At 37.7% G+C, this 144179-nt stretch overlaps 9 protein-coding genes across 9 annotated transcripts; 5 read left to right on the top strand and 4 right to left on the bottom strand.

The window, feature by feature from the left end:
* Positions 1 to 39061: 39061 nt before the first annotated feature.
* LOC124645393 (suppressor of tumorigenicity 14 protein homolog) lies at positions 39062 to 39862 on the bottom strand. Its single transcript, XM_047185194.1, has one exon. The coding sequence runs from the start codon at positions 39860 to 39862 to the stop codon at positions 39062 to 39064; it is 801 nt and encodes a 266-aa protein (XP_047041150.1).
* Positions 39863 to 63307: 23445 nt separating this feature from the next.
* Positions 63308 to 68373, bottom strand: LOC124645468. The gene is made up of 2 exons (XM_047185278.1): positions 67228 to 68373; positions 63308 to 63711 (listed from the first exon to the last, which is right to left on the bottom strand). Exons 1-2 carry the CDS (start codon positions 68249 to 68251, stop codon positions 63692 to 63694), a joined length of 1044 nt encoding a protein of 347 aa, XP_047041234.1. The 5' UTR covers positions 68252 to 68373; the 3' UTR covers positions 63308 to 63691.
* A 16861-nt stretch (positions 68374 to 85234) lies between these two features.
* Positions 85235 to 88501, top strand: LOC124645389. The gene is made up of 7 exons (XM_047185191.1): positions 85235 to 85350; positions 85800 to 85930; positions 86607 to 86663; positions 86785 to 86862; positions 87188 to 87271; positions 87588 to 87814; positions 88277 to 88501. The coding sequence occupies exons 1-7, from the start codon at positions 85235 to 85237 to the stop codon at positions 88499 to 88501; spliced, it is 918 nt and encodes a 305-aa protein (XP_047041147.1).
* Positions 88502 to 96653: 8152 nt separating this feature from the next.
* LOC124645073 (chymotrypsin-2-like) lies at positions 96654 to 97463 on the top strand. The gene has a single exon (XM_047184813.1). It carries the CDS (start codon positions 96654 to 96656, stop codon positions 97461 to 97463), a length of 810 nt encoding a protein of 269 aa, XP_047040769.1.
* Positions 97464 to 102662: 5199 nt separating this feature from the next.
* LOC124645385 (cytochrome b-c1 complex subunit 1, mitochondrial-like) lies at positions 102663 to 104090 on the bottom strand. The gene has a single exon (XM_047185187.1). It carries the CDS (start codon positions 104088 to 104090, stop codon positions 102699 to 102701), a length of 1392 nt encoding a protein of 463 aa, XP_047041143.1. The 3' UTR covers positions 102663 to 102698.
* A 965-nt stretch (positions 104091 to 105055) lies between these two features.
* On the top strand, positions 105056 to 105940 carry LOC124645384 (serine protease ami-like). The gene has a single exon (XM_047185186.1). The coding sequence runs from the start codon at positions 105056 to 105058 to the stop codon at positions 105938 to 105940; it is 885 nt and encodes a 294-aa protein (XP_047041142.1).
* Positions 105941 to 111884: 5944 nt separating this feature from the next.
* LOC124645258 (cytochrome b-c1 complex subunit 1, mitochondrial-like) lies at positions 111885 to 113333 on the top strand. The gene has a single exon (XM_047185050.1). The coding sequence runs from the start codon at positions 111936 to 111938 to the stop codon at positions 113331 to 113333; it is 1398 nt and encodes a 465-aa protein (XP_047041006.1). The 5' UTR covers positions 111885 to 111935.
* A 220-nt stretch (positions 113334 to 113553) lies between these two features.
* Positions 113554 to 137009, bottom strand: LOC124644921 (protein bric-a-brac 1-like). The gene is made up of 8 exons (XM_047184600.1): positions 136366 to 137009; positions 133008 to 133181; positions 132440 to 132618; positions 131719 to 131826; positions 130074 to 130147; positions 129398 to 129638; positions 122807 to 122884; positions 113554 to 119505 (listed from the first exon to the last, which is right to left on the bottom strand). The coding sequence occupies exons 1-8, from the start codon at positions 136549 to 136551 to the stop codon at positions 119382 to 119384; spliced, it is 1164 nt and encodes a 387-aa protein (XP_047040556.1). The 5' UTR covers positions 136552 to 137009; the 3' UTR covers positions 113554 to 119381.
* A 731-nt stretch (positions 137010 to 137740) lies between these two features.
* LOC124645103 (UDP-sugar transporter UST74c) lies at positions 137741 to 141448 on the top strand. Its single transcript, XM_047184846.1, has one exon. The coding sequence runs from the start codon at positions 137851 to 137853 to the stop codon at positions 138937 to 138939; it is 1089 nt and encodes a 362-aa protein (XP_047040802.1). The 5' UTR covers positions 137741 to 137850; the 3' UTR covers positions 138940 to 141448.
* The last annotated feature ends 2731 nt before the right edge of the window (positions 141449 to 144179 follow it).

Here is a 144179-nt window from a genome sequence, read left to right as displayed (position 1 = left end):
ACTGATTCACTGACTCACTCATCAAAAACCTAGACCACTTCCAATGGTCGTATTGACTTGAAATTTGGCATGGAGGTAGGTCTTTATGTCAAGGTAAAGGGAAAAATCTGAAAATGGCCAAGTGTGAGTCGGTTTCAAAATAATGAAGGTGTAAAATACCCAGTGTAAATTTATACCCCTAAGGAACTAAAACGAACTAATTTATCTATATTTATATAATATATCTTCGAATGGTCGTACCGATCTGAAATTCGTTACAAAGGTTTGTATTTAGTCAAAGTAAAAATCTGAAAACGGCCAAGTGTGAGTTACTTTCGAAAATAACGAATGTGTAACTTTGATCCACGAACATAATATATGATAACATGTCATGTCAGTCAGTTGGTAAATCTAGTCCATTTAGTTATTCGGCCATTCAGAGAATGCGTTCCTGACACGTCGCGATTGAACTGACGACGTAACTTTGCAATGGCGTTGCAGTTACGATAAAAATATTTTTGCTGGTTGTTTACCGTTTTAACAATTGAGGAGCATTAAAACAACATTATTATATCAATAATCAATGAATGTAGTTACGTCGTCAGTTCAATCGCGACGTGTCAGGAACGCATTCTCTGAATGGCCGAACTATAATCTAGTTCATTTCTTTGTAAGAAGCATAGTGCATATTCAAAAATCTGAAAGATAGTATAAATGAGACATTTCCTTAACTAACTTAATCATAAGAAAAAAATAAAATAAACAACCCAAAACAAAAATGTGAAAGGCTGCCAAGTTCGATAATATGGAAATCCTTCGCCTATAAAAGAAGTGAGATCTGAATAAGTACCAAGTTCCATACACATACCTCAGTTAAAAATAGTTACTTTTTAATAATGTTACTTGGCAAGTTTTAATAGAAAATTAAATACTTGATTCATTGCGTTTAGTAGGTTTATAAGAAGGTGTGTGAAAACTTGCCAAGTAACATCATTAAAAAGTAACTATTTTTAACTGAGGTATGTGTATGGAACTTGGTACTTATTCAGATCTCACTTCTTTTATAGGCGAAGGATTTCCATATTATCGAACTTGGCAGCCTTTCACATTTTTGTTTTGGGTGGGATATGATTCTTCACGGTGTAAATACTCTATTTGAGTAAGCACTCGTGTAAACAATCTTAGTATGACTTCTTTACTTATATGAATATTGAACAAACAATTACTACGTAAAGCGATGATAGAATTAATTATCATCAAGAGTATCATGATGTTAAGCAATGCTTGTCGGTGGATGAGTGACCATATTGTCATGATGAGTTCTTTTTAGTTTCGGATGGCACGATAAACTGTTGATCCCAGCTGTCATTTGAACATCTTTTGTCGACGTTACGGGTAGTCAGAAGCCAGACAGTCTGACAACCAGTCTTACCTAGGGGTACTGGGTTGCCCGGGTATCTGGGTTGAGCAGGTCAATTAGGCAGTCGCTCCTTGCTCAACACTGGTACTCAGCTGCAACCGGTTAGACTGGAAGCCAACCTCAACATTGTTTGGAAAAGGCTAGGCAGTTGATGATAAGTTCAAACGTGTACAATATACAGCGGTTTTCCAAAAGTCTTTTTGGTCTTCAAAAGACTTTTTACAAGGCCTGCTGTTGGCATGTTCAATTGTTCACCCAGCATTTGAAAAAGCCATTAAAAATTTGGCAACTCCCAAATGGTAGCAATTTTTACTGTTACGAAATTCAATCAAACTTTCTCTGTTTGCAGTATGAAATGCAACATGCTTACTTTACACTTTACCCCTTGTATTTTCGGTGTTTATTTTGATCTAGCTTCTTTCAGCAATGTCACCTGCGCACCTGGGACCAACTTCACGCATCCGGGTAATAAGGAGCCTTCTTCGTTAAATAGCAATAATATTGTAGATCCATTTGAAAAATTATTTTTAGTTCCTGAGATCAGTTTTTTCATGTAAATACATAAACTCTTTGGCTTAACAATATCAGAATACCTCTAAATAAGAAAGAAAGAAAGAAAGAAAATACATTTATTCACGCGTGTGACAATTTGACTTACAAAAAAAATGTACAAAAAATTACAATAAATGATTCCGAAACTTTTAAAATATTATCAACAAACAAAACGGTCAAAATTCTATCTTAATCACCATAACAATGCCCCCTAAACAAGCTACAAGTAAACATAATTATTTATTGAGCAACAACTCGGCAACCGTTCTTCATACTTCAAACAGATTTACCTCATAGAATATATAATATAGAATTTAAAGTTGCTGCCTCATAACGAAGTTAGTAAACAAAAGTATTGCAAAGCATCAGGATTCGGTAGTACACATCAAAGTGACCCAGTTTCGTTTGCTAACAAGTCTTCTAGACGGGGAGCCCGAAACCACCATGCATGCTTGCCTCTTAAAAACGCTAAAAGGTCTCAGCACACATATGGGATCGGAAAGGGATCGTAACCGTAACGCCTTTCGCCTCGCTGTCAACCAGGCGTCAACCTACCGTATGCACGTAACGAAAGCGTATCAGCAGCGCCTGTACGTCAACTCGGCTACGGCTAGGCGACACCGCGCTTACGCCTCGCCGCCCCCTGGCTGACGCGCAACACGAATGAAATACTCCTTGCGAATGGCGGCGTCTTTAGCAGGCAAGTCGCGGGAGGGGAAAGGGGAAAGGGTGGACGAAGAGATGTGAGCTCGGGTACGGAGAGACGTAAGCGCGGGGACGGAGAAACGTAAGCGCGGGGACGATGAGCCGTAAGCGCGGGAATTCAAGTTCGGAGCCTGTTCCGAGGCGAGGCGATTACGTTATTATTCCGATTAGTGTGCGTTGCAGTAGGGAGTTTAATACAAACCATTCTGAACGGCTCGAGGCGATACGGTGACGATCCCTTTCCGATCCCATATGTGTGCTGAGACCCAAAAACACACAGCAGGAGGGGTCATATCATTATTTCACATAAAAAAGGTACTAAGAAGTCTGACTAAGAGTACTTATGGAAGATTTTTTTGGATGATTAAACAATACAAGCAATTAAATATCTTTACCACTCTTTATTTTAAATACTGGCTTATCACCTTCATTTTCTCGCCTCATGGGAGAGCTACTTCCCGTATACGATTAAAATATGCCTAACCTATGGCACTCTCAAACAACGTAGCCTTCTATTTGTAGAAAATAAATCAAATTCGATTCAGTAGGTCTGAAGATACATCTCCTTCAACGTCACAAAAGTTGATTATATATTATTTTTATAACGCAACCGTTGATCTTTCATTGATTGACAACCGTTGATTTTTCAAAAGAGTAACCATGGAGTTTCTTGCCCGTTCTTCTCCATAGGAAGCTAGTTTTGGAATGGGCAACTAGTTTCAAACTTAGTTATATTTTTGACGTTCATGAGTGCTTGTAAAGGCCTAAATGAAATAAATGATTTGACTTGACTTTGACTTTGAAGAATTTGACCAATAAGGAAAGTGTTGTTGCTTCGTGCTCTCGGTCTACAAGTAAACTGGATGAAACAGACTAGAAAATTGCGAAGACGCGTCAACTCTGACGAGATGTTTGACAAATGCAAATGTGTATGTTTCTTGTGGATTGCTCTTAATTGTTGCTGAGTTCAGATGTTGTGATAAACATCACTGAGAATTTGTTTTATTGTGGTAGTTACATACATAAATTGTGGGCTCAAAGTGATGCTAAGTATCAATTACAGTCATGATTGTGTTTTTTTTATTTTCTGTATTTTTCCAATTTAATTATTAGCACTCAACTTTGTTGAAATTCATGACTGAAACACCTTCAGTATTAAAAAACTTTTTAAAATTTAAAATAGTACATTTCAATAGCCGTTTATTATTTTCCGAGAGTTGATCAACTACCTAGAAAATTTATCCACTTACGAGTTTTATTATTTTTCGGTGACATATATTTTTTATAAACTTGTAAATAACACTGTACGTCTATATTTTTGTACAATATTTTGTAAAACGAAATATTCTGAATGAAGCGTCCATCCAATGCACCCCTACGATATGGGTATCAAATGAAAGGGTTTGCTGTCAAGAATACAAAAAGACAGTAACGTGACCTAACCTACCGAAATGGCGGCCCTCCGTATGATTTAGGAATAAAAAGTAAAAATAATAGTTAAAACCCCTTTTTTTTATTTAAATAGAGTAAAGATAAACGCTCCACGTTTTCTATAGCGTGAGTTTTAGTTTTTTAACTATTATTTTTTTGTTATAGATACAATGTAGAAAAAAATAAATAATTGAAACCAGAAAAATTACATTGAAACATTTTTCCATAAATGAGAAATTACTGTAAATTCATGTTGTATCTAACTCGTAACTTAATTCATAACATCGTTCAAAGTTAGCGGAAAGTTACTTTTTGGTCATAATGGTCGCCTCATATAATTTAATTGAGTTACTGAGCTTTTAATTTTACCCTTGCTTCTGGTTTGAGCATACTTTATGGTCTAGGTAATCATCTCCTGCCCTTATTCCCTTTGTATTATATTTGGGTTAGGCGATATCATCGCACAAGTGACATTTGTACCAGCTATAACATCATTCACAAAAAACCGGCCAAGTGCGAGTCGGACTCGCGCACGAAGGGTGCGTTTGTTGTATGCGAGCCCCCCGAAATATTTATTTTATTCTAGTTTTCAGTACTTGTTGTTATAGCGGGAACAGAAATACATCATCAGTGAAAATTTCAACTCCCTAACTATCACGGTTCATGAGATACAGCCTGGCGATAGACGGACGGACGGACGAATGGACGGACGAATGGACGGACGGACGGATGGACAGACGGACGGACGGACAGAGGAGCCGAAGCAACAGGGTTCCGTTTTACCCTTTGGGTACGGAACCCTAAAAAAACATCCCCTTTCTCTTTATATGGACCGATATAAAATATACATTTTAACACCATTACCATACTCATCAAATACAATATCTATTTAAAACCGTCATACAAAATGTAGGATGTAAAATCAAACTTCATCTTCTATGAAGTGAGCTGCAGGGTTAATTACCTAACAAGTCCAAGCGACAGAGTGTTCTCAGATCCGCCTCTGACGAGAAGTTGTAACAATGCCCACTACTATAAGTGAAGATAGTCGCTACAGATCAAGTATACAAACTATTATCCCACACTATATTAAGATGGTAAATAAGACTTCCATAGACATAACAATTATTCACAATGTGATTGTTATAGTTCGGCCATTCAGAGAATGCGTTCCTGACACGTCGCGATTGAACGATACTAACAGCGATTTACTTGCGTTGCAGTTACGATAAAAATATTTTTGCTGGTTGTTTACCGTTTTAACAATTGAGGAGCATTAAAACAACATTATTATATCAATAATCAATGAATGTAGTTACGTCGTCAGTTCAATCGCGACGTGTCAGGAACGCATTCTCTGAATGGCCGAACTATAGCAAACCATCTATTCTCTCTCGCTTTCCTCATTCTGCGTGATCTCCAGATGTATTTACAATAACATAATGAAGGTTATGGAAAACATTTTGTGTGGTGCCTTTGCTTCCTATTCTTGGAGATTGGGACAAGCTATGAGATAGTGTGGCTCTCGGAGTATTACCAATGAAGACACTAAAAACATGGAATTCAAAATATTTATTACCCGCTACAGTGTTTTTAAAGGGTAGCGTCAATACAAATTCAAATCAGAAAATAAAAAATACTGAGCGATACTTTAAATGAGGCGACCGTGTCCTCTTAAAATAATTCTAGCTAATTACCTGACTTAATTCCTCAATTTCCCTCAAATAAAAACTATCTTCAATTTATGTCTCTCAAACACAGCAGTTAAAAACCTGCCAGCAAAAAGTACCACAGAAAACTCGCAGCCTTTGCTTCATTACACTTTACTAGCCCGGCTTTAACTTTTCATGGTTCGCCGACCAGCAAGGTAAAAGCAAATCGTTCACGGCTTGTAGACCTTTACACAGGAATAGTAGCAAGTAATTAGCAGAACACAGCAGGAATAAACAAGCCTGAAGGCTTTCATGATACACTGACTAAGTACATAAATGGGCCGACAGCTGTTTCAAATGTATTGGGAGGAAATTGTGAGGTAATGAGGACGGCGTTGCGTTGCACTTGTGGAGGTATGCATCGACGATTGTGAATGTTTATTGTGTATGCAGGCCATTTATAGTGTGGGAAATGAAAGATAAAGAAAACAATAGATGATCTTTTATAAAAAGTGTTCTATAGATGGCTATAGGTCTTAATGTGAAGATTAGACAGCTAGGTTACAATCATCATCAACATATAAGTCTATCAGCATACACTGCTGAACTTAGATCTTCATCAGATAGTGCAGGACAAATTGAAGTTTTAATAACTGTACGTAAGTAAAACAAAAGCCTTTTACCTTAAAATTAAATGACTTAAAAATAATTAATTGGTCTGCCCGTGTATCCAGATTTGGTATATCTGGATTTTGAACGTTTTAATTGTATTTAGTACCAAAATAATGCGTTTAATATTTTTCTATTACATTTGTTTCTTAATGACGTCATCAGCTACAGAATCTTCGCTGGCAAACTCTTACAACTTGAGCTGCCACTATTTGTTTTGTATTTATTCCCTTTGGCAAATTTCCAAACTGCGCGCACAACCTTGATTCCGAGATATAATATTATGCCTTACAATCCGCGATGCTAGCTATCTACTGTTTTAGTAAGTAGCTCTCTTACTGCCAATCTTGGTACTAGCTGGTTCTGCTTTTAAATAATGAGGGAGAAAATTAAGATTAAGATTAGTAAAAAGCCCTCTGCCTAACCCTTTAGGAAAAACAGTCGTAATAATATTTCTAAATGCAGCCATTACACCTTTTTAATTTGTCCAACACTGGTATCAAAATGTACAACGCCGTCCAACGAGAGCTTTCAGAAAACCGTTGGAATTAATACACAATTTCGGAGCAAGTTACCAACACTTAATTAACTTAAAACTGTAGGTTGAATGCAAAATTTAGCTTTCGAATATATTAAAGCTAGTATTTTAACTTACTAACTTTGTTTTGGACTGTTTTACGAAGGGAAAACTTGGTCTTTAGCGTTGCCTGCGCAAAAATAATAAGATTGGACGAATTTTACTCACTTTTAATGAAATAATAACTTTTTTCTTCGTAAAAGGTAGTTTTCAGTATTTTTGGAGCTTCGGAGCTTTATCAGGCTTTAATCCACTTTGATCATTTTAATTTTTTTGACATCGGCCGCCGCGGGTCACTGGCCGTTTTGAATATCAGAATGCTTTTAGTCTCAAATACCAAAGAACAATGTTTTAAACTATTATTGATACGTTTTATTTACATATATTTTAAAATAGGCTTTCTACGTAAAAATGAACCTCTTTAATGTTCGATCACAATATTCATTTCATGATTGATTTGTTTTAATAATTCGACACAACATCTTTAAAAAATTGGCACATAATATACTGAAGTTCCCATACAGGTCTAATGAGAGTTCCAGCACCAGCAGCAGAAGTCTGCAAATCTTAAATTTTAGGCAAAGTCTTACTCCCCTAAAAAAAACTATAGAAAATTACAGAAATAAAACTACCTCATTCATAGGAAGCTTTCTCAAGCTGAATGTGCCTACGCAGCATGAACTTATGGTTACATTAACTCCATTTACTCTTATATATTTATGTAGAATCCTTTCACATAAAATAACTTGATAGTGGCACAAGATTGCACACCAGATTTTCTTTCTCATTTACCACAAAAAAGTAAAACAAGATAAAATATTTAAAAAAAACAACACAACAAACGACTGAGCAAACCCACAAATCCCAGCAAGATTTATTTGAATGCCTTTAAACACGAAAATATTAAAACGTTCTGTATTCGTTAGTCAATAAAATAATTATTTAACTCAAAACTTATTCCTAATATCAAAAGCTCTATTTAAAAGCTCCTCATAAAAACTATCCAAAAGTTACTAAATTAAGCTCAAAATATATTGTTATGAATAATTTTGACAGATTTTTCCCTCTACACAACAGCTTAAAACAGTCTCTGACCAATTTCTGTCGAATTTTATATGAAATATAAATCCGACATAGACGTGCCCTATCGTGAGATACATTATACAGGTACAATGTACCCATTTTCATGTTTTATAACCGTTCCTAGGAACGGTTTACAAAAATTGTCACGATAAATGACGGCGAGTTTCTTCATCCGCTGCTTGCTGCGTCCGAACCAACGATGCAAAGTTCGTGCCGGGGGTCATTCTACGCGTGTAACGAAACCATAGCGCGATTCAGAAAAGTTGACTACAACGCCATCTCTCGGCGACACGAGAAAACTCCAGCACTCACCCTTCATGCGACAGTCGAACTTACTAGGGGAGGTTTACAGTATATTTTAGCTTGGACGTTAGGCGTGTTCAAAATTGGAACTAAATATATTTTTGAGTAAAATCGTGTTAAAATTGGTCAAAATTGTGTCAATTTTATGACAGGAGGATAAAAAAAATTAAAGAATTGAATTTAGATGAATTTTACTACCGATAAAACTACAAAAGCTTAATGTAAGTGGGAAGGTTTTATTCTTAAATAAAGTATTTTTTTAAAGAAAGTTACTGGAAAAAAAACAGCAATGAAAACATTCTAATATCGTTATAGATTCTTGGTTTACCATAATAGTAACTATTTTGTTAGAATCTATGCCTTTTCTACTACTAATGGCGCTCCAAGTTTTCCAATTTCAGATAGATAAGTTACTCGGATTCCCGTAGTGGAAAATTTTCATTACCTTGCCATCCATTGGGTTATTTGAAGCTTCCAAAGTTTTCCTCTATTTGAGAGTTTGATGTTTAGGCAATTGCTTTAAGTTAAATGGTTTTATATGAACTTGCTGACTGATAGGTAAGGCTTTTACCCATATATCTTATTGAATATTCATGTATACTCATTGTTTTTTTAATTTTACAATACTTTTGGTTACAGTAAGATATGTTTTAAATAAATATTGTTTGTAATTTAATGCGAATGGTGTACATACAATGTAAGTGACATATTTACTGTTATCGCCACCCGAAGATAGTAGTCGGCGGCGGGGACAGTCTCCCCAGTTGATGCGACGTGAAGAAGATGTTAAAGCGCCGGTTACGCCGCACCCCGCGCACCCTGTCTGTGCGCTGAAGAACTTGACACGAAGTCACGCAGATACGCCTTCTCGGGATCAGGATCAGGAATAAAACACGAGCATTTCTTTCTTCCAACAGCCCGGACGCGTCGTGTTGCTTCAACGGAGACTCGATGATGACAGACTGCGTAGGCGCCGCGGCCCGCCTTTTATTGAGCGGGTCGCGGGCCCGCGTTGAAACAACACTAGCGCCCGGTTGTGGGCGGTTTTATTTGTCACACATAGGTAAATTCTTATATTATTACAATGTATTTATTCTAATTACAATTCCAATTTTAATTCTAATTAGTTTCCAATACGTATACATTACGTTATATATTATCCCTATAAGAATCTACGTAGTTTTCTATGCTAAGTCTCTTAGTCGGATCACCATTTTCTAGGCTAGACCTAATCTAGGAAGCCTAAGTGGTGATCCTAACCTTTGGCCTTGGAGACTTAGCACATGGCTGTGATCCGTATGTACCAACCACCCTTTGACCCATTCATGGTCACGAGGTTGTGTCCTGGCTCTCTGGCGCTGACACCCCTCGGCGTTTTACCCTAGGGTGGTGGCACTCACCGGATTCCCTAACCCTGCTCATCACGTCCCATGGTGAAGAGCAGGTCGCCTATTCCTGTAACTAAGCAGCAGCGGGGCGAGGCCCTTCAAAGCATGCTGCAGGCGACTTAGTTCTAGGTATCCTAAGTATTGACTAAATAAAACCACCCCAACATAATATGTTTATTTTCCAACATTATTTACATATACAAGACATCTTAACTTATTGTTAAGGTACACATCAAACTTGAAACAACATAACACTTATACGTACATAGATCACAGTAACATGGCACATAATAATTAAATAATAACATCTTAATCTAAACATAATATTACTACATAAAACAAGTAAACAAGACACTTAAAGTTACGAAATATTTACAATTCAAGGAAGGAGACCGGTGCGCGCCTAACTTGCGTGGGCTACGTTAGCCACTACTTGGGCCCTCACGTTTGAGGTACCCTTTTTTCGATGCGCGCGGTCTGCTGCTGCTACGCCTATTCAGCAGCAGAACCCTCGTCGCCGACATTTACATTGTAAATACTAACGGATAAAATTAAGCAACTATTCTTTTTTTGTAAATATGTTGTTAGTTTGCCTTAATTAACAAGAGTTGAAGTAGTGTTACCGTATACTAGAATTAAGTAGTCTACGGGATTTTCAGAGTTCAGAGAGATTTTGACCGCCGAGATACCATGAAATGGTCCTGTTGCCATAGCGACCGGAGCCCAAGGAGCTCTTTCTAAATTACTTTTTGATATCTTTCACTTTATTCAAATAAAGCAAACCTGACATTTAGGCATGCATATTTACTCAGTTGTTGGTCGAATCCAAAAACTATTTAAAAAATAATTTGTTGACTGGCAATATAGTTTTTGAATAAAAATACTTTTTTTACCGCGAATTCGAGGGTCTTTAACTCCACAACTAGTTTAATCCAGTTCATACTGTTTTGAATTTGACGCTTAGCAATAATAGCTTTTCATGTGCATAGCTTTGCATGAATATAAAAGAGAATCCCTTTAACTTTTTATTTTGGCCAACGAGGCGATGCCGATGTCTTTTATATTAACTTTAAGATTTTTATTTATTTCTAAAGAAGAATGACCCTTATAACGTCTTTTGGTTATGCGTTTTTCTGTCTATCCTTATTTTAATTTATTGTTCAATACCCTCGCCAATCCTGAATGGCGTCCAGACGGATTACCGGCCACGGCGGCTGTTCTCTCCAAGGAGATCAACTTGCTGCGCTAGACATAATTATAGTGCTTGTGCACTATAATTATGTCTAGCATTTGCTTGGACACTGGTGCACTCACTATTCCTTCAGTCATATAGCCAGATGGGACGGCAATCCGACTCGACCGAAGAGTGATCAGGTGCAGGACTGACATTTACGGGCTCTTCTATGCACGGGTGGCATCCATCCTCCGAGCCTTTTCCCAATCATGTTGGGGTCGGCTTCCAGTCTAACCGGATTCAGCTGAGTACCAGTGCTTTACAAGAAGCGACTGCCAATCTGACCTCCTCAACCCAGTTTCCCGGGCAACCCGATACCCCTTGGTTAGACTGGTGTCAGATTTACTGGCTTCTGACTACCCGTAACGACTGCCAAGGATGTTCAATGACAGCCGGGACCTACAGTTTAACGTGCCATCCGAAACACAGCCAATGGTGTCTAAGATATACTTAGAAAGTACATACAAACTTAGAAAAGTTGCATTGGTACTTGCCTGACCTGGGATGGAACCCGCGCCCTCATACTTGAGAGGTTGGTCCTTTACCCACTAGGCCACCACGACTTTTTACGGGTGTATGCACGGGTGTATCAATCACCAAATTCCAGACTCTGGGCTATTTCGTCAAAGTTTCTTAAACCTACAAAGCGATTTTTACTTGACCTGAGAACCGTACCCGAAATCCGAACACAGCAGTCGAGCTAAGAGACTATTAGTCCGAGGGGTAGTTCTAAACATTAGCTACCTATTGTTGCAACAAAGGACAGTTGAAACAAAAGCCTGTTGCAACAAACTCAGCAACAAGATGGCGACTATCCCATTGCTGTGTAAGGTACGGACCCGACTTGTGTTTACATAGAGATGATTGTCTGAGCTGAACAAACAGACGGCCTACATATATATGTAGGCCTACTAATAACTACTAATATTAGTAGCTACTGTTTACTTGCATGTTTGTGATACGTGCGTGGTGTATGTGATATGTGTCCATCTATAGGAACAATAGATGGAATAATGTTTGTCTGTCTTGCTTTCACACCTGAACTACAATACTGATGTAAATGTTCTGTACACAGATAGCCTTGGGTTTAACAAACGATGTAGAAATTTTACCCAAGCAAAAAAAGACTGAACAGATTGTGACACATCAAACAAGTGAAAAAATTATTTTCTAGGACCCTATGTCATCTGGCTAGTTTTTTGTAAAAAGTCAAAGTCAAATCATTTATTTCATTTAGGCCTTTACAAGCACTTATGAACGTCAAAATTATAACTAAGTTTGATTCTAGTTGCCCATTCCAAAAGTAGCTTCCTATGGAGAAGAACGGGCAAAAAACTCCATGGTTACTCTTTTTAAAAATAATATGGTATTACAGTTTGTATGTATTGATACATACAGTAACAGCATGCGAAGATCATGTAGAATCGCAAAGACAAATGAGGATAAAATGATAATTAAAATGCTGGTGAAACCAATTTGTAAATGGTGTTCACATTTACAAATTGGTTTATATTTTGGTACAAAGTTACAAACAAATAATCAAAAGATGAATACAATTTTACTTGCTGGTGTAATTTAAATTTGTTAATTAATTAGATTTTGTCAGTATGTCCTATGGAGCAGGACCAGCATGTTTCTAAGCATTTTTATCTTGAATGTAATCTTCTAATTTATAATATGCTTGCTTACAAAGTGTGGCTTTTATATGAGTTTTAAACCGCATGTCATTCAGTTTCAGAATGTTGTCTGGTATTTTATTATAACACTAGCTGTTGCCCGCAACTTCGTCTGCGTGGGCAATATAGAATCGTCAAAATACTACTTATCCCGTAGGTGCATTCTTTCACGTGACAGTATAATTAGGATTAGCACTTAGCAGTCGCATAGATTCAATGATCAAGGTTGTGTTGTGGATGTGACCATTTATCTAAACAAAAGAAGTAAAGTTTGTGACGTTGTGAATATCTCTGGATCTAGTCAGCCAATTTGGAAAATTATTACGTATAGTGCGTAAGTAATTTTCACAGGAAACAGCTATAATCTATGTCTATATGCTTTGAGTCTGACAAAGCTGTCATTTGTACATTTTCTGCAGCTGCTGTGACTAATCAGAAGCCAGAAAGTCTGTCAGTCTTACCATGGATAATGTCTTGTAATGTGACTGGATTGAAGAGATCAGATAGGTAGTCGCTCCAAGCAAAATATTGGTACTCGAACAGATTCGGCGACTGGAAGCCAACACCAACATAGTTGGGGAATAGCTGGATGGATGATGAAATGAGTCATCATCATCAGCAGGCGCATAGGGTAGGATAGTTTCACTTACTCACTATGGTAAGGCTGACCCCACATTAGGCGTGCGCGATCCTCGGGCGTGTGAGTAGCGCGGGCGTCGCGAGCGCGCTGCGTGAACATCGCGTTTTGCTGCCCTGCGGCATGTGTGAAGAGTGCAAGCGACGCGCTCGAGGCGAACACGCGGCGCTCGAGTTGCGTTCTTACCCCTTCGCCCGCTATCCCCGCCGCCCGCTAAACGCCTTAGCAGTTAGGCCGCTGCCTCGAATTTTGCGGGCAGCGGGGCGGCAGCGGCGGCGGCGCGTTCGGTCACCGTTTTGAATGGAGCTCACCGCTCGTTGCCCGCTCCCGCGCCGCTGTATTCGAGGGCCGGTCCATTTGATTATACGCGTAAGATCCTGCCGCTCCCGCGCCGCCGCCGCTGCCGCCCCGCTGCCCGCAAAATTCGAGGCAGCGGCCTTAAACGTCAAGGAGAGCGGCGCGTGCGCGCCGCGAGCGCGCTACAAATGCCGCAGGGCAGCAAAACGCGACGCTCACGCAACGCGCTCGCGACGCACGCGCGGCGCCCGCGCTACTCACACGCCCGAGGATCGCGCACGCCTAATGTGGTGGCCTAAGCCGGGACTCCACCGAAATGTTTGCATTAGTTCACGAATAGGCAAAATGTACGTATCTGAGAGAGTCCACTTCATGTGTTCGTACTTGAAACCTGCAGTTTTGCCAAGATTTTCAAAATGTACGCTCGCAATTTGTCATTTCTTGGTGGAGCCAGCCAATCAAAAGAAACATAAGTGTTGTATACTGTGCGTCACTACCGCACACTGGGAAAATTTCGCTCTTGCGGAGGACGTTTATATACCATATTTTGTGTCACACGTAAACAGGACGACAGTAAGTATCCACCGAAACACTTTCTGATCTGATGAACGAACAAATCAGACCCGACTTGGTCACCTGGGGCCAATCAGGGCTCTATGAAGCGATAATACGCTTTGGCTCCTACTGTTATTGTGGTTTCTGAAAATTTATTCACCTCATTCAACGATGAATGTAATTCTGATGGTACTATTAAGAACACTTGCTTAGCGCAGAAGCTGACGTTGACAGGTCAACTCTTTTGACTTCTCGAATAGGTTACCATTGGTTTTTGTGCAATGCACACCTGCAATACATTCTGGATTAGGATAGGATATAGGTGGATAGGATTTGCAACAGAGAACAATTCTGTCTTTGTAATTGAATGATATCAAACGTAGTTTTATATAAAAGGTGTTTTTTTAGACTTGGCTCGGGTCTAACTGAGACTGTTCGTAATCGTGAACAGTGTATTAATTGCGATCGGAAGTTGAAAGTAAGCATGTCTCTGGTATGCGACGCGTATTTTGTACGTTTTCAGACGCGATAAGGCAGCTCCCATTACTTATCTGCACTTTGTATCTGGGCTGGTTTTTAAAGCTACAGAAGCCTACATTACCTCACGCTTAGCAGCGCTTGCGAGAGATAGATCCTGATTTCTTCTAGGATTAAGTTTTCATATTTTGCATCAGAAAAAATAATACTACTCACTCAAAGTAATTTGTTTAAGGCCACCACATTAGTGGAAGATAAGCTAAACTATGTTTATGAAAAAATCCTGATATGAACTCCATCTGTAACTTTAAATTATAATTAAGTGTTCCACTAAAGTCATCATTTTTGACATAATGTTCAAAAAATAATTTAGATGGCACCGTTTTAAATTTGGCTGAGATCTATTAATTTTCCTTTCATCAAGGTAATAATTATAGTTGGATTTTGATGTGGCACGGCAAACTGACAAACACTATTGAAATGTCTATCGAAAAATTACACTACGTGTTAAAATATGGTGAATTACGGAAAATACACAACTCCATCTATTGAAATAATAGTATATAAAGAATGTAAATGGTAATTCATTGTTATTTACCACCTCGCTTCTTGATGTTTTTTATTTACCACAGATGGAGCTACTTTAACATGTACTGTTTTGTCAAACAGATTGCGTGTCGTAATATTTTACATCTTGAATTCACTAAATTAATCATATCTTTTGATAGAGTGAACCGATTTCGATGAAACAAAGCCTAAGTAATACCCCAAGTTACGTAGAACTTTTGTATATAAGCATTGTCTGCATTAAATTCGTAGATTTTACGTGAATCCCGAACAAACAATCACTTTCTACAGATTTATTATATGTATAGATTTGACACAATATCCCATGAAAGATGACTACTTTAGATAATCTAAACTGCGGGATAGCTATCTTATTTTTATTTCTAGTGTTATAATTATGTCTATCACATATTTTATCAAACAAATGTAGGTTTTTCCTAACATACATGATATTTTCATAAATAAATTGACAAGGTACGGTCATGATATTAATTTTTTTTCCCTAAGAGATTCGCGACCACGTAAGTTGTACATAGCTCTGACAGCTCGCTTTTGTAAGATAAATATGCATTCAATGTCAGCAGCTCGTCCCCACAGCAGAATGCCGTACGACATGATGCTGTGGAAGTAACTAAAATATACCAGTCTAGCTGTTTCTACGTCCGCTAGCTGCCTCATCTTTCTAATAGCATAGGCGGCCGAGCTAAGCCGACCCGCAAGAGATGTTATGTGGGTAAACTATGTTGTAGTGGGCCTCCGGCCTAACGAATGGATCTGAGAATCAGTGTTTTACATTGAGCGACTGTGTCTGACCTCCACAGCCCTGCTACTCCGACAACCTGTTTTCTCTTGGCAAGATAGTTTGTCACACTGCCTAGCTTGTCTGCCCGTGATGACTGCCAATGATGTTGAAATGCCGGGACCCACCAATTGCTCGTGACGTACATGGAAAAACTCGTCATGAAAAGTTAGTCACCCATCCATAGACCGCGTCAAGCGTTGCTTTACCTTATAAACTTATCGCACACCGGATGCAATAACGTCATAAATGCTAAAATTTCCAAAATGAGTTTTTAATCACAAATAATGTCAAACATGCGTTTACAGGCTGTGCAACAATATCATAAATGAAACTCCTAAAATGACCCACTGAGGGCGTAAATGTCATAAATAACGTCATAAATGTAGCTATCGTTTTTAAAAACATTAAAGATGTACCACTGATATAACATTTTAAGCCTAGTTTGTGGCTCGACGTCAACTACCAGAATGATGTGTTACTTTCTTATCAATAAACGTTATTTTATTTTTATTTCTGAAACAACCTTAATTTTCAAAAATGGAGTACAAACAATATTTTGGGCATCGATATATAATGATATCGTAAATACATTTTACTTAATCAAAACAACAACTTTCAAATCGATCTCCTGGAAAAAACGTTATTTGTTACTTATGACGTTGTTGCACCCGGTGTGCGTTATGTTTTGAGTTAGCTGCGGGTTCAAGGTCCTATCTACCTCCCTCACTGTTATTTCAGATTTGAAAGTGTTGTTAACAAACTCATGATTACCTCGGAAACCAAATAGGAGAGCTAACGATTACAACTGTAAATGCGCGACTCGAAACAAACCACTAAAGAAGAAAGCTGTTCAACATGTCTGTTTAGTTGTTCCGAGTTGTGTAAAGTTGCTTCACAGCGTCACAGAACAAGTTAGAACATGTTCCCGAATGGCTGCGGGTGTAATCGAGCCCACTGGCTTTTGTAAAGCTTTTGCAGATAATTAGTAGTTGTACGTTCAGTTTTGATTGTTGAATGTGCAGTAAGTTTATTAATTAGTTCACACTGATGTGTATGGAAGTTTCTAGGTTTTGTTACTATCAAATAACTTTGCTTGTTTGAGGTTAAACCTGTGACGCCTCATGGTCGGACACACAATACTTACTGTACTCTTCTGTTCATATCATTTGACTGACTTTTCGTAAAGTTTTGGGCTTGAGGTTTCTCTTTCGTGTCTTATGGTTACTTATACATAAGATATTTCCAGACATTTCTTTACTTATTGTTCGCAACAAGGATACGCTTACAATCTACATTGCTGATTGCAACCTTCCTATTCTTAGTGATGTATCTTTGATATTCATTCTTTCTCTCTACATCTACTCAAATTCATACTAAATAAACTTTTTGTGGCATGTGTTTCATCCCTCCTGAACACGTACTCCATATCATGATAACCACTTGTCTCTCATTTCTTCTATAGCCAATGTCATGGTCCGATACGACTGGAGACAGGCGCAGGACCAACACAAGCTTGCACTGATGTATTTGTGTATCAATCACCAACATGCAGACTCCGTGCTGCTTTGAATGTTTCTCAAAATGTTTCGGCCCGCCCTTCCAAGATTTGAACCTGAACCTCGTGTACAACAGTCGCGCTTTATGAGAACTAGACCAACGAGGCAGTTACTTATCTCGTTATCTCTATCACGAGGTATGGGAATACCATCGTATTAGAACGTCTATTAAAATATGATTGCAATTCTCAATTCCTTACAAGTGTAATCAGACGTCAGTGTAGTTCTCTGGGGATGAATGGCTCGATACTAAATACGTCTTTTATCGAACACATCGGTTCCCAAGTGTAGTTATCGTTCATTTGTATTCTAATAATGCTTTGATATAAGCGTTTAATAGGATACAGTTCAGGTATCTGATGTTATTTGACAAGATGTCGACCATTTTGGATTGGTTCGTGTATATCTTGTTTGCATTTTGTTAAGTTGAGTTATAATATTTTTATCAAAATAAAATAGTTCGACATTTATCACACGCATTGCATCGTGCGGTTTCCATCAGGAAACCTGATGACAGTGTATTTTTAAAGGTAAAGGTTTATTGGTCTCTTACGTTTTATTATTGGTCATTTGGTCTGATACCGGCCGACAGGCTAAAAATGTGTGGGAGCACTAAATTGACCACTTCTTAAGCACACATGAAACTTATGAAAACTTACTTACCGTAGTATCACTACAAAAACTTCGTACAATTTAGTCCAGTGCTATTACAAGCCATTTCTCTATATTCTGTGCTCGCGTGCACATAAGTGCAGTATCCTCAATATAGTGGAACTGCAATTTGCACCGTAAGTGCAGTCTTAGTGGCTGTCACACTTGGCGACTCAACGTTGCTATGTTCCTACTTACTTGATATATGCTCAGAATATACAATGAGACGAGTGTAGTTGTATTGTATGGCCCAAGTTTACTGATAACATAAATGTCAGTTTTCTAAAAATATCTGTTTATTATGAATTTTCAAGTTCAATTTCTAGACTTCCTGTGTACCACACCATTTAAATCAGATCAGTAATTTTGCAGTGAAAGCACGACAGATATACTTGTCTATCTGTCATTTGACAGAAAGAATAACATTCCCGTTTATATTTCGTAAGGATCATCTATTTGTCTTCTCAGGTTCTGAAAGCTGATTCTTTAAGTGAAAAAAGACCAGTGAATGTTAACTAAATGTGAAGTTATTCTTACAAAGTACCGTTACTAATATGAAAGCGCAGTTAGTGAGTTTGTTACTACCTCCTGTAGATGGAATACTTACTTAACTTTTAACTTTGTACTATGACTCAGCTTTGTTTCACAATTATTATTCTTTGTATCTTAGGACTGACCTTGTGTATGTTTTTCGATGATTCTGCTGTCTGATAAGCCTGTATTGATAGATTTGAATGAAAAAATGACTTTGTTTGTAAGGAACGATGGGAGATTGGCTAATTTTGTTTTTATTATTCATGTAAATTAATTCTAGTTCGACTTTTCACACTACACTAGAAAAGAGACTTAATCACATTTAAATGAATTGCACACAATTTTCCTTTTCAGTAAATGAGCTACAAACAGTTGCAACAATTAATTACACAAAGTAACGAACAGTAATCTCCTAACTACGAACTACGACTGTTCAAAGTGCTACGCGCTTGCTACGGCGTAGCTCATTACGTGCTACGAACGCTACGATCTTCTTTGAGAGCTTTCTTCCGCCCCTTAGTGCAAGTTAATCAATGGAGGCTATCAATTTCTAAGTTACTTTGAAACCTTACTAATTATTTTTTCTAAGGGTGCGTCCACATCTGGCGAATGCGCCGCGAATGCGCAGCACGCGAGCCGATCGCGAGCTGTCCGCGAGCTGCGCGCGTGCAGTCACTGCAATAGTTCGGTGTGCCTCTTTAGCGCAACTCACGCAAGGCTCGTATAGAGCGCGCGAGCGGCGCGCGATCTGCGCGCAATCAGTTCTCGCCCTTACAGTTCCGTATATTGGCTCAGTACTATCGAAGATGGCAGACGTCGCGCGCCGCCTGCGCGCCGCTCGCGTGCGGCGCTTAGGTCGCGCGCGAGCTGCGCGCGGCCTAAGCACCCAAGGGTGCGTCCACATCTGGCGAATGCGGACACGGACGACGCCACACAGAGCCGTCCCGCTCGACGCGACGCGACGCGTGATATCTTGTACATTACAACTGCTCAGTGTCGCGTCACGTCCCGTCCCGCCGCGCCGCGCCCGCTTTGTGCAGAGACCTTTAGATGTCAAAATAACATAAGGACTACTACCATACCAAGAAGGAAGAATTAATAATTAAAGCCATGTCTTTACCCCCCTCCCTCTCTCCCCAGTGGTGCTGAGTCACCTGATTTCACATACACTAAGAAAATGCACACGACAACGTCAGTGTGTGAGTGTGATGTTGCCATGACAGCCATGTTTTTGGAATTTGGTAACGCATTTAGTAATTAAGAATTCTCGTTCATGAAAGTATGAATTCCTGAATAATAATACCGCGATTTTAATCCAAACTTAAAACCTCTGAATTCGATTGCTCTCAATGGCACTCAGCTGCACCAAGTAAGACTGGAACCAACTCCTATAAACCAAATACATATCTTTGAAATATCAAGTAGATTTTGGAGAACCTTTCAGATTCAGATAGGTCATGTAACAAGGCGTGACTTAGGCTTCATTATTCAGATAGGCGAAGTTGTTCCCTATTTACCGTGTCATGTCATAGGTTTTTAGGCGGATTTGAGATAACTCAGATACTAGGGCTTGTCAAGGGATTGAACCTCTAGCTCACTCGATAAGACGAAGAAGAAGAATCATTAATCACAAACCCTAGTGTAAAAGTTTCCTGAAATACACACTTTCAATGACTCCAGCTTAACTTTCAGGCATAGGGTGTAACTTCAAAAATCCAGAAGTGAACACAGCTCTACTCGTAACTTACAAGAAATTACTGGAACTGCGAATTCATAAATCTATACTAATATTATAAAGAGGAAAACTTCGCTTGTTTATTTGTTTGGATGTAATAGATAAAATCAAAAACTACTGGACCGATTTTAAATATTCTTTCACCATTAGAAAGCTATATTATCTGCGAGTAACATAGGCTATATTTTATCCCGGTGCGGGCAGTAGCTCCCACGGGACGCGGGTGAAACCGCGGGAAAACGGCTAGTAATAAATATACCCATTTTAGCATTTACCTAATTATGCTAAGGCTCTCGGGTTTGTGCTTCATTTCTTTAAATTTTCTTTAAATTACAATAGTAAAATAAAATATTTTTTGCATTTTTTTTCTAATTACCCAGTTAATTTAGTTTCGCTCGCTAGAGCCTTCCATTTAATTCCAATTTCGAGTAGTCTATCTAAGTGGCCCGCGGCAATGCAACACTGGAAGAGCGCGGAAGGGAGGCAGCGCTTGTATTGCCGGGAGCAGTCAGGACAGAGAATGATATGTGAACGAAATCTACTCAGTTGTGAAGAAGGAAGAAGTGCACAGTTCACAACAATACACCTACCATGCAGCTACAACATTTATTACATTATATATTTTGATTATCTATCAGTTACCACATATAAACTATCGTCGTATCTCATAATGTCGCATAACATATATTTATTACAATGGAGGTGTAAAATTCAGCTTGCATTTGCGCTCCTTGGTGATAAGACTCGTTACTAGTGATAATAAACAGTAACAGAACTTTCACACTAGCGGATTTTCCACTCGGTTGTTTCTAAGGCTGATACTTATATTCCGAGCGACAGAAAACCTGTCACAAGTTTTCACGTGTCATCGTTGGAACCGCTAGTTGTCAACTGCGTGTACACTACCCTTATAATCCGATCGGAAAATCCGCTAAAGGCTTCTACATAATGTGCACTTATCTTTATTACGACGCTAACTCCTAACTTAGGAGTAAAGTTTTGAAAGGTTTGATAATATTCCCTTTGATGGTAAAAAGATACACACAAGTTCACCGTTACGTAGTCACAAAGATGTTCTCTCTTGCTTGTTAAATCTCGCGGCAAAGTTACTTGGCACCGTCTGATATTGGTGTAGTAAAGTTGTCGCCGACGAACACAAAGTTACCATCCCGGATTAAACTTTAATCGTTTGGTTAGATTAAAAATTGAGATGAAAGAGGACTTCATAAGGGCCACGGAAAATATCGATTTATTCTCCAAATAACAGCGTATTTTCATTTGGGAATGACGGTTACAAATACAATATTTCAGGTCGAATTAACCTTACTAATAGCAGTGTCAGAAGCCAACACGTGTCAGACATTCGACATTTTGTGCCTAAATGTGGCACGCGAAACAGCTCGTTTAATTAAATAAATCTTTCGACATAATTAATTGCGCATAGTTTAGCACAAAATTGCCTTCCACCCAAACGCTATGATTTCGAATAATTGAAATTGGACATGGTTACTGATACAGAACCAAGATTTATTGAGCTGTTAAAATTAAAAGTGCAGACGACTTTATATTTATTTATTCGGAACGAATTTCGACTGAAAAAGCCGTTCAGTTTATTGGCAAACGTTTTGCCCATTTTGCAATTAAAATATTTTACAGCAATTTATATTCCAATGATTTTACTATTGACTTATCGGAGAAGTGACATAAATGGCTTTTCAATTAACTTTTCTCACTCAAAAATTTCGAAAACAGATGAAGATCTAGAAACGAATTTACCTGGTAAATGACGAGAACTTGAAAACTAAAGCTTAACAGATATCTTCGAGGCCAAGTTAGCCAACAAAACTCTTAACACCAGTAGAATGTCAGTAGTTATTCACAGTTTATTGGTCTAATTGTCTCAGGCTGGCGGCCATCATAGCTGGATCCCACTGAGCTCGGAACTACTGCGATGAATTTATAAACTTTGAACTGTATTCCGCAACTGCAGCCAGTAGTGCGAGAAATTCAAACGGTTTTATCTTCTATCGTGCTGAAGTAAAGTCAATTGGTTGGGCACAGAAGACTATAGTTATAAGGCTGTAGTATCCTTTCATATTAATCATTCTAATGTTATGAGCGTGAAGGTTTTTATGTATAAATGTTTGTTCCTCTTATATGTACATATTATAGCTTATACATCAGAATGACATATAAATTGTTGGTTATCCCAGTGCGGGAAGTCATTCCTTCGGAAAGCGGGTGAAACCACTTGCAAATATATGTACGCTTATGAAACACGACGATCGTTCCTTGAATAAATAACTGAACACACACATATTGACGATTATCGTCATCGGTTAAAAAGCTTCTCACACTTGCCCAGCCATAATTTTAATCATATTAATTTACATTAATTCATTTCATTAATTCCCCAAGCTTTTAATTACACAACGTAATCTGTTGTTATCATGTGTCGTACATATTCCGTAATTCGCATAAATAATATTAAAATTGTGTAATTTAATACAACCTGAATCATTTATATTCATAAGCAAATATCCGCATTGTCGTCATTACACTTCAGGTGCAAAAAAAGTAAACAAGCTGGGCAAGTGTGAACAGTGGCTGGTACACAGACATTTATCATGTAACACATCAATGAGGGTTTTCTAAAATGGCGTCCACGAGGTGGCAGCACCGAGTTGTCAGGTCCAGGTAACTGTCAAAGTGCTTATCTTTACTATGAATAGTGAACGATTTTAGTGTTTTTTTTTTATTTTATAATTAAAGCACTGCATTATTGTTTTACTATTGCGGTTGAGTAAATAAAAAAAACGAAATCATATTGTGTTAACAAATTTTTCAACAAGCTTTTCCTTAGTACCAGTGACTTTTGCACCCTCTCTCTTAGCTCAATTTTTAGTTCGGAAACCTTATTCTGACCGTAGTCCATAATAAAATCAATAACACTTCCAATGTAACAGAATTTCAATAAACAATAAGTTCGGACCCTACAATTCCATACTATTTGACAGCTGTTTGGACCAGACGCATACGTGGCGCCACCCTGTGGCAGAAAAAATTGAGAAGACCCTCATTGGAATCAAACTGTCGGATGAACTCTCGGTCCGGTCGGTATCGGACGCGACTGCACATTTCCATACAACATTTCTATAAAAAACATCATTCCCAGCTTTCAACGAGCAGTAATTTGACTAACAGTTTGAGCAGACGTATTTTATTTATTTATTTACAGGGACACAAATCAAATAAGACGCGAACGTTTCGCGAAATAATTTCATTTGGTATTCGAATTTCAAATTGATGCTATCGGATTGCCAATTGAATTTGACAGCTGTGTAATTGTAGCCGAAATACAAGTGTCTGGTATATCTGTTAGGGACCAAGTGATAAATTGAGCAGTATACATAATGCCCGGTCATTATGAAAAATGCCCAATATGAGAGTGCAATTTGATAATAATTATTCAAATAATCAAATTGACCGGGCACTATACATATTGCCCGTGACCTTTTGGGCAAAGTAATACAAGCAAAGTAATAACATATTTATATTCAATTTTTTATTGTTATTGCCATTTAATTTAATGCTCAATCCTTCTCCGTGTGAGAGGAGGCCTGTGCCCAGCAGTGGGACGATAAAAAGGCTGTAACATATAAATATTAAACCACTTAAATAATCAGCCTCATGCTTTGGATTAATTATGAAGGACTTCTGCCTTAAAAATCCACTAGTTTTTGCATTTAAAAGTTAAGGAAAGTCATATTTAAAGGGTGCTTATTAAACAGGCTCCTTTTTAATATAATTATTCGCCCCGAATAATGTATGTTGCCTTCCTAATTACTAAGTCAGCCACAATTAACGAGCATCTAAATAATACTATCTCAGCCACTCGTTATCTTCTAAGTAAACCACTCTAAATACAACTCCGCATGATGGTTATTTTTTAGCATCTAAATTTGTAGCATGCATTCTAACGGCCGGTTCACACATGTCTCCGTTTTACTGTTCCGTTTTATCGTGTACGTTTTTTTTCGTCGATGGCGTATGTAGTTGTATGAGTGACTTCACACATGGCACAGTATTCTGTATACAGTAAAAACGCCATCGACGAAAAAAAAACGTACACGATAAAACGGAACAGTAAAACGGAGACATGTGTGAACCGGCCGTAACAGTAAACTTCTAAAATACTATTAAATGACATCATAAAATTTATTTATTTAGCTTCTAATTTTTTAACTCAGTACGTTTAAAATGTAAGCAAGCAACATGCAGAAAGCATGGCTTCTGTCACGGCTCCGGTGCTGCGGGGCTCCGGCGGTCCCATGCGAGCTTATCGTCGCAGATGGTTTTCACGCTCACCGCCGCAGCTTCGGCTTGCTGGCCGGCTCGGCCGGCCAGCCTCAGCCGCGTCGGCGAGCGTTAAAACTACCTGCGCCTCAGCTCGCAGGCCGCCTCGCCCCTCCACACTTACGCGGTTTTGAATTGCACTCTAGGGGTAGGACAGACAAGACTACGTGGAGTCGGTTTTGCAACGATACGTTTTCGTCACATCATCCTCCGAGCCTTTTTCCCAAACTATGTTGGGGTCGGCTTCCAGTCTAACCGGATGTAGCTGAGTACCAGTGCTTTACAAGGAGCGACTGCCCTATCTGACCTCCTCAACCCAGTTACCCGGGCAACCGTTACGTGGGATACGTTTTCGTCACTAACTTCAATTTTTTGCTTTATTATCAAATTGCCCAACTGTCATGTAGCAATATAATAATGCCCGTGCAATGTGATAAATAATGAAATTAAGATAGTTATTAATCACTTGGCCCGATAAAGCTAGACATTATTCATAATGCTCGGGCATTATTTATAATGCCCGAATTAATCACATGGTCCATAACATATCGAACGCGACCTCGATGTATATTTGCAATTATGTTAGCTCACTGTTGTAAAACAAACAAAATTCTATGCTGTAGATAAGTAGAAATTGTATGTAAAATTAGCATTTTTAGAACATTCCGTGGTCGTAATTGGTTAGTTTTGAGTACCCCGAGGCACTGACTACAGTTTCGTGACAGACAGTGTACTGCAGAAAGTTCGAGTAAAATGTGTTAATTCCGAGTCTAGCTAGGAATACAAACTTATTTGATTCAGTGAGCTATTGAATTAGTTTGGCGCCGGCTTTAATAGATTTAAGCAGATTGCGATGGCACCTGTATTTTATCCATTTTGCAAATTGGATTTATCCAATTTTGATAGATTAACCTCGAACGGAATCAATTCAAAATCCTTTTATTATAATGAATGCGACAGTTTGTATTACTCGTTACTTGTACGCTAAATTTACTGCTTAGATTTGACCAAACTTGTTAGTAATATGCACTTAGATATTGGTTTCTTTTTCGTACCTTATGATGCGGGTGAAACTGCTGGCAGAATTTAGTTCAATTTTTCAAAAAGTTTTTTCCATAAAAAGTCAAGCAAGTGTAAACGCGAACAGATGGCAGAGTATCAGAGACGGCAGGAATCTTCAATGGCTCACAGTTGGCGGAGCAAACACATTTGCGTCACACGATTGATACTCTCGATTTTACACTCGGTTGGAGCGTCACACGCTTTGTCTTTACAACTCAATTGAATTCTTACGGTACGTATTGCATTCTGTACTAGAAACTTCATTTGTTTTATTGATGAGTCTTTAGAAAATAAACACACTAAAGGTACGTTTTGAATGCTAGCTGTCGACTGCAACTGCCGACCGCACTTGCAGTGACTGCGTGAAATCGGCCGCAGCTGCACTACCGGTTTGTAAGTATTTACATGAAACCGTTTTGGATCGAAGCGGCAGCAGTACGTGCAGTCGCCCTCAGATATCGACCGATTTCTTACAGTTGCTGCAAGTACAGTCGGCAGTCAGCAGCTAGCTTTCAAAACGCACCTCAAAATCCAAGTCCCCACTATTGTAAACAAAACACAATCTAATTTGATTGACGTGCATCCCCCCACTCAAATACCAACCACTAGAACAAAACTACTAGAAATAGAGTTGGAAATCGGCAGTCGCGTTACATTGCGGGCAATTTACACATATTCGGTGTAGAAAGCATTGCTGGTGCAGTTTCCGTTGTCATTGGGTGAGTCAGGGTGTTCCTCAGGCTCCAATCCGTTTGTGCGCATCTCGTCCCGCACCTGGGTAAATAAACATGATTTATGTCTTGTTAGTACTGCGGCTGAGACGCAACTAAGTTTGCTAAGTTGTGATAAAGGTATTTGTAGTCTGGATAAGTATGTTACTGTAGCTGTTTTTGGAATGCGCTATTAATTAGAAGTTTTATTATTATATGATTTTGTACATGGGGTTTACTTTTCATATGTTGCATTAACATCAAAGGAATAAGTAACTAGAGCATTCTTTATCAGAATTTTAGCATTCTATGCACATGAAATATCAGACTCAAAGCATTCTTACGCTGTTATTCTTAAAATAATGAAAATGATGAAAGGGTATTAAATGAGCGTTCCCTCTTTTATTTTAATTCGATCCTTAAACTCAGTATTAAAAGAAAGTAAGTGCTTAATAAACAATGTCAACATTGAAATGCACTGCATTAAATACTCATTAAACATCCTACATACGCCAATATGTCATAAGGAATGTCCGCATATTCCATTGCCGACTGAAGCACGTCGCTCAAACTAATATCTAATTTAGCATGACGCCACTTGACGTACAAATTGAAAGGGCTTCACTAATCATTTTAATACAACTCCCACAGCGTGCGTAATTCCACTAACTGGACATATTCCATGTCAAGAGCCTATGGCATACACCCATGGAGAACTAAATGAATAGCAGAGATGCCATAACGGAAAATCTCCTACGAAAGTAGCGCGCCGAAATGCGAGTGAGCGGGAAACGAGGTACGTAACTGTCTGCGCAATTTCGCCTTCTTTGGACCCGATCAGTTTTTGTCATTCCAAAAATCGTTGACAGATGTCTCGAAGAATAAGAAAGCCTCGTTAGTTCACTCGTAACTGATGATTTTGGTCATGCCTACCGTATGTATTTGACCTAGAAGAAGGCGTCTGACCTACCCGCATTATGGCATCTCTGCTTATATTTCCTTACTCCGTGCAGATACCTAATCAATAATAGTTTGCTTCAGAATGAAACACAGTGGAATTTCACAATGTATGTGTTTGATTGGTACTCGAAATATTCCGCTGTATGTTGGCCTGTTGTATTTGATTTTGGCGATGTGTTACAATTTTAGGTGTTTCTGTTTTCGTGTGTTATGTAAAAATAGTTTTGTTTTCACACGGTTAGATATACAAGTGTTTGATTCGAGCGTTTAGGTACAAAGCAAAAATATACACGAAAAAATAGTTTTATTTATTTTTATATGCCAAACGTTTTAAAAACTTATGCGTAGTGCATAAAAAGAAATGTATTTAATAAAACTAACTACCTATTGTGGTTATTTTTCATTGCCTAAGTTGAAATAATTATGTGGAATTACAGTTGAACAACGTGCTATATTATTATTTTTGGAAGTGGCTTGTCAGTAACAATTTCCATTTGACCAGAAAACCTATAGGTAATTTACGAAAACCGCAATCATTTTGGTATATAGTCATATTTGGCACTTACTTTCAGATAGGTAATTTTGAAGCTTGAAGTGACTATGGTTTATCCTATATAACACCAATATAAACAAAATTGATGTTTTTTGCAAAGGTATATTCATACCTCTCGCACACGACAAACTTTTAGTCGACTCGAGTTTGTTTGGACTCATAAATCAGTATAAAGATGAATGCACATTACAAAGATCTACGAAAGAAAAAATACTAAACCAACTGTCGGCCAACTGTTAAGGCAAATAAATATTTTATTATCATAGTGTGTAGTGTGCGGAAGCGCTTAGTTTGAATGTTATTGAAATATTGTTTGATGTATATTTTCTGGCTTAACTGTTCAATAGATGTCAAAAATAAATTTTATTGGCTCCCGAATGATACATTTTATTTTATAATAATGTGACGGTGTTTTTTTTAGGGTTCCGTACTGTAGTGTATGCAGGTACATGTGCATCATTGTATAGGTTATGTCATTATTATGACGCCTCGTGCGCATACGTCACTCGGTTATAAATACCGGATCGAGCGGTGGGGAGTCAGTCGTTGTCAGACTGTCGACCTGTGTGGTGGTGCGTTGGCGAGTCGATTAACATAATAAAATGAGCGTACAATACATTGGCGACGAGGATAAAACCGTGAGTGTTTGGACCAACAGTTACCTATTATCTAATTTTTATAATTTTGAACTACCCATTAGTTCTGTGATCCAGAAAAATATTTGATATACAAGGTTATACTAAATAATTTGTCCTATTCATGCCTATACCAAATTAATGTATGCTAAATAAGCTTTGACAACAAGTAACCTCTGACCGATGTTAATATTCAATCATATTAAAAAGAGCAAAAGGAAAGAAGGAAGGGAAGAGAGTAGAATGACAAAGTATACATAACTTTTATGTTCATGTATGTATCACCCGAATTGCAAACAAATTTTAACCTTTTTACGTAATTCTTTGTTTAAGTTTACCTTGTTACAATTCTAATGGAAGTAGCAATATTTATTGCAGGTGTTAATATTTATCAAATGAGTAATTTATAATACAAAATCATTACTTGGTGATCAGTTTACTCATTCTTAAACCTGCATCAAAGTTTATTCAATAATAGGCATTTATTGGAAGCAATATAAAGTTGCTGGTTGTTGAATTGTCGTCAAGACGATTTTAGCAGTGGTGGGATTTCCTAGAGGATATAATACAATAACCTATTTGCCTTATAATCAATTGTGTTTAATAATTGTTGTGCTTGCATGCCAACAAGGCGGAATGTACACGGATCTTATTATGTTGTTTACAATCCTATTTTGTAAGTGCCTGCATTCTAAGCAAATAAAGACCTATTCTATTCCAAAAATCTGCTGGTCATTAAATTGACAGCTTGACGGTTAGCAGTAGTGTATATCTACTGGTCATTAGATTGACAGCTTGGCAGTTGGCAGTAGCGTGTATCTACTGGTCATTAGATTGACAGCTTGGCAGTTGGCAGTAGTGTGTATCTACTGGTCATTAAATTGACAGCCTGATTGTTGGCAGTAGTCTATATCTACTGGTCATTGAATTGACAGCTTGATGGTTGGCAGTAGTGTGTATCTACTGGTCATTAAATTGACAGCCTGATTGTTGGCAGTAGTCTATATCTACTGGGCATTGAATTGACAGCTTGATGGTTGGCAGTAGTGTATATCTACTGGTCATTAAATTGACAGCTTGGCAGTTGGCAGTAGTCTATATCTACTGGTCATTAAATTGACAGCTTGACAGTTGGCAGTAGTGTGTATCTACTGGTCATTAAATTGACAGCCTGATTGTTGGCAGTAGTCTATATCTACTGGTCATTGAATTGACAGCTTGATGGTTGGCAGTAGTGTGTATCTACTGGTCATTAAATTGACAGCCTGATTGTTGGCAGTAGTCTATATCTACTGGGCATTGAATTGACAGCTTGATGGTTGGCAGTAGTGTATATCTACTGGTCATTAAATTGACAGCTTGGCAGTTGGCAGTCGTCTATATCTACTGGTCATTAAATTGACAGCTTGACAGTTGGCAGTAGTCTATATCTACTGGTCATTAAATTGACAGCTTGACAGTTAACGGTAGTGAACGTCTACTGGTCATTCAATTGACTGTACACGCATAAATTATCTGGCGATAGTTGTCAACTACTGCAACAACTAAATAGTAAATCTTGATAATTTTTATATTTTCTGTGCCCGGTGATTTGGATCATAAAAAGCTTCCAAACTTAACTTCTCAGAGTCTAGTCAACAACTTATACCTGCTATATTGTTCTGGTACTTAACTAACTTAATTCAAGTGCTTGCAATATAGAGGATATTACAAGAACAAACTGGTGGGTTATATACTCAACGGTTCTACAAATGACAAACATGTGCTAGGTATCTAGTTAAACAAACAGCACATTGAGGGACCGTAGTAGGTTGGCCATGTATGTTGAAGAACTCGCCCAGGTATACTGGTATGTATTCACCTATGCACAACATCCAAGTCCATCAACACCTCTAGTGGGTTGCCTACCCATAATAGTGTTAATTATAACAGTTGCTCAGTCACCCTAGGTATAATTTCAATACTTTTACTTTATTTTGCTGTATTAAAGAGGTTGTTATACAACAGAGATATTCCAGAAGATACAGAACAGTAGAACAGCATACAAGCAGCAATACTAGCTGGAAAATGTGGATCAAAATTTTGGTATTCAATAGATAGAATCTTTGGTAAACATGCTAGCTCACAATTGTAATTTCAGTACTTTAGGTTGATATAAAACTCTTAGATCAAAAGAATATGGAACTAAGCATTGGAGCAATCTGTGATTTATTTGACAATGCTACTTTATCTACCCAACTGCCTCGTTGGTCTAGCTGTCGCAAGCGCGGCTGCTGAGCACGAGGTCTCGGGTTCGATTCCCGGGTCGGGCCTGGAAGTTGGTGATTGATACACCCGTGCATCGGAAAGCACGTAAATGTCGGTCCTGCGCCTGATCTCTTTCCGGTCGTGTCGGATTGCCGTCCCATCGGGTTATGAGAGTGAAGGTACAGTGAGTGCACCTGTGTCTGCGCAAATGCTTGTGCACTATAATATGTCCTGCGCAGTTGGCTAATCCCCTTACGTGAGTACAGCCGCCGTAGCCGATAATCGGCTAGGAGGACATCATCATCATTTACCCAACTGGGCCTTCTCATCTGTGACAAAAAATCTTTTAAGGATGATACCTGGAAGGAGTTCCAATGTAGATACTTACTCTGGGAACTGTCTAATGATGATTAGCTCATGGATGATTGTTGCAATCAAGTTCTCAAAAGTTGATGATTGCGTGTGCTTTTAAAACCTTCAAGACTCAGGCTTGAATGAATTTTAATTGGTATCTTAGCCTCTTTTTTATTGATTTACATTGGTGTTTACAAATAGTTTAACAAAGTGGCCCTCATTATAATATTGTTATTTGCAAATTATGTTTTACAGTATTGCAGTACCAATAAGCAGTATAAGTACATTGAGAGTTGTGGAAGAATATGCTTCCATAGGAGCGAATAACGTAACCATATATGAACATATATGAAATAGAATCCATTTATTGATCTCAAGTTAATAAATCATCACATTAATATATTCTTGAAGTGCACACCTACTTGTAATATAAAGTTGTGTAATTTCCTCAACCCATCCCATAAGATAAGATCCATATGGGTGATGGGATGGATATCTATTAACAAAATAATGTCTTGTGTCCATAGCGTTAGGGTTAATAATAATTGATCTTAGAACACCAATCTTAGGTTACCGTAAGACAATTGGACTCGCATGAGAGGTAAAGAACTTTATCACTATTTACATTTATCGACATTTATTACTCTTTTGTGCTAATTAAACTACACAGTTGCGTCGACATTTGGTTAATAATAACTAAAATATTATTAAGTTCCTAAGTCCTACTGCAAAATATAATCTGAGTAAGTGTTCCTTAAAGTATAGGAAGTAAAATTGCCCTTAGTCACCAAATCGTTTAAAAATTTACTGGGGTGCTGTCCCTATAAAAGATAATAATATTTTTATATTCTGGTTGTCTAACTAAAACAACGTAGATAAAGTCAGCTGCAATAAAGGGTAAGCGCTTTTGAACGAAACTATAAACATACTTATGCAGCCAACTATACTTACATAAAAAAAAAAATATATATTACGTTACCTATACGCGGTCATGAAATTGGAAAAGCGTAAAATATTAAAAATGGAAGCAGCACAAAGCTGATCATCAAATTGATGAGGTCAAGTATGACATGAGAGCAGCATAGCTGCTCATGAAATTGAGATATAGAATTAGAATCCCACATTTATCTATGTGTAGACAAATGTTTTAGAAAGTTTAGCGGTTGTTTTGCAAAAGGAAAATTGCATCGACTAGAAAACTGTTTGTGAGCTGCTGTCACCTTGTTGAAAGGAAGAAGAGCATGAGTTGAGGGTCAGGGACTCTTCTATTTTATGGTGATGCAGAATGTCACAGCTTCAAAATATATAGTGCAAAGTTAGTGACACCTGTTAAAGTGCGTTCGTTACATAATATGGTTCTAATTAGTTAAAATCTAATAATATAATTAGTTAAATATGTAACCATGACACTAAAAAGCTTACCATCAAAGCATAATAATTCTTTGACTACTTTAATTTTTGAAACTAACTCTCAAACTCTCAAATTAAAAACTACATATTACCAAAATTAGTTGAGTTAGCATTCTCTTGCTTACAAGGCACACAAAGTACTTAACTCGTACATAGAACTACAATTTAAACCATTAAATTGGTGACAAAATATGTGGTCGCCATTAAATTGGAGACAAAGTATGTGGTCACCATTAAATGGGTGACAAAGTATGGAGTCACCATTAAATTGGAGACAAAGTATGTGGTCACCATTAAATGGGTGACAAAGTATAGAGTCACCATTAAATTGGAGACAAAGTATGTGGTCGCCATTAAATGGGTGACAAAGTATATGGTCATCATCAAATTGGAAACAGTCCATCTAGGTCACCATTCAATTGGGACGATCTTATGTGATTACTTTCCTCGTACGGCTCGTACGGTTTTGAATGAGTGAAAAGCATTGATGAGGTACCCTAATGCCGATCTTTTACCTTGGAACAATGCATTCTGTATCAGTTTTAAGTGAAGTCGAACCAAGCAAGATGAGTGCTCATTATCTGAAGGCACAGCAATATTTCAGACTTGCTTGATTTCACATGGACTGATTGGCGGGATGTCTGCCAAATGGACGGATCATCTCTAGTGTAGATATAATACAGGGCCGGAACAGCGGCTACAAAACCTGAAGTTAAACTTGCCGGCCTGATATCACTGCTACGAATTTGTCTTGTTGAGCCTGAAGCAGATGCTGGTATGTTACCGTCTGCAAAGGGACGGATTTTTATTTATGTTTATTTCACAAGGGAAGGGATGTAGTGTCCTGCAGTATCACCGATATCTGTCGTCTCCTTAAATGGAAAGGGAAATGAAATGGAAACGGAACAAAGTAAATCAGTTTGATGGCAGTGTGATCGGTGGACTGATCTGATAGCGTGGTTTTGTTGTGCTGCAGGTGTTTGATAGATCTTTAAGAAATTACCAAAATATTTATGAGTTTGATTGTTGGACTTTTTGAAACAAGGTTAAAATCAAAACAACAAGGGAGAGATGTAGTGTATGCAGGTACATGTGCATCATTGTATAGGTTATGTCATTATTATGACGCCTCGTGCGCATACGTCACTCGGTTATAAATACCGGATCGAGCGGTGGGGAGTCAGTCGTTGTCAGACTGTCGACCTGTGTGGTGGTGCGTTGGCGAGTCGATTAACATAATAAAATGAGCGTACAATACACGTACCCAAAGGATAAAACGGGACGCTATTGTTTTCGCTCCTCCGTCCGTCCGTCCGTCTGTCACCAGGCTGTATCTCATGAACCGTGATGGTTAAATGATGTATTTCTGTTGCCGCTATAACAACAAATACTGAAAAATAGAATAAAATAGTTATTTTGGGGGGCTCCCATACAACAAACGTGATTTTAAATAATGGTACGGAATCGTTTGCGTGAGTCCAACTCGCACTTTGCCGGTTTTTTTTAATATTTTAAGAGGAAAACGGCTTACGGAGAAAAATATACTAATTAGGCCTCGCGGCTTCGCCAGCAGCTGAGTACCGTTTTATCTATGAAATGGAAACTCCAATAATATTTTCCGATGCTTAATTAACAGACTGTATTTCGTTCAAAGAAATTATTGGTAAAATATGTTGCACATTTGGTAATTTTTATGTTACTCTGATAGCGTATCGAAAAGGCGTAAATATTGTTTAAAGGATTGTTAGTCTTTTAGTAATTGAGCCCTAAAGAATGATAATAATTGAGACGGACAACGAAGTCTAAGTCTTAAGGCCCCGTTTTACCCTTTGCTACGGAACCCAAAAGTCATTTTTTTTCAAAGAATTCTTTCAAGAAGCTCATGTATTGTATTCAGTACTTTCGAGTTACATAAAACCATATTTTTATTTCAAGGCACCATAAGTTGTCATACACAATGTATTAGTAAAATATGGCTGAAGTTTCTCCCGGAATTCTCGCGAATATAAATTTTAAGTTAGAGTTTCAACGCATGAATTTCATCGGCATTGCAATATTATTTCGCCATTTTGAATTCCGTCTCTCGTACCTTGTAATATTTGGGAAAATTTTAAAATAGTTTTTGGTGAAGAATATTGCATTTTATAATTTAATTTTATGCAAATAACATTGTTTACGTAGTTGGGTTTATGTTTTGATAAAATATATACTTAAGTAGTGGCTAATTGGCTATTGCAATTTGTGACCAAGTCATTTTTAATGCTTATTTCTATTATATAAATGAGAGGGGGAAAAAGACCTAAAAACAAAACGGATGGATTATTGAAGAGATTTCATAACACAGTTAGTTTCAAGTAGCCGGACGGACGGCAATCTAGCCGGCCTAACGACAGTCCAGCCGGACAGAGAACACAATACCTCCGGTTTCAGAACCGGACATAAAAGAGTATAGTTCATACATCGTTGAAACACGTAACTTAGACTGTTAACCTCAGATGGGGGGTAATAAAAGTAGGGGAGGTAGTCTTAAGTTGATGTAGGAAAGCTTTTTAATGTTTGTATTATTGTCTGTATTGTTGTATTAGAATGTAATGTAATGGTGTCTTTTTAACCGACTTCGTAAAAAGAAGGAGGAATGTAAAAACTGTAATTTTATCGAGACACTGAATTCTAGAAAAATTTTGGACGTAAAAGTATTTTCTTTAGATTTTCAGCGTTTTTAAAACTTGTTTTTTTTTTACACAGGGGTTTCATATTCATTCAGGAATTCGTTTTGTGACCTTGTTACCTTATGTAAGTATGAATCTCAAAGGCCAAACTGTCCGTGGTACCTTCGTCTTACACAGAAACATTTCTGTAGGTAATCCCCATACATCATGCGAATATAATACAATAAATTGAGCCTGAGTAATATTTACGGCTGTATCGGCAAAATTTATGATATTGCGTCGTCCTTGGACCATTAATTAGTGACGAAGTTACTCTCACAATTGTAAGAATAATTTATGAGTTCTGGGTCGAGGTAAATATGACAATGTCATTGGTAATGTGACATATTTTTTGACCTTCTATTAATTACTGCTTGTTCTTGTTTCGTTGGATTAGTTATGATGACATGACAAACAGTGCCCGATTATTTTTTAAATCATACTTGTACATTTTTTTATCGACCGGTATTTTGATTGGGCTCTCAATTAATATGAAAATGTCTGATCGTTCCTTGTCGAAGCTAATTTGTAAGGCTTTCAGGCTAAAACGGATAAACCGATTGAGATGTAATTTGGAAAGGTACGTACCCTACAGACAAAATAGTGTTCTATAGCGGTTAAAAACTTCATTTAATATAGGTATAAAAAGTTGGTGCCCAAAGTATTAATGCTATGAAGACGAACTCACAAAAGTTAAAAACATAAAAAATCCAAGTACAGTTTAGACAGTTCAGGATAAATAAATCATAAGAGGTAATACATGCATACAATGATATATCTCTCTATTATGCTGAAAGTTTCAGAGATTATATCAGCTGATATATTTCAAGGTTTTTCTTCGTTGTTTATTTCTTTAGTTTGTTTTCAATCTACAGACATAAAGAACTTTGTGCGCCTAAATTACGCGACTGAAGTTTCGCGGCTCAGTATATGTACATTGTTTTGGATTCGGGATTACCTTATCAGCTTATCATCTTTCTGTCAGTCGATAGTTCAATTTGCAGTAAAGGACAATGCTATTCTTTGTATGGAAGTTGGGCTCAAGAGTTGCCCACAGTAACTGCATAGTGTATTATGTTCCATAGGCTTATAATAGGTCCCAGACCGAAATATTTCGAAATCTATCTCAGGAGTGCTGAGAAAAACTGGTTTGACTCTTATTCAATACTACGAAAAATATGCTTACGAACTCTTAACTATTCCACTTTTATTACCTTAATTGAAATGCATTATAATATTAATCGACAAATACGAGGTATTGAACGAGATTTTTTTTTACCGACTTCAAAAAATGGAGGAGTTTCTCAGTTCGTTTGTATTCTTTTTACGTAAGTACGTGCATAACTCCGTCGTTTACCAACCGATTTAAACAATCATTTTATTGTTTAAAAGGATTTACTTTCCAAATAGTTCCAGGGTCCAGGGTCTGGTGATAGAAACCTTAAAACATTATGGAACTCTCGGAAATTGTAAGCACATATCGAATAAAAACTTGTCAATCGGGTATATGTCTCCGACACCACAAAACTGTGGAGGTTAAGACCTGACCTGGGCTGCGGGTTGTTCGAAAGAGATACCGCGGCCCTGGTACATAAAAGGCCTATGACGGAACACGACGATTTTAGTCAGTAAGAGTCTGACACTCCCTCACCGCTGCTAACCCACAGCGGGTGGGGTCATTTGATGATTTTACGTCGCTAAAAAAAAAAAAAAAAAAAAAAGACCTGACCTGACGATGGAGACGACAGTGAGACGAGGGAACTCCTCAACGGTATCTATTTACTACCTCGTGTTTGAGCTTATTTTATTCGTCTTGATAAGATTTTTCCATTGCCATTAAGGATATTAATTGCATGACGCTACTCGAACTTAGGACTGATTGTGGTAGATAGAGACTGAAAAGCAAGAGAAACAACAATTACCTTTAAACGTCTATTTCTGCTTTTTTTTTTTTATCCTGTTAACAGTGAAACCACTATCTATCTGAATGTTATTTCAAGAAAAAAAGAGGTTGTTAGGTTTGTGGCTGCTTAAAATGGCTTGCTAACAATGGCTGGCTAACATTAGAACTGGTTTTTCTCGGGACCTCTGGGACCGATTTCAAAAATATTTGGATTCCGTCTTAAGAGTGAAGTAAAAAACCTATTTTAATCATTCCCACTACTGGGCAAATGGCTTGGGCTTCATAAACTGACTGTTCAAGTTGGACATTAGAACCGGGTTTTCTCGGGACCTCTGGGACCGATTTCAAAAATATTTGGATTCCGTCTTAAGAGTGAAGTAAAGAACCTATTCTAACCATTCCCACTACTGGGCAAATGGCTTGGGCTTTATAAAGTAACTGTTCAAGTTTAACATTTGAACCGGTTTTTCTCGGGACCTCTGGGACCGATTTCCAAAATATTTGGATTTCGTGACAACAGTGAAGTAAAAAACCTATTCTAACCATTCCCACTACTGGGCAAATGGCTTGGGCTTTATAAAGTGACTGTTCAAGTTTAACATTTGAACCGGTTTTTCTCGGGATCTCTGGGACCGATTTCCAAAATATTTGGATTTCGTGTTAACAGTGCAGCAAAGAACCTATTTCGACCACTTTCACTACTGGGCAAATGGCTCAGGCTTTGTTAAGTGACTATCTATGGAGAACATTTGAACCGGTTTTTCTCGGGACCTCTGGGACCGATTTCAAAAATATTTGGATTTCGTGTTCAGAGTGCACTATGGAACCTATTCTAACCATTCCCACTACTGGGCAAATGGCTTGGGCTTTATAAAGTGACTGTTCAAGTTTAACATTTGAACCGGTTTTTCTCGGGACCTCTGGGACCGATTTCCAAAATATTTGGATTTCGTGATAACAGTGAAGTAAAGAACCTATTCTAACCATTCCCACTACTGGGCAAATGGCTTGGGCTTTATAAAGTGACTGTTCAAGTTTAACATTTGAACCGGTTTTTCTCGGGACCTCTGGGACCGATTTCAAAAATATTTGGATTCCGTCTTAAGAGTGAAGTAAAGAACCTATTCTAACCATTCCCACTACTGGGCAAATGGCTTGGACTTTATAAAGTGACTGATCAAGTTTAACATTTGAACCGGTTTTTCTCGGGACCTCTGGGACCGATTTCCAAAATATTTGGATTTCGTGATAACAGTGAAGTAAAGAACCTATTCTAACCATTCCCACTACTGGGCAAATGGCTCAGGCTTTGTTAAGTGACTATCTATGGAGAACATTTGAACCGGTTTTTCTCGGGACCTCTGGGACCGATTTCAAAAATATTTGGATTTCGTGTTCAGAGTGCACTATGGAACCAGCTGAAACTACTCCCACTGCTGGGCAAACTTTGAGCCCACACCCTGGCATTGTCCTTAGCTGTTAATTAGCTCTCAATCCAATTAAACAAATATATTGACAAACACATTTAAATAAATAGATTTTTCATAGCAGCTCTCTCGTTTCATATAAACTTGATTTTATGCAAATATACACCAGACTTATCCCGTTCAATTCTACAAATATAAGATCTTGTATGATTTCGTGCACACCACATATATTTACAGAAGTCAATGATTCTCTTTGTCAGGTATAATCAGGTACCAACGGGATCACCTTGTCAGCTACTGCTGTCATGCGCATAGTTTCCTCAATCCAGGGACTGTAAACATGCAACGGTAGAAACACAGTTATATCTTGTGAATAGTCAGTCAGAACTCCCAGGATCGTGTGGTCGTCTAGTAGAAGGGGACAGCCCACGTCCCATTGGTATGTCGTCGTACCCCCGGCATGGTTATCGACACACAACTTTGGTATTTTAGTAAATAGCAGGTTTTCGTAACACTTTTGAATAACAGCCTTAGCAGCCTGTAAGGGTTCGTACATTGCTGCGGTAAGGTCGTACATCTGATCGGGCTGCGTCGGCCCTCCTCCGACAAACGTCACAGACTTCCCGACCAGATCCTGCTTGGTAGCTATCATACCGTAAGTAATTAAGTTTATTTTATCTTTAACATGCAGCAACGCTATATTGTGATCCGAAGACGGCCTGTGAAATGGATCCGAATAAAAATCTGGATGGATAATAATTTTGCGTACTCGCGAGTAAAGTTTCGTTTTGACTGGCGACGCGGTGAAGTTGCCGTACCAAACAGCTAGACTGTCGAAGAAATCTTCGCCCATGAGATGTTCATCATCATAAAATGGATAGGCAGCAGTGACTGCCCAGTCGGGGGACAGCATTGCGGCTGAGCACCACTTGTGATCCAGATCCTTTATGTAGGCCACCACAACTACGAAAGGATATTCTCCGTCTTCAACATCCTCGCCTCCTCCAACTCTTAAATGTTTTACTTCTGACTGATTATTTTTTGCATCCACTGTCATATAGAAAATGGAGACCGCCAGTAATCTGAGCATTCTCAGAAACTCGACGATGTGTTGTAATGATAACGTATGAATAAAGTTCTAAGGAATTCCTTTTCTTCTTTTAATTTAGTAAAAATATCGTTTCAAGTCATGTTTTGTATTGTATTTCACTAAATGTGATGCAATATTGACTCAGTTCAGTAAAATTAAAATAATCACAAAGCAATTGAAAAAGTTATACTATAAAATTTTTATGATAGCTATATTTTTGATCGTCGATTCAATGCAAAATATTTCGATCAAATAGTTACATGGTTGGATGGACATGTAAAAGTTTGGTTGTTTATTTATTAATGTTCTAACTTTCAGTCTGTTTGATAGGATGGACGTGTAATGCAGTGTCGCTACTGGCACAACTTGGGCCCACTTACCGGCGACGTCGGGAAGAAGTTCACCATGATAATGCCGCCATTTTCTTCCTGCAATTTTATATTTATGTGAGTTTTATTTTATAAATACAATCTTAAGTTCTCACGCCATGAGCAACTACATCGGGTTAATCAATAATCGGCTTGGTTGGTTTGTGCATGTAGGACCACCTCTGTGTTTCGGAAGGCACATGAAATAGGTGGGCCTTCATTTTACAATATCTTTGGCAGTTGTTATGGGTAAGTCAAGAGCCAGAAAGCCTGATAACTAGCCTCACGAGTCATTTCCATCTTCAAATATTATGTAAGACTAGTGAATACTTACCAACGATTGGATGATATCATCAGGAACGTTACGCTTATGGTTGCAGAGACTATATACGGACGAATGGGTGAAGACGACGGGAGCCCTGGAGAGTCTGATGGCAGCCCTGGTGGTGTTCTCCCCCACGTGCGACAAGTCCACTATCATGCCCAATCTGTTCATCTCCTTCACCACTTTCTGTGAACAAACAAATCAGTACTGTCAAGGTTGTTCTGTGAAAATAGACTTTATGATTTCGCTTGTAAAGTTTAGTTTGCTTTAAAGTATATTGGTGTAATTTTATTAGGCTTGCAATTATTTTTTTTTTGAGTTTTATTTTCACAAATTATTACTACCTGAAATAGGGATGACTGTATATTGGCAGTTAAAAAGTTTGTTTCTAAAATTGTGACTATTTCTAAGTTTATTTTTAACTTCATTAAACGCCAACCACCAGCAACAGAACAGTCAATATTTGGCGTCATGAGTGGCAAAATCTTGTAGGAATCAGTGCGGTACCGCACAAACTGGACCCAACATCCTGCTGCGTCCTGCAGTACCAACGACGCAGTTGTACGTGTCCCGTCTTCATCACACCACGACGGTGGAGCGGATCGTGGAGTATGTCCGGTCCAAGACCAACTGGACCTTGAGGGTGGCGAAGTTGGAGTCACGCCACAATACGAACTTCAATTCGTTCATGGTGCGAGTTCCAACTCATCACGTCGAGATATTCCTCAAGGAAGAGTTTTGGCCGAAGGGTGTCGTCTATCGTAGGTTCCGAGGATGGCTACGCGACACCTCGCAGCGTAACACGACGCCGACACTTCGTGTGCATTAGTTTTAAATTGTTTATATAAAATATGTATTAGTATGTCAGAGACTGTCAATAGTACGGACACTAAACGTCACGCAAGCGCGCCCTCTGGTGGCGTTTCCGGTGAAACAACATTTTGGCGCGCTTGGCAGAGTAGTGGCGGTCAGCGTGGCGTCCGCAGAGCTCAGTCTTGATCGAGTCTTGGTCGAGGCTTCGTCGAGTCGTCGCGTTACTGCCTTTCGTTACGTGTAGTGTACCCAGTGTTATTGCTTAGCGTTGTAGTACCTAAACTTATTGTAGTCTTGTGATTTTTGTATTGTAATGGTTCTTCTAACCTAACAGAGAGACATGTGTTGCTGGGGAGTTTGTTCCGCCACTTCTTCTCCCCAGCCAAAACACATAGGAAGTGGCGAAGGGCGGGCGTTTTGGGGGCTGTCTTTTGTTCTGACTAATTTGAATAAACGTTTGAGTTTTTGAGTTTGTTTGAGTTTTGAGTTTCTTTGAGTTATCTCTTTGCTTGATTACCCTAACTGATGTCGGACGATAGTGCCATCCTGATGACGCCTCCGACATCAGAAGTGGGATGTAATCCGAATGCCCACAGGGTCACGTGTTCAAAATGTGAACGTGTAAAAATTGTAGTGGTGAAAATTGCAACGCCAGTTACGATACTGCTATCACATTGAATCGATCTAGGTAAGCACTAGGAAGAATCCTGGGTGGTTATTCGGTGGAATGGTTATTTGGGTGTGCCTGTCAGACGCCGGATAGAGGTTGTCTTGAACGGCAAGTCGACTATCAGACTCCGGATAGAGGATGTCTTGAGTCGCAGATATCAGACGCCAGATAGAGGTTGTCTTGAAATGGTGACTATCAGACTCCGGATAGAGGATGTCTTGAGTCACAGATGTCAGACTCCGGATAGAGGATGTCTTGAGTCGTAGATGTCAGACGCCGGATATAGGTTGTCTTGAAATGGTGACTATCAGATTCCGGATGGAGGATGTTTTGAGTCGCAGATATCAGACGCCAGATAGAGGTTGTCTTGAAATGGTGACTATCAGACTCCGGATAGAGGATGTCTTGAGTCACAGATGTCCGACTCCGGATAGAGGATGTCTTGAGTCGTAGATGTCAGACGCCGGATAGAGGTTGTCTTGAAATGGTGACTATCAGACTCCGGATAGAGGATGTCTTGAGTCATCGGTATCAGACGCCGGAGGGAGGTTGTCTCGACGGAAATTGTTGAATTGAGCTTAGTTTTTGACTTTTGTTAGTAAGGTTTGCTATGTGAATTTTGCTAGTGTGTATTTAACGATGTAAGTGGACTTTGAATCATTTGGTTAAAAAAAAAAATGGAACGTTGATAATTTGAAATGGAGGTTGTAGTAGAAGATTTATTAAGAATTTCAGCGAAGGTTGAAGTATGGTAACCACGGTTATGGTAATGGTATCGGTTTCCATTGTTACCATTTAAGTTAGTTATTGAGGGTATGCTAGAAAATTAACCGAATTTGTCTTTTTTTCATGTTTTATCAATGACGGTGGTTATTGTGCAATATGGCGACAAAATTACTGCGGAGCATCCTAGCCGCCTGCCAGGAGCCCAACGTGTCATCGTGAGTTCGGAGTGTTGGTGCTCGTGCATCTACGTGGCTTCACGTTCGCGAAAGCCACTGTACTGCGCGCTATAGCGATGTGCGCATCGTCACGCACGTTGAGTGGAAACCCGGTGAGACCGATCCATTTTTGGTTTATTTTTGTGGTTATTTGTCGTATGACATTTATAAACTTGAGAAGCAGTCTCAGTCTCGCTGATTAGTGTTGGTTATGAACCGCTTGGGTTCAGGGAGCATTCATTGCCACAAGCTTCGTTATTAAGCTGCTGTTAGGTTTGTTTTAATTCGAATGTGATAATGTTCTGACATAATGTTGACGTGACCTTCATGAATTGCATTGTTGGGAAAATCGTCAATCAGTGAAATTAGATTTATGCCATGATAGTAATATTGTCATCGTTGTTATGAAAATGCTGTGATAAAATTAACCGATTTCCGATTTCTTTTGCATGTGATAATCCCGTGAGCCTCTCCTGCTTCGAGTGAAAGGAGTCTAGTCTGCTAGTTCGTCGCTGTGGCGTCCGCGAGCGCGACGCCTGGATTCTACTGAGCGCCGGATTTCAGCATGAACATACACAAGGCACTATGCACAGAGATGTTAAGAGACGCCTGAATGATAAACCTGGTGAGATCAATCCAATTTTATTGTGGCTTGTCATTGTACATTGTAATGTTTGACTGACTCGCTGGCCTAGTGGTCGCAAGCGTGACTGTTATACACGAGATCTTGGGTTCGATTCCCGGGTCGGGACGAAATCGCTTTGAGTTTTAGAAACTTTCACAAAGCAGCCCTTAGTCTGGATATTGGTGATTGATTCACTCGTGCATCGGAGAGCACGTAAATGTGTGTATGCTTGTGTGTTGCGCTTCAATCACAGGGTTGATTGACTGTTAAGTTGGAAGTCACAGAGATGACTGCCGTTGAACACTTGTCACAGGGATGGCTGAAGTGTGTATCTTATGTTTGGTCACAGGGATTACCTGGTTTCTGTTTATCAATTAAAACCTCGAATTAGAATATTTCAGTTTTGCGTCATTTGATTGAATTGTGCATCAGACTAGAGATTTTTGGTAAGGTGTTACGTTCACCTACTCGGTAATTTCGTTTCGTTAAGTTGTACCAATGATGGATACCGGGGTGACTTGGAAAAGACCCGTTGGCCTGTGTGATGGCATCGGGGTGACCAAGAAGAGACCTGTGTAAAGTCTGCGGTACTGTTGTTTTTATTGTGTTAAGCTGTACCTATGATGGGTATCGGGGTGACCTGGAAGAGACTCGTTGGCCTGTGTGACGGCATCGGGGTGACCAGGAAGAGACCCGTATACATCAGTGGTACAGTTGGTGTCATGTCGCTGTGGTTGTGGTTGTGGTCCCTAGGAGGCCAGGATGGGCTGTGAGCTCTGCTAAGGGACAGACGGTTATGTGAAGCCTATCGAGTAGAAGGCGTTGATGTGAATGACAACCGTAGCTGTAATGATTTAGTAATTTACGAGTTGAGTCTGACTAGCAATTCGATCTTTCTTTGATTTCGTGCTTAGCATTTAATGTAACTAGTTTCTTCATTTAAATGGTGATTGCTATTCTTAAAACCCATAACATGTGTTTGGGTCTTACCATCGTGGTAGTCTGTTGCTGACCCATATGTTGTCAATATTTGATCGGTTGCCTAAGCACTTTCCATTTCTGAGTTAACAGATAACATCTAAGGTGAACCGAGCCTGGAGAACAGGACGAGGTCTACTAGTCGAGCGGTGGGCGAGGTGCGCTGCAGTTGCTGTTTGGAGCATCATCCTCCCCCGGATTTGTCGTGGAGGCCGTATGAGTTACGACAGGCCAGGACATCGCATGTCATCACACAAGGTGAAAGCATTCTATTTCATTGAAAATGTTTAAATTGACCAGACAAACTTCACGATAACCAATTAGAAAATGTTGTAACTTTGAATTATTGAGCAGGTCCTATAGTTGCCGGACAGAGGCAATGTGATATGTTGTGGTGTGTTGAATTCGGGTACCGGATGGAGGTCCCGCTGGTTTTGCCGGATTGAGGCAATGAGTTGTTAGACGAGGTGGAGTTACGAACAGAGTACTGCATACTAAATTTGATCAAACGATTATTTTCTTTCTTTTCATTGATCATTTCCCAATTAAATGTAGAGTTTGATTTGTTGCTTGTGAGAGTTTAGTACTCGGTTGCTCCGGGTATAGCTTTTGAGAACTAGTTGTCACCTAGATTGTTTGTTAAAGACCTAATTGAGGCCATTTGAAGTTTGTTTCATTTCCTTGAGAGAAGTAAGAGAGTAAAACAAAGATCGAAAGTTACTGTTGTGGTCAGGAGTGGCCGAGGCTGTACTGTGCATACTGTGCTGTGTTTGTGTTGTTGCAGATTAAACGACCACGAGGACGTGGTCTACGCAGGATGGCCGTGTCAGAGACTGTCAATAGTACGGACACTAAACGTCACGCAAGCGCGCCCTCTGGTGGCGTTTCCGGTGAAACAACATTTTGGCGCGCTTGGCAGAGTAGTGGCGGTCAGCGTGGCGTCCGCAGAGCTCAGTCTTGATCGAGTCTTGGTCGAGGCTTCGTCGAGTCGTCGCGTTACTGCCTTTCGTTACGTGTAGTGTACCCAGTGTTATTGCTTAGCGTTGTAGTACCTAAACTTATTGTAGTCTTGTGATTTTTGTATTGTAATGGTTCTTCTAACCTAACAGAGAGACATGTGTTGCTGGGGAGTTTGTTCCGCCACTTCTTCTCCCCAGCCAAAACACATAGGAAGTGGCGAAGGGCGGGCGTTTTGGGGGCTGTCTTTTGTTCTGACTAATTTGAATAAACGTTTGAGTTTTTGAGTTTGTTTGAGTTTTGAGTTTCTTTGAGTTATCTCTTTGCTTGATTACCCTAACTGATGTCGGACGATAGTGCCATCCTGATGACGCCTCCGACAAGTATATGATTTAATGTTATAATATTTATGTATAGTATTTTCTATGGGCCTTTGTAGCCTGATTTAAACAAATAAATAAAAATAATAATAAATCATTAATACATTTGCACATTGCATTCTTCACCACGCATACCTGAGTCACACTTCACCAATTTGCTTTTTTACATTCACAACTGCTGGTATAAAAATAATGCTAAAACAACTTAATACAAGAACTGAGCGTAAAATCCGCCAGTACGACGAGTCTGATATTCTACAATCATCTTATTACCTAGTCATGTAGAAGAAAATAAGATCGTACCCAAACTAGGCAATTTATAAATCACGTTTGTCACTCATGCAATATGAGTGACAAACGTGATATTCGCGCGTTTATATTAAATCTGCGACTGGATTCAGACGCGACGCTATTCATGCGACTGTAATGAATCGCAGATAGGATATACGTCGGAGTCGCTGCGGAATATAGATCGTGTGGAACGACCCTTATGCGAAATTTCGTGTTGATTGGTAGTTTTAACTCAATTTGAATATCGTTGCATGCTGTCAATATTAATGGGTAGGGAAAATATATGTTTTTTAACAGTGATTGATGTGTACTGAAGTAATTTTTATGTTGCGTTGGTAGGCAAGTTTATGTGGAATCTTTTTGAGTTTAATATTGATGTAAATGTACGTGTATATGTATATTATTTATCCTACAGCAGTTTTTGAATATTTCATTTAATGCCACTGTTAGTTTCGATTTATACTTGAAGAGACACTTTTTATGCCAATTACTTTAAACTAGCCTATTCCTTGATTTGCAATTAAAGACTGAAAGGCATAATTAACCGCAAATCAGTGGATAGATTAATTATAGAAATCCACCTTTATTATCTTAAAGATAAGTAAGGCTTGCATTCCAGGTGCAGAAATCGCAATTATATAAACTTTCCTATTCAGCGTGCGCTTCAAGTGGACCATGAAACTTTCAAAAGAAGTTTTCATTCAGCAGTTCTGTTTCCAGGTTTCCAGCCATTACTACATTATTAACATTTGACTTTTTAACAGTGCAGAGCTATCGCACTAGTGGATTTTCTGCCAAACAATTGAAATATGAAAATCTTTTAAAATTTCTGATTGATTTGGAATTTTTTATCATTAAGGAATGAAACAGAGTTCTTTGCCTAGGCTTTTTCTCGATAAACTCTTTAACTACTGCATAGATATTTGTGTGATTTTTACTACTATAACGATTTATTCGTGAGAAAGGTTTAGATACAATACGTACTCTATTCACAGTTTCATACATAAAGTTATCATGATTTCCGCTACACCTATTTCTTCTTCCCAGCAAAAACACATAAGAAGTGATGAAGGGTGAACATTCAAATTTCATTCATTCAAAAATCATCAAATGACCCCTCCCGCTGTGGGTTAGCAGCGGTGAGGGAGTGTCAGACTCTTACTGACTAAAAACCGTAGTGTTCCGTCGTAGGCTTTTTTATGTGCTAGGGCCGCGGTATCTCTTTCGAACAACCCGCAGCCCCGGCAGGCCTTGGCCCTATTGGACCCCGCTGGGGTTGCTGACATCTCTTTGAGGAGCGCGTGGAACAACGCGCGCCGCTGACACGGGTCTGTTGTCTAAAAATAGACATGAGCGATGAGCAACCCGAACTCACCGCCCACAGACCCACGGCTACGGTGGCCGGGAGTCGTCTCGCGACACCCGGCGCCCATGGTGTACCTTTTCCAGCGCGGCGAGAGGTGCGAACTCTCTGACGTTCCGCCGCCTCCTTCTCGAGCATGACTGCTTCGCAGAAGGAGGCGACGGCATCCCATTCCCTCTCGCCCCGGATCATGGCCTGAACCAGGGCCGGACGCGAGAGGTCGCCGCCGCCTAAAGCCTCAACGAGGACCCGTCGGTGCCCTTCCCATGCGGGGCACGCCTGGACTGTGTGGTCCACCGTGTTCTCGGGGCTATCAGCACAGTGGTGACACCCGGGCGCCTCCTCACGACCGATTCGATGCAGATACCTCCCGAAACAACCGTGTCCGGTGAGGACCTGCGTCATGCAGTACGTGAGGGCGCCGTGACTCCTCCCGAGCCACTCCTCAAAGAGGGGACTTACCGCCACTATGGTGGCGTGCCCTACATTTAAGGGGCTGTCTTTTGTAAATGACGTTCAAAAAGTGCTATTTGAATCCAAGATGGACCAAATAAATTAGAGTTTGCATCTGTTAATACAGTTTCGTATTAATTCAGGAGTATAGCGTGATAATCGATTAACTATCAGTCTAATTGAGGCCATTCATCACGAGTGTCTGCCAACACATTCATCTTCCCAAATTCTATCGTAGGGATGTCACACCGTTCATGATATTTGTTATGGTAACTGCATTTAATTTCCTTATATCAGCCATATACCAGTCATACCAAGGGGTCGAGGAAGTCAGATAGGCAGTAACTAAAAATACTGGAAAAAAATATATAATAAGCCATACATTTAAAAAAGTAGTTCAATAGTTTTACCGTGAAAACCAGACAGACAAACTTATTTTAGCTTTTATATTATCAATAAGGATTAATTTTGTAATATCGAAGTGAAGTCAATTTTATTTTCAGTCTGAGCTTACAACGTCACATTCTTAAACTATTTAAGTATAAAAGAAAAACTTTAAGTTTTCTTTTTGTTTCCTCTCTCTAATTAACTTTCAGTACTGATGATGATGATTTGATTTACTTTCAGTAAGTACTTCACAGCAACCCTAGCACAATAACAGCAATAAGAAACAAGAGGATTCGTTTCTAATTACACGAATGACCGCCTAAATCATCAAAGTGAGCCCAGCTTACATGCGCTCACAAAGATGTCTACCACACAGCCTTGGTCCTATGCACGGAGGAAGGAAATATAGCGGTGATGCCATAAGGAAGGTATGTCAGGCACCTTTTGGTAGGTCAAGCCACGTACGGTAGGCTAGATCAGTTAGTAGAACTAACGAGGCCTTTGGGTTTCTTGTCAATCTGTCAAAGATTGGTCTTTATTGATTGGTGATTTTGTTATAAAAACAATAGGCGGGATTGGTAATGGTTGAGGGCGGAGTTGGTAACGTTCCTCGTCCCCCGAACACCCGCATTTAGGCGCGCAACGTTCTTAGATTTTGCGCTATGACATCTCCGCTAGTCATTTTGTTCTCCTTGGTCCTAAGACTCGAAGTACCAAAAGGACCATTCATGTAACTTTAAAGCGATGTTGCCAGGACAATTTAATAACATGCTAATGAGAAGAACTGACAGGCCTGTGATTATATTTCAATTTTCTGAAGGCTACGGAAAATGGCGACTTTAAGTGTAGCGAAGGACAGGGTTGATGGTTTATGGCAAATAAGATTGGACGCGATGTTACTCGGTTTTGAGAACGATGTTATCTTGCTTTTGAGATGATGTTATACTTTTATGGGTTTCGCTTTAAGTTATTATCATTTAAATCTTTATTTTATTTTTGTTGTTTGAAAATCTAAATGTTTTTGTTTAAACTAGGATTAAAATTAGCACTTCTTGCTAGTTACAAAATCCCCACCTCTACTTTTGTGTTTTTGCTGGGAGCAAGAAGTAGCGCAACAAACTCCCTAGAAACACATGTGCTGGTTTGGTTTGAAGAACCTAAATAAAGGATAATAAATGTAAGTAACTTAATAGAATATCACAAAAATATTTACCCGTTGGACATATGGCGGAGCACAGTTTTACACGAGACACAATTGATTTTCTATTGTTTTATAATTAGCGATATGAACGAAGTTAACCAAAAATGCTATGAATATAGTCATCAAAGAATAACTTCATCTAACATCGCTTAAAATCCAATAAAAAGAGCTAACCAATTCACAATGAAACGCGTTTCACTTAATATCTAATATTAGTGTGGAACGTTCAGAAATTGATGAAACGGGGCCAGACGACGGAGGTGAGGAAAATAGAAATCTAATGATCTGCCGAACTGGCTCCGTGTTGAAAATATCATGCATTAACATGAATTTCCAGAAAGGTTTCGAGAATAGACGATCAGCTTTGGAAGCTTGGCTGTAGTCTATTTCAACTCACGGCTATTTTAAAATGGTGTCAGCGATGAATTTAATAGGAGATTTCCATAAGAAAATTAGTGGACATTTTGAGTACTTCTTATTTTTGTCATGACAAGAATTTAATATACGATGAGACGTACACATAGAATTCATAATTCTCAGTACACAGTATTACTTATTAGACGGGAACGCAGACAAAGTTGCGGGCACAAGCAAGAGCTTAATGCTCTCACTTTAATAATAAAATTACAATACGGAATATTAAAATAGTTCGTGAGACCATCTTTTGCTACTAAAACTGTTATGAGCTATCTGAAACTTTGGAGCGGCGAATGCATTAAAATATATTCCATAATTTATGTACCAGAGTGGTCTAAGTACCCTTAAATCGGTAATGAAGTACTGTCGTTAGGGCTGCCTATATAATATATAACCTGAGTTACATAAGGCTATACGTAGGGTATACATAGGGCTGGCACGCATCCTTTCTCCTCGGCCACACATAATTCCCACATTCCTTACTAAACAAATCGACATTTTCATCCTTCCATATTAACAACAGCATAGCATCGCATAGCTCTTACTACACAAACAATAAGGTTGAAATTCGCTTACTTCTCCGAATTCGGTCAGTCCATTGGCCACGGGCGCTTCGTTCGATGAGTCGGCCCTGGTAGGAAGGAATAAATGACGCAAAAAGGAAAACAAATGTACAACAAAAAGATATATCGGGTGTGTCGTTCACAATCACATTAAATTCCATCGCATATACTTTATGATATTCTATGGCGAATTGTAAAAAAAATAACCTAATCCATTCAGTGGTTTAGCCACAGGAGTCATTTTTCGTTTTTATAATTTACAACATCATGTGTAAAGCAGAGATAAAGTTAGGAGTATCGAATGTTTTGATCAGTTGACAGCTGTCAGTTTTCAAGGGAGAATTACAGTTTTTTGTAATGACTGACTTTTATATGGTGTTCTAATTTTCGCATATTTTTATTCTATTTATTTTTTTTTATTTTTACGTATTTTTCTTTTTTCTTTGTGTTAATGGACATATATTAACCAGTATATTAACGCATTTCATTTAATGTGATTATGAACGACACACCCGATATATACATACAGATACATATACATACACACAAGAGGATACATCGCCATTGTTCAGTCAGTCGCTTTGGCAGTAGGACAAGACGTAGAAATACAGAAAGACCAAGATAACAAGCTCTAGCTCACACAAGAGAAGGCAATGTGCAAAGAAATTGCAGAGTATTGCACGACAGAGATATTTTCTTTCTTATTAGTGCTGTCTGCTAGAGATTGTTATCAAGTACCTACAGTTTACTTTCTGTCTTCTTACATTCCAACCTTTCAATGGCTTAGCTTTCGTAGATGCTCCACTAGTAATGTTTTTAGCCCCTTGCGTGTCAGAGTTCTCTTGAATGTGAAACCTCTCAAACGTTGTACATTACAATATGTTCCCGGCTGTTTCTCTGCTGGCCACAATTAACTGTAACGTCGTGCGTGCTCAGTACAGTGAGCTCAGTGTTCGTTTTTTGTTGCTGGGAAAATGTGTTATTGTCTTTTTTTGAGCATAAATTTACATGTTTTTTATTCGTTTTTTTTTTACTTGTTATAGGCCACGATAAAAATTACATTATGACGTCACGAAACCGTGCAGACGATGCAGCAACCTGTCGGTTGTTGCGTGAAACAAGCGATGAAGAGATTGAGGTGTCGGACAGTGAAACTGATGACTGTTTATTAGAAGATGAAGTACAAAGTGATGCAGAAGACTTTGAAGACAGTGCACCAGTGAAGGGAAACACTGATGCTGAAGACATGTTTGGAAATAACCCCGAAATTTCTGAAAGTGCTTCGCTAACTATGCCGAGTTGTATTGTCATGCCATAGCGTCAAATTCTCAGTGGCAAAAGCGATCATCCTTGGACGGCGAGTAAGACAGAACACGTGGCAGAGTATCTGCTGCTGATAATATGATTTGTAAGAAAGAAAAACCGCTGGGTCGTAGAGATTTTATGAAGAAACTCAGCGGTAGCCTGATGACCCCATGGATGTAGACAAGGCGTAAAATGGTCACTTTGCCGATAAATATCAAAGAAATAAATAGTAGTATACTGCCAAAAAGACCAGCCAAACCTCCCACATAACATGAAGGTGTACCTGAGCTAAAAAAAAGGAAATATTGTGCCTTTTGTTCTTTAAAAATTAGAAGGATGACAAAGACAATGTCCGACAGCTGCAAAAATCTCATTTGTGGAGAGCTCAAGTCTAGCGCCTGCCCTAAGTGCCTTGCATGCTAAAATGAATAAAAATTAAATTTACTTTAATTTGTTATATACTAGAGATTAAAAAAAAATGATTTTTAAAAGTTTACACAATAAATTATAAGGATGATGGAAAGATTGCTAAACGTTTATGTTTCGAAAAGTAAAAATTATCTTGTTTTGTACTTAATTTTTTTTTCTTATAAAAATATAAATAAACTCTAATGTTTTTCATTTTATCAACATATAATTAAAGATATTAAAACATAATATCACATTTATAAACATAGTATATACATAATCTAAAATATGCTCACTCAAACATTCGCACGTCGAATCGACGTATGGTTATCTTTAGTGTACAGCGAAATATGGTTATCTATCTAGGGTTAATGGGGCACGGGTGTGTCATGGAATTTGTTTTTTTTTTAAATTTAGAAATTATGATAGTAAATTTATACCTATAGGCAAAGTTAAACGCATTAATAGCCTAATTAAATAACCATTTTTAATTCAAATAATCTGATATAGTCATCTAGTGTTTATTTGCACCTAACACCGTGATCGTTGTTATGCCTTGAATACAAATACTGCGATTGCGTCCATTATCTTAATAAATCATATTTTATACCTTTCAAGTTTTTTCCAACTAATTTCGAAATTTGAGACTGGCTAATTTATTATTTCTAGCAGTAACTGCAAACTGTAAAACTATCTCGTCCTGATAAATCTATCTTATGGACTTAACTTTTTACGTCAAAATACAAAGTGTAACAAAAGACAATGTTTTACAGTCATTTAGTTAACAAGCCCTGCCCCTGGTTTCACTCGCTTATTCTTCTACTTCATGAATCCTGATAAAAAGTTTTCCTAAGTAGTTGTCCTGGGTTCAACTTGTATCTTTAGCTCTTAAATGTTGGTTAGCATTTTAATTACGACTGTGTTGAGATGAGCTAAAGATTTCGTAGAAACTGTTTCACGGCGATATAGTTGACTTTTTAGGTAGGTTAAGGGCGCATTCTCACCGTGTCGTGACGACAGATAATCGTGTAGTTTTATGTGTCGTGGCTTATATGTCTAACAGCCAGTTTCTTCATCAAAGTTAAAGCCAAAGTAAAAGTCAAAGTAATGTCTAAAGTAAAAGTAATGGTCAAATTCAATTTTTCTATTAGTTTTGCTGTCACTTTAGCCTTGAAAAAACGAATTTGACCGTTACTTTTACTTTAGACATTACTTTAACTTTAACTTTTGATGAAGAAACTGGCCGTAAATGGTGGTGTTCACATTTAGAACGACACAATTTATAGTAATTTATACAAGTAAATTAGTCGATACGACATAGTGGGAACCCACCCTAACTGTAAGAACGAAAAGAGAAGAACAAGACAATTTTATTATAGTAAGTAATTTCGAGTTTATAAGAAACGATAAATGATGTACCTTTAATGGGAAATGTATGGTCTTTAGTGTATAAAAGAGGTTTGCAATATTATAATACTGGCATCTGCCAATGGATTCACGCCATAAAAATAGTCTATAGCTTTCCTCGATAATCTATCTAATCCCGAAATATTTTTTGTAAAATAGTTCATGATATTAGTGCCTTCAAACAGACAAACTCCTCAGCTTTAGAATATCAGAACGTATATATATTTTATACATTTTTGTACAGTGATCGTTCAGAGTTGCATCAAACATAATAGACATTTATTCAAACTTGCAATCGGAAGTGTTTTAATCTCAGTTTGACTACACACAACACGATCAGATCTGTGGTCAGACTATTCAATAATACAGCTGAGCGTGTAATCGGCTCGTGCGATAAACCTCATGCAATCGTGATCGCAGCTATATAGTGCAACTCATAAGCGGATTTGCTATCTCCTTTGAATATACAGCTTAATGTATTGGATAGATATTCAAGTGGTTAGAAGTTATTGAATGTTCCTAATTACTGATATTACGATAAGTAAAGAAACACACGGTATCATCATCATCATCAAATTGTTTTAAACTATTTTTGTTAAATCTTGTTTTCTTGTCATCTTTTTGTTGAAAATCATTCAAAAAGTATTTTATTTGCAGATTCAAAAAGGTATCTAAAGTGCAATTAAGAATGTAAAAAAAACTGTATTTTACATCGGTTATATTTTTCTTTATATATTTTTTTCAATATCAAAAGTCATTTATTCAAAGTAGGCTGAAAATCAGTATCTTCAGCACTTCCTATGTGTTTTTGCTGGGAAGAAGAAGTGGTGGAACAAAGTCCCCAGCAATATTTATTTGTTCTGTCTATTCTTTCTAATATCATACATAGGTGAAAAAATGAACTTGTTTATTAAGTTTTCTATAGCAGCTTATAATCAATTGGGACAGTTTTAGGCCTTCTATCCGTTTGCGGCAAGAAGATCCCTCGAGATGAAGTAACAGCGAGTTTCCATAATCCTATATCTTCGCAAGTGTCTTCAAATCGAAAGTAGGCATCAAACTCGTCTTCAGAATCAAAGTTCTGACACTTGAGGTTAGACCAGTCGGCGAGTTAATAATCTTAGCTCCACAGCTGATATCGGATATAACTGTACTGACCATCTGTTAGTTAGTCGTAGTAGAGATGTTTAAATTGGAACTTTGGTTTAAATTGAAATCTGACAATATGCTAAGCTAAACCACGTTTTAGGTTCATAAATATTTCTGCTTCAAATCAAGTTCCAAGATTTCACCCGCACATTATACATACATGTTCAAACCAATTTGTCAGCGTCTATGCATATTACACATAACGTATCGTCGGTTAGATGTGAACGAATAAAAAGTGAATATGTATGGAAAAACAATAAAATGCGTAACGTTGCTCACATTCGGTGGCTGACAGTTAGTTTGTTTTGAATACAGTCTAAAACTGGTCTTGTGGCAGGTTTTTTGAAGAAGCATGGTCAGCAAGAGGTGCGAGTCTGAAATGAGTGTAAAATAAAATCGTCGTACATTCTACAACTGTATACAATGATGGATGCAACAAAAACAATTGGTAGAACAACACGTTGGTTGCTGCGGTTGAACAATGCAGCCACAGCGGTCAGTGGTCGGCGGACACTGGGTAAAATACGCCCCGTGCTGGACAATTTTTTTTAAAAGAAATGTTTGTAAAATTTTATGCACTACATTTTGTAATTAACTTTATTTTACCTATTTGACGTTACACATTGGACCCTGTCTATTGTGAATTTCTGTCAATTTTCACAGAAAGAGCCATAATAAGATCATTTTAAACTTCCCAAAAGGTGAAACGCACACTTTTGCTTTCATCATACTACTTTTAATATAAAACTCCTCAAAGGTTCGACCTACTAGGAAAGTGTAATATTGCCTAATAAGTGACGCACAGAGTGAAGTAAAGCTAGAGAGTGCTTCTGTTTCTTAAGAACAAGCTAAACTAAACTTAGTTGCTCAGGCGGGGGCGTCTCTTATAGTACCTATGTAATAAAGAAAATGTCTAGGAACAAAAGCTTAATGACCTCCACCAAAAACTTACAGCCTTACTTATAAACGTGAATTAAATAATAAGTAATACTTAAGGGCTGTTTAAGTAATGTCTTACTTATAAACGTTGATTAAGCATGTCTTAACTAACATTTAATCACTACTTAAGACTTTAAGTAATCACTACTTAAGACTTACGTAGTGATTACTTAAAACGTTGCTTAGAAGGTGATTAGAGATTTTTATAAGTAAGGGGGTAAGTAAATAGATCCATAAATAATAATTTGGTTGAGTTTTTCCTTTTCCTCAAAACTTTTTCCTCAAAAGGTGTGAAGATTTGACCACAGTGCATGGCGGTCGGCGGTGGTGTCAGCACAAACTTCATTCTGTCTGTGTAACACGACACGACGCTTAACTCTCAAAGTATAGGTACATATTATATAGAACATGAACATGTTTTGAAAAGTGATAATAATTACCTACGTTAATTATTTCTCAATTTTGTTATTTCGTTTGAGTATTTAGATAAGGTGTATCATTTTGATCAATGGCAACTTCACAGCTAAATTATGAAGAAGTATACATAATTGGTTAATTAAAAGTCTTTTTGTCAAAGTTGGCTCAAAATCAGCACTTTTTGAAGATCAAGTATCACACACCCATCCTCCAAAAGCACACACCTTTTACCACCTCCAATGCTGCTTTTAGCTCTTAAACGTGAAAAAAAATGCTCAATATGCTTAAAGTAAATAAAAGGTTTTAAAACGCGTAGTCATAAATTCGTAGTATTTACAACGATAGCCACTTAACTAGCGTTCCTAAAAGTCAATAGTAGATATTTTGTAAAATTTTAAAAGCACCAAAATCCAATCAAGCCCTCGAAAAGCTCAGCTTTCCTAACCACTGTTATTGGTATCATAAAGTGGCTTTCCGATTGAATTTTACTTCGTTTGCCGCGGATCCAAAATTCACTAGAAAATCTGAAACTAACCTACGGAATCCAATTTGTAGCATCGTAAATTAATTCGGGGGTTCGATCGCATTGGCTACTGCACATGGCGGGCAATTCAAACGTGCCATGTATGCCGAAACGAAATTAATGGTGCAACATACCAACGTCACACAGAAAATCATAGAATTTTGTCAATCATGCATACGAAAGTCTGAGCCATGATTAGTCAGAAACATATTTTCATATTCATATTACTGGCTTCTGACTATCCGTAACGACTGCCATGGATGTTTAATGACAGTCCAAGCCCAATTAGTCTGTATAAATATCTATATAAATAAAAGAAAGTCGTGTTAGTTACACATTTATAAGAATGGCTAAACCTTTTAAGCTAAAAATTAGAGGGGAGGTAGCTTAGACCCGGGAGAAGGAAACAGCATAGTTTTTGTCACCATTCGGGACGCGGGTGAAACCGCGGACACAAGCTACTTCTGTATAAAATTGTACAAACTTAGTCCTTAAGTTTGTATAGATATTTGTATAAACTCAAAGTCTGTATCGCGTGGGCCCACCGTGCGATGTTGACGCAGCGCGGGTGTGGCGCGACAAATACAGAGCCGCTTGATTGATCGGCTTCATTAATTAATATTCAACGTCTTGGCCTTTGATTTGGGTTTATAGTAAAGAGCTATTGTTGTTCTAAATAATTAGGATGATGAGCCCCTGCCAGAATGCATATAACTTTACATACCATTACGCTCTTTATTATTTACTTTAATCAGGTTTACATATTCTTTAAGACAGCACTGGCTAACGGTGGACATATATTTATCAAAAAAAAACGTAGCCAAACGAAACATTTTTTTATGAATTGTTCGATGCGTTCAGCATTTAGCTTAGATAAATGTGAGAGTAGGGTATAATTGGGGGTTCTGCATTTCCAGAAAACCGATCAGATTAGAATATCATCAGAACCCCCAATTATACCCTACTTGTGCGTCCTTCTTTACAGTATCTAAGAAAAATCATTAAGGAAATTGGGATTTAAAAACTTATAAATACCAGTTTTACCTTGAGCTTTAATAATCAATACTCGTGTCTTCTCTTTATGATAAAAGGCCTTGAGATAGATAATATACTTGAAAATAATTTATAGGCATAATGTGTATTTCTAAGACTACGTAGGTAGACATATCGCCTAACTACCTCCCACCCATAGAATAAAAAAGCCTATGACATATTATTTTTTGATAATATAGGCTATACTAGCTTTTGCCCGCAACTTCGTTCGCGTGGAATAGTGACTACCAGCATATTTTTGATTTGACCAATAGATGGCGCTATATGTCCGGAATAATTTTTTTTTTTTTTTTTTTTGTAATAAAAACTATCCTATGTCCTTTCTCAAGTTTCAAACTATGTCTGTACCAAATTTCACACAAATCGGTTCAGTAGTTTAGGCGTGAAGAAAAGACAGACAGACAGACAGACAGACAGACAGACAGACAGACAGACAGAGTTACTTTCGCATTTATAATATTAGTTTGGATTTGGATTACATAAGTGCCATCAAAATCCATTGGATAGTTTTAGCATTGAAGAGGAGCAAACATCCACATAAACAGTCTGTAAACAATTGCTATAGATGTTTCACAATACCTATGGAATTCTCATCAAGAAGACCTAGAATTGCGAGGAGAAAATTCGTTTCACGAGGGGTCACTCAATTAAGCATAGTTGTTATTTGTAACCAGTTTAGAGGATAACTGGGTTCAGAATGTGGTAACGGTTATCATTCCCGCTGCGAGATCAAACTGTAAATTGTTAATTGAAACTTGAAAGCGATATTGTGGAACATTGCGTTAAAAAAAGTGGACGCGGCATCATAGATTTTAAATTATTGGGACACCTTTTCACACACGGTAAGTTAAACCTATGATAAGTTGTTAATTAACTTGTATTATGGGTGTTAACACGACTGACAAACTATATGTAGCTACATATTATAACCCAGACCCCGGCCAACAAGCATGCTCATCACCCAAATGTCGACTGAACCGGTAATAGAACCCGGGACATCAGGTTCGGCTTTGACCATTGCGCCATCGAAGTCGTCATGATTTTAAGGTTCGTAACCGTTAGCAAAGACGTCTGCACAGGCTAATAAAAAGTCACGTTAACTAATAGCTCCTTTATACATATCAGAAGTATTTAAAAACAAAAGGAAACTAACAATTAATGAAGCTAAATGAATCGAGGAGGATTACTTGGATATGATGCCACGGGAAGCGGGGGAAATTACAAAATATGGTAACAGTATAAAGCAACTTTTAAAGTAGCCCTATTAGTGATTGCAACTTCTAAACTATCTCTTGATATAATGTCTAAAATCGGAAGTACTTTCATTCTACTAATACTGTACGAACATATGTACTTTCACACCAATGACTGTGTTTCGAATGGCAGAAACTGCAGGTCCCGGCTACCACAGAACATCATTGGCAGTCACAAGCTAGTAAGTCTGACAACCAGTCTTACCACTCGGGTAACAGGTTGAGGTCAGATAGGAATTCGCTCCTTGCAAAACACTGGTACTCAGCTGCATCTGGTTAGACTGGAAGCCGACTCCTACACAGTTGGGATATGATGATGATACCTAATTACAACGTCAAAAAAATCGAATTGAAAAATCTCCTTACTTTAATTCTTTACCGTATCCAGATGTTTATTTGTTCTTGGCAGCAGCGTCCTGTACAATATGGCTACAATGAATTCCGTCCGCACGTGTCTCGGCTGCCGGCTTCGCGACACTTTTTTAGATTTATTAAGTATCCAGTTTTATGAAGCCGTACCGTGTTCTACGTAGCTATGTCTTGTTCCCTCGTTAAATTAAATTGCTAATTTTTTAATGCTTCTGGAGTGGTAGTAAATAATTTCTGCTTTGTAGATTTAATGGCTGGATTTTGGATGTTATTTTCAGTAGTTTGTGTGTTTATTTTCGGGGAAATGTCATAAAGTAAATAACTACAGTCTTTGGGAAATGTAAATGTAAACTTACGCCAAATGTATTGATTTTGCAGTAATCTGCCAGATTATAGTATCTTTTCTTAAAATTTTATCGTCGTCGTTATAGTTTGTTACTATATCTGTATGTACTAAGGAATCTAGAAATACGACATTAAAAAAAACGGCCAAATGTGAGGCGGAGTAGTTCTCTATGAAACATGCAAAAATGTCGTTTTGTGTATGTACACTTATCTTACACTATCTAGACTTCAGTATATGTATTATAACTTCAGAAATACACCATCCGTGACAATTGTCTAGCAGTCACGGTTCATGAATTTCAGCTTCTTGACGGACGAACAGTGAAATCTACTGACAGGTTCCTGTTTTCCGAGTAATAGGAACCTGTGGGTACGAAACCCTAAAATCAATGTGTAATAGACTCACGTCACATCATTATCACCTAGAATTGTCCCAACTATGTTGGGGTTGGCTTCCAGTCTAACCTAATGCAGAGTACCAGCATTTTACAAGGAGCGACTGCCTATCTGACCTCTTCAACCCAGTTACCCGGTCAACCTACAATAGACTCATCTCACGATTCACTAAAACAAATAACTGCAGACAAATAGCACGCAATCTTGCAAACGAGCACACATAGGAAAAACAATTGTCAGTAGTGCTCCGATCACGATGCCTGTGAATTTGTGATCTAAATCAACTATGTACGTGATCACGTGCCTGCAAGGTGTCCCAGGGGGTGAAGGGCGTGTGGGACGGGGAGGGGAGGGGTTAGCAGCAGAGATGGTTTTCTAGCATTTTGTGACGTCCTCCCATTTGTTAGTACGTATGGTGAGGAGGTAAGAAAGTTTAGTATACGAATGTAACGAGCGTTTGTGATAATTTGCTGTTTTGGCCAAGTGTTTGTTGAATAGTAATGTTACCTACATCACATGTTAATGTTTCATTTTATAATATTGAAAAATATGAGATCCATGAGATTGAATTTTTCACACACATGGTTTCACGAATCGGCAGATTAAATGTTTAGTTTTCCTTTAATTCAAAATACTATATTTAAATAAATGCCTTTTTGACAAATTGTTTCACAGAAAACTTCAGTTTGGTTTAATCTCTCTGAAATCACAGCTACATAAAAGTCATATCACCGACTCATTTTCACCGACAACATAAATATCCGTTTTTCTTAAAACAACTTTGAATATTGGACGAAAATATTCATAGTAGACAGTTGTTTTAAGAAACCTGACGTTTAGGTTGTCGCCTAATTGGGACCAGTAAAACACTGAAACAAAACTATGACACACATTTGGAGTTCCCACACAGAGTACCTAAGTCTATAAAAACAAAAACACACGTTTGTACACGGTCCCAATGGTACAGTCCAACGTGGTATACCTACCCACATACATTGTCCCACTGGTACATTGCAGCGTACTCCTGCCGTGACGTCACATAAATTGCATTGGCCACAAACAAATTTCGAAACTATTCGATACAAAAGGTGTCAATTCTCTTTTCGGTTTTCGCCACGTAACAAGATAGAGAATTTTTGTGTTTCGTTTGAGAATAGTGGTTTCACACGCTTCTTGATGGTACAACTTTTCTAGGGTAAAAAGTTGCTTGTATGTTATTCTGATGTACGTATGTACCTATCCGTAAGCTTTTTACTGCCACGTTTCAAACAAAATGGATTAAAAATATAAATAAAACGTCAAACGTTGCATATTTCAGTCTTATTTTGCTGTCTTTTTTAAATATAAATAAAACGTCAAACTTTGTATCTTTCAGTCTTATTTTCCTGTCTTTTTTAAATCCAAAACGATTTTATTTTTGTGAAAACATTAACAAAAACTTACATTACTTATTATAAGAATCATTCTTTTTATTTCAGTTTCTGTTACCTCTGTTTCCTCCACATGTCATAGACTTACGTTTACTGACACTTTTCATGACATTTTACGAACTTAGGCAAGCTGCAGAACCAGCGTAATTCAAACAGTTTGTATCTTAAAGCATCTCCAGAGAGAGCTTAGTGCGAAGTTGCAAGTTAACGTCCGCGATACCTAATCACAACGTGGCTGAACTAAATGTAGTAATTTAACTCGTGTGTAAAATCACGTTTTCATTATCTCCTTTTCATCAAAGTCTGACAGCAACGTTCACATCAGCTCACAACAGTGACAGCGTTTATGATGCGACCAAAAGCCGACAGCTTCATTAAATTATCAGTTCTAAAAGCAAATGCCACGTGATTTGATCGTGTAATAGTTTACGTATGGTCAACGTATAATATTAAACTTACAAATCATACGTAAGACTTAGGCACTTACTTTACCTAATTCGTCAGTCCAACTTGAAATTGTTGGGCAGACCTCAAACGAGAAACTAGGTAATCCACCTCTTGAATAAATGCTTACAGATAATATCTACGGAATCTAATACTGACACGTTGAATGTACATAAAGAGGAAAGTGTATGATAACCCCTGAAATAATTTAATGAATCATTATTTATTTAAAAACTTTGTTACCCAACGTGTCAATGCGTCCGGCTATCCCCGTTTTTTGCATTTTTTGCAATGCAACATTGCCGGTTGACAGCGATGAGGAACCATTTTCGACGCCTTTTACTAGTTTTAGTCTACTGTGAAATAATGTACAGTTTGTAAAAAAAATAAAACAACTATACTGTAAAAATATTAATAAAGCGCATATATATATATATGTAGGATCAGGAGAGCCGAACGGTACACCATCAGGGTTTGGAGTCCCCATTTTATTGGGATAGATAAGACTTTAATACAAAATAACAATGTTTAATTACACAAAATAATAATCCACACAGTATACAGTTTAAAACAATAAATTAGGTAGACCACGAACAGACCTTACGGTCACAGTTCGTACAGTGGCATAGGCCACCCACATACACAGTATGTTAGTAAATAATATGGCGACACGAACAGACTTTACAGTCACAGTTCGTACAGCGGCGTAAGCCACCCACATACACAGTATGTTAGTAAATGATATGGCGACACGAACAGACTGTACAGTCACAGTTCGTACAGCGGCGTAAGCCACCCACATACAAAGTATGTTTGTAGATAATATGGCGAAACGAACAGACCCTAGACTAGGGTCACAGTCCGTACAGCGGCGTAAGCCACCCAAGTACAAAGTGTATCGTATGCCAATACAGCTATGTGAATATACAGCGAGGCTGTACCAAGGAAACCGACAGTTCTGTCGGGAGCAGGAGCTCTATAATGAGTCTAATCCGAAGATAGACTGATTTCGTCATCAAATGCATGACCTTTTATAGGACGTTCGAACAATGACCCCTCTCCGCAACAACTCTGTCCAAAGCGCGCGAAAGCGCGCCAAGCGTTTACTTGATACAACATTATTAAGATTTAGCTTAATCTAACTAGATTCTTACAAGACTTTTACTTTGCAAAGTTGTTAAATTATCCAAGAATGCTTATTGTAATTAGACAATCGCATTTAAACGTTAAAATAATCAAAATAACATGTTATTGTTGATATTGACAAAATCCATTTAGGTCCTGTTATTATAATAAGTACCTAGTCAAAAATTCAATTCACATGTTTACAGAGTACTTTATAAATCTAGTTTAGATTTATTAGACAAGAAATTGGCAAGATAACTTAATAATAATCGGTAATAAAAGAATCAAAACATTCATTTGGATATTACTATTGTTCACGAAACAGGGCGCGAACCCATTTTAAATCTATGGTCTTATCTATGGATCTATGGTATACATTGTTGTTTTTTTTTTGTTTGGATACAGACAATGGTGATTGACATTGACATCTATCTGTCACATTTTTGTTCGGATATCCACAGTGGTAATTGATCTATCTCCGACACGGCCAGAACTGACATTCTACACGACCTCGTGTGATTCTGTAACAATACAAAGTTCTAGGAGTATATCGTTCGGCCTTTCTGACAAACAAAGGCGTACGGGGTAAATTAAGAAAAATCCTGAATTAGTCATAAAAGTCAAAAGTGATTGATTCATTATCATTCGTAATATCTATTCTGTTACTGACCATACAAAAGCTCAACAAAAGTAGGGACATAGTCCCCCAGCCGAAATCACACATTCGACAAGTAATTTGGAATCAAATAGACAACACGCACAGGCGTCAACATAGACAGCCCGCATGCGTCAAGTTCGATATCCAAATCCAGGAGTCAACATAGACATCCAACCAGGCGTCAACATAGACAACCAAAACACAGGAGTCAACATAGACATCCAACCAGGCGTCAACATAGACAACCAAAACACAGGAGTCAACATAGACATCCAACCAGGCGTCAACATAGACAACCAAAACAAGAGTCAACATAGACATCTTGCAAACTCGGCTATTGTATGTCAGTACCAGAAGAATCATCTTCAATATCGTCATTAATAATAACTGGACATTCAGGCATTTTTCGCACACGATCGTGGGCATATTTGTAAGTTCTATTGGAACTCAAAGATTTTAACAAATATCGATCACCATCTAACAATTCTAAAATCTTATAAGGACCTTTAAACTTAGGATCTAATTTAGTTTGATTCCGTTCCTCATTAGCAATAAGTACAAAGTCTCCAACTTCAAACCTTTTCAATTTAGCTTTAGTTTTATCAAATCTGTCTTTATCATATTCAGCATTTTTAGTTATACCCAGGGCTGCTTGTTCTCTCACATGAGATAGATTAACTTCTATCTCTTCACTGTTTGTGATTAATAAACCTAGCGGTCTAGCAACTCGACCAATCATTAATTCCAAGGGACTAGATTTTGTAACACGATTCATAGTGCAATTAAGAGACAATTGAACGTCTTCAATGGCATCTTGCCATGATCGATCGCTGGTCTCAACGGCAGTAAGCATACCTTTTAATGTTCTTATTATACGTTCTACCTGACCATTAGCTCTACAAGAACCGGTAGCTACTAAATGTAAAGCAATATTATGGGAATCACAGAAATCTTTAAAGCTTTTGCTAGCAAAACATCGACCTTGGTCAGCAATAACCCTAGAAGGTGCTCCAAATAAAGAGGTACTAGATTTAAGAGCTTTAATGCAATTGGATGCGTCAATCTGAGTTGTATGGTATAGTAAGACAAATTTTGTAAAAGAATCAATTAAAACAATGATGTATTCCTTGAGATCACTCTTTCCACTAAGTTTTCCTGTTACATCTATATGCACTGTGTGCCAAGGTATACTAACTTTAGGAATAGGGTGTAACTCAGCTTGAATTTTACCCGAGTTCGATTTTGAAATTTTGCATGTAATACAGTTATCTACGAATTTTCTAACATATCTGGACAAGTTATCAAACCAATAATGCTCATAAACCTTTTCAAGTGTTTTGTCCCAACCTAAATGCATGATTGATTCATGAATGTGATTTATAACAGACCATCTAAAAGCTCTCGGAACTATAGGTAAACAACGAGTTTGCCCATTGCGTTGAATCTTACGATATAAAGTTCCCGATCGCAATTCATAGCTTTGGGCAAGATCAGGGGTTAGAGAATTATTTTTGAGTTTAGAAACGATTGCCATGATCTCAGGATCGCGCTGTTGTTCAGCTAAAAGCCAATTATCAGACAGAGTTGTAATATCAACACGTTTTTGCTCCACTTTGTCAATTATTTGTGGAAGTGGATTTCTTGAAAGACAGTCTACGTGGTTCATATATCTACCTTCCCTATAGATAATATCAAAATCATAAGCCTGTAGAAAAGCCCACCACCTATGTACTCGAGGAGATAAATCAACCTTACTGCGTGACGCTTTGAGGGAATTACAATCTGTTACAACAGTGAATTTATGTCCTTGCAAGTAATGATGAAAATGTTTTACTGCATTAACTACGGCCAAAGTTTCTAATTCATAGGAATGATATTTACTTTCAGTTGCAGTTGTTCTCTTACTATAATACTCCACAACGCGCAACTTGTTATCGACTTTTTGAAACAGAATGGCACCATAACCATCTGCACTAGCGTCAGTATGTAATTCAATAGGATATTCAGGGTTGTAAATCATCAAAACTGGCTCATTAGTAAGAATTGCAATTACTTTCTGCCTAATTTTTTCGTGTTCATCTGTCCACTTAAAAGTCTGTTTACCGGTAGTTAAGAAGAACAAAGGCTTCATAATTTTCGAAAAGTTACTAATGAATTTCCTGAAATACGATGCAAGTCCAATGAACTGCCTCAACTGGTGAATTGTTTTGGGAGATTTTAAGTTACGTAATGCTACTATTTTACGAGGGTTTGGGCGAAGTTCCCCAGAAGTGATTTCGTATCCAAGATATTCTACTCTACGCTTTAAGAAAGAACATTTACTGAGGTTTAACGAAAATCCTGCACTAGACAACGATTCAAGGACTTCTTGTAACCGATGTAAGCCTTCGCTGGGGTCTTTACTGGGCACCATGACGTCATCAATGTAAATGATGACATATGAATGGACTAAAGGACCTAACGCATTAGTTACTGCACGTTGGAAAACGCTAGGAGCATTTCGTAAACCAAATGGCATGGCCAAATATTCAAATTGACCATCGGGTGTTACAAAAGCAGTAGCTTCAATACTATCCGGATGAACAGGTATCTGATGAAACCCTGAACTACAATCAAGGCAGGTGTAGAAGTTAGCACCGCATAATCTTGCAATTTGGTCAGCTATAAGCGGTAGCGGAAACCTATCTGGCACAGTATTACTATTGAGCTCACGATAGTCTACACACATTCGATCAGATCCATCACGTTTTTTTTATTAACAAAATAGGACTTGCAAATGGAGAACAACTAGGTCTCACTATTTTAGCATCTATTAAATCCTTAATTTTAGAACGAACTAATTGTCTTTGGTCAGGGGTAAGTCTATATGGTCTGCGATTAACCGTCTTATGTGGATCAATAAGACGTAATTTAAGTTCACCTGTCGTGACTCGAGTACGTGGTAAACCTTCTACAAAGGCATGAGAGTATTTTTGAAGGAGTTCAATCAACTGACTCTTATATTCAGGTGGAATGTCAGTGTCAATCTCATTAAAATTTGGAGTCTCAGGAATAGAGCATTGATCAACATTCTTAACCTTTGTGATGGTAAGACTATTTTCGGTCATGTTAACGGCAAAACCCAATTTTAATATCTCACGACCTATCATGATATTATGACTTATATAGGCATCCGGAATTACATGAAAGAGTATCTTTAAATTGTAACCGTCTATTTCTATTTCACTCAGAATTTGTTCGGTACATAATGTACTAGAATTTCCTATTCCCATTATATTGACAACACAACAAATACGCTGGCCAGAGAATTGTTTAGCAAAAGTTTCAGCAATAAGAGAACATTCAGCCCCAGAGTCATAACAAAATGAATACGTCTCACCAGAGTGACGTAGAACACCAGTGCTAGGTCGTACTTCGCAGGCTTCAACTCGCTTCGTGGATGAATGACCGCTTGAAGCCCGACTCCCGGCGCCTTCGCTTGAACCTTCCGGCCGCTTTCCGGTTGTCTTTGGGCAGCGTGGCGCGACGTGACCCGCCTCGCCACAGCGGTAGCAGACAACATTCTTTGCGAGCGACGACTTAGCTGGTCCAGGATGTTTGGTTTTGTCGGCCTTCTTCCGACAGTTGATAGCTCTATGCCCTGCTATGCCACAGTAGTGACAAACTATTGTACTTGGCTTAAACCTTTTAGGTTCAGAAGAGACATGGTCAGTGGAGAACTGAGGTTTCCTCTTAAGATGTGACAAGACACTTAGTTCCTGTTGAAGTTTATGCCTGGTAGGTATTTCGGTAGTAAAAGCTAACCGATGAGCACGAACATCAAATTTAGAAACATGGGCCAGAATAGTGGATACGGCAATTTGTTCGACACTCAGGCTATTCCATTTTGACGTCAGCGAAGTGACGTGTCTACTGGCATATGAGGCTAAAGATTCACCTTCTTTTGGTTGACTGTTATGAAGGTTAATGAGAGTAGCAGCGATAGTTTCTGACACATCGTAACGGGAAAGAAAGATACTTTTAAAGTCTGGCCAGGTCATGCCGGCATACGATACTTGGGAAAGCCATACGGAAGCACTGCCTTTCAAGGCTTTACTAAGGGCAATAATAAGTGGACCGCCCTGAAGGGGTTTTTCAGATAGGCAAACATCAACAGTTGTACTCCAAGATCGAGCATTGGAATCGGGTGAATCGGGATCAAAATCGGGCAAGCGAATTGCATTAGACGGTGTGGTGGGAGTCTTCATTGCATCAATTAGCTGAGCCATATTACGGCCCTGAAGTTCTAACATTGCTCGCCATGGATCACCAACCCCTTCCGATTCCCGGGCTTCACCTAATCCCACTTCTGATGTAGGATCAGGAGAGCCGAACGGTACACCATCAGGGTTTGGAGTCCCCATTTTATTGGGATAGATAAGACTTTAATACAAAATAACAATGTTTAATTACACAAAATAATAATCCACACAGTATACAGTTTAAAACAATAAATTAGGTAGACCACGAACAGACCTTACGGTCACAGTTCGTACAGTGGCATAGGCCACCCACATACACAGTATGTTAGTAAATAATATGGCGACACGAACAGACTTTACAGTCACAGTTCGTACAGCGGCGTAAGCCACCCACATACACAGTATGTTAGTAAATGATATGGCGACACGAACAGACTGTACAGTCACAGTTCGTACAGCGGCGTAAGCCACCCACATACAAAGTATGTTTGTAGATAATATGGCGAAACGAACAGACCCTAGACTAGGGTCACAGTCCGTACAGCGGCGTAAGCCACCCAAGTACAAAGTGTATCGTATGCCAATACAGCTATGTGAATATACAGCGAGGCTGTACCAAGGAAACCGACAGTTCTGTCGGGAGCAGGAGCTCTATAATGAGTCTAATCCGAAGATAGACTGATTTCGTCATCAAATGCATGACCTTTTATAGGACGTTCGAACAATGACCCCTCTCCGCAACAACTCTGTCCAAAGCGCGCGAAAGCGCGCCAAGCGTTTACTTGATACAACATTATTAAGATTTAGCTTAATCTAACTAGATTCTTACAAGACTTTTACTTTGCAAAGTTGTTAAATTATCCAAGAATGCTTATTGTAATTAGACAATCGCATTTAAACGTTAAAATAATCAAAATAACATGTTATTGTTGATATTGACAAAATCCATTTAGGTCCTGTTATTATAATAAGTACCTAGTCAAAAATTCAATTCACATGTTTACAGAGTACTTTATAAATCTAGTTTAGATTTATTAGACAAGAAATTGGCAAGATAACTTAATAATAATCGGTAATAAAAGAATCAAAACATTCATTTGGATATTACTATTGTTCACGAAACAGGGCGCGAACCCATTTTAAATCTATGGTCTTATCTATGGATCTATGGTATACATTGTTGTTTTTTTTTTGTTTGGATACAGACAATGGTGATTGACATTGACATCTATCTGTCACATTTTTGTTCGGATATCCACAGTGGTAATTGATCTATCTCCGACATATAAATAAAGTAAAGCACTGGTAATCAGCTACATCCGGTTAAACTGGAAGCCGACCCCAACATAGTTGTGAAAAAAAAGGCTATGTATGACCTATATTTATAGGTCGTTAAAAAAAACTCTCAGCAACAAGTACCAGGCAAGCAGAAGACACGATGAGATATTTTTTCCATCCATCGTGCGTACAAATGCGACACAAAAGTAATATTGTTACATACCTAGCTACCTTCCTATGAATGGAACAACACCTCATTTGTCACGAGGGAGGAAACTGGGTGAAAATACATAATATTATACTTATATTTATATAAAGGAGGAAAAAAGTACGAAGAATAATCTATTACAATAAAATAGAATGCATAAAACATGGCGGTTGTCCGAAATTGGCAGGATGTTTTGACGGCAAATATGATAGAGGGTAAATGGGTACCCATGTTTAACTTATAGCCTGAGATGTGGGGTAACGGATAAATAAAATAACTCTGTAGATATTTTGTTTATGATCGCATGGGTAACGATTTGGTAGATTAACGAAATTCTTCGGAAACGTGCTCTATTTATCTTTTGTTTTAAGATTAATTGCTGGCAAAAACTACATTATATAAACCTATTTCTTTATTAATAATTGGCAGATTTCTATAGTTTTATACGAGTATTTTAAAACGTATTTCTTTACCCGGCTAAAATACAGTCTGTCATTCTAGATAGGGTATCTTCCCAACAGTAAAATAATTTTCAAGTCATCAAAAAAAAATCATCTTCACAACATAACCATAGCCAACGATAAATGAAACTGTCAAACTGAGTTAATGATGGCGCCTGCAACCGCCAGATTATGTCGACATGTACTCAATACTGAATAGAGAAGCCGCTGCACTATGCTGAGCATCTGTCTGCGCCCGTGTCTGACAATATACACGCAATAACATGCGGTACATTGTACGCCCGACGGATATTGATGACATCCACCATGGAGTGACGGGCACCTTCAATATACAGAGATATTGGGAAACACCGTCAATCTCACAGGACTGTGTAACAATCATTATTGTTAACAACTTTTGTTCTGTGACTTTAAAAAAGAATCGTTTTAGTTCATCAGATTTTCAATTATAAAAGAAAAAATGAATTGAACCAAGTCAAAGCGATAGATAGTACAATAGAGGTAGTACAAAGAACGATACAGCAAAACACAGACTTGAAAATTGTTAGATAGAACCAAAAAAATGAATGTTGGTTATTGGTAAATGTAGTTAGGTATAACTGTAGCTTTTTAAAAAAGTATAGAACGAAATTGAAAATTGTCCAAGTCTGTAAGGTTGTAGGTATTTTAGAAATAACCACGTATGTATAACATCGGATTAAGGCGATTCAATACCGACAACACAACCCAACTGACAGCTAGCTTTAAAAAACTTAAAAAATATTTCAGCTTTCACGAACTGTTGGCCAAATGGAACAACAACAGTTGAAAAAAATACGAGTATCCCACCGGGAGAGGGAGCCACAATACAAGCCTTTTTACAAAGTGTCGCATGAAGTTGGGGATAAAAGGATATCCCTGTAAAAATGATAATTCTTTAAGGATAGTAAATTGCATGGGGTCGCGGGGTCACCGCTATAATGCCATTGATTGACACTCAACGCACTGCCGACACGGCGCGGCGTTATTCACTTATTTTTATTGCTCTGTATTTGTAGCTTGTGAAACTACAATGATATTTCCCTTCCATAGTTGTCGAACAACAAAGTTTTTATGCTTTTACACACAAGTTTTTTATTTAGTTTACAGATTTTACGGATAATTTAACACTACAGAGTCGCGAGAAGCTTGGAGTTCGATCACCCGTGACTTACTTCTTGAAGAATTTGCAACTTTCTTAAGGAAAAACGACACAAATCTTTATAATAATGAGCTTACAAGTTGGACTTGTTTGCGAAGGGTTCCGTCCTATAATTTATGAGTTGATGTATTTATGCATTTTGTTAACGGCAAAAATATCACTTCTGTTGTATATACCCCTAAAGTATTTATGTAATATTTAGTCTGGTTTTCACTATTTGTTGTTATATCGACAAACAATAATAAATCATCTTTGAAAATTTCCGCTAACCATTGAGGTTCATGAGATAGCCTAGTTGTCAGGCCGTCTTTGGATAGTGAAATCATATTAATAGGGTCCCGTTTTACCCTTTGAGTACAGAACCTTAAAAACAAGCCGTAAAGAGTAAGTTCGGTTTTACTGATTGGTAAAAATAGACTACAAAGAAGGTGGGATAACCCAAGCTTTACCAATTTAGCAGCGAGCCCTTAAGGGTATATTAATGAAAGGGAATTTGTCTTGCAGTGTCAGGCCGCGCCATCTTTTTCCCACGCGTGTCGTAAGGGGGCGATTAGGGGATCAAATGGATGGGTGTCCGACCACATTTATATAGAATCGATGGCAATACGTTTGTTTACATTTGTTACTAGAGTGCCGTATCATTTTGTAAGAGCTCCCGAAGACTGCAAACTTTTAGTGAGCCAATTGTTTGGGCTCATAAATCAGTATAGAGATGGATGGTAGAACATACCAGATATTTAGTTGGCATCATACCGGCTGATAACATTGATTGGATTCAAACCTATAAAAAAGGCCAACCAAACTTCCGACAGACGACTCGATGGTTGATGCCAATTTCCGGTAATGACACAAGTAAGTTGCAGTTTTATAACAACGATTCTTCGATCGATCTTAAATGAATAAAAAGCAGACACCCAAGTACCAATTGACAACATTTCAACGCATTTTAAAACACAGTTATCTCGCCTTATCTTTTCATTTAATCATCAAACAAAAACAAACAGGTAAGACGGCTTTTCTTTTGAAGTCGAGATATTTTGTTAACTTTAAAGAGTATTTCTTTTATCATGTCCCTTTTTAATTGTTTTCTTTCTTTTGTTTTAGCTGAATTGAATTTCTGCCAATTTCCCATTTTCTGAAGGAAATGGGAGACAATGTGGTATACGTCTGGTTTTCTAGAATATTACAGGATTACGCGTTTTTATAATTGAATTTCAAGGGTCGGCCCTTATTTTGTGTCACATAATTATTTTAAGACTGATGAAAGGACTCTTTTATGTTGAAAATCTGAGAAAATAATAGAAGCTTATTCTTTTATTGTAGGTAAGTCTTCACCTTTTTGACAGAATTGTAAGATTTCAAATCTAATTTGGGGGAAAAGCTTGTGTTTTGAAAAAAATTGTTTGCTTGAAAACAGTTGCAGAAAGTACTTAAGATTATGGCATACAGTAACGGCACAGCACGGCACGACTCGGCACGGCACGGTACAGCAGTAGCAAAGCTCTGCCTCGTATTTTGGTATTTACCGCTAGTTGCTTGGTCCTCGCAGACAGCGCGTGAATTAGAAATATCGATGTACATAGCCCTAGACATAATATGAGCATTAAAAATCTAAAAAACAGGACTCCTAATACACAAAAAACAGTAACGACTTAAGACGACTTCAAATGCAACAAATGTTTACCGTTTACCGCTTGAAAACTAGCTAAGATTTCTTTAAAATTCAATTTTATTCACTCCACTTTTCTTGAAACACCACCCAAATAAGTGTTTGCCCCGATGCTGATACGTCTAGGTATGTAGCGACTTCGAAATACGTGATGGCCCCGACTGTACCTCGCCTCGAGATGTCCCTCGGTGGAGACTAATGTTTGTCCATTAAGCAGCACATTTGATGTTAGAATTCAAAGTATTTAGCGGGGCACGTTACAAATGCCACATCGTTTGTACAGACTTAGTCTTGCCCTTATATCTGTTTTGGTTTGGACATATTGTTAAGTGGCAGCGGGGATTTATATTTTTAAACTTATGTACTTTCTAAGTGCATCTTAGATACCAATGAATGCGTAAAGGTAAAAGCATCTTGGGGAAACCTGGTCTAGTAAATCTGAAACCACCAATCTAACTTAAGCAAGCGTGGCGACTTATGCTCATTCCTTCTATGTATGAGAAGAAACCTATGGCCTGCAGTAAGGCAATGAAAAGGCTGATGATGATGAAGCCATTCATCTACATAAATCTACAGCCTTTTTATACTTGATTTAATAGATTTTGTTCTGAAAACACGGAGTCAAAGTTGATCATATAATTCGCAAGCATTTCGGTAAATACATATAAAATGAATGGATGCATTTTTAATACCATTAACCTGACTAATGATCTGCGGTGTTATCCTAATGTGAACTATAATATGCAGTCCAAATGAATTTAATTAACGAATAATTAGCCTAATTAATAACGTGACAGTGGTCGTCATTAATTTAACGTGGTTCACCTGAATATGTTTGTGTTGTAATTTAAGTATTTTTATGTTATGTGTACATACCGTCAAAATTATGTATTTCTGTTTCCGATACAACGCCAAATACCAACTGAAAACTGGGAAACAAAAATATTTTAGGGCTCCCTTATACAAGCCGTTTTATAGACAATAGCGCCGCCCGCTCCGGCTTCGCTCGGGATAACAGTATTTCCACACTATTTAATGCATGTTATTATACAAATATGAACCTTCCTCTTTAATCACTACATCTTTTTACCCGCTCCCCGCTTTAGTTTCCGCTCCGCTCGTGCCCGTGTCCTCGCCATAACGCTACCGTGACATTTGTTGCGCTTATCCCGTCACGTAGCAGAATCGCCAACTGACACCAATGCTTAGCAAAGATTTAGCTTAATTAACAAACTGCAGAAGGACTTGTACTGAGGTTTCTTTAACTTTTTATTTAGATAACACAAAAAAAATGATATCTTAAAGGAGGCGACATTAACTTGGCAAGCTAATAGTTTACTAAAATTCTCAAAGAGCTCATGGCTAACTCAGCTACACGGATCAATCCAACATAAGGTTAAGCAAAGCTTGGCGAGGTCGGTTCATGTTTATTCCGTGCTGCGTCCAGCTTGTCTGGACGCCGATCACAACATAGTTGGGAAAAGGCTAGCCAGATGATGGTAAAAAATCTAATCTAGAATTAATATATTTCACCAGACTAAAATAACGACAGTATTTATCTTACAATTTATATTCCGCTCGCTTTTCTATACACGGAACAATCGTACGGAAAATCAACCAGTGTGAAAGCGCTGTTTACCATATTTATATTATAATGTTGTCATGCTACTTCATTAAACCACATCTAAGTTTAAGCATGCACATTCATTGTTTAGTGGACATGTGCAGACAGCCTTTGTAAAAAGAATTTTTATTACCCGGTTACCCGGCTTTGAGTTATATGAGTTTATGCTCTGCCGGTCAAACTTATAGTTTACATAGAATGCTGAAACAATGTAAAATGAACTATTTTGTTATGCATTCTGATACATTTTCAAAGAATTTAATGAATTACAGTACTATACTGCATTAAATTCAATTCAATGTTCAATTCAATGTATGGTTACAGGTGAATTACGATACGGTTTGTTTAAAAAATAAGTTGTGGTTGCAATTTCAGTCTGGGAGTCAGAATTCCCAAATGTCAAATGTGTGTGTTTATTTAAAGAACTATCTAATAAGCTTACCGTCACTATAACTTATCATGTCATTATTATAAATGTATGTCTCTTCCAGACCTCGGGACTACAGAGTCCCGGATTTTTGGGAGGCGAACGTGGGGCCGAAGCCAACACGCTGAAGCCCTTTTGAGACAACTTTAATGAAAGGGTGACACAAAACCGACGATTATCCCTATATACACTATAGAAATGTACCCAAGGACAATCCCCGGTTCTGTGCTAAACTATTGCTAACTATGGATGAAAACTACTTAGGCTATTGTGATGGGATGCTAATGGACTAGGAATGGGGAAACTACGGGAACTATGGCACCTGCCAATGACAATGTGTTAAATACATGTGAAAATGGCAGGTGAACACTCGCCACCTCACTTATATCAATAATATTAGTTAAAAGAATGAACATTTATATTAAACTTACCGTCAAACAACTCACTAACTTGGCGTTTGTACATTTCGGCGCACCCCGCGAGGAGATGGGCGGACGCTCTCAATGACAGTCTTTTACAAGGATTATTCGATTCACTGTTTATATAAGAATCCAGCTCGTCACTGAAAATAATACATGAGTACATAATACAATGGGCTGCGGGATTGGTTGAAAGAGTCACCGCGGCTCTGGTACATAAAGGGCTTAAGAAGGAACAACCACAGCGAGATTGGGGATTTCTCACAAAAAGTACTAAAGTACCTAATAACTAACCTTACAAGCAAGCAAGTCTGTAGCACGCTTCTTCTTAGCACGCTTAAAATACTGAACGGATTCCAATGTCATTTGATACTCTAAGTCTGAGAAAGAATATAAGCTACTTTTTATCCGGGCGAGTTGCCTTTGGACATAGCTGGTACCACGGGCAACAGTTAGTAATGTGATAAAAATGGACTTCCGTACCGGCTAAACCAACTTTTACTACAGACTTTACTTAAAAAAAAAACAACTCAATAAATATTCACAAAATACTTACCAAATATCAGGTAGATTTGCTTTTTTTAGCTCTTCATCTGAAACGTTGAGTCCGTGGGCTAATTTCCACACGTTAGCCAATGTTTCACTATTCATTACATCATCATACATTATTGGAAAACATTTCGATGTCACGGAAATATCAAACTGCCAATGGAATTTAATTGTGAAAGTAATTAAGCGAAATTGCCGCAAAATTAATCGTTCCCTCGATGGACAATCTGCGGTAATAGCACTTTAAACGTTTACAAAGATAAAGTAGAACTGACCGCCGGACGCCTTTAAAAAAGTTTAAGCGCGAAATCGCGAAATGAATTTTAACCCACTTTTTTTTGCTTAATTATGCTGTCAACATTGTACAGCCTACATTTTTATATTTACTTTTTTATCATAATCTAATGATGATAAAATATAATAGATTTTTGAAATCTTTTTATGAATCTAAATAAAATGTACATATTTACATGACGTAAAAAAAAGCCTTATTTATACATATATACAACTAAAAAATGGCATCAAAAAACTCCTCATCGCTGCCCACCGGGAGTGTACCCAAGAGGCTGGCAGCATTGCCACGTTGGATGGCAATGCTTAATTTTTGACCAAAATAAAAACCAGCCTTTGGGTCACTTGAAGTGTCAGCAAGTCGCTTTGCCAGATCTTTAAAAAGCAGATGAGCACTTGGACCCCACGGCCCGAGGGTTTCAACCCCAAACGGCTCAAAGGTATAGTTACCAACCAGGGTGCTATATTTGCGCCGTTTGAGGTTCTCTGCAGCCACAGCAGCGGAACCAGCACATCGCGCCGAGCTAGGAAGGTGAGATGGTGCAAGAGTATCGACACAAGTCGCGTCCCATACTAAAGACCTACCCATCTTCCACGGGAACAACGACATACCGTCTGGTCTCTTGCCATCGTCGCGTGCCAGACCACTGGGTTCTAATATGGCTGGAACGCCTACGGCAACAAGAGCGCGACGGATTATGTCATTGATATTCGCATGCCGTGCAAATCGTCCCGCGCTGCGGCTGCACGACAAGCCGTGGTGTCCAAGGCTGCTGACAGCTTCGCCACAGTGGCAGCGGTGAGGAGAGCAGCACGGAGCACCCAAACGCAAGCAAACAGCAAGCCGAAAAGTGGTGTCGTCAAACAATGTGCCTATGTTTGACGACGGAAGTGCCAGAAGCCATAGACCCGACTCCCATTCGCCCACAGCCAGAAGGCGCGCTCGCTCTGCAGAAGAAATTGACGTATTTAGCAGATTATTCCGTATAACTCTGCAGAGCGGCTCATCCCACTGTCTCTGGGAGGACGGGTTGACGGGTGGATCAGTATTCGGGCAGGTGATTTTCCAAGCCTCTACAGCCTCAGTCAGACATGGTACCTCGCAATTGGCCAGTGTGATAGGAAGAATTTTCCTGGTCAATTGCTCAGTACCATGGACGGAGGATATAAAGGCCGGTAGGCTAATACTTGAAATTTTGCGGACGCCAAGCCCTCCCATGCGAACGGGAAGAGTAGCCTGAATCCAGGCTCGGTCGTCCAAGGCCACATTTAAAATTGATGTTAATGTGTGTCTAATAATTTTGTCAAGTTGTTCCAAAAGGTTTGTGTGCTTCCATAGAGTGGAAGCGCGCAAATAGTATGTTAATTTTGGGCCAAAACAACAATATCTAATGATTGTGATGGCTGAGTGCATGTTAATTTGGAGCAGCCTTTCCGAAATATGATTGAAATTTTGTATTTTGTCCTGAATAAAATTCGAAAATGAATTTTCATATATTGGGGAACCAAGGAGACAAAGAGAGTCCTTATCAATTAATTTAATATCCGGGGCTATTGCATTGAATTTTGAAAGTGTGTCTTGTCTGTCAGTATTGTCCGGTACAAAAAGTTCGCATTTGGAGTAATTTAAATTTAGACCTATTTCTTGAAATTTGTTTTGGAGAAAAGAAAAATCACCAAGTACTGTATCTACTTTGCCCCCCAAGGTTCCGTCATCAAGATACCAAACGTTAAATTCCGAATTTAGCTGCCGAATTATAGGGTTTATGGCTAAACTGAAAATCACAGGCCCGAGTGGGTCACCCTGCTGACAGCCAACAGAAGATTCCAGAAGGTTGTCCTGATATAGTAATTTAGATGGATGTCTGTAGCATTGCCAAATAAAACTGTAAATTTGGGGTAACTCTTTTTTCGTTTCTGCCAGCAAGGTGTCCCTATTGACTGAATTAAAGGCATTCTTTATGTCAACCTTCATAATGACCTCTCCTTTGCCACAATTTAAATAGGTCGATAACGCGTGCACGGCAGCCTCGCAGCCCCCTCTTGAGCCGTAACCCAGCTGAAGGGGCTGAAATTTTTCCGAAACACCCTCACTACAAAATTTACAGCAAATCTTGGCTACCGTGCGACGGTAAGTAGTCCCTACGGCAATTGGACGAATGCCACCATCCCTCTTGCGTAGGGCGCAGAGGTTCGCTCCATACAAGACGTCGATGACGGCCTCGTCCACCTTGCCGGCGAGCATAAGGTTGACCAGGGCTGTAAGCTCCTTCAAGAGTGACTCACCAGCTTCCCCGGCGCTTGGGCAGGTAAGGTCCTTAAGGTGTTGCGGACTCAAGCCGTCGAGGCCGCCTGCGGAACCGCTCCTGAAGGAGCCTATAGCCGTGCTCAATTGTCGACCTGTAATAATGAGGGTATGGGTGTCCGGATCAGGGGGGTCAGGAAAAGAAAGGTCATCGGATGGGGCAGGGTGTTTGCTCTCCAGAGCGGAAAGTGTTTCTGGAGAACAAGGTGCCACCACATCACTGCTGAAAAGAATCCTCGCTGCACCACTTATGTCACCTTCACTTAACTTGGATTCTACCAGGTGGGGGATGCTCCTCGAATAGGTAGAGCCTGTTGTCGGTGATTTAGTGTCGAAATCTCTGGCCGAAACATTACAATTATCTTTAATTTGGGTCGTTAAAGACTTTTTGGATGCCAAATTTTTTTGGATATGTAAGATTCTATAAGGGAAGGTGAGTAAGTTCTCCCAAGCACGTTGCGAGTTCTCCCGTGCAGCCAGGCGGACACAACCTGCCAGATGTTGAGCTACTAAAGTCCTGGCGCCTCGGGGAACCCGCTTTAGGATTGGAATTGTGTTTTTGAATTTTGAAAGTCTTTTCCAAAACGGTTCCAAAGGTGTGTCGGTATCTGGGTTTGTCGGGGTTAGTGTGGGAGGAACTGCACTTTGGGATTTATGTGTCTTCCCAATGTGCACGTTCAAACCCCGCTTACCTTTAAAAAAACGAGCTTGGGGGCACAGCGGGCATCTCAGGGCATCCAGAGATGTTGAAGATTGACAAGCACTTACACTCCCATCACCATTACTATACATCTGGGTGCCTCGCTACTTATTTGTATACACTTACAACTATTAATTTTCCACAAAAGAATATTTACAATAATAAAAGTAACAATAAAATTAGGCACTTGTTTATTTAATTAAAAAAAAAGAAGTTCCCTACAACTTATTTTCGATACAATAATTTAGAAGGGTCAATGACATTTATGCGACCTCCTTGGTATTCCATATTTAAAATTGAAGTTCTGGTCGTATTCGATGAAAATAATTTTGAAACGCCATTACAGTTTTATTTTTAATTTATTATGTTTTTGTTGTATTAAATGGCTTTTTATCTATTTTTGCTGCCAAATCAACCAATATTTTATTGCTTATTATTTATAGAACCTTATTGGAGCAAAATCTTGTCTATTTTTTTTTAATTTTTAATGGCATGGCCTTCTAGCCGTTGTGCCAAATCTTCATTTTGATAAAAAATCTTGTCTATATTTAACCCCTCTGCTCGACAAGATTTTGACATATGACTTTACCGTTGATTCGGCGGGATATTTTGAATCGCGACATGGAAGTCAAAAATTTGTACTAACTTTCAACACATGAATTCTAAGTCCGTAATGCCTGATCAGAAGTATTTTAACTATAACTTTAGAGCTCACTTATTTGACAACAACGTGCAAAGGTCAAATGGGGTCAGTTAATTCAGAAAAAGATAATAATTACGGTGTTTTTAAGTCTATCGAAAAGTTAGGCATTTCAAATTTGGTGAAAACTTACCAATAAGTAATCTCATCACTTTCTCAAACACAACACAAACGTCATATTTATAACATTTTCAATCCGTTGCAATACATTTCGTGCACTTATTTATGTTCAATAACTAAAAAATCAGCACATAAAATACACAATAAAAATGAACAATTTACAAGATCAGTCAAGTCACAGACAAGTAGAGTTTGGAATGGAGTATTTTTTTTTTCAATCAGCGGTGTGCATTCGATACCTAAATCGGAAATTTATTATAAATAATCGAATACCAATTTTATATATACCTATTTTTTAATAGCAACTTATTTCAATTTTATTTATTAATTTTAAATTATAGGTTCAATTTGTTTTTGTTGTTAAGAAAAAAGATATTTAAGTTTTTAGCATTAAATTTTTATATGTATTATTTATTTTGGTGTTGCGTCATTCGTAATAATTTTTAACTTTAATTGAATTTTTATTACCTATTACGGAATTTTAATTTATTCTTATATTATTTCTCAACAATTCTAACATTTTTGTTTCGGCGGAGGGTATGCGGGTGTTCTGAAATATAATGCAATTTGTAACTACCAAAGGTATGTACTTATTTGATGATGAGAAACAATAATAATAATTGATTGATTTGCCCCGCAGGGCATCTGAGGCGGATGACGGGGAGTAGCGACCCCGCGGGGCTATATATCCGAGTGCTCCAGGGAGAGTATACTGTCCCCCATCTCCGGCTTGCCGGAGTGAAGCATGACGGGGGAGAGGTCTCCCAGTTCCCGTAGTTTCCCCATTCCTAGTCCACTAGCATCCCATCACAATAGCCCAAGTAGTTTTCATCCATAGTTAGCAATAGTTTAGCACAGAACCGGGCATTGTCCTTGGGTACATTTCTATAGTGTATACAGGGATAATCGTCGGTTTTGTGTCACCATTTCATTAAAGTTGTCTCAAAAGGGCTTCAGCGTGTTGGCTTCGGCCCCACGTTCGCCTTCCAAAAATCCGGGACTCTGTAGTCCCGTGGTCGGTTAGAGACATAATAATTGATTGATTTTAAAGTCACCAAATATTTTTAACCGAATCCCAAAAAGGAGGTGGTTCTCAATTTGGATGTTTGTTTTTGGTCGAAAGGGTATATTCCCCATATTTGTTATTAGGTCCAGGATCTGATGATGGAAACCTTGAGAAATCGAGGGCAGCTCTCGAAAATTGTAAGCATAGATAAGGTTATAACTTGACACTCAGATGTATATCTGATAACACTATGAGACAGTAAAGGTTTGGAGCTGACCTGATGATGGAGACCAGAGAAGGTCGAGGGAACTCGACAACCGTACTTCTCTCGTCTCCATCTCCTTCACTGTTGCAGAGGCCTCGTAAATACGAATAATACAAGGTGTTGATTTGCATTTGTGCCATAGTTCAGGAGAAGGACATACAATACGTAAATAATCGATTGGAATTACAGTAGATGGGAAATAACTAATATGCACTGCTTTTTTTGTCATTGTAATGTCGTGGTATTTTCGAAGTAATCCAATTTTATGAATGAAATTTATGAGTGATCGTTGCGTATGCTTTGTGTTTGCGTTTGTGTGAGGGTGCAGCACGGTTTTAACGCCAGTAACATACGCGACAAGTTTAAATAAGGCTAGATGACATTTACGGAATTCCGAAAAAAAATTAAAGAAAAAAAATTACGTACCAATTTTTTTATTGATTTGGATCGAGAATCATTAGCATAATTACGTCCTTGAATATGGCACGGATGCAAATCAACAGCTTGTATAAGCACAAACACGAGAAAGTTTAAATATTCAGTTGTCGAGTTCCCTCGACCTTCACTGGTCTCCATCATCAGGTCAGCTCAAAGCCTTCACTGTTGAATAGTGCTACCAGGCAAACACCTGAGTGATAAGATTTCAACCTATGTATTTCTGCAACTTTCGAAAGTCGCCCTCGATTTCTCAAGGTTCCATCATCAGATCCTGACCTAATGATAATGGGACCACCTAGGAAGTACACGCTATCAAACAAAAAAAGAATCATCAAAATCGATAAATAGATGGCTGAGTAATCGTGTAACAAACATACAAAAAAAAACGGTCGAATTGAGAACCTCCGCTTTTTGGGAAGTCGGTTAAAAATAAGTCGGCGGCGGCCATCTTTCCATCTTGGACCAGCTTTCGATGAACAGCGAACTATTTGCCCCTTCAAACAATAAAATCGTCATAAAATTTTGCGATAACTACACCTAACTACGGCTCTCGTCAAATAGCTTTGCCGCTCAGTTAAAAAGTTGGAAGTAAGGAATCGCCATTAAGTTTGGCAGATCTACAGGAATCCTGCACATAAAACACCCGAAGAATAAGTCTTCATTTGCCGTCTTCAGAAACCCTAAAAACCGAAGATTTTTTTTATTCCGGCTACAACGTATTTTCTACCACTGATTTTCTAGCATTTTTTTCAAAATAAATTAAGTCATTTTACTTTTCCTAATTTATTTTCAGATTATGGTAAGTATACAAAAGTGCAATTTAGTAATATTATAATATCAAATAATATAAAATTATTAAATCGATTCTTTATTTTAACGAATCGGATCATTCGATGCAAAACTTCTATCACCGTCGCCATCTTGTCTATGCGTCTTCAAATTTAAAAAAACAACTAATGTAAACAAACATGGCGAGTTCGATCAGAATTCCCGGTAATTACGATTGGATTTTAAAAAGGTATATTTCTAACGGGATGCTAAATATGAAAGGTTTGAATGCGTAATAATAATTTAAATTTATTTAGTTATTTTATTTAGTACTCACAAATGTGGTTTGATTGGAATCATCCAAATTGAGAACCACCTTCTTTTTTGGGATTCGGTTAAAAATATTTGGTGACTTTAAAATCAATCAATTATTATTATTGTTTCTCATCATCAAATAAGTACATGACTTTGGTAGTTACAAATTGCATTATATTTCAGAACGCCAGGCTTACCCTCCGCCGAAACAAAAATCTTAGAATTGTTGAGAAATAATATAAGAATAAATTAAAATTCCGTAATAGGTAATAACAATTCAATTAAAGTTAAAAATTATTACGAATGACGCATCACCAAAATTACACATAAATTTTTATCACATATAAAAATTTAATGCTAAAAACTTTCATAGAACTTAAATATCTTTTTTCTTAACAACAAAAACAAATTGAACCTATAATTTAAAAGTAATAAATAAAATTGAAATAAGTTGCTATTAAAAAAAATATATAAAATTGGTATTCGATTATTTATAATAAATATCGAATGCAACCCGCTGATTGAAAAAAAAAAAAAACTCTATTTCAAACTCTACTTCTTGTCTGTGACTTTGATCTTGTAAATTGTTCATTTTTATTGTGTATTTTAAGTGCTGATTATTTAATTATTGAACATAAATAAGTGCACGAAATGTGTTGCAACGGATTGAAAATGTTATAAATATGACGTTTGTGTTGTGTTTGAGAAAGTGATGCGATTATTTATTGGTAAGTTTTCACCAAATTTGAAATGCCTAACTTTTCGATAGTCTTAAAAACACCGTAATTATTATCTTTTTCTGAATTAACTGACCCCATTTGACCTTCGCACGTTGTTGTCAAATATGTGAGCTCTAAAGTTATAGTTAAAATACTTCTGATCAGGCATTACGGACTTAGAATTCATGTGTTGAAAGTTAGTACAAATTTTTGACTTCCATGTCGCGATTCAAAATATCCCGCCGAATCAACGGTAAAGTCATATGTCAAAACCTTGTCGAGCAGAGGGGTTAAGCGTCAGTAGGTTCTCCCTCACGGAAATTAATATTATTTGCGGTACATAGAACTGTGAACAAATATTTAGATCATTAATTGCATTGACATATTCCGTCTTACCACAAAAACTTTTAAACGTCAGTTTATGCCTTGTCTAAAAAAATGACAAATTATGACGTTGACATATGGTTCATTTTGCAGCCAAAATTTTATTAGACAAGTGTAAAACAGGGTTTAAAGTTTTTGTAGTAAGGCCCATTATATTCTAACAATGGTTAATTTTTCGTGAATGTTTTTTAAACCACCCAGAAGTAGGAGCCCCCCGTAGCGGGGCTCCGTCGACTTTGCCTTTGTTTAGAATGACCTTCAGTGCTTATTTTCAGGCGAACCGTTGGTCCTAGGCAAAAGGTGCCCAGATGGGTTTCGTCTTATTTTTAGGTATTCGATGTTGAAATGAAAAACTAGGCATTTTCAGAAATTTTATTTTTTTATGAAAATTTTTTTAAGTCCCAAAAGCCTTGCACACCCTTTGCTACACACTAACCATAAGATATTAAATGTAGTTAAAGTGATTGAATAGCAAGTAATTTCATTATAATTAAATATTAAGAATAATCATTCATTTGCACGACTCACCATCTTAAAATTATAGACCAGAAAAAACATGCAGTGCAGATAATTAATAATAATTTGTATGGATGTTCTTGTCTATTGTTAGAATATAATATGTCAATGCAATTAATGATCTAAATATTTGTTCACAGTTCTATGTACCGCAAATAATATTAATTTCCGTAAGGGAGAACCTACTGACGCCTAAATATAGACAACATTTTGCTCCAATAAGGTTCTATAAATAATAAGCAATAAAATATTGGTTGATTTGGCAGCAAAAATAGATAAAAAGCCATTTAATACAACAAAAACATAATAAATTAAAAATAAAACTGTAATGGCGTTTCAAAATTATTTTCATCGAATACGACCAGAACTTCAATTTTAAATATGGAATACCAAGGAGGTCGCATAAATGTCATTGACCTTTCTAAATTATTGTATCGAAAATAAGTTGTAGGGAACTTCTTTTTCTTAAAATTAAATAAACAATTTGGATTAATTCATAAAAAGATTTTAAAAAGATTTTTGAATAGATATTCAGAAGGATAAAAAAGTAATTATAACAAGGTAGGCTGTATAATGTTGACAGCATATGCAAAAAAAAAAGTGGGTTAGAGTTTATTTTGCGATTTCCCGCTTAAACTTTTTTAAAGGCTGCCGTCGGTCAGTTCTAGTTTATCTTTTTAAACATTTGAAGCGCAAGCATCGCAGATTGTCCATCGAGGGAACGACTAATTTTGCGGAAATTTCGCTTAAATTGCTTTCACAATTAAATTCCATTGGCAGTTTAATATTTCCACGAAATCGAAATGTTTTCCAATGAAGATATAATGAATAATGAAAAATTGGCTAACGTGTGGAAATTAGCCCACGGACTCGAAGTTTCAGATGAAGAGCTAAAAAAAGAAAATCTACCTGATATTTGGTAAGTATTTTGTGAATATTTATTGAGTTGTTTTTTTTTAAGTAAAGTCTGTAGTAAAAGTTGGTTTAGCCGGGTACGGAAGTCCATTTTTATCACATTACTAACTGTTGCCCGTGGTACCAGCTATGTCCAAAGGCAACTCGCCCGGATAAAAAGTAGCTTATATTCTTTCTCAGACTTAGAGTATCAAATGACATTGGAATCCGTTCAGTATTTTAAGCGTGCTACAGACTTGCTTACTTGTAAGGTTAGTTATTAGGTACTTTAGTACCTAGTAAGTAAGGCTTTAGTAAGTAAGGTTAGTGATTAGGTACTTTAGTACTTTTTGTGAGAAATCCCCAATCTCGCTGTGGTTGTTCCTTCTTAAGCCCTTTATGTACCAGAGCCGCGGTGACGCTTTCAACCAATCCCGCAGCTCATTGTATTATGTACTCATGTATTATTTTCAGTGACGAGCTGGATTCTTATATAAACAGTGAATCGAATAATCCTCGTAAAAGACTGTCATTGAGAGCGTCCGCCCATCTCCTCGCGGGGTGCGCCGAAATGTACAAACGCCAAGTTAGTGAGTTGTTTGACGGTAAGTTTAATATAAATGTTCATTCTTTTAACTAATATTATTTATAGCACGTTAATCCTGATCTCTCTCTGGTCGGATTACCGTCCCATCGGGCTATGAGAGTGAAGGAATAGTGAGTGAACCTGTGTCTGCTAGAATATGTGCTGCTCAGCTGGTTGAACTCCTCGTATGAGAACAGCCGCACAGGTCGATCGACCATAAGGTTAGGCAACGCCTGTAGAACATCTATAAGTAACTTACTTCTAAGTAATACTGTTTATAATTGAGATTTTTTTTTTCATATAAATGAAATAGATTTCACATAGTGTTTATGTCAGTAGGTGTATGCTATAAAATTCGAAGCAAAATTGTCCTGCGCCATAATGCAAGTAAAATTACAATAACGACTATATTAACAACTAGCTTCTGCCTGCGACTTCGTTCGTGTGGAAGTGACTTCCGGCAGATTTTTTATTTGACCAATAGATGGCGCTATATGTCCGGTATAAATTGTATTTTATATTTTTTTGTAATAAAAACTATCCTATGTCCTTTCTCAAGTTCCAAACTATGGTTGTACCAAATTTCACACAAATCGGTTCAGTAGTTTAGGCGTGAAGAAAAGACAGAGAGAGTTACTCTCACATTTATAATATTAGTTAGGATAAAGACTATATTTTTTCGTCTTTTCCTGCAGATGTGGACAAGCTGACTAAAGACCTCATACGGCGTCCTAAGAGAACAGACAGTTCAAGTGAGTTAATAATAACAGATGCTCGATTACTGGAGCAATCTTGGAAAATGTTGACACTATATAGCAGAGATCTAAACAATGTTATATCTTATATATGTAAATAAAGTGTGCTTATTTCCAGGTAGTTCGGGAAGCATTAGTTCTTCAGAATCCGAAGCTGAGCAAGAACAAATAAAACGAGCAAATACCATCAGTCATGGTAAGTATTCACATTATTTCAAGTACTTTATTATCATTTATACTTGAAGAATATGTTTCATCATCATCTCCCGAGCCTTTTCCCCACTTTGTTCGGCTCGGCTTCCAGTCTAACCAGATGTAGCTGAGTACCAGTGTTTTACGAGGAGCGACTGCCTGTCAGACCTCCTCTACCCTGTTACTCGGGCGACCCAATATCCCTTGGTAAGACTGGTTGTCAGGCTTACTGGCTTCTGACTACCCGTAATGACTGCCAAGGATGTTCAATGTCACTACAAATGTATGTATTTTCATCTTTTTCTTAAATAAAGTGGTATTTTATCCAGGCAGTTGGGAAGGGAGTCAACTAGATTCTTCAGAAACTGCATCTGTTTCTGAAGAAATGAGACGAGCTAAAACTATGGAATTTGGTAAGTCACATTTTCATTCATGTTTACTAACTCCCCGCCATTCTTCAGCCAAATTAGTTGAGCCGTTCTTGAGTTTTAATTTATAGAAATTTAAACAAAACTTTTAAATTGTTTTATGTTTTTTTTTTTTATTAGACTGTGCCACTGCTGGGCAAAGGCCTCCCCCAAAGCCTTCCACTTTTCTCTATCCATCGCTGCTTGAGGCCAGTCCGAAAGGAAGCTGTCCAAGTCTTCCCTCCAGCGTTTCCTTGGTCTCCCTCTCAGTCGCCTTCCATCCTCAGGAATCCACTTTATGTATATCTGTTATCAATTTCAGATACCTCATTTTTACCTGCAAAGAAAAAGAAATTTCAAATGTTACGTAAAAATAAAAGTAAATTAATAGTACCAGAAAATATTACTAGAAGTAAAACTTCAACTGATAGAGAAACCGGTAAAGAATTCCAAGAAACTAGTGAAGCTACTAGCTCCAATGATATTGATCTTTTGGCACCTGAAAATGTTAAAAAACCGGCTGAAAGGAGACGCGGAATCACTATCGTGGTAAGTTTCAATTTATCCGTTTTTTCGCGATTTCAGCCGCATCCCAGGGGAGCTTTTATCCACTAGTCCTGTATTTTGTTATATTATTATATTTGGTTTTAATGCAATCGTGCCGCGGAGACTGTGTTAACCTTATTGAGAGTGAGCGTAAAGAGTGCACCTTTGCCTGCGAATACTCTTGTGCACTATAGTAATGTCTTGCGCATCTCTTTTGAGAATGGCCGATGAGGAAGAATATCGATCCATTCATTATATTATTTTACAGGTATATTTTTATATTTCAGTCTGTGCTTAAGCGACCACTACCTACTCTATTTTGTCTCATTTATTGTAGTGAATAATGTGGCGCCTCCAACATATAAATACTTTAATCCGTGCTTATAACTTGGACAAAATATGTACAGTCGATAACAAAAAGTACTTACACGAGTTTTTTGTTCACATAGATATTACATTTTTCAGGAAGAATCAACACCAGTGCGGAATCCTACGATGCTTGATAAGGAGATTCAAGCTAATATCACATCAGTCCCTGGAAGGCACTCAAATGTAACTGGTTTTTCAGCTGAGGGTTTCAGGCAGGACCTTCCTTTTGCCTACACCATAATACATGATAATATAGCGAACAGAGTTCCTAGTCAAATCATTATTTCTTCTATTACTCATAATTTGAACTCCAATCATTAATTCATCCTCTAAATACTTAAACTAATTACTACTACTAATTAATTTATTTTTTTTAAATCGGTTTTTTATATGATATGCTAAATTATATTGATTTGGTTTTTGAATAATTCCTTTTTTTAATTATTTTGGTGTAGGTACTTTGAATCAAATCTTAATTTTGATAAGAATTCATATTTTTGTTTCAGTCATATACATAGATTCTTAATATTATCTAGATATATCTTAGATTTATCTTAGATATATATAGATTATCTTAATATATGTTTTAATGTATAATGACTTTCCTGTCCTATTAGTTATAATGTGATACACACCAATTGTTTAACTTATTGTGATTAAGTAAACCTTGGCTATATAATAACTTTATTGTAAAATGATTAAACATAATTATTGTTTGCAAAATAAACATTAACTGATTTCCGCCTGTAGTTTATATTGCTTTCTATGGGATTTATTTCACGCAGGTGGCTAAAATGCACTACAAATCTTGTTAAAAACCAGTTGGGCTCCGGGCCGACAACCGTAGGCGTCGGCGGTCAGATTTGGGTGACACATCATCCTTTCATCTCCTAGGAGACAACAGGCCTATGTCAGTTACCCGTTGTTCCACGCGCTCCTCAAGAGAGTCAGCAAACTCCAATTTGGCCCTCTAGGGATAAAATCTTGATGTGGGGCTAGGGGCTGCGGGATTGTTCGGAAGAATTACCGCGGCCCTGGTACATAAAAGGCCTACGAAGGGACACGACGGGTTTAGTCAGTACGAGTCTGACACCCCAACACCGCTGCTAACTCACACAACTTCATTACAATACATATATACACGGCCTAGTGGTTAAAGCACCATCCTTTCAGGAGAGAGTGTAGGTTCAATTCCAGTTCAGGCAAGTAAGAATTTAACTTTTCTATCATTATCTGAAGTATTTTCTAAGTATTTCTTGGACATCAGTAACTAAGGAATGAAAACATCTTGAGGTAACCTAAACTGAAAATTCTGATATCGCCAGTCCACATAAGCCTGGGCATGCATAGTGATTAAATAATACTAACACAGCATGGGATTAATGCTATGCTCTATGTAAGCATAAAAAGTCCTGCACTGCAGTTAAAAATATCATGTGAACACAGCTTAGCACTACGCGGATTTTTTAAATAAACGCGAGTATCAACAAAAACAAAGTAACCGATGTAGCTCTAACATATAGAATAAACTTCACGGAAAGGCGCCAAATAAATACAGTTCGCAGTTTTCCAACAAAATCCTGGCATTTTGTGCGTTGCCAGCAACTAACAAATATTTGCACGTCCAAACGTTTTAACTTCTGTACTAATATTTGTGGAATTTCACGTTTATATCGTTTAGCCATGTAATCTGAAAGTAAAAGTGTTAATAGTTATTTGTTATACAAGAGTGCAAAGTTGCTTTTTAACCGCGGGCTCAATTTTGATGACCGAGCAAGCGAAGGATTCTAAAATTGAAACACGAGCGCAGGGAGTGTTTCAATAATTAGAATCCTGAGCGATAGCGAGGGAATCAAAAGAGCACAAGGTGAAAAATCTTTGCACTCGAGTGCACCACGTAACTTTTCATCCCACCTCATCGAGGAAATTACTAAATGCAAAAAACAAAATGGATACTCATATGTGCGCCATATAAGTATCAAATTAAAAGAAGTATCTAGTAAAGTTCATTTATTGGGAAACTCAGTTTAAAAATCAAACGAGGTTAATGGCCTTACTACAAAAACTTTAACCACTGTTTTACACTTGTCTAAAAAAAATGTGGCTCCAAAATGAACCATATGTCAACGTCATAATTTGACATTTTTTTAGACAAGTCTTAAACTGACGTTAAAAAGTTTTTGTGGTAAGACGGTAAATATCTATGTAAAAACAATAATAATAATTACTTAATTAATCGAATAATTAATTTAAGCAGTATTTTATTTGTTTAATATGTATTTGTTTGAAAAGTCTTATCAAGATTGTCACACATGGAGTATTGCACACGATGTTCTAAATTCAAATCACTTTGCCGCTCTAGAGGATAAAAACGGCTTTTGCGCTCAGATATCAAAGGGTAAAACTATTCTTTCCGGGATGGTGGGATAAAAATTATTTGCTACCTTCGCTGCCTTTCGCTATTAAGCATTCGTACAGAATGAGATAATAGTGTATCTAATCAGCCGAATCTATCGCACATAATACAGTCTTCACCTTTTCGATAATCCTTTTTCCACTCCAGAATGATTATCAGTTATTAAATACTGGCTTCAGCACTGTTACTTAAATGTTTTCTTTCGAAAACATAGGTTTCCCCCCATTGTCTCCATGAATCCATTTCCTTTTCTTTCTCGGCCTGAACGGTAAATCAAATGACGATGAATAAAATGACAAGCGAAGCTCGACGGTTGTTCAAACAGTCTTAATATTGACAACCAATTTCTAAAACTGTTCCCAACATTCTCCATTAAAATGTGACGGAAATTCTGTAGCGTAAGAAAAACATTTTCCCAAATATCTTCTAAAAATCGAAACCTGAAACCACTCTACGTTTACACAGCAAAACAAACTCGCAGGATTTGGGTATTTAAAAAAAAAAGTTTTTTTTGTTTTAAATAGATACTTTTAATAATACACACGAAATGCCAGAATAAAAATAACTTGCCTCCCAAAAGTGGCCTTGTGATACTTATCAAGGAAAAAGCGTTAAAAAAGTGTCAAAAGTCCTGAGCATCCATTATTCAAACTTACCGCGGGACTTTTTTAATTTCCTTAAAACAGTAGGAAAAAACGTTTTTACCTCGATTTAATAGTCTGTGAGTCAACAGCCCCGTGGTGGAGCGAGCGCAAATACTAGAAACGGCAGCTGTTTGGTTAAGGCTACTAGTGTTGCTAGACACAGTCGCTTCTACAAACTTCGTTGGTAATTACCTACTTCATACATAAGAACCACTATAGTACCTACTATTGCAATTTTAGAGTTATATTTTAAGACCCCGAGGGCCTGTGCTCGGTCTATCAGCAACTTATTACGAATATTAGAAAACTGAAGAGATTCTTTGTTTGCTTGAACATAATAATCTCAGAAACTGCGGGTCCGAGAAATTCGTCCACATTTGGAAAGCTACACTCGTTCCGAGTAGCATTATAACGCAGGGTGTATTTTATCTCGGTAGAGGCAGCAGTTCTCACAGGACGCGAGTGAAACCACGGGAAAGCGGTTAGTATTAGCATAGATAAAATAATGTACTACCATAGCTATGTGAACACGACGTCATCTAATAATCGAGGAAGGTTTATAAACTTATTATTGCATGCTTTTATCTCGGTACACGAAGTCGTTCCCACGGGACGTAAGTACATCCGCTGATGGAAGCTAGTGTTTGCCATAAATGTACTGTGACTTTATTTTCATGTACCTATACCGTTTGTCTATCAAGTGCTACATTACATGCAAACAAATGAAACAATTTAAAGGAAACGTCGATGTTTCAATAGTCACGCCATAGAGCATTCAGACCACTAATTAGTCTAGACTAGTTCTGAAACAGTTCTACAGTTGGTATTAGAGAAAGTATTTTAAAGTTTGAAACTACTTAAGTTACGTAGCGTTCAATGATAATTGCGATACCATTGAGAATGGTTTATTAAATCTACTTACAATATTGTAAATATCCTGTATTTATTGTAAATATGATAAATAAATGAAAAAAAAGGTAAAAAAAAAATCACCATAATAGGTCTACAAAAATTATAATAAAGTAATTCCTTTTCTTTCTCAAGTTCAATAGGATACTAGATGAAAAAGAAGATGAACATAGAAAATCATTCAGCTTTCATGTCATCACCAAATCGATTCAAATGTTTGGGACACAGATGTTCTAACGCCTGAGAGAAAAACAAAAGCTACTATTTATCCAGCTGCACGAAGTAGTTCCCTCGGGAGGCAAGTGAAACCGAGGGAACAGCTCAATTTAACCAAGCTACTGTGTCATTGGCACTCGTATCTGCCACACAATATTACTACCGTCCGCATTACGCACGTCTTCAACCCCCTCTCTAGGCAAAGGGTAAAAGAGGGATATTTTGTAACTAATTTTTGCCTCGTTATTGTTATTTGAACTGAACTTTCTGGTGAACCTTAAACTACACTTACCTCGCGAAGCTGCTTGTATAGTGAGTAGCAGGCTATTTAAGTAAACATTTAATAAGCTCGATATCGTTAGGCATCTAGTACAAACATGTATAACTTAACATATTGTTCACAGGAAAAACAAAACAGTTAGAAACTGCTTTACTGTTAAGTCTAAATATATAAAACTCAAAGGTGACTGACTGACTGACTGACTGACATAGTGATCTATCAACGCACAGCTGAAACCACTGGACGGATCGGGCTGAAATTTGGCATGCAGGTAGATGTTGTGACGTAGGCATCCGCTAAGAAAGGATTTTGATCAATTCTACCCCCAAGGGGATAAAATAGGGGATGAAAGTTTGTATGAAACTTTGTCAATTTTAAACCGATCGGACTGAGACTTTGCATGCATAAAGCTACTATGGCGTAAGCAACCATTAAGAAAGGATTTTGATAAATTCCATCCCTAAGGGGATAAAATAGGGAATGAAAGTTTGTATACATCTTCTTAGATTTTATGAAGAAGTCCTGATGACGAATCAGAATTTTATGATGATGTTCGCTTAAATACGATTTTGATTAATTCAACCCCCATTCAACCCCCACGGGTGATAAAATAAGGGATGATGAAGGATGTAAAATGTATTAGTTTGAACCTATCAGTACGTAATGGAACGAACAAAATAATGTTTAGTTCTAAATGTTGAGAAGTTCTGCCTACTGCTATTAGATGGCGCTGTGCATTTTGTAATTTAATCACAGCCGAGACTCCCATTTGCAACATCTCCAAACAAAGTAATTTTGCTGAAGTTTTAAAGAGTACAAAAATAATCGTGTGGGACGAAATAACGATGGCTCATAAAGGTGGTATTGAAGCCTTAAACAGATCACTAAGGGATATAAGGGATAACACAAAATTAATGGGTGGCGTAACAGTTTTGCTGGCCGGAGACTTTCGGCAGTCTCTACCAGTGGTGCCAAAAGTAACCAGAGCTGACGAAGTAAAGTCGTGCATTAAGAAATCTAATTTGTGGCCCCAGGTTAATATTCTTAAGCTCTCTAAAAATCTAAGAGCACATTTGGGCGGGGATGAGTCTGCTGGTAGATTTTCAGATCTCCTTCTTAAAATCGGTAATGGTGATTTTCCATCGTCTGATGGCATGTTAACTATCCCGGAAGAATTGTGCACAGTTGTTACTACGGTTCAAGAATTGCTGTCTAAAGTTTATCCAGACATTATTCATATACATACATGACAAGCCTATTGAATGGTTATGTGAGCGTGCCATACTTACTCCAAAGAACGATCAAGCAGCAGCTATCAACGATATCCTGCTCATGTCGTTTGAGGGCGAAGAAAAGGTCTATACTTCGATTGATACTGTAGTTAATACGGATGACGCTACTAATTACCCTGTAGAATTTTTAAATTCATTGAAACCGCCAGGTTTGCCTTATCATAAGCTTATTCTGCGCGTGGGTACTCCAATTATGTTGTTGCGAAATTTAAAACCACCAAAACTTTGTAACGGTACGAGACTGCAAGTGAAAGCGTTACATCGCAATATAGTGGAAGCCGCTATATTAACTGGGTGTGCAACAGGGGAAACTGTATTTATACCACGAATCCCATTAATACCTAACGATATCCCGTTCGAATTTAAACGATTACAGTTTCCCCTAAAAGTCTGCTTTGCCATGACAATAAATAAGTCTCAGGGGAAAACTCTCAAATTTGCGGGTATTGACTTGAGAGAACATTGCTTCTCTCATGGACAGTTTTATGTTGCTTGCTCACGAGTAAGTTCACCCAATAACTTAATAGTTTTAGCGCCTAATGACAGATTAGTAAAGAATATTGTGTACAAAGAAGTTGTGTAGGCCCTAATTTTTTACACACGCTAAACAAAAGTAAAGCCGCAAAAACCATACCTAATTAATAATAATACTTCTTAACGCGAGCGAAGCCGCGGGCAAAAGCTAGTTACCTATAATTTTACTCGTCATCGCATGCGTTAAGAAAGTCAGGAAATCAATGTAATATATTTAGTTAGTTATCAATTACTGAACAAAACATTATAGTAAAAGCTTGTCTCTGTATTTAACACCACATTTATTCAAACACGTTACTATAGACAACTGCGCAACTGCGCTATCTAACCTCCTCAAACCAGTTGCCCGGGCAACTCAATGCCCCTAGGTAAGACTGGTTGTCAGAACTTCTGGCATCTCACTACCTGTAACGACCGCAAGAGATGTTCAAACAACACTCGCATATTACAGCGAAGCACTTTATTCTATTTTTATTTCCGCCCTTCGTAACCAATTCAGTACTTTTAACTATTATTATCCACAGCCAACATTATTAACAGTAATTTAAAACAAAAATATGGAATTATTATTCAGTTTCTCACCAACGGCCTCATTCCTGAATTGCCACCTCAAATCGTAATAGCACACCCTGTGTTTAGATACAGGGGGTTCCAAATACCGGCAGGGCAACGGCCACGCAAATTGTTATGAGCCTCATTAATTAGGACTGGGATATCAGGAAATTTGGAACACAGTCAAGAACAACACTAACGCAAGACAATCATTCCATGCGTATTCATGCAACGCTATTGTCGTGTGTTCAGGGGAATGTATAGCATTTAAGCCAACGCCATTATGAGGACAAAGTGAAATGGGGTGGACGTCATTTCTTGAATAAATACTATTCACTTCTAAATGTTTTCGACTTTAAGTCACGGCGGCTGTTCTTTTGTCAGGAAACCAACTAGCTGCGCAGGACATATTATAGTGCACAAGCATTTGCGCAGACACAGGTGCACTTCAATACAACACGACCAGAGAGATTAGACCAACATGTACGTGCTATCCGATGCACGGGTGTATCAATCGCCAACTTCCAGGCTTCGGGTTGCCTTGTGACAATTTCTAGAACCCACAAAGCGATTTCGGTCCGACCGGGGAATCGAACCTGGGACCTCGTGCACAGTAGTCGCACTATGCGACAACTAGAACTTATTATCCTCTTACATCACACTAGCTTCTGCCAACGGTTTCTTCCATATTATCCCGTAGGAACCTCTGTACGGATCCGGATATAAAAGTAACCTATAGCCTTTCTCTATAAAAGGGCTATGTAACTGAAATAATTTTTCAAATCGGTCCAGTAGTTCCTGAGATCAGCGCGTTCAAACAAACAAACTCTTCAGCTTTATAATATTACTATAGATAAAATCATTCACGCGCGCTAAGTTCACACGGTCTCTCTAAGCCGGATGGGATATACAATGTACAGTTTCATCACAATATATTGCCGGATCTTCGTGGTGAATGCACGTGTGAAGTAAACTATATTGCGATTAGACCGTGTACTGCAGAAATCAGATCCGCTTTCAATTGATCTGTAAGAAGAAAAAAAGATTTGTTTTATTAAGTAAATCTGAATCTTGAAATCTCTATTTTGAGCGAGTGTTAATGGAATGAGTATCTCTTTAAAAGTGAATTGATGTATTTGCGGTCAACTGTGATTTTTCGAAGAAGAAGGCAACGTGAGTATATTGGTTTCTTTAAATAATTATACTGTATAAATAATCAAAATACACAAGCGTTGCGTTTTTTACTTATGTTAGCTGCACAACTACACGTTATTATGACTATTAACAGCCGCTAATGACTACTTTTCGCTGTCGATTCGAGAGATAGGAAAGAAGAAGCGCGTGAAGTTTATCTTGAATTCTGTAGTGAGTCAATTTACTGATGTAGGTCTGTGTTAATCGAATGTTAATGAAAGTTTTCTGCGAGTGCTCTACTGAACATTGTTACAAAAAGATTATAAACATGGCCACAGGAAACCGCTAGTCGTAATAAATATGTACATATATTGCACAAACCATAAAATATTACAATCACTTGTTGTTACAATTCGTAAGCCGGCACTTAAATAAAATAAACAATTCAATTGCTTTTTCACGACATTTAAACATTAGTCGCTCTAACGCTACGGAAATGTTAAAACTGCCCGTACTATTACTTCTGTTATGTTACAAAAGTGAATCAGGTAAAACCACCAAGAAAGCACCATGGCCTCGTCAAGTGACACCGAAACTCAGAATCCATCATGCTCAAGATGCTGAAACTGCTGCATACCCGTTCATTGCCATGCTAATTACAATTCCAGAACCAAAAACTTCGTTTTTAAGACAGTGTACTTCCTCCATCATAACGAAAAACTATGCACTTACTGCAGCACATTGTTTAACCATAAGATCAGCCCCGCCATTGTACGTTTGGCATGGAAGTCATGCTGTATCACCCCTGGAGACCGGATCATACACTGCAGTTACTGAATACTTTCCACACCCCACTTCTCGTGGGCCACTCGCCGAGGGACCGTCTTTCCGCACGTTCCTCAATGACGTAGGTCTTGTGCGCTTTAATGACGTCACCCTCCCAAGATACGGAATATTATCTGCAGTGGATTACTTGACTATGATCGGTCTACCTGTGAAGTACGTGGGTGGCGGGAGGACCAGCAAACCAGATGACGATCAAAAACGGGCGTTGCAAGTTGGCGAGGGTGCAATTTTATCCTGTCCTTCGGAATTCAAGAAGACGTCCAGCATCATAATATGTGTTGTTCCGAAATGTGTGTCGTCTCTGAGTCCCGTGGCTCAAGGGGACTCGGGTGGGCCTTTGCTAGAAAATGGTAAAATTATCGGTGTGGTTGCTACTAGTATTTCTCATAACTCGTCTAATGTTTGTACTCCGGTCAGCCCTTACCTCGACTGGATCTATAGTATTCTAAATTCGATTTGATATGATTTGTGCATGTTCTGTTTTGTGAACGATTTTATACATAAATAGTTATATAGTGTAATTTTATTATATAGTAACTTTAATTATAACTACTTTATTGAGGCAGATTTTTGATTTGTATTTAGGTACTTCTGTGTGTCACATTATTCACATCACATTAAATCCTATCACATATATTTTATGATATTCTATGGCGAATTGTAAAAAAATAACCTAATCCATTGAGGGGTTTAGCCACAGGAGTCACTTTTCGTTTTCATAATTTAGAACATCATGTGTAAAGCAGAGATAAAGTTATGAGTATCGAATGTTTTGACCAGCTGTCAGTTTTCAAGGGTGAATTTCAGTTGTTTGTAATAACTGACTCGTATATGATGTTCTAATTCTCGTTCATTATTATTATATTTATTTTAAAATCATTTTTTTTTATTTTGACATATTTTATTTTTTTTATTTGTGCTAATCGACATATATTAACGTATTTAATTTGATTAGGTACGACTCACTCTGTATATTTTTATCCCTAAATATATCGTTAGTGTTATTTTTTTAATCGTAGTTTTATTCATCATGATTTGCTTATTCTTTCACATTGAATACCAACCTCCCTAACATCCCGTTCACACTGACAAACGATTTTCGTTTTTTTTTTCCTTAGTTAGTAAACCGATCGATTGATTTCATACACAGTCAAATTCATATCAGTGGTAATAGTTTTATAGGAAAATCGTACTTATTACTTTTGGGCTAAGGTGCAGTTTACTGTACACGTACGCCCTTTCGAACGATCGTAGCTGTTTGTAAGTAGTACATATTTTATCTGAATTATTCTACATATTATTCTCATTCTTAAGTGTGCTTAGACAATGTCTTGTTTAAATAATTCGCAATATTGTCATTTTTTGTGTGCACTGATTACAAAATAAGTATTCGCTACAGGAGGCTAGCCCCACACTAAAATCCGATTTTACCCTAAGTTTTAAGATTGCGGCAGTCACAAACTGTCAAATTGTTGACAAAGACCAGGCAAACAGAACCCGCAGGGAGGTTCGTCATAAATTGAAACGGAATCGTTATCATATCGCCTTTGATTCCATTGTTGAGGGAGTAACAATGGCGACGTGACGAATATTGATGGCGACATCTTACGGTGAGCAGGGAACATCAATGTAGCTAGGTATAAGTATACTAGCAAACATTTGTCATAACGTTGCAGACCATTGTGAAAGTGTCATGCTAATGGTATTTCGAAGTAAATGATCTTTTAAATAGAAGCTTTTATTTAAAAAGTATATCAAACAGGAGCTTTCAACATTAAAATATTGGTGCGGGTCAGACATTGTTATTCACGCCACAAGTTACTGGACTACTTCGCAACAATGATAATGATCCCGTTACTCAAGCCACAGTACCTCAAAGCTTGCAATTATTAATATTGTTTCCACCCTCTCGACCACTAGGGAAAGTTAGCGAAAGATCCACAAGTACTCGAACAATTCTGTAGTTTGCCTTATTATAAGCTCGGCAGCCGGTGAGGCAGTAGCCCGGCGAGCCAGCCGGATGAAAATCCTTGCATATTCTAACTTCTGAGCGGGTCTACAGATATTGCCTTTCGCTATCGTTGAATTAAACAAACTATTCCTTCACTATAATATTGACAAGACGGGAGTTTCACTAGTTTATTGGAGATCAAATTGTTTTAATAAATCCATTGTAAATGTTTCACGAGTTGATTGTACTTGCTTGAATTGTATATATTTTTTTCCGAGTGGTTAAAATCAGGTAGCTAAATAACTTAGACTCTCTTGAGTGTTTTCGGGAATGCGGTGGCGCATAAATAAATAAACTTCCATATAGTTTGTAGTAAAATGTCCATTATCCTGAGACCAAACCTTTCCGTAAAGTTACTCACTACACCTTCGTCCCCAATTTGTCAGATTTGCGCAGTGCTCAATAATTCAACGCGTCTCCTCCGGCCTTACCAAAACGAACGATAAAAACTTTACGACCGATAAAAATCTAATCCAATTTCTTTGAAAACCAGTCAATATGGAATCACTGGGTTTAGCGATAACTCTGGTTGCTTTGGTTTCTGGGGACATAACTAAGCAAAGGAACGAGTTCAATTACGTGGTTAGCATTCAAAGAGAAGGTGGCTTCAGGAGTTTCCTTTGTGCTGGTTCCTTGATCGCCAGCAGGTGGGTCCTGACTACTGCGCACTGTCTTGCAGAGATGGCTGTAAGAATACGGTACAGTAACACGAGTAACATACTGGACTATAACTACAGCGCCATACTCCAGCGAATCCGCCACAAGAACACTCGAAGCTGCTACTCGAGCTTGGACGACAGGAGCTCACTCAGCCCAAGAGCGAACAACATAGGCCTTGCACTGGTCGAAGCTGTGTCCTCGCCTAACTACGCTCGGTTGTCAGCCATCGATTACCTCGCACTATTGGGTCACGAAGTCAAATTCATGCAATTCAACTTTAACACTACGCTTAGAGCAAAAGTTAAGTTAGTCAGTCGTCGAATGGGCAAAATAGAGCGCCAACGGGGAAAAGGTGTTGGCTTTGGGGCGATAAAACGTCCTTGGGTCGACAAAAAGTCCCAAGATCGTGAGGTGAATGACTCGCTTCCTACAGGTACAGGGTACAAAGTGGGCTCTGGTGTTGTGATGATGTGCCAGGACAAAGAATTCCCTGGTCCATCGGTGTGTGTGGTACAGAAGTGCATTGGAAGTCAGGAGCCAGTTGTGTCGGATTATGGCGGTCCACTGACGCATGATGGCAGCATTGTTGGCGTCTCCACAGAAGTGGAGGACTCTTACTCAATGTATACTCCTGTGAGTCCGTACTTGGAGTGGATTAATACGGTAATTGCAGAGAACGGATAACTACAAACATTGGTTCTCATCCTGTATGGTCTTATACTACAAAAAAGTTAGACAGATGTTAGTCACGAAAATTCTCCATGCAAAATTTTCTAAAACAGATTGGAGATCTGTTTAACTTTTTCGTAATAAGACCGTTCATAAGCTTGTTTTCATAAGTTCTTAATTATTCATAAGTTCTTAATTATTCATTGTGTTATTTACTCCTTTAATTGTTATTATTTAGTTTTTAAGTTTTTTACAATAATGTAAGAACATTAAGACTTCATAACTATTTGTTTCGCTGTCTTTTGTATGTTTATCACCAAGATGTTCATTAACCACAATCAGAAGCCAGTTAAGTAAGGATTGATAGCAGCCACTCTATAAACACGATCAACAATTGAATAAGGAAGGTCTGTTCCTTAATAATGACATTGGCGTTTATTATCGTTGCAAGATGGCGCTCAGTTATAGCTTCCCTCATAAACGCTCCCCGGGAAGTGCCTACAGAGCACTGTATTGTATCAAATGACCTTTACTTGAAGATTTAAAACCAATTGAAGACATCTGTTGACTGTTTGAACGTACCGTTTGTGTGTCTGAAATTTTCTGCAGAGACGAGAACCGTAGAGAGAAATGAGGAAGATATTCGTCAAAATGTTTATTCGCCACTTTTTCCTGAAAATAATTACTGGTACAGCCCCAAAGAAGGATGTCAGTAACTCTGTCTGTCTGCTTTTCTTGGTCGCCAAAACAACTGAACAGATACTGACGTAGTTTAGAGCCTGAGAAATGAAATAAACTTTTATCCGGGTGCGGGAATTAGTTTCCTCGGGAGTCAAGTGAAACCGCGGGGATCAGCAAGTTTGTTATAGCATTATTTACGTTAACTAGTCATTAGGATGCAAACAGAAATCTTGTTGATTTGTTCGATTGTGGCATCGCAAGAACAGTCTATTAATTGGGGCTCCAAAATATGAAAACAAATGCTCGTTGTTATTTCAATAGTGCACCACTCAAAGAACGACTACGACTATTTTTGCTTTTGTGTACTTTTTTTTTATTTTGTGCTCGAAAATATTAGAGGATTACACTCAATTGCATTACCATGCAACCCAGTGAGGTATTATTTTTTATTTCATTAGGTTAGCAAACAATTATTTACACCTTTACATAAGAAAATAACATTAAAAAAGAAAATTGCTAAGTTTAGAAAAATATTTTGGTATCATTATCATATTCAACTCATAAGTATAAAATAATAACAAATGAATAATTAATTTCAGTCATCCTCAAAAAATTGGTCCTTTTTTTAAAAAAAAAACTTGAACCAAACCACTAAAACCGAATGAACTTAACCCACTATGTAGACTTAATCTTAATATATACCCTTCGATAGCCTCCAAAGCCGATGTGGCACCGTCCAATTTTATGTGTTTGTACGTCCGCTGTAATCTCAGAAATGGCGGAAGTTTGTACCTGGGTAAACAAATAGGAAGGGGGGGGAGGGCAATCATCCCCTATTAGGGGGTAACCGGTGTGGCTAACTACCCCCCTGTACCTCCTACTGAGGGCTGCTGTCTTGTCACCCGGACAGCTAGTTGGAAGAGGGTTAACATAGCTTTGATTAAACGTTTGTGGTGTTCAGAATTAATTTAATTAAAAATAGCTGTGACAGTTTTATTGGTGTTGAAGAAGGCTTGTTTGTAATGTCAGTAGTGAAACACAATATTAACTTCTGAGTAATGTACAAATGTAATTGTTGTGTCAAAATAGAAATATGTAGGTATCTATCTAAAACATTTCAGTGGTGCTTCTGTAATTAAAAGCTGGTTCTCTGCACCTGCAAATGATAAACGTTAGACACGAAACGAACATTTTGTAAGCAGCATAGCAAACTGAATTGTGATTCTTTCCTTGAAATTTAATTTAAATTTATTCTAGCTTCTTTTCATATACTTCGAAAATACATCCAAATTGGTCATCATCATCATAAAGCTTTTAATAACCCAAGCAAATAATACGCTGGTCTAAAGCGATAGACGTTTATTGGTCACAAGTTCGATTCCCGGCTACAGCTATCGGCTACCGCCACTGTTCGAACAGTTTCTGAGCGTAATTCTCGGCTTTACGGAGCCGCACTCTGAAATATAGCACGTATAAGTTCAGATAATATTATTATGCTGATATTCGGACTAACTCTGGCTTGGAAGTTTCTCTGCTAGCTGATTCATATTTTATTGTATTAAAGAGCTATACTTTACTTGTACGATGAACACACATAAATGAGTCTGGACTTGATTACTGAAATATACTTTTTATTAAAAAGCACGAGATGAAAGGATACATTTTATTTCAAAACTATACTCTAAACCACCACTGTCCACTCCTAATTCTGTTATATTCAGGCAACGTCTCCGAGGGTCCGACCGCGGCCACCACCGGGCACTTGTCGTAAAACACTTCCATCGCCAAATCCTTAAGGTTCTGTACCCTGAACATACATAAACTGTCGTCTATATCGTGCAGCAACTTCCTCCTATTGGTGTACATCAACTGTTTGCCGATGTCGTGTGAAGACTTCACCACGCTGTCCAGTTTGCGCGCCAACTTCAAGCGAACGTGGTTTATTCCTCTGTCGAGATCCCCCTGGTGCGCCATTGTACACAAATGCATAAACTGCTCCTGAATGGAGGCCAGCGCCTCATCTACCAGCCACTTGTCGCTGACGAAGTACACGCCGAACAGCCCCACGTCGCGGTACGCTGTGTAGAACGCGTGGTACCGCTCACACGTCTTGTACATGGCGGCCGCGCGCGCCACCAGGGGAGCGTTGTTCACTCCACCTCCTTGACTCCGATCCCAAGAACCGATTATGTACTTCATAAGCAGCATGAAGTAGTATTTAGAGCTGCTATACCCCGGCGCTTCAAACGCTATAGCTACATGACAAAAAGGCATAGAATCATCGCGGTATATTACTTGAGAGCCAGTGTACCGGTTGATACTGTTCTCCGGTTCGATGCACGGCTGCGGCGGTATGCCGCCAAACCGCGGTTCAGCAAACGACATGACTGCGTCGTGGCTGACGTCGCCTGACGTCGACAACACTAACTTGTATGGCTGGTACTGTTCGCACATGAAGCTGCTGACCATGTCGGCGTCAAACCGCTCCAGGTTCTCAGAAGTGCCGATGACGCGCTGCCCTAGTGGGGTGCCTTGGAAAGCTGTCGCGTGCAGGTAATCGAACACCACCTGTTTAGGATCAGCGTCTGCGTCCTCCAGCTCCATGTCAATGTTGCAGCGCTCCTGGTTCATTTCATAGTCCTTGAGATCGAGTTCGGTGACGACTTTGTGCAGTTTGTCGATCGCACGGGTCGCAATTACAGAGGGTATAATCACGGAGAATACTTGTAATTCTCTGGTAGTGCGAACTGTCATCTTGGCACCCATGGAGATGAGTGCATCCTCTAGCGCGGCTTTGTCCTCGGATTGGAAGCCCTTGAAGGCCATGTGTTCGATGAAGTGCGTGAGGCCGTTGGTGCAGGGGGTTTCGTAGCGCGGGCCGGCCGCCACGGTGAGGCACACGCACGCCAGCGGGGCGTCGCGCCGCCGCTCCGTAGCGATGCGCACGCCGTTGGGCAGGATGGACACCTTGAGGCTCGGGTCCACCGGCGCCTCCGGGCACCACGAGTACCGCCGCCTCCAGCGCCTGCTCACATCCCGCGAATATTTTGTTACTGTTTTCAACATTGTTGTAATCTTGGTATGTATAATGTCACGTGAAAATGATTGTCTGTCATCCTGCATGAAGGATTTTCTAAAAAGTATAGATACATATATTAAGTATTTCAATGAAGGTTGAATGACTAGGCGACATCACGAAACCGAAGATGTTTACAGATATGCCAAGGATATCTTATTATTCACACATAAAGCTGCACATCGCTCTGTATTATTTATAGTAATGGTCGAGTAAATCATCTGGAACCCGTTACAAATGCGAGCAGGAATTCATTGTAATGTGCGAGATAAACTAAGTAACGCGCTCCTATTGAATAGTTTTGCATATTAATGAGATAATAGGAGCTAATAGAGCGTGCGGCTGATAATGCCTCCAGTGTATGCTCTGCTCTACTCTAACGTTATGATCTAATAATGTATGCTCACCATTATTGTTCTAATGTTATTGACAAAAGCAACGGAATTAAGCCACTGTATACTCAGATATTTATATAATAGTTGTACACAATGTTTCCTTCGGTATAAACAGAAAGTTATGAGTTTTTTATGGTTTAAAAGTTTGACAACTTGTGTTCTTAGGTACCTACATTAAGATTTGAGATTGGCTGTATCGAGATTACAGTTTTGATGATGGTTTAGATACTTACATCCATGTCTGTTATTTGTTATATGCATCGTACAGCAGTAGGCTGGTGTTTATGAGCCCACATGAAATTCCTTTTCTCCATGGATTGAAAACGGCTTTATGCTCCTACAATGCTTCATTTTTATGAATGATATTTTTAACAATACCTTTTTTCACTTTTTTTTGCAATTATTTTGACTGGTTAAATCTTACGTGAACTACGTATTGGCATATAATACATAAAATATAAATAACTAAGTACATAAAATATTTATGAGTGCAATGCTCATGTAATGCAATTGCATATTGTAAGAAAATTGTTTCAAGTTGTTTCTGGTACAATACTGTAATGAATTCTGCCACGTTTGTGTTCACAGTGTTACAAGCTTGTCACTTGGTGGCTATCGATCAAAGACGCATCTACAAGGGAGTGGACGACTCCGAGGGGAAGTACCCTTACGTAGTAGCACTTATCAAGTACTATAGACGAGGTACCGGCACCCTCATCGCACCCAACTGGGTTCTAACCGCGGCACGCTGCCTCACCTCCGCCACACACATACAATTCGGCGACATGACGATACCCTTCGAAGTTACTGAATCCAAACGACTGGTCCTACAGACGGAGCAACCACCATCCACTAACATGCTGGGGCCGGACCTAGGACTCATATGTGTTAATACGGTGCCCATGAAGACGTACGCCATGGTCTCAGCAGTTGACTACAAGGTGATTGAAGGTCACGCCGTCGAGTTCGCTGGCTACGGGTTCACACAGAAAGAATGGTCCAAAGATATCGAAACGAATTTCAAAAAGGACCAGGTTAGGCCACTCCAGCTCGGCTCTGGCCTCGCGACTGCTTGTAAGACGAATGGTTACTTATTCGGGCCGTTTTTGTGCGCAGCTCCGAAGTGCTCCAACGCGGAACAAATGACACTGCCAGGCGACCCGGGCGGCCCGCTGTTCTACGACGGCAAGGTGGCAGCTGTCCACATTGGCAGCCAGACCATGACCTCCGTCCGCCACTACACGCCTCTCAGCCCCTACCTCAGCTGGATACAGAAGGTCATTACTACACCACATAAATTCCATGTAATACAGAGGACGAGGGACCTCAACGATACTTCAAGTCAGGACTTGAAGAATGTTTCTAATTACCTTTACGGTCTAAAAAGTAGAGTGAAAATGTATAGAGAGAAATTGATGTCAGTTTTGAGACGAGAGCTAGCATAGTGGCCGCATCACAGCGCTGCCGGAGATCCATAGTGTAGATTCAGAGCAGACGTCGTTCCAAGGCAAGGATTGTTCAAGTTTTTCTTGAGCACGATACTGTTAACGATTTTGCGGAAGAATCTTGGTACCTACGAAAAATATAGTAACCTCAACATTTGTGTGGATCTACCACACAAACGACGTTAGTAAAATACATTTGCAAGATAAAACGAGCTTTGCAGCAAGAAATTTGTTTTATTTTCTATTCCAGCATGTTAAAATGACAGATTCATCTCCTGACTAGCCTTTTCCTAAATATGTGGGGGTCGGCTTTCAGTCTAACCGGACGCAGCTGAGTAACAGTGTTTTACAAGGAGCGACTGCCTATCTGAACTCCTCAAACCCGAGCAACGCGATACTCCTAGTTAAGATCAAATTTTAGACTGAAAATAACAGGGCTCCAGACTATAATGTTTATGGATAGGTTTAATAAAAGCAGCCCTGGCGATCTCTTGTGTATAAAGTTAGGAAGTCACTAGTTTTATGTATTATGCATTCAGTCCGGAGTGATTCTCGTTGAAAACTCCTCAAACAAAGCCGGCGGCTTTGTGAGGACCAAGTCGATATGAATATTGTCGATACACTGATGTACATATAGCATAGATAGAACTTATTAAGAGGTCGATATACTTGACGTGGTATGAAAGTATGAAGAATACAGATCTACATGTTCAATCATTTTTGACTCGTTTTTTTATTTTTATATCTGGAGCCTTTTACAAAAAAAATGTAGGTAGCATAGGAAAACCTGAGTTTTTTGAGCATTTTTCCAGCGTTGCTTGAGGGCTTAAACTAAATGCAATTTGAGTCCGTCAAAGCACAAAACACGCTGTAGCGTTTGTACTTTTAAAGCATTATTAATACAACTTTGAAATATGTATGGCTTTAAGGAATAACACAAAAACAATTTGTTTTACGACATATTTCTTCGTTTTTACGATCACCCTTTTTTATGGCCTTCTCGACCGCTATTATCCAACTATGGATTTTTTTGTTTGACTTTATAAGACGGACAATGAGTGGATAAAATTCTGCCCTTACCTGTCTCAACCAATTACACATTCAGCCCAGACTAAAATCAAGCAGAGTGGAGCGGTGAAGTTCTTAAACAACCAATATAATTACGTTATTCAAACATCTCGTTATTCAATCATCTCAACAAAGGAGAAGGTACTCAGAGGAGTGGAGTGATTCTATTGGTTGGTTAAAAAATTACTGCTTTGATGGAGTCTGGACGTTAGGTACTGAAAAGGTAATTAAATATTGTTTATAATATTTTTTATTCTAAAAATAATAATAATTTTTGTTTCTTGAAGAATTACAGTTTGCAGTTCTCGAAAATCAAAACATCAAACAACCTATGTAAAAGTAAAAGGTGAATGTGCATCTTTTAATGGTCCCACCACCATTAAAAGATGCACATTCACCTTTCATCTCCCACTTCCCAGCTATAAGATCTTTTTTACTCAGAACTATTTCTGAATCCAACTATCAACATTAAAGTCCTATGTAGTACTTCTGAGTACATCATTAAACGTCCCACAAACGTTAGTAAGAGGCTTTCGTAGAGTACCCGAGACTTGACGCGTGGGCGAAGTGTTATACAGTCGATGCAACTACAGAAAATAGCAAAAACATTTCACGTAGAACTACCACGACATCTACACACCTATGTATGTATTCTAATATCTAATAATAAACACGAATATTTTTTTATCTGTTTGTTTGTACCCTAAATGGATCCGATGAAACTATTGAACGGATTTGAAAAGTTTGCCAAAAAGTTCTTTCACTGTTGGAAAGCTACACTCGCTTTCCAACAGTGAAAGAACTTTTCCCGAGTAACATTAACTATATTTTCCACGGGACGCGAGTGAAACCGCGGGAAAACAGGTAGTACCTACTGATACTTTGTATAAAAACAACTTTGTTGCCAAACAAATTATATTGCAGTGAAATATTGAGCGCACATAAAAGTTTAGATTTTTTACGTTTACTTGTCAGTGATTTATGCTTATTGTGTTACAATTGTTATGCTTTTGTACGAAAGGGATATTTGAACGTAGAGTTTTTTTTTTTGTACTAAATTCAGTGCAATATTTGTAGGCTAACATCATTTTATTTTTTAAACTCTGGGAAGGACTAAACACCACAAATGAACTTGAACGGCTACTTTCTTCGTTAAAGCCTCAATCTGCAGTGCGTCTGATTTTGTGTTGGCACTTATCTATAGGTAAACTATCTTGACATGATTTTTTCTAAAATCCAGTTTATTTACTTAATTACTTAAACAGTTTATTTATTATTTGTGTAAAAAGTCTTGACAAGATTGTTTACTTTTAAATACGTGCCTACTCAATAGGGCCTTTGTCCAGCAGAGGACGTCTTTCGGCGGACACGGCGATGTGCCTACCTAAAGTAGTATAGGTTCAATTTATTTACTAGATAAAAGTGCTTGCATGCACAGCGTATACTGAGCTGGGGCGCGATTCTACTAATTTTACTTAAGCGACATACGATTCACATCCGACTGAGATCCTATCACGACTCAATTACGATTGAAGCGCATGTGGTATTCCGCTATTTTTTTTTCTGTTAAATAAACGTTTTCATCCGTTTCTGTGATTCAATAATGAATCATATTGTCTGCAAATGATTTACGATTCCAATATGATTGTAGAGCAAACTACCGTATAGACCAAAATGGCAGACCAATCGCAAACCAATCGAATGTCGTTGGAATACGATTGGTCTTATATTAGTAGCAGGAGCCCGCTACGGTTAAAACTGCTATTGCGATTCAATTTCTATTCAATGTTGACATTACTAACTTAGCAGAATCGGGCCCCTGAGTCTCCTGCTACACATCATTTTTTTATTCTGTTTGTTGTCCTGGTAATGTAACGTGTGTTTGTGTAGCAAATAAATTGTTTACCTAAATGTTTTAAATGGATATAAATATTCTGGGCTACATTACCACATGTGAAACTTCCAGGTGACCTGATCGTGGGATGCTCGGAGTATGCACGTCAGCACTGCTTGTGTTATGCATGCCATTATTCAGCGCGCCACTGGTCCGGATTCCACTGACGGAGGTGCCTCGACGAAGGGCCCCGCCTCGACTCATCCACTTTCACACCAGTGAGACCTTCCAGGTTCCAGTTAGAACCACCCAACCGCCAACGACAGCCACGCCACGGTCTTTGTTCCGCGTCATTAAATACAACAGGATGTATGAAGATTTTAGAACCAGGTATCACCTTGTTTAGGGTTCCGTGCCCAAAGGGTAAAACGGGACCCTATTGTTTTCACTTCTCTGTCCGTCCGTCCGTCCGTCTGTCTGCTGTCTGCTGTATCTCATGAACCGTGATAGTTAGAGAGTTGAAATTTTCACAGATTATGTATTTATGTTGCCGCTATAACAACAAATACTCAAAACTAGAATACAATAAATATTTTGGGGGCTCCCATACGACAAACGTAATTTTATTCTCATTTTCTTAATAATGGTACGGAACCCTTCGTGTGCGATTCCAACTTGCACTTGGCCGTTTTTTTTACTAATGGGTTATCATCAAATGACCCCTAACGCTGTGGGTGCAGCGTGAGTGTTAGACTCACTGACAAAAACCCACCATGTTCTTTCTTAAGCCACTTTAACTAAAATAAAATAATGTTTATTGACAAAAAAGTAACTTTACATTACATACAACTCTTTCGAAAAACCCATCAGTACCGGCAGGCTTCAGCCCTGGTTGACCCCACTAGGGCCTTTTGTAATTAGTAATACTTATAAGATCTGCTCATTTTACCCAACTATACTGGCCTCGGCGTCTAGTAACCGGAACGTGCAAATAACGAAATCCCATGTTAGTTTAATAACTCCTCCGCTCCCAATGTAAATAGGTATCTAAAGCAGATAGTACAGCTAAGGTCATAATTTTTTTGCCAAAAAGTGTATAAAATGCCTTTTATTACCTAGATCTACTACTACTACTGCGTAACTACTCTACAGGGTGTGTCGTTCATAATCACATTAAATCCTACCGCATATAATTTATGATATTCTATGGCGAATTGTAAAAAAAATAACCTAATCCATTCAGTGGTTTAGCCACAGGAGTCATTTTTTCGTTTTCATAATTTTCATTTTTCCTTTTTCTTTGTGTTAATCAACATAATATATTAACCAATATATCTATTACTGCATTTCATTTAATGTGATTATGAACGACACACCCGATATATTAATTAAGTCTAGCTAAGTAAATACGACTTATATCTGTCACCGGAAAATAACAAGATCCGTAAGTTTATCAATTTACTAGGAAGTTTATAAACTTTCGTAAGATTCTAAACGGGAGATAAATTGTAATATTTTACGTCCACATTTTCGTAAATTTATCAATTTCCGACGTCATACGGTAAATTTATAAACTAACGAATTTCTCCTTCGTCCCGTGGGAACTACTACCCGCAACGGGGTAAAACTCTACACTCTGCCTATACTCTACGGTGGTTAATTACGTTACTCGCAGACAATGTAGCTTTGTAATGGTGAAAGAATTTTCGAAATCGGTCCAGTAATTTTTGAGTTTATCTATTACAAGCAAACAAGCAAAGTTCTCTCCTAAATAATATTGGTATAGAAGTATAGATTAGAATTCAAATGTTTTAATTTTGGATTCTGTGAGCTGTAAACATAATTAGTATGGGTGTTTCAGGAATGGGAGACACACTTTCTCGAATGGCCACGTGAGCAGACCGCGGCCGCCGGCAGCCCAAGTGCAATGTGACTGGTGTGACAGCGCCGTGACGAGGCGTCTTCCAAAGATATCCAACAAATAAATAAATAACTAACAATTTCATACGTTTAGCTATCGTGTTTTATTTTAAAGAAATGCCTATGTATGTTCTCATTAAACGACTCATAAAAAAATAAAAAAGCCCTTTATTTCTACTACTTAATCATAACATTTTCAAAAATAACACCGTTGTACCTACTCTTCCTATATATATTTTATAATTATATATTTTTTAATTTCTATAGGTGTTTCTAAAAACCCATATTTTCCACACTTTTACCTTCTAACATTTTTGAGGTATTCAAATATTCTTACACGTGTAAATGATTGACTTTTTGAATCAGTTTATTTAAATCAAAAATCGTTGTTTGGAAAGGTAGCTTTCTGAATTCTTTTAATATTGATAAATATAATATCAAAGAGTACATAAGCGTACATATTTTCTTGAATGTAGATGAATATTATATACATTGATTTTAATTCTGACTAACTGCTTTCGATAAATTTTCCCTAGCCTCAAGGCAACCGGTGCTCAGCACACACGAATATAGAATAACTTCTAATTTACCTTGAAAATGAAAGAACCAAACACAATATTATTATAAGTACCATTTGAGTCAAAGTCAATTTAGACCAATAAGACACTACCGCCAACATTTTACTGTAGGCGACGTGAATTAAGCCGTGTCAGTTGTCACGTAAAGCTAAATAATACGGCGTGAGTGGGTCGTGTGAAATCGCTCACTGAACGAGAAAACAAGTCAACTGGGCGCGCTCGGCACAAAGCAAATAGCTGTGCCTATAACTACATACAGTACGTATGTTGGACTCACTAGTTGCGTAGTTTGAGCCAGTTGATTCCTACCACTATCTAACTATATAGCTTTTTATTCGTCCTCTAACACGGATGCAGTCACAATCACAATCTCAGAAGGGTTTAATGATTCACTTAATAAAATTAGCGAAAATGACTCTTTATAGGGATAACAGTAGACACACATGCTGTAAGTAAATCCTGCTTTCTTAATCATATTCGACCTTCTGTCTATAAATGGATGCTATGATGCTATGGTCTCACTAAAGAAACGTCAATCCTTCAATCAAATCTCTAAACATAAGCACTGTCCTTGTGATATTTTTATAACATAACGATGAACGGAATAGGCCTGTTAACAAGAGTATGGAAACCCTTGAAATCGTTTACCAGACAGCATACGTATCCGGCACCATTTACACATTTCCTACAAAATCTCCCGGGCACCCTCTACTCGAAACTGGACAATGGGCTCACGGTGGTCACCGAGGAGCGAGAGTGTTATAACAGCTGCATCGGCCTCTTCATGGACGCGGGCTCCAGGTACGAGAGCGGCTTCGAGAATGGAATAGCACATTTCTTCGAACATATCGCTTTTAAAGGCACGACTTCCCGAACCAGACAAGACCTTGAGGCACAGATGGAGTGCCTCGGCGCTCGCTTCAAGTGCTTCACGTCGCGTGAGCTGGTCGTCTACTACGTGCAGTGTCTCTCCCAGGACACTGCCCTCGCCACTGAGATACTCGCCGACTGCATTTATAATAATTCTTTCAACCCAAACGAAATCGAGTATCAAAAGAGAACTGTTTATGCTGAGATGCTATCCCACGATAAGAATCCCAAACAGCTATTGTATGATTACCTTCACAGCTCAGCATTCCAGGGCACACCGCTGGCTCAAACTGTGATGGGACCTAGCTCAAACTTATACAACTTTACAGACGTTACCATCTGTCGGTACCTGTCCAAGTGCTTCGATCCGTGCAGGACGGTATTGGCCGCGGTGGGCGGGATCAAGCACGACCATATAGTCTCACTGGCTAACTCGTTCATGGGCAAGCTGGAGCCGCTCAAGTGCATCGATATGGACGCTTACAGGTACACGGGGTCCGACGTGCGTTACCGAGACGACTCCATGCCAACCGCGCACGTCCTGATAGCTGTCGAGGCTCCGTGTCTATGCGACGACGACAAAATAGTAATGGATATAGCTCGGTACATCATAGGAGGGTGGGACAGGTCGCAGCCGGGTGGGCGGTCGCACCCGGTGCGGGTAGCCCGCGAGGCCTCCTGCCACGAGATGTGCGACGCTTACAAAGCATTCAACATCACGTATAAAGACTGCGGCCTTTTCGGCGTGCACTTTGTCAGCAAGATAATGTCGCAAGAATACATGATGGCGTTGATACAGGACGAGTTCATGTACCTGAGTGTGTGCGTCACTGAGTCGGAGGTGGAGAGGGCGAAGTGTTTCCTGAAGGCTAAGATATTGTCGAGGACGGAGAGTTCCCTGGGCACGTGTATGGAGATCGGGCGGTGGACGCTGTACTACGGGTGCCGGCCGTCGCTGCTGCAGCAGATGAACGCGATCGACCGCGTGACGGTGTCGCAGGTGCGCGCGACGTGCAACAAGTACTTCTATAACCGCTGCCCCGTGGTGGTGGCCATCGGGCCCACCGAGGCACTCAGCGAGTACAACAGGATCCGCAGCTGCATGTGGTGGCTAAGAATTTAGATGTTATTTATACCTACCTGTTACTTTATAGTGTCTTGTTAACATTTTCTTATGACTTTTATTTGCTCTCAGCTACAGAGGCATAGTTAGCTAGAGTATTCTCTACTCACATTAATTTATGACAGGGCTGCAACTAGCCAATGTTTCAATATTATAAATGCCTGACATTGAGATCTAGGCAGTAAACGAAATATAAGGGCAGTAAATGAAACAATATTCATACAAAAGTTATAATTTATTATCTTAGTAAAGCTAAAATATAAAAATATAAAAGGTATTTGAGTATAAACAGAGCACATAGTCATGGTGACATTACCAAATATATACATAAAAAATGTACTGATCTTCAATAAAAAATACACAAAATAAAACAGTTCCGTCTTGCATATATGAATATTATGAGATACACGTGGTGAAATTGATTGTAAGACATGACGGATTTTTAAAAACTTAGGCTAATCATAAGAACAATTTTAAAATCATGAAAATCAAACAACAAGTTTCGCTCAATCTTTTGATATTGACGGTCACAGAATGCATCTTTAAAATGAGTAGTCGCTAAATTGGGCTAAAATCAGATTACAAATACCGATGTCGAAAAATATTTGACTTGACAGAAATACCATCAAGTCCCCCAGATTCCGCGTGAATTATTTTAAAACCCCAAATTTTTATCTATGTAAGTAAATACGAATAGGTTTGAAAAGTGTACGAAAAAATTATAACATTTTTCGACATCGACATAAGTAATTAAGAACGTGGAAGTTTTAAAACTTAAACAATAATTATAATCACAACTTAGAGAGCTTAAGAGCATCAAATCACCATTTTCGTTGTAAAACATAGGGTTAAAACAGGACAGATCGGTTTTTTAAACACGTAGACAAAATCGTTTGAAGGTAGATAAATAATATAGCCCGAAATATAATTGAATCGTCTTTACAACTATGAGTTTAAAATGTTTATTTTCCCATAAAGTTCATAATAAATAGAATTCATTTTAAAAGTGACACAACTACTTCGAAATGGCTAAAATATTGGTAAATTCGATATATGTACGTTATAAATTCGATATAATACTTATACCATATATTAGAAAGCCCCATCCGACCCGTGAAGGTGTTCTATTTAACTTTTTGAAGTTAAGAGAAAGTCAAAAGCTTGTGTTGGCACCTTGGACTTGCCGACACAATAGCCGCCTCACAATCAGAATAGCACAGATGATGAATACACAGAAAATTCTAAATTTTAGAGAACTTATTGCAATATCAAGGCAAAAATAAATGTTTTCAAATCTCTTTCAGTTTTTGATCATGTTCCTTGATCAACCTTTCGGGTCCGACGGGGTTAACCTTCACATAGTGTATTGATAAGATAATAAATAAGGAGTATTGAGCAACATTGTTCGATACTGTTAAAACGCTTTACAATTACTTCACAATATTACGTATAAAATTACTGCAATGCAGTTTATTATATAAAAAGGAATGTTAATAATTGATTTAAAACCAAGTCGTTTTCGACATTTTTTTGTTGAGACAGTGTCGTCAAAATTTAGCAGTCAAATGTTTCAATAGCAGCCTTTAGAAGAGATTCCATCTCTTTCGGACGAATATACATAAATATCACTGCTGTATGTGTTGTGAGATACAACTCGGCACATATAAAAAGTCAGACTTTTGTTATTCAATGCTGCCTTCGAATGCAGACTTATTACATGAACATTTTAGTACCTAGGCTCGAAGAATACTGGCCAATTGTTGGACAATTTATTGTCGTACAAACCAAGATATTTTAATTCCAAAATACACAAATATAAGTATATAAATATTGTAAAAATCGCTTACCATGACAGTATAAGAAGTATAGTAACTAGAATAGTATAAAATGGAATGTAGATCTGTCTTACACAGTGACAGTTAGATAGTTAAGAGACGAGAATTAAATCTAATCTACGAATATCATTCTATTGGTTATTTTGCTTCGTAAAAAATACTTAATATTAAATGTTAAAGACGGACAGTTTGATATTAATACGATTGATTAGTTGCCTAAAACGTGTCGTATGGCTGAGTGATCGTTGTGAACGAACAACTTTATGTTTTAAGTCCATTTTGAATTTCAAAGTTCTAACGAGAGATCTGCTGGGGTACCTATACAAACGCTGCTTAACTTTAATAATGTTGCTTTTACAATACACGTGTTAACCAAGAAAAACGGGGCCAACATTCAAGGCAGTTTCTTTTAAATGAGTCCTTAATATTTCCCAAATTATGTATAAATTCAATGGTGCATCAAATGTTACTTTTTGTGATGCAACATGGTCACATGACGTGTCGGGGCAAGTCAACTGATTTGACTACTAAATAATTTTGAAGAAAACTCTTTTTTCATTATGGGCAATGGGATTCCTAAATTTGGTAGTATTGACCTAAATGTCTATCGAAACTTTAGTACTTACATGTCTTTGAAATCTGCTCAACTAGGCAGGTCTTGAATACACAGTGTAGACGAGAATAAAATAGTTTAAAGAATAACGATAGAAATAGTGAAGCATAATCTTTTTTCAGCGGGATGTGAGATTGTCAGAAGATTCACAATTATTATAAAGCAAAACAAACCAGATTTGTCTATGATATAATAATCTGAACTCAATTAATTGGACTACAATGTAAGATTGAAATACCTCCACTATACATTGTACGACAGTAAAGGTTGATCGTCTAGTTTTAATAAGAATAAAAGTGTACAATGTTTTATGTACTTGCAGTTCTAATTTCAAGAAAAAATAGAATAAAGTATATAGAAAAGATTATTTTAAAGTCTCCACTAAATCAGTATTCCTGTGACCCAAAATTTGAAATTCAAAATGGACTAAACAATCTTAAATACTAGGGTTTTGTCATGGATACTTAGATCTGTACTTTCAATGAATATTTGAGCACAATGTAGAAGCTTAGAGTATGGGTAAGATACGTTAAAATATACAGTATGTACGTCACATCAATATATAAGATACGTAAGTGCGACATTCGCTTCTTAAACTAACTGTAGAATGTAGATATTGATTCGATTATATCCGAGGCCGCCTCGTTTACGCAAACCATTACAAATACGTTTATGTAATTCTACATCATTACGTATTATTAATTTCATGATAAAATCGGCTCGACTATATAATTTTAGCCAATTTTAAGCCGTCACACGACCTGAGTACTATATAAAAAACATCAAAATTCTTACATTTAAGACATTTAGAGAGTATTTACGTGAATTTACAACACTGTTGAGGCTACCTCGATCTGACTCGATAACATACATCTATTTGGCAACACATTATACTGAGTATTAAATAGAATAAGAGTAAAATATATTCTGAGCGCTTCCATCGAGAACTTGAGCGGGCTCTGAGGACTATGATTTAAAGGCAGTGGCGAGTTCTTTGCACATCTATTTTATCTTTTAAGATGCTTTAGAAATAGATGATACTTTAACAGTACCTGTCGAGTTATTACGAAGTATTGTAGGCAATAAGTGTATCGCCATTGCATTTAAAACATGGCGTCGTAAATAAAATCAAGTATTGTGAGCATATCGTAATCGACAGAGGCCTTGCGGTTGCACCTTATACACTCGACATATACTATAATGTAAATAGCATTGGTATAAAAATAATTTGGTAAAAAACACATCATATATCAATATAAATGCTAAAAATCTACAAGAGCTATCGTTACTATGGAATGTCCTTAACTCATACCTCTTAATAATCTCTTTTAAAATCTTAAAATCGCTACGTTACTTATCCATAAATATCATATAATAATATAGTTAGCAAAAAGTTTCTATTTTGATTTAAGATTATGCACGCTTACATCTAGTGGAATGTAAAGAGATTTTTTTTAATATCATAGTGTTAGTCACATTACCCCTTATAATATTAATGGTTAGTTACCCAAACCTTTGTAAAAATACACCGTTTATTGGACGTTTTTGATTTTTTTTATACATTTTCTTTTTAAATTGGCGCGGACCCGTGGGTCGTACAAAATATACATGAAAGCGCCGCACACCGGCCGTGGGTCAGTGTGTTCGAATCCAAGGTTCACCTCTATACAATAAGAGAGCTAATGACTACAATACATTTCGACTTCATTACGATGGGACAATTCTTAAAACGTTAAAGCTATTCGCGCTTTAAAGCCTGACCAGACAAACGTTAACACGAGTAACCACATAACTACAAACGACATTATCAACCCGTGCGATATTTTCCGGCCACAATTTGACGACAATTTAATACCTTATATTGGAATGTGATTTGTCACCGGGCTCCAAGAGCCGTAACCCCCGCTCCTACATAACCGAAAATATTACTTTATCAGTCAAAAAAACTTTACTTTAAAATCATTTTACTTCAAAATATACAAATAAAATTGCTTGGAGGGTTTCGCCGAGCGAGAGTTTTGTTTCCAACGGTGAACCGAAGTGGATAGCATATCTTACATAAACAGTCGCTTGAAATATTGAGGTATAATTTTAATATTCTTAATACACCTAAACAACCCTTGTATAATATTAAAAAAATGTATACATCGCTAAAACTATGTTGTACGTATAAAATTGTTCACGTTTACGGGGACTTAATTAAGAACTTAAAAAAATATAACTTAAAACCTAAGTAAAGCATACATAGATGATTAATATACGATATCGTATTTTGTACTGTAAGGTTATGCTTTATACGGTGTTCACCCACGGTGAATATCTTGTAAAATTATAATGTTTGTACACTTGGACGCGGAATGGCAACGTTGTTTGTTCTATAAAATCTAATCGGTTTCGGTCTAGCTGCCTAAAATAACTTGTACTTGGTCTATTATGAAATATCGTCTACCATCCATTCTTTTATGTTCAAAAGATATTTTATACAAACCGTTTATAATTTGAGCAAGTTATATGCAATAAAAGAATGAATGATAGAACACAAGTGTATTCATCGTTTGTATTCAAAGCGCAGGATGTCATCGCGACCGTCACAGACTAACCTACCCTACACGTAGATTCATTTTCATCACTAGAGTAGAAGATCAGAATCTAAAAATCCTTCAAAAATCTTAAGTAATACTTATTAGTTAAAGTTAAGAGTAAAGAGTATAGAGAATATAAGAAGAATGGCATCAATTGCAGTCTTAAATCTAAGCAATATTGCAGTAAATGAGATTACAGATATCTGGCCGGCACATCCCGCGCTTTCTATAAATAACATAATGCATCAATGTATATTGTTTCAGTCTTTGGAATTTGTGTATTGGAATGTATTTATATATAAAAAAAGTGTAAAATTCTGACATGATTTCTAAAATTTAGACGTCTCCCTGATGTCCATAAAATAATTTCTATAAAACGATTACTGTTTATAAAATCGAAAATTTTCGAAATAGTAGCGTATATCTCGGCTACTGAGGACATCAAGGATTTACATAAATCTCGAGGTACAGTTAATACTTACAATAAGTAAAAATGCAGAGTATATAACTCATCAAATACGATTCTAATCTCAAGTTACAAAAATGCGTTCATAATACGTCGTTTGGACACAGATGTACGTCTTTTATACTTTTGAGTTAAGCACGAACTTTTGTTTAAGAAAGTGTAATAAAAGCGATTTTTGAATGGAGTTGTTTAAAGACTTCAAGTTATTTAAATACTGCTTTATGTAAAATTGAGGGGTGTGTTGTCACTATAACATGCAAGTGATTATTTTTATTTTCAATTTGAAGAATGCCACAAAATTGTAATTTAACATTTTAATCATCTTTAAAATCAGCTTCTCTAAGGTTAAAAAAAAAAAAAAAACAAAAATCGCAATCATTGCCACTTAAAGGCACAGAAATTCGTGCGAACCTTAACCATTTAGCGGCACCGTACCTGAAAGCCCGTTTTGAAGACCATATTCTTGGTCCAGTATGCCTGCATCGTGAAGTTGCGGTAAAGCCGGTCGGGAGGCACAAAGTCGTCTTCAATGGGCTGCCAAGGGAGTGGACATCATGCGGTCTCCGTGTCCGCTTCCGTCTTGGGAATCACGGCCTCGGGGAACACGGCTGCTTCGGGAGTCGGGGGGAAGCTGTTCGCGTCTGATGTCTTCGGTTCTGGGGTTGATGTTGAGAAACTGGAATGGAAATTTTGATAATGAGATAAAGAAAAATAATGATACTTTTATTTGACTTGTTCTGTATAACTTCTGGTTCTTCCAGCCTAAAAGACGGACATGTGTTGCTGGGGAGTTTGTTGCGCCACGTTCTTGGGAGCTGTCTTTTGTTGAAAGGGGAGTTTATGTCTAGAATGTCTAGAATTCAGTCGATTATCTCCAACTCTGTAAGAAACACCATCTATTACCACTCAAAGACCGACGTGATATTGCCGATTGTCTGTTTCTGTTAAAGATATTGCATAATGATATTGACAGCCCGGAGTTGTTATCTAAATTTAAATTCAACGTGCCGAGTAGATTATTACGTTTTAATCCTCCCATATATGTACCCCACTCATACACGAATTATAGGCAAAACAGTTATGTTGTGCGTGCGGGCAGGCACTTCAATATGATTTGCAAGCAGCATGATTTGGATCCTTTCTCAACAAGTGTGGCGGCAGCCAGAAGGTCGTTGAGCTTTAAGTTCTTCAAGTAGTTTAGTATCCCAGATTTAGTTTATTATTTTGAAATTTAGATCTACCTTTCTTTCTTTCTCTTTGTGTTTAAAATGCTATTGTTTTTTTTTATATTATTATCTCTAAAAAGTTGCACTGATGTGTGATCACGTTATTGCTAGGCTGTTATTATAAGCGAGGACTTTTAATTGGCTCTCTATCGACTAAGACTTCCTTTTTTATTTTGTTTTTGTTTAGCTGTAAGTTCTCCATAGTGTACTAAATAAATAAATAAATAAATAAATAAATATAAGTTAGCAATAAGTAATTTAGCAATAAGCCCTCACATTTTTGCAACGCCTGCAAAAGGCCGTTAAGCTGAACCTAAACCTATATTTAAGATCTGTACAACCTTAACATGCAAATAAATATTTTGAGTTTGAGTTTGAGTTTTGGGGGCTGTCTTTTGTTTTTGACGTTCGAAAAGTGCTGATTTAGTAGCCTAATTTGAATAAACGTTTTTGAGTTTGAGAAAAAAGTTAAAGATAGCACAAAAATGTAGATAAAAAGTACAGGTTCAATGTTACAGCGTTCAGAACGGCTGTCCGGCCGCGTAAAATTAGCTATAAACAGATTTTGTCGGGTTTTAACTGCAAACCAGATTCTAAGAACAGGGTATATCAGTCGTCAAGTCGTCAATACGCCTTCGGATGCGGACGCTTATTTCTGTTGTTTTACAAAAAAATAATTGAATATTCATTTATGCAATATTGACTAATAATCCCTACTAATATTATAAATGCGAAAGTAACTCTGTCTGTTACGCTTTCACGTCTAAACCACTGAACTGATTATAATAAAATTTGATACAGAGATAGAGTTGACCTTGAGTAAGAACATAGGATAGTTTTTATCTCGGACTTTTGAAGAGTTTTCTTGGAAACCCGATATAATCGAATTTGACGTGGGCGACGCCGCGGGGGGAAGCTAGTATAGAAATAAAAGTGCTTGGAGGGTTTCACCGAGCGAGTTTTGTTTCCAACGGTGAATCGAAGTGGATAGCATATCTTATAGAAACAATCGCTTGAAATATTGAGGTATAATTTTAATATTCTTAGTACACCTAAATAACCTTTGTATAATATAAAAAAATGTAGGTATATATTAATTATTTTTGTATTGTTTGTAATAAAAGCAGTTTTCTTTAATTTTTGTCTCTTTTGCTGTTTACATTTCTTTTTTTCCTTTCGCAGATATGCCGGAAGAGATTTCTTTAAAAATAAGCACTCCGTTTGTAAATTCTTTCTTTTCTGTTTTTTTTTTTCATTATGTGTGTGTACAAAAATTGAAAATAAATAAAATGTTAATATTGCTAAAACTATGTTGTACGTATAAAATTGTTCGTGTTTTTTTTATTAGCTTGTACTGTAGGCATCCAGGTCATACCGCTATCTCTTTCGGGGTCTGCCCTGCTTGCGATGGCCATTCTGTGGTAGCCACTGGGTGACGATGTTGGCCTATATGTCAGGATGCATTCGGCTGACGTCTAGCTCAGTTCCATTTTAATTGACTCGAAAAACAGCTCAATTAACTGTTTGTGTTTATGGGGATTTAATTAATTAAGAGCATGTTGAGAACATCACTAGGCCCGGGCGACCGCGGGCGGAGCCGCGGGCGCAGGGGGGCGCTCGATCAGCTGGCGCGCGCGCCGGCCGTCACGAGAAGCACTGCGTCATCGTCCACCGTACCGAGCGCGCACTTACTTCATTTTCTTATAATTGTTAATTCGGTCATTCCTAAGTGTTGTAATTATACAGTCCACTATTATACTTATTAGCTACGAAGTTACTGGAGTTTTGTTCTACCAACACCCGTAGGATATACGACCATTTCAACTACAAAATCACTTTTATTTGGTAGCTGACAGATCGATAAAAAAACATTCTAATATTCCAACACAATATACTTCATGTAACTCAAATATAATACATATCGTTGAACATCCTTGGCAATCGTTACTAGTAAAAGAAAAAATCAGATAGACAGTCACTCCTTGTAAGGCACTGGTACTCAGCTAAATCGAATTATACTGAAAGCCAACCCCAACAAACTTGAATACAAGCTCAAGAGATGATAACAATAACTCAGACATAATACACCTACCTAATAATGCAATAGAATTCAAATAGGTACAATAGTTACTATAGTTTTTCTTAAATTTTCAAGGGAAAATATGTTACCACTTATAATAAACCAAAAATAGTTTCTACAACCCACAATTGCAGTATTTTACACAGATCGAATGCCTATCTGACCTCCTCAACACAATTACCCGGGCAACCCAATATCCCTTAGTTAGACTAAAGTCAGACTTACTAGCTTCTAAACCCATAACAACTGCCAAGGATATTCAATGACAACCGGGAGCTACAGTTTAACGTGGTTGAGGAGGTCAGATAGACAGTCGCTTACTGTAAAACACTGATACTCAGCTTTATCCGGGTAGACAGGAAGCCGACCCCAACATAGTTGGGAAAGTCTAGACAGATAATGAATCCCTACTAATATTATAAATGCGAAAGTAACTCTATCTGTCTGTCAGTCTGTTACGCTTCCACGTCTAAACCACTGAACGGATTTTAATAAAATTTGTTACAGAGATAGAGTTAACCTTGAGAAAGAACATATGATAGTTTTTATCCCGGACTTTTGAAGAATTCTCTTGGAAACACGATATAACTGAAATCTACGCGCCGAAGCCGCGGGCAGAAGCTAGTTTCCAATAAAAACGGATTAACATTAAGCGAATAATTTTTACTTACGCTTGCCTCATCGCCTCGCCTTGTCCAATTTGCGCGAGGAACGCCTTATTCGATTCTGGAGTCAGGCCCGGCGAAAAACTGAAAAAAGTGTTCAAATATCATTAATAATTGAGTACTAATATCACACAGCTAATATTAACACAACAGATGTGTACCAATGTGCTATGTTTGTTACTTTTTCATAATAACCTTGGCTCCAGAAAAACATAAGAGCTCAGGTCACTTTTTATCAAGGTGCAGGAATGAGTTTCCTAAGGAAGAGGGTGAAACCGATAGCGGAGACATTAGTATATTATCTTTACTTAATTACTGAAGTTTTTGTTTGTTTGGTTAAATGCACTAATCTCGGGAACTACTGAACCAAATTCAAAAATCTTTCACTTTTTTATATTTAGCCTAAAATTAAGTATATTTTGCCACCAGACCGCATAAGGTTGACTTCCAGTCTTACCGAATGCAGCTGAGTATCAGTGTTTTATTTCAATCAAACCCAGGCAAAGTCAACCATAATCTAGGGCCCAGGGTTAATTCGTTTCAACCATGTTTACAATTCATGACCGTTGAAATAACAACAATAACTGTATTAATATTTTGTTATACCCATTTAACATTATTAACAACAATCATACCTACAACCCGCCTTGATAAGATTTAAACTTCTATAATAACCTGTAACCTCTATATTCCATAACTATGTAGAGACCTAAATCAATAAATAATCGAATATTATTGACAACGAATAGCTACACCGGGACTTCACAGTTGTTTAAACTTGAAACATTATTAAAAAATAAAATGTAGCAAGCTTAAACCGATTCAAATAAAAAAAATATCACAACAAAACATAACAAAAAGTACAAAAAATTTGCTATACAAAATATAAACTGTCATATTTTATCATTTGCACAGCTATTTATAAAAGCAGCATTTTCTAAATACTATCGCTCGCTCGCTATTCGCGTATCCAAAACAATACATCTAAATGAAAACATTCGACAAAGGCATACCTAAATAAATTACTTCTAACATAATAAATATTCGTCTCAGCATTGTCTTACAATTTGATTTATAATAACTAAGGAATTTCATAACAATAGTTATTTGTCTGGTATCAAACTCGTGTAAGAAATTACCGGACCGATTTGTCATTTGAATACTTTATTATTCTTTATTGTACACAAAATATTTCATACACACACAATACAGACAAGTCATGTACAAAGGCGAGCTTAACCCAGAGTTGGGTTCTCTAACAGCAAACCTTAGAGCGATAGAGAGATGCTAGAGACTTTACCAATATTATATATGTTACCGTAAGATTACAAACATCGTTAGATTACAATCTATCTCGAGAGATTGTAAACTGTCGAATTATTGTGAACCGTAACATCTGATTGCAATTTAACGCATTATTTTTCGCTATATTATAATCTATCGAAGAGAAATTGTCAAATTGTCAACTGTCCGAAAGCTGTCTCTGATTGGTCAGTCTTTTTGTAAGATCGACCAATCACGACCAGCCGTTCTGTTTCCATGGAGTTCCCGTAGAGTTAGGAATGAAATAGAGGTGTCAGTTAAATAAAATAAATGCTCTTCAAAAATTCTTCAAGTATTAAATTTATATAAAAATAACTCTTATAAAAATACAGTTAGGTATTTTGTCTTCAAATACAAACTAATATTTAAAAATAAAATAAAAGGGGTGCTAATTAAACAGGCTTCTTTTTAATAGCATTATTCGCCCCCAAAAATGTATGTTGCCTTCTAAATTACTAAGTCAGCCACAATTAATAAAGCGTCGAGCATCTAAATAATACTATCTTAGCCACGAGTTATCTTCCACTCTAAATACAACTCAGCATGATGGTTATTTTTTTGCATCTAAATTTGTAGCATGCATTCTAACAGTAAACTTCTTAAATACTATTAAATGACATCATAAAAATATTTATTTACCTTCTAATTTTTTAACTCGTACCTACTAAGTTTTTTGTTTAAAATATAACACATCCCATATTAATTGACCCAGCATGGAAGTAAGCATGCAACATGCAGCAAGCATAACTTCTGTCACGGCTCCGGCGCTGCGGGGCTCCGGCGGTCCCATGCGAGCTTATCGTCGCAGATGGTTTTCACGCTCACCACCGCAGCTTCGGCTTGCTGGCCGGCGGAGCCGGCCAGTCTCAGCCGCGGCGGCGAGCGCTGAAACTACCTGCGCCTCAGCTCGCAGGCCGCCTCGCCCCTCCGCGCCTACGCGGTTTTGAATTGCACTCTAGGGGTAGGGCAGACAAGACTACGTGGAGTCGGTTTTGCAGCGATTCGTTTTCGTCACTAACTTCAATTTTTAATACAATTTTTAATTGTGTAATTTGAGTCTTAAAAATTAAGTACAATTTTTGATTTTATAAAAAATTAAACCGTCACTTATTTTTGCACGTCAAAGAGCTGTGACACCGGGAGTTGCAAAGAACATTGTCTTTTTTGACGTTCTACCAATCAGCGCGCAAGATGCATTCCGTTCTACACCAGTTGACAATTTGACCGCTCTACATCGCTCTCGATCTTACAAAAAGACTGACCAATCAGGGAGAGCTTTCGGACAGTTGACAATTTGACAATTTCTCATCGATAGATTATAATATAGCGAAAAATAATGCGTTAAATTGCAATCAGGTGTTACGGTTTACAATAATTCGACAGTTTACAATCTCTCGAGATAGATTGCAATCTAACGATGTTTGTAATCTTACGGTGACATATATAAGGTAAATGTAACATTTTTAGGATAAATGTGGATCTAGTCTGAAAATTGTTATAGAGTAGAATTCGAAAATAAGTGACCACTGCTTTGTGAAAGTCACAAAAGCTATAGTGGTCCGACCCGGGAATCGAACCCGAGAGGTTCATCAGCACTGGAAGAACTACAGGCTTTGGTAAACAGTTAGGTATAAATAAGTTAACACAGCGAAAATCGCATAATTTTGCTTGTATATAACATTAGCATTGCGTGACGCTCAGCAGTTTTACAATAGTAAAATAAATTTATTCTAAATAACTTATAGAAGTTAACTATGCTCAGAGAAGAGCTAGCCATCAAACAAACTGCAAACTTATCATGTCGTATATATGTCGTATATTATCACCAGAACTGAATAACTATGTAAAGTTTCATAATTATCTACACTTAAACATTGAAGAGTTCTCTCATGAGTAGACACTCCTGCCGGACATCAGGTTATTTCTTTACAAATGAATAAATCTACACAAGAAACAAACTTGTCTCAAACAAAACTAACAAAGCAAGTTAAATAAAAGCTTGTAAAAATCGCTTAGCATATTCGCATCAAAGCGAATGGCATCTGCTATATGCATCTTCTGCACAGCTCTAAATTTATCTCAGCAAGTTCTTTAAAAAACTAGCTGTTACCCGATGTTTCAAATGCTTCCTAAAAAAATACAAGTATACAAGCTTGCTCGATAATACTCTAATATTGGGGGACAATTTCAATGCAGACCAGTAGTGACAGAGATAAGCGTGTTTAAACCATAGATATAATTATTTGATTACTAAACAAGATTGCGCACGCTCAAAATATATATTTACGAAAATGAACTCTATTCTAACGCAATAAGGTACTAAATTGGTTGCATAATACACAGAGGCAAATCCGAGCCGAGAGGGATAGTTCGAACGGAGGCTGTTTGTCTCTTTCTAACACCTTGCCAGCATAAAAAAATGTTGTGATCAAAAGTTTTGTCTTCCCAAAAACAATTGAATCACTTATATTTTTATCTTATTTTAACAATTGTAAGTCAACTAATTAATAACAATCGCATTAATTTATTCGTATTTATTATTAAAACATAAACAACATAAATTTTTATTTTGCTTTTTTTTATTTTCTAGCGGTAACCCTGAACATTCTTGGCGCGTAATCAGCATTTAAAATTTTGTTTATATTTTTTTGTATTAAATCAATTTAAACTATTAAAATGGTGAAAAAGTGTTGCGTTTCTACTTGCAAAAGTGAATCCTATGGTGGTTGCAATATATCGTTCCACAGGTTAGCTAATAATAACATTTTCGTAAACCAAACAACTAGGGTGCCCATGAATTCTTGTAACGAGTCAAAATATGGGTGATGGATTTTAAAACTGTTGTACTATTGTTATAGCTTCCCAAAAAATGAAGAAAGGCGACATAAATGGCTCAGCAGTCTATATATGAAGTAGAAATACAAAAAAAACAGTCTTCACTTCGAATCTTCCTGCCTTTATACTGCTAATTTCCGCTAATTATTAAAAGCCTTTATTAGTATCTTAAGGTCACAAACTGCGTAAGTTAAAACTTCAATACTAATCTGTGTTTAATAATCTTAGCAAATTCGGATTTGTCTCACATAGCTTAATCTCATAGTCACCCTATTAGAAAGGGACAGACAGCCTCCGTACTAACTGTTTCACTCGGCTCGTTTTTTGGGTTTATATGCGCAGTCCTGTTTACTAATATTATGTCTATGGTTTAAACAAACAAACAAACGCTACAGCTTTTTAATACCACATACATATCGGAGTAATAAATTGTATAAAATACATAAATATTTGTTGCAACTGTTTTCTTTCTATTTCAATAATTGTATACTTTTAACTGGATTTGAATCCCTGTTTACTAATAAACATACTCGTTGTTTGGTCAGACGGCTATGAAACGATAACAAAACAAATTAGTCAAATTTTAAGATCCGCCATTTTGCGCACGGCGGCCATCTTGCGCATTCTGAACAATAAAGGTACGTTTTGAAAGCTAGCTGACGACCGCACATGCCGCAGCTGCATTATTGGTTTGTATATATTTACATGAAACCGTTTTGGTTCGAAGTGGCAGCAGCAGGTATCTACAGATTTCATACAGACACATACTTATTTCGCAAAATTATGAATGAAACATGAATATGAAACGCATCAGCAACGCATAGGAAAAAACAAATAAACAAAATATAAGATGAATAATAGGAAATTAACATAAAAAAAAGTAAAAAACATATAATACAAAAAAAAACTCAATTTTGCCGTGAAGTCCCAGAGTAAAAAGGTTTATATAATCTAGTCTATTAAACCCTATTTGGTTCATTTGAACTGTCATAATATGACAGTATTAATGCTATTATGTTTCCTAATAAATTAATGTGCATACTCTTTGCCCGTGTATAGGAATAATCTTCTATTTATTCTTCTATAAATAGAATCTTACTACTATCTAAGATAAATAGTATAGACCACAAAGAATGGTAGCCACATTAATATTCCGTACACGCAAATATATCTGTCTTAAAGAATTACATATACATTATAGTTCTAGTCAGTTCTAGAATCGTAATGTTACATTATAGTGGACTAACGAATTATATAAAGAACTTGCTGTTTTCTACGGTTTCACCCGAGTTTTTAAGAAGAGAAAAATTACCATAAGATCTCCTCCAAAATAGTTTTGGTATGAAAGTGCTTCAAACATATAACACTAGCGATTTGCATGGCTTCGCATCGTTATAAATTAAAAACCTTACCCCTACCTATTAGTGAAAATCGCGTGAAAATGAATACACATTCAACCGTTTTCGAGTTTATCCGTTTGCGAAAGGACAGACGTGGCAAACATCATAAGGCCTCCAATAGTTTAAAATTTAAACCTATACAAACAATTCAAGACCAAAACCAGACAATTATGTAAAGCCATTGTAGAGTTTTAGTGACACAAATAGTGCAATTCATTTTCATATACAAGAGAAAATATTTGCAGTTATTAGTCACACACAAACAAATCTACTGATAACGGTAACGTAATTGTCCAACACTGTAATTAGTGATTACTATTCAGCTCAGTAACGATCATTCCCAATATTCTATCCATCTCTTGTTTTATAACTAGAGATAGGAATTTGACATTAGCTCCACACATGTCAATGTCAAATTCCTAAATTCCTATCTCTAGTAAGCAAATCCGCGGATAGATAAAATATTGGGAATGTAGACAAGTGAGTACAATCATCAGTAACCGGTATTTGTGGAATGCGCTTCATATTTTCTGAGTCAAGCCCACGTGACGTCACGCGGCATACTTTGTAACATTGTAACAGTGGTACGAAGTGACAGGTAATAAAATGACAGTTTTTTGAAGATCTGATTTTGTTATTTTATTAATGCTGACGTTGGCATAGTAATTATTTGTTAATCCCTACTAATATTAAAATGTTAAAGTAGCTCTGTCCACCCAGGTTTCACGCCAAAACTACTGAACCCGTTTTTGCTGGGTTTTCATTTTGGACCAAAAAATTATGGGATCTCCTTTAATACACCGACAGTCTAGAGTCTGAGAGTAGACATAGGCTATTTTATCCGGGTGTGGAAAGTAGTTTCTAGAACTGTCATCTAACATTTTTTGTTTGTTCGAAACTACTTGACCGATTAGAAAAATCATTTCACTGTTGGAAAGCTACACTCTTCCCGAGTAACATAGAGCAGTAGTTACCAAAGGACGCGGGAAAAACCGCGAGAAAGAGGTTGGTAAAAAATAATATGAAGGTGGTTACTTACACATGATTCATGAGTCCTCCCTGCGACGACAGCTGTGCGCGGTAAGCGGCCTGCTTACGATGATGATACATGTGCACGCGCAGACACGACGGGTTGCGCATACGTTTCTGACATATGTCGCATTGCAGCGTGCCCTCGCGCGTGTCGTGCTTGTCTCGGATGTGCACCTTAAGGTTGTAGCGGTTCGCGAAGAATCGGTGGCAGGATGGGCATTTTACGCCGCCCGTTTTGCAGTTCCAACCTGAAGTTGTTTTGTTTTAACTTTACAAAATGCTTTTGTTTACTTACAATAAATAGTAAGTAAATTGGATCATCGTGCGTCAAAACACAAAATATCGATCAATGCCTTTCTGAACTACCTTCAATGATGCAATATACCAGTGTCAATATGCTTGATCCTTGAAATAAAAAAGGCTGATGACGATAGATCTACATATTGTCTAGAAGCTAAATCTAGTCGCTAAGGGGTAGCTTAGACTAATTAGAGTAAATTGAAAACGGTGCAGTGGTTTTAGGCGCATAAATTTTTAATTGACCTTTCGGGCTGCACCTTCACAAGGAATCATTGTTCTTGACTTTTATTAAATTTCTTCGTTCACAAATTACTTACCAAGTACAATAAAAAAGGTATCTATAAAGTAGTTTTATTTTAAAGGGCATATAAAGCAGGACTTACCAGATTCCTTGGCAGACTCGGGGAGCACAAGCACGCTGTGATACAGGTCGTTGTCGAAGTCAATCAGCGGTTCGCTGCAAGCAATGCGCTACTTCAGTATTCAAGCGGTTTATAGGCAAGCTTAGATAAACGCCCACGTCACAATTATTGTAATATAGTTTTAGTTACAGTAGTCATTGAAAGGTGATGAGTATGAACGTGGACGGATATAGTGGAAGAGAAAGACCAAAGAAACGATGGATGGATTGTGTGAAAGTAGATATGGTAAGAAAGAAGTGTGTGACTTGTGAGATGACGGCATATAGAAGAGTATGGAAGGAGAAACGTGTTGCGCCGATCCCAAATAAAATTGGGATAAGGGCAGGAGGATGATGATGATGAGTCATTAATTGTTAATTTGTTGCTTTGAACATTAAAATAAGCACAAGCACAAGTTCTAACTAGTTCAGGCAAATTTTACAGCAGCACTTTTTTAATTAAGCTAATTATTGTAAAATTACTATTAATACTGTAAAATTAAGTTGTGTGCGTTACACTATTGCTATGCGTGTGTTCTAATTATCTTCTACAAAAAATCAGTCACCGATATCGGACATGGGCGAGCAGCCATATCGTAACTTAAATAGAGGTAAATGGTGAAAAAGTGAACAAGGAGATGAAAAGGAAATAAGTTTATTTAGCATGAAAAAATAAGCTGGCTAAATTCTGTCATTGCCTATCTTACTTAAAATACTGGCTTGGAGTTACTAAGCATTTTGAATTAAGTTGCTACTTTCAATGTTGAATTGTCTCTGCCACTCCCTACCGTAGCTAGTAAAATATTCATATAATATAACTGAAAATAATGTCGCGAAATTATGAATTAGGATTCAGCTAGCATTCTTACCGAAAATCTAAAGGAGATTTTCTTGTTGCGATTGCATATGTTGAGGAAACCCGCAGAAGATTCATATCTCCGACTTTCTCTCTATGTACAAAATGCATGTTTGCAAAGCCAGCCGGCTATTTTGCAGCAAGCAAAGATAAGTGCTAAGCAAAGATATTATTAACAAAAATTATAGTCCAAGCTTGATAGGTGACTGTTATGGAATTTATTTTATCATACAACTTGCTATAATTGAAGAGCTTATTCTGGAATACAGAGATATAAAGAATGGAAATGGAATGGAATGCCCACTTTACACTTGTAAGTTGTTTTCGCCAAAATTATTTCCGCTAGTCGCTAGTTCCAAGAAATTACTGTAAGTAACTTATGAAGGAGGTTTTACATTCTGTTTTATCGTAGGTAAATAACGTAACCTACTTACATGAGCAAATCTTACAAGAGTAAAGGCAGTCTTAGCCAAAGCTTCAAGGTGCCACACAGTGCCAGAGAAATCACTACACTGGAGAAGGTAAAATATATCTCGCTCACTGCAAGTTTCAGTTACATGCACTAGAGATTCTCGTATATATATAGATAAAGATAAGATAAATAAAAATAAGAAAGATATATGACACGTCCGTACAACGATCTCACACACAGCGTGACAAGTTGAGGCTTTTTTAGCATACTTTCTTATCCCTCTACATTCTCGAAGCTGAAGAAGAATGAAGCTGATGATGATATTAAAGGCCAGAGAAGACAGTATAGGGGAAGACTCACCCGTCGTAAGCAAAGTCGGTATTCTCCGGGTGGGTGGGGCTGTCCTTGATGGGTCGTGGCTTCTTCTTCACGTTGTGGCTGTTCTTAGTCGGGGTGTTCTTCAGTAATCTGTGGTTAGTATATAAACGTACCTATTATAGAATGTACGTAACCTTACCACACAGTTCAATAGGAACTTTTCAACAGGAACTGTTTATTGCGGTTTGGAGTCGCTGTGCAGAAGCTATTTTTCAAGTATATAAGAGAGGTATGGGCCATATGATTACATAATCATATGCAATATACAGGTACGGAGTTTATTTGATGACCCTTTCAAATTTTCGAAGAACAAAACAAGTATGATGATAGATATTGAAACACATTATTACTTACAAAAATATTCAGCTGTCCTCTTGTGTCAAACATTCATTCTTCTATTTTTGTTATTTTATACACAGAAGCTGTTGGTCTTCCTTTACTAATTAAGAAATAAACATTCACAAAACATTCATCAAAATAACTTGGCTTACCTATTGGTACAAGAGAATATATTCTAGGTACACAGCCAACGAAACATAGTGCAGTCAGCTCCAAAAGAAGCTGAAAAAAAACAAACTTGTGTCTTCGATAACTTACCAGAGTATTAATCTACTTTTTTTGAAGTTTAAGAGTTTGTGCTGTGTACCTGTGACGCTGACGCTGAAGTTATCAGATGTTTTTACCACTAAACTACTTGACCTACCTCTTCAACGGGCTCCGAGCCGCCTCATCCTTGATGGTGATGGTCTCAGCCGGTTCGGGCACCACGTCGGAAGACGTGTCTTCCACGGCGGGGGCCCACTCGGCCGCCGGCTCGGGCTCCGGCTGCGAGGGCGCCGGCTTCGGGGTCTCGTCGGCCATGACTGAGGGGGACTCGCTCCGCTGTCGATGTTTAGGGGAATATGAAAGTTTTGGAAACGCCTTGATACACGCAAACAGAGAGAGAGAATTTAGTGTGTACTGTAATCTGGAAATACTCAGTGTTGCAGAAGAAGAAGGGTGATAGAGTTAGAAAGATGTTTGATCTGTCCTTAAAATTTCCGTTTTCAGCAGTTAGACCAACACTTCACACGACGTATCTATAGTCAGGACACACGACAGACACGAGACAGAATATCAGCTTTCTACCTATCTTATCAAATTGGTACAGCTGTATAGAGGTGAACAAATAATAAACACCAACACAAACTCCCCCCACTCCTCCTTCCCTTACGGTCATCCCTTTTGTGTGATATCCCTCCCCTTTCCCTCCCAGTCATCCCAGTACGAACCTCTCGTCCGCCGGTAAGACCCTTGACCTGCAGCAGTTCAGCGGTGTGAAGGAAGCCGGACAACTCCTGGCGACGCACGTGCACCTCGCCGCGGTACATGAACTGCAGCAGCTGGCGCAACTCCTGGTGGGCCACGTCCTTCAGGATCACTATCGGATGTTCACACGGGTTCATCTGTGAAGATAAAGTGGTGATAATTAGGTTTTATACCCGAAATAACCAAAAATAAAGAAGCTCACAACAAAACAGTGCAAGACTCCCGTTTTGAAAGTAAAAAGTTAGAACCTTTGTGAAGTCTGAGTAAAGGGTATTATTATGGTTTGATAAAACTACTAATATTATAAATAGGTAAGTCCGTTTGTTTGTCACGCTTTCACGCAAAAACTGGCTTAACTGATCAACATGAAACTTTGTTCACATATTCTCACTCTCACTTACTCGGGACGCGGGTGAAGCCGCGGGGAACAGCTAGTACATAATAAAATTGTACATGGATACATAATAATGCAGGATCATATAATGATTACGGTCCTTTGGTAGACCACAGAGCGTGATCTTCAGATGTCTTTATTCCAAAACATACCAAAACTGTTACTAAGACAAGCCTACAGGACTGTCCTAGTAACAATTTAACATAACTCGCAGCTAGCATTTGTCGTAAAAGACACTTAACTTTATTACTTTCAACTGAAGTAAAATACTGATTCACCGTTATCTTGCACACAACTAAATTCAGACTGTTTCAAAGAGACTCTGAACTAAGCCGTACCAACTATTTGCATGTACACTTGACAAGTGATTGATACTAGGAGCTTGGAGCTGGTAACAAGGCCATATTGATATATTCCCTGCATAGAACTCTGATAGGATGATTGCAGTTACCATTGTGAGTGCATAGATGGATGCAAACTACTGAACACCTCTGTAGGAACATGGTAGATTTCTATTCTACCATTAAAATTCAGAACTACCACATCATCTGCCTAGCCATTTCCTATGTTTGGGTTGGCTTACTGTAACTGTACTGTACTGTCGGTTGTACTGCTGAGTATCAGTATTGCTACCACATCGTAGTTAAATAGTTGTTTAGAATATTACTTGCTCATGAAAATCGAGGTTAACTTCTATAGCTCTATTAAAATGCTTACAATGTAACTTTCACTATTATGTGTTACAAGTATTTTATCTGTTTCTCAAGTAAATAATGTTCAAATACATGCTATCTGAACCTTAATGCATTCATACTGATAAGGACACCGGGAACAAACTGCAAGAATGCATGATTAAACTCAACTACTGAAAACATGGCATATGTATGCCAGCATACAACTTAAGTATAGTATCTATATCTTGTCAGTAACTGTTTAGTCTTTATTAAAACAACCAGAAAACAAACTAATTATTACTATCATGGATCACTGATATAAAACAACAAACATAATTGGTACATTGGGAAACCTTTATTATAATTTTGTAGTCTCTAGCTAAACCAGTCTTTGACAAAATAAAAATGAAGAAAGATGTTGCATCTTTATTGTGATTTCTGTACAAATTAAACATGAGGGAATCATCATCATTATCATCAGCTTTTGTAATGTCACATTGCTGTTCACACCAGGCCTCCTCTCTCACAGAGAAGCATAAAGTATTAATCACCACACTTGCTCAATGCGGGTTCGTGATTTCAGACTTTTTAGTCCAAGAGAGAGAGTGTATTATTCCTAATTTCATTCAAACTCTCATCCATTATGATTTATTTAAAGCCATTCCCAATATTTTATCTATCACTTATTTTGCTTGCCAGAGATAGGAATCTTGCAGTACTTGCATAGAGCTAATCTCAAAAGTCCATCTCTAGTAGGCTAAACTACAGATAGATAAAATAATGGGAATAGTTAGTCAAAGTAAACAAACTCAAATCATACAATTCTGGTGCATTAGATAGTGTGTAAAGACTATTTAACAACAACTATTGTATGCATTCATGACATTACATTATAATATGTAGGGTTTTTATTTGTTATACCAGAGATATGGAACAAAGGTTATTGAAACAATAATACTAAGTGAATCATTGAATTTCTTGATACTTGTACATATGTATTGAACTGGTATGTTATTGGGTTATGTCAAACAGGGTTAAGTCTGACAACCAGTTTTACCGAGAGGTATCCGATTGCTCGGGTAAAACTCTTGTACTCAGCGGCTGCCGGTTACATTTAAAAATGACCCCAATATAGTCGGGAAAGGGTTTGGTATTTAGGTACTGTGTACCAAAAATGTGATTTCCAAAGGTAAAGCACTTTTAAAGAATATCTTGGGATTTTATTTTCAGGAGGTATCTTGAGTTGAACAAGTCTAAAATCGTCAATGTATTGTTCAATTTTGCAAGATGCTTTATCTCATAGTGGAAAAATGTATGACCAGTGTCGATCATAGACGATGAAATTATTTAGAGTACCATGTAATATACAAAATATATTTCATTATTATGATGATTGTTGATAACATAGTAAACAAATAATATACCTCACAGAAAAGAACATTTTCCTTTCTACATCTTATTCATAAGGTACTTATTGATTATATTATTTATCTATGTCATGAATTTATTTATAACTACAAGAAAGCAGTCTTATTTATTACTCACTGCCTCAATAGATAACAACATAATTAACTTTAGAAACTAAACAACAAGAACAATTTTAAATTAAAAATGGCTGCAACTCTGGAAAAACCCTACCTACCTGCCACCATCTTCAAAAGCTATCATAATGCAAATTATATTAATTTACAATACAATATTGAGTTAGTTATTTACATTTGTAACTAATTATAATACTACAATAATAAACTTACCAATCCATTAAGAGTTGTGGATACAATTTGAATAAAATATGACCAGACAACCGGACTCTATGACAAAGAACAATTGAAAGAGCCTCCCACAATCAATGTAATAATAATGCAGACCCTTTGGGCAGAGGTGAGGTGTGCAGGGAAGGTACAGATCACCCTCTGTCTGCCCCCACAGGGAGGGTGGCTGCAGACAGCTACCTAATCAACTATAGCCAAAAATCAATACAATTAGCTCCCGGGCAGGATGCACCCTGTTTACTACATCAGTGCTCTCTCTGTGTACAACATCAGATATGCACACATCAATAACTACCTGTGAGGTACATACCTATACATCTACCTATGTTTGTGTCTAGCCAGGTAGCTATGTATTAAACAAGGGTGCCAGCTTTTCTCTCCCGAATTACGGACGCAAAAACGAATTACGATGATTATCTGATGGGTATCAGGATTTCAGCAAGTTTAATGAGGGATATTTATGCGAAAAAATTATGCGTACCTTAAAGAGTTCCTTGAAGTAGGGGCTGCATACTGACAGGATCAGCTTGTGAGCCTGCACGTACTGGCCCCCGGCTGCCAGGGTCACATCCACCAAGTCTTCGCCTTCCAACAAGGCATGAAAAGATTGTGACAAATTCGAATGGAAATCGTTCCATCGAAGCGAGAACTGTTCAGGCACAGCCATTCCGAAGACAAACCCCAACGATTGCGCAAAAAAAAAACACTGAACGCCTTCTTTACAATACCTGTACCACTTTCAGAATAGCTACGCGTCCCTACGGTGATACATAACTGAAAACCCAAACGCGAATTTTGACCACGTATACGAATCGGGTAGGAACGTTCTATTCCTCAAACATTATTTACAACGCATCACTACGACGGTACCCGCGATTATTTATAAAACACAAACAATATTGACTGACATGGCAATACAATAGTTTAATAATCAAAATGTCGCTTGGTTTGGTTTGCTACGCGGATTCACGACAATGCACCGTTCATTGTCCGACAAACAACATGAACATTATGTCAGAACGTATGAAAAAAACTGAAAATGTGCGAAAATGTTGATGTATTCGTTAAGCGTACCAAAAAATATTTAAATTTTTTTAATGTTACTATTTTATTTAAGTTGTATTTTTTTTGCAAAAACTAGATTAATACATATTTTTTTTGTTGAAATACTAAAAAACCATAGACCAATTTCGACCAGACATTTTGTTGTTTATACCATAGACTACACAAAAGCCAAACATCTCACTTGCGTCGCGTCTACAGTTTCAAACTCGATGTGGGTTTTGTCTGCGTACGTTTGAATAGCTCAGTCTCAAAAACTACTGACCCAAATAATTAACCGGTTTCATTCGACTATTTTATATCCCCTGATATGGCTACCAGCTTTACGTAGGTAATCGTAGGACACAAGGCAATAAAATATTTTTCCAAAACTATGAATGAAGAGTCCAAACTTTCTTAATCAAGGCAGTAGCACATTCACGATCAGTAGGATATACATAAAGTTTAGTTTTAGTTTTTATCGAACTAACCGGTTACATTTGAAGAAATTTTTCTGGCACCTTATCATCTGGAAACTTGGAAACTACTAACATGTCGATGTCGAACAATGCCATCTATCGGGTCTACATATGCACTGCAATGATGGTGTCGATCACGATCTACGACAGTCAAAACCATCAAATCTGAGCTAGCAGTTTAGGAGAAAAATTATGAAGAGCATAAAATGTTATAGAAATGCATTAAAATATTCAATTCAAGATGTACCGAATGTTTACGTCGCCAAATGCCAAATGTCAACCTCAACTCAATGTCAAGTCGAAGTCATTGAACTGTCATTTCATTATATAGTAGAATATGCACAGCTCGGCATGCCGTTTAATCAGGGCTTTGTTTTTTTATTTTCCTTTTGATGAAAGGATCATTGAATTGACCATGAGAGTGTAATGTGCGTGAACGAACATCCATGTTAAATCGTGACCGACCGCGAGGTTTTATGACGCGTTCTCTAATCGATCATGTTAGTGTAGATCGTTACTTTAATTACATACGTGGTGGCACGATGTCGGCTCTCAGCATGCAGGAGCAAGCGGAAGCCGCCGACCGAGCGCAGATGCTCAAGAAGATCCTGAGCGCGTCCTTCTACGCGCTGGCCTCATTCATGATCACCGTAGTGAACAAGACTGTGCTTACGACGTACGCCTTCCCCTCGTACCAAGTGCTCGGCCTGGGCCAAATGGTGGCCACGATCATGGTGCTGTGGAGCGGCCGCTCCTTCGAGGTGGTGCAGTTCCCGGCGCTGGACAGCGGCATCGTGCGGCGCATATGGCCGCTGCCAGTCATCTACCTCGGCAACATGGCAACCGGGCTCGGCGGGACCAAGGAGCTCAGCCTGCCGATGTTCACGGCGCTGCGACGCTTCAGCATACTCATGACGATGCTTGGAGAGAGGTTCGTGTTAGGCGTGAGAGCCTCCTGGTCAGTTCAAACCAGTGTGTTTGCCATGGTTGGTGGTGCCCTGCTGGCCGCCGCCGATGACGTCACATTCTCCGTGTCTGGATACACTCTGGTGCTGCTCAATGATGCATTCACTGCTGCTAATGGTGTGTACATGAAGAAGAAACTGGATGCCCAAGACCTTGGTAAATATGGCCTCATGTATTACAACGCTTTGTTCATGATAGTCCCAGCTGCAGTAGTTGCTTGGGCAACTGGTGATTTACACAGATCTGCAGAATATGAGCACTGGGGTGACTCACTGTTCCTAGCACAGTTCCTAATGTCATGTGTGATGGGATTTATTCTGTCATACAGTGTAATGCTCTGCACTCAGTACAATAGTGCACTCACCACCACAATCATTGGGTGCCTGAAAAATATCCTGGTGACATATTTGGGGATGGTTATTGGTGGTGACTATGTGTTCTCATGGCTGAACTTTGTGGGTCTGAACATCAGTGTGCTGGCCAGCCTGCTGTACACATATGTTACGTTCAAGCGCAAGCCTACTCCCTCCTACATCCTGGTGGAGAACTCGAAGGTGGACACTGTATAGCAGTACCGTAAGAGGAGACCGACTCAGTGCTCTACATATCTAGTATAGTATTGAAGGTGGTGCCAAAGATGACTGTGACAGTGAGTGACATGTAAATACATATTATTATCATTTAACTTGTACAGAACATATTTTATGAAGTTCATTTGTGAAATATCAACAATTCCTGTGCAGCAGTAACCTTTTCAATAGATCTAAAATGCAACCAGCTTTTTTGGGTATGAGTGATATCAAACAATATTCATTGAATGATCCAGTGTTATTTGCATTAATTAAATGTTTTGTAGCTATATGGTCAATGAGACCAATTAATGCCATAGTAACCAAATCATGGTGACTTATTAATATTTATCTAAGTTATAACAATTTTAGTATATTTTGTAACAATAATATTGCCAAGATTGTATAGAATTTATACTTAAAGTATAGCTTCATAATGAGAAACATAAAATAAATATGTTATGCTCTGTGTATAATATATTTATTTGATTCTCTAATGAGCAATAAAAAATATATATGATGTAACAACTATAATTACTGTTGTAAGTATTTGATGGCAAAGTTGTTAAGTTTTCAAGCTTATCATAACTGTTAATATACACTTAAACGAGCTGATAATAATGTTGAAATGTACACCTTAGCATTTCATTTGCAGTTCAGTAATAAAAATACATTATCTTGTAATATTTATATTGTAAGTCTATTGCAAAAATATTTACTTATTATAAACCATATATTATATAAGTAATACAGGAGATATATTTGTACAGAAAAAAATTATTGTCATGTAAAGTGTATATAACAGCACACATTAGCTATTTATAATATTTTCTTAAATGAAACACACAGAATTCACATTTATACCACACATTTATTGATTTAATAAATACAGAACACAAAAATAAATGCAGCTTGATAGGAGATCAACAAAACTTTGCAAAATGATTTTTTAAGTGAATATATTTTGATTATGAGGCTCTGTACATAATGCTTAGTTTTATAGAAAATTTTAAAGGATATATTACTCATAACTTAGTTGGAAATAGGCATTTTATACGTATAAATTGTATATCTGGCTGGAGATGTGCTTAGCTTATGTAACAAAGTTACTGAATACCCTTAAACAATGATAATTTAAAATGTGTAAAAAAGGTTATTCATACTGGAATTGCCTATGCCTTGTAACAAGACTTAGATTGAAACTTTATTATTTAAGCACCTGTGAGCTGATTTCAACTTCATCAAATTTCAATCGTTTTGAGATTGAACACTACATTGAATGGCAATTTCAGAATATTTAGTAGTACCAAGGATACCTTATTTACTAAAATCTCTAAGTAAAGATGGAAAAAGCCTTATGAGAAGATTAATAGACTGATATTTATCATGTTAGTGCATTATTTAGATTTTATAGTAGCCAAGATACAAATAAATATATGTGTGAATTATATCAAATATTTATACAGGAATATAAGAAAGTATATAGTTATTGTATAGTTTTATAAGTATAGACAATAGTGGATGTTTCTGTTTGTATGTAATAGCCTGAAGCCAGCCACTTTGAAAGAACATAAGCTAAGCATCTCTCCCGCCCAATATTTAATGTTGACACACTAAGGCCCTAGTTCCCCAACAACAATAAACATCCGTTTTTCTTATAACAACTGTTTACTATGAATTTTCACGCTTCATTTTTAACCGACTTCCCAAAAAGGAGGTTCTCAATTTGTCGAGATCTTTTTTTCAAAGTAAACAGTTGTTTTTAGAAATAACTGAAGTTTATGTTGTTGGTGAACTTCGATCTAAAAAATATTAATCATTGCGATAGGTAAATCTCTCAATAAATCATATTAGTACAAATATTGTAAATTAGTGTAAGCATTTTAAGATATTTTCGTAAATACATACATACATACCGTTATTATATTTATACCACAGATGAAGGAAAGATAGCGGAAATGCTATAAGGGGATGGTAGGTCAGGCGCCTTCTTGTAGGTCAAGTAGATGTGGTCAGTCACTAGAACTAACGAAGCGTTCGGGTTCCTTGTCAAATCAAAACCTATCTGTCAAAGATTGGTGATTTTATTTAATTTTGAAAATAATGGGCGGGTTGCATAGAATATACTCTGTAAGGGCGGAGCTAGTATCGTTCCTCGTTCCTCGAACTCCCGCTGTTTGTCACGCTACTTTCTTAGGAGATTTTGCGTTATGACATCTCCGCTAGTCATTTCGTTCTCCATGATTTATACCAAGTAAATTGAACTCTATTTGTTATTCACATGTTGATTGAAAAATAGATTGTAGCACATGAATCAGTTTCTCTTAATAATATTGAAATATGGACGGACCAGACAATTGGATTTAAATTGATCAAACTAGGCATCGTAACCAATCTTCTGCAAACAGGATGAACACGATATTCAATACTTATATTTTAATTTGCCTCGATTTTTTAAAATGTAAGGGCACCAAACTACTATTTAATAAAATAAATTAATCATACTTCAGTTTTTGGCCGATTTCAAATTACCTACAGACTCCTTCTCCGTTAATAGACTTTGCTACATTACTTCCAAGTTTCATCAAAATCCATTCAGCCGTTTGTATTTAAAATAGTAACAAACATAAACACTTTCGCCTCTATAATATTAGTGTTATAGTGTGAAATAATTTGCTTGAATTAGCGTGAATTACCTACCGATACTAAAAGGTATAATAATCACCTATGTACCTGAGCATTACATAAATACTTAGAAACGCTTATTTACCTACTGTAAGAAATTACATAAAGCCTCTATTCTTTAATAAGTGTGCATTTTCCATAATTTCCGTCATAGTTTTGGATTTGCAATACCTACTTAGTGTAAACATGTTAATATACGCATGTATAAACTAATGGCCGCGATAAGATAAAGTACTGAAAACTTCGAGCATTGAACCAACTGGAACCGCCGTGTGATATTGTGTGAAACAAAAGTCAACCAATTTAGGAACGGGAGCGAGGCGCCACAAGAACTTTTTTGCAAAAAAACGGGCACTTGAGAGAATCCCGGTTTTAAGGACTCGTGTCTAGGTTTCAAAAGGTTTTAATAACTGGAATATGTTAATAACAGCAAAAGGATTAGCGAAGCAAGCGTAAGAGTGTATTCTAAGAACGTTGCTGGACTCGAATTCTTGGCAGAAAGTTAGTCAGTGTTTTGAAAAGTTAGAGAAAACCGCTAATGCAATTTTAATAAGTAATTGATGCACCTATACTACTAAAAGATTCGGTATTTTTGTGCAAACCATTCGATTTGGTACGGGAACGCACGGAAATGGCTTGTCCAGTTGGTTTCATTCCTTAAAACTGAAAAACACAAACTCTATTGGATTTTATGATCTGTAATTTTAATTTAGCCTTATCTAAATGAAAATTTTAACATGTGAAAAAGTTAATTAAAAATATCCTGCAATTCAGATATACACATTTCAAACATTTGCTGAAAATGCCTCTTAGTTAATACCAGATACGTTTTTATTTATTTATTAGTTCACGTGTTTCCTTTAACGTATGTATTTATAAACTATCCAAAAAACGAAATCAATTAAAAAAATAGGTCAATGAAAATTCTTTTTTTCAAACAAACTTATCGGTGAATCCTAATTGAATCAAGATAATAATTTCAATTTATTGCATATCTAAATTGATCAAGATCCTATAAAACTGATTAGATTATGTTATATGCAAGTGTGAACATAATTATTAATTAGCCTAACACCTCGAATGGCATTAGTTAATACAATTACGTATCTGCGCTTATTTGTACCTACTGAATATAATGAAATACAATTACTCTGCATTTCAATAAACAAATGTATTGTTTCAATGTTCCTATAAACAATATACAGTTTCTCACTTCGTTTATTTACAGCTAAAGATTATTTATAAAACAATATATTGCATGTATAATTATTTCGAAATTCTCACATTACGGTAACTTAAATCGAGTTTGCATAATGCGGTAAATACGCGCGTAAAATTCGCCCCGACATGGTCGTAAAATACGCCAACGCGACGCAAAAAATACGCGCGTATGTGAGCGAACTTTACGCAGTTTATTGTATTTCCATAAAAATTTACGTTAACATTTAACCGACGGTACGTTATGCGTCCATGCCGCTGACATTCGACGGCTGGCAGTCAGTTTGGTTTGCACGCAGCCCGAGGGTGAATTGCACCAGTTATTTAACTATAACCAAACCATAGCGAACCGTATACCTGCCGCCTGTCAAACCGGCGATTCGACAACTGAAAATGGTTCTATAATCCAGAATAGTTAAATGGTGCATCAATACAGCGAATGCTCATTCTATTTCTATTTATCTAATTCTTTCAACGAGAAAAACTAAAGAGTGCTCTTTGTGTTTTATAAGGAATTAATCCTAAAACAGCATAATAAAGCTCTTATCCCAGCTCTTCACAGTTCTTTATTAGCTTTGTCTGACACCCTGAACAGTAGAAAAGTTAAAAAAAGAAAATACAATCAGTACCCCCGACTCCGCCCTCTTGGTTCACGTTTCCTCGAATGCAATTGCCTAGGTATTTACTTCGGCACTTCTACAGCAATTACAGTATAATTGGTTTCGTATTCAATACGTAGACTGAAAGCCGAGAATCTCACCTTTCTGTATATTTACTCGCTTATACTGAAAATACTGATTACTTGTTTTTATTGTCTTGTAACTAAATATGCAACCATTTTTCGTGTTTTTGAAAATAATTTTGCGCGTTTTAGGATTTGAACTATTACTGAAGCACGTAAATAGTATTTAAAAGTTTAACGTACTAAATTAACTAGCGAATTGAAGGTACATACATCCACAAAGTGCTTTGGTAAAAAGTTAAAGCTGAAATCCCGACGCGCTAAAACTTTTAAGCGAACATTAACCACACTATGAAATGTGGTACAAAGTTGGCGAACTATCTTAAATATCTGAATATACACCAGAATATAGACCAGTATTTTTTTCAGTTTCAATTTGAGATATAAAAATTTGAAAAATATATTCTATCGAGCGTGTTTTTTTTTTTAATTGAAGTACAGTATTGAATTCAGGTATACAAAGATCTCGGTATGTTAGTATGGGATGCAAAAGCTACTAATTGCCACGTGCTATTGAATCAGGAACTTCCCGGCCACCAGACCTCTCGAACCGAGTAGGCTTGTTCGATATTCGGTACTGATCGAGCTATTTTTA

The sequence above is a fragment of the Helicoverpa zea genome, chromosome 31 (genome assembly GCF_022581195.2).
Source record: "Helicoverpa zea isolate HzStark_Cry1AcR chromosome 31, ilHelZeax1.1, whole genome shotgun sequence".
Taxonomy (NCBI): Eukaryota; Metazoa; Arthropoda; class Insecta; order Lepidoptera; family Noctuidae; genus Helicoverpa; species Helicoverpa zea.
This window is presented reverse-complemented; position numbering and strand designations above follow the sequence as displayed.

What these genes read in the sequence shown, in the direction of transcription:
- LOC124645073 (XM_047184813.1), top strand. Translation starts at nt 96,654, where the DNA reads ATGTTAAAACTGCCCGTACTATTACTTCTGTTATGTTACAAAAGTGAA.
- LOC124645393 (XM_047185194.1), bottom strand. Translation starts at nt 39,862, where the DNA reads ATGACAGTGGATGCAAAAAATAATCAGTCAGAAGTAAAACATTTAAGA.
- LOC124645258 (XM_047185050.1), top strand. Translation starts at nt 111,936, where the DNA reads ATGAACGGAATAGGCCTGTTAACAAGAGTATGGAAACCCTTGAAATCG.
- LOC124645389 (XM_047185191.1), top strand. Translation starts at nt 85,235, where the DNA reads ATGTTTTCCAATGAAGATATAATGAATAATGAAAAATTGGCTAACGTG. An exon ending in AGTTAGTGAGTTGTTTGACG is followed by an intron (nt 85,931 to 86,606) that starts GTAAGTTTAATA and finishes CTTTTCCTGCAG; the next exon opens with ATGTGGACAAGCTGACTAAA. An exon ending in GACGCGGAATCACTATCGTG is followed by an intron (nt 87,815 to 88,276) that starts GTAAGTTTCAAT and finishes TACATTTTTCAG; the next exon opens with GAAGAATCAACACCAGTGCG.
- LOC124645385 (XM_047185187.1), bottom strand. Translation starts at nt 104,090, where the DNA reads ATGTTGAAAACAGTAACAAAATATTCGCGGGATGTGAGCAGGCGCTGG.
- LOC124645103 (XM_047184846.1), top strand. Translation starts at nt 137,851, where the DNA reads ATGTTAAATCGTGACCGACCGCGAGGTTTTATGACGCGTTCTCTAATC.
- LOC124644921 (XM_047184600.1), bottom strand. Translation starts at nt 136,551, where the DNA reads ATGGCTGTGCCTGAACAGTTCTCGCTTCGATGGAACGATTTCCATTCG. An exon ending in CGAGTCTGCCAAGGAATCTG is followed by an intron (nt 129,639 to 130,073) that starts GTAAGTCCTGCT and finishes AAACAACTTCAG; the next exon opens with GTTGGAACTGCAAAACGGGC. An exon ending in GGCGAGGCGATGAGGCAAGC is followed by an intron (nt 119,506 to 122,806) that starts GTAAGTAAAAAT and finishes TTTCCATTCCAG; the next exon opens with TTTCTCAACATCAACCCCAG.
- LOC124645384 (XM_047185186.1), top strand. Translation starts at nt 105,056, where the DNA reads ATGAATTCTGCCACGTTTGTGTTCACAGTGTTACAAGCTTGTCACTTG.
- LOC124645468 (XM_047185278.1), bottom strand. Translation starts at nt 68,251, where the DNA reads ATGGGGACTCCAAACCCTGATGGTGTACCGTTCGGCTCTCCTGATCCT. An exon ending in TGGTGTTCTACGTCACTCTG is followed by an intron (nt 63,712 to 67,227) that starts GTGAGACGTATT and finishes GTATTGTTACAG; the next exon opens with AATCACACGAGGTCGTGTAG.